A 144,179-nucleotide genomic window follows, 5' to 3' on the forward strand; every position below is an offset into this window, starting at 1 on the left:
AACAGTATGGAGCCATTCCATCAATCATTTTGTTTTTAAAAACGATGAAGTAAAATTTCTTATTCATATGATCAAAAATGGAGAGGCAGCATGCCACAGAGAACCAAGAGTAAGTGGGCTTCAGAGCATGGGAGAAGCAGCCACTGCCTGGCCTCTTGGTCACACTGTGAGTAAGCAACCTGAGCAGAAAAGGGGCTTGTCTGTCCTAGCAGGGAAACTTGCTCTCCACAGAAATAATATCAGTGATTTGTTATGTGGGATAACTCATCTGCAGAAGCAGCTCAAGGTACTTCGGACAGTGCCCTGACAACAGGTGTGGGACATTCTAGGTTCTCCAATGACTGATGCTACCTTAGCCATCACCTCTCCTACCCCTTTTCCCTAAAACACTTATCATTCAAATGGACCCCCATACTGTTCCTACACTGGAATGCCATGGTGGTAGCACTCAGGCAGCATCCAGGAGCTCTGAACTGCTCCCCAGCCCATCCCCAGATCTGAGATGACTCCTACGTCCTATTCCCTTAGAGCTCTTTAACATGTACCTTGAAAAACAGAACTCTCTAAGGTTTCAAAAGTAAGTCTAACATGGGAAATTTTAGGCAGTTGGGAAATCTTTGGGTAGTTTGACTTTCTAATACTTCTCAAAATCTTGCCATATCAGTCACTAGAACTGAACTTGGGGGTCAGGAAGGAGTTTTAGCCTTGAGCACTACCCTTGGAGTTAGGGCAATGCCTGAAGGAAATAGGCCTCAGGGAAGCAGAAAGAAGGAACAGGTAGAAGGAAAATATATTCCTTAGCCATTTCATTTGTACAGGTTTAATAGTTTTCAAAGTAATTTTTCATTGGTGTTTTATTATAATCTAGTGAGAGAGCAGATGCCAATATCCCCATTTTACAAATGAGAAAAAACTAAAGCCTAGAAAGAGGAAATGATTTGCTCAAAGTGACACTTGTTAGTGGTGGAACCTGTACTAAAAACAAGTCTTCTGACTAGTCCTCTGATGACTACTATATTCCTCTTTCCATTATATCAGTTACACTAAGCACAGTAATTTTTCATTTTTCCCCCAAAATTATATTTTTAAACAATGTGTCTGATAAATCAGAAAAAGAATACCTAGTACTATAGAAAATTTCTTCTGAACAGAATTTTAGATATTTCCTTACAGATCTATACAATGGTTAGTATTACAATATGCCTTATCATTTCTATTAGACATTTAGAATGACTTTGAATAGAACAGGGGTTCTATAAATGACACATACTTGTTCCCTCGAAGATATGTCATGTATAAATAGAAAAACAGAAACTGAAAACAAGATATTCAGTTCAGATTCTTAAGATGAATTATAAAACTGGGTAAAAGATCTTCTATTCTAAGGAATCATCATTCCTTAAATGGCCAACAATGATTTCTATGACCTCAAACAGCAATGCTCTGGAAAGTACAGGTATATTTCACTGTATAACTGTTCAAGAAAAGTTACATGAAACCAAATCACACTGAATAGAAACTACAGCGCAGTCTAAAGAACTGGCAGTTAATAAGACTTTGCTTCTAATCATGGTTCTGCTACTGACTGATTCCATGGCTTTGGCCAAGTCATGGCATGTCTCTAAGCCTCAGTATCTGTAGCCACCAAAAACTTCAGCTCTACTAGTCCATGATTCCAAAAATCTTTTGAGGTAAAATGTGTTAAAATATATCTTCTAAAAATTCAAATTTGTATTTATTGAACTATCTTAAATGCACATCTGCATACCATCTCCTTGAATATTTCATATATGTTTGGTTTTCAATTCATATTTATATTCACATAAAAAATCTGAGTTTGATTTTTCAGTGTGAACTGTGTATAACCCGAGATGGTTTAGATTAGATAACTGGAAGTCATTCAAAGGAATTAGGATTATTTGGCCTCCAAAGACAACATTAGCTGATGACAACGTGATACGCTCTTTTCCATCTCTGAGAATTGAGACCAACACAGTGATATGATCTTTTCTTTTGGAGAACTTGACGCAAAGAATAAATACCCATCTGTGGGATGGCTTACGTGCTTTCTACAAAATCTTTTGAAGTTCATTTTAGAATTCTGCAATGCTAGCATATTTTCATATACTCTGTAATGACAGGTAAGATTATCTTTCAAGGTATCCACTTTCCAAAATAATTAAATATGTGTGCGTGCGTGTATGTGTCTGTATGCGTGTGTGTGTATGTGTGTGTAAGGAAAAAAATGGAATAATCCAAATCATGTATTTAAAGAATTTAAAACATTTTCCAAATAATATCAAAATGATTATCTATTTATCAATATCCAAACTTCATGACTGATATGCTACCTAAGGAGAACATTAAAATTGAAAGAATCACCGGGATAAAAGGGACAATGAGATGTGAGTAATCCATGTCTATTCTCAGGCAGAATTTAAACCAAAGCAAACTGTATGAACCAAAGCAAACTCCATCCTCAAAGCTACTTAAAATTATTCATTGACTTTTACCAGGCAGCCATGGGAAAAACCAAACCAAACCCAATTTTCTAGAAAAAAAATTTAGACAAAATATCACTTGTATTAGAATTGAATGTTTCTTGGCTGGTTTAGTTGTATGCCTAGGCATACCTATGATCTACTTACTAACAAATAAATATGATTATTTAAAAAAGAAAATCTATGAGGCAGTTTATGATCATAAATATTTAAGTTACATGGATCTCAATTGATAATTATCCATCAAATAACAGAAAAGCAAATAATTTTTGCTGTACAGAAATACATTACTCCAATAAAGTCCAACTGATGTCTTATCAGTGCAAGTGATCTTGAGTCCTGTAAGGATATTACAGTAAGTTTGGGCAAAGCTTGCTCACAGGGTATACCTGTTCTAACCACCAGACTAACCAAGCTTGCTAATAAGTAAGGCCCATTACTAGATGAAAGCCACCAGAAGACAAAATTACTTTGGCCATGGCAATTAAAAAAATTCCATTTTCTATGGCACAAAGAGGGGTTTAAATGTGAACCAATAGCAAATATATTCATATCAATGATTTCATTAATACTTTAAGCACTGATGTATGTACATGTTATTTTCTTTAACTATATTCCCATATTTACTGAGAAAAACTAATTTTTTAAACACAATAATATACAATTTTTTAAAAGGCTGGAAAAGTAGGGAGAATTGACCTACTAATCTGATGTTTATTTTCCCTAACTGGTAACAGATTGAGCTCGGTCCTTCTGAGCAGTAAGTTACCAAGAGTTTTAATTTTTCAAGGACAAACGCCTAATTACATATATCCCATGTTGCTTTTGGTTTCCCATCTCTTCTTTGCTTCAAACCTAAAACAAAAAGTACAAATCATGTAATCATTATTAAAGCAATTAAATAATTAAAATATTTTTAACAAGTAATGAAATGACATCAGATTTGTTTTAATCTTTCAAATACTTCACCAGTTATAAATAACATCATTCATGATGAGGAAAAGATTCTATATTTACAAAGTGATAAAGATTAGTTAATGATATTTTAAAAATAAGTGAAGATTGTAGAAGTACATTAAAAACACACTGGCAAATGTGTGTGATTTGTATGATTTGTATGGCTGTAATACTAATTTTATAACCTAAATCTTGAAATGACTTACCCCCATGCAAGTTTCTTCTTTTTTCGAGCCTCTTGTGAAGTTTCAGCATCTTTTTTAGCTTTTACAAAGTTACGGCAAGCAACAGCTTTGGCAATTTTTACCCCAAGCTAAAAGAAAGTAAAGAAAAAAAACTCATGTTATAGTTAATACAAGAGCTACTTTGAACCTAACTAGAATTCAATTATACAAAATCTGAGAGCAAAAGAAGAGGTCAATTTCTACATTTTAGAGATGTGTGTGGCTTTGAAAACCTTTACATAGATGTAGTAACATTTAGGTCTTAAATCATTCTTCTTCCCATGATAATCAAACAGAGTATAATGAAAAGACTAAAATATTTACTTTCCAATACAGACCCTTATATCTTGCCTTATATCAGGCTAATCTTTAATACCACATTCTGCATACAACAGTGGTTTTCTCTTCTTTTTTTTTTCCAATCATGTTTTCTGCCTTTTGTCACTAATCTAAGTCCTCTCCATTAAATGTTTTCTCATTGTGGTCTATAAGGAGCCCTCTTCTTCCTCTGAACTAAGTTTATACATACTTCCACCTAATTATATACTATTTTATATTGATTTCTTGTTGTTTCATGCATATGTCTCCCAAATCAAACTATAAGCTTCTCAGGTGCAAGCACTTTGTGTGTTCTACTCTGTATACCTCACAAAGTTTAGCATAATGCTAGCTGTCGAAAATGTGTGTGATAGTATAATATACATGTGCACGTTTGTGCATGTGTGTTAGTATTGTATATGTATCACTTGAGTGATAGTATAGGCCACTCCTGTCAAGAAGAAAAAGATTTTAGCACCCCCTATATATAAATAAATATATATACACATACATACACACAAAGTATAATATCCATTACCATATTAATAATTACATATATATTACAGAAGACATGAGATAAAATGAAATATTTCATACTAGAGCCAAAGGGTAGGAGCCCCTGGATCTTATTGGGGAGGGAGGGAGGAGAGGGAGAGATTACAGAATCACTTACATTTTAGGAAAATCACTTTGACAGCTATAGGGAAGATGAACTAGAATCAGCAGTGACTTAGGATAAACACCAATTAAAGGACTATTTCACAGCCCAAAAAAGAGGTGATAATGGCCTAAGCTAGGGTACTGGCTATCTAAGAGAGAAGGGGACATATAAGAGAGATGTTGGAGATAGAAATGACAACCTCTTACAACAGAATGGAGTAAGAATGAGTAAGGAGTTGAGGCTAAGGCCAAGATTAAGAATCTGGATGAACTAGGAGATGGTGGTAGACTCAACAGAAGGGGGGGGTGAAATGGGGGCAGGAAGGTTAGGGGTGAGGAGAGAGAACATAATATCTTCAGCAACCCATCTTAATTTCTGCTTATCCTATGTGACTCAATTTGTCCTAGCTGAACGAAAAAATGGGGCAGGGTCCCAGAGCATATAGCCCATCCCTTGGGGCTAGCGATCTGGAAGAAAGGGTGTGAGCAAAGTGGGAAGAGACAGCTAGGAAGGTGAGTAGGGTGTGAATTTTACTTGAGCAGCAGCTAATGGAGGTATTTAGGCTGCAGTTAGGCTATAATCAACCTGAGGGACTGCTAAAGAAGGGGAGTGATTGGGAACATGTAGAACTACTCAGGAGTAGAGTAGGAGTGCTGGTCCACAAAGAAGCCCCAGAATTGACTATAGCAGGAAGGGTGCAATGCAATCCACCTTTCTACCCTTTGAATGATTACTCCCCTTTCTTCACTACCCTCCTCCCTGCCCTTCTATACTCCCCACACTTTGGAGACAACTGGTAAAAGGCTACTGGTGTGGTTTTCTTCTTTAGAATACAAGAGACACAAAAGACCAAAATCGTTTCAATGTACTGCTCTTTGGTGTTATCTTTAAACTGACATTCATAAAAGGGAATCAAGAGTTAATGGTAGTCCATACAAAAAGATAGGAATTTTCAGCATAAATTCCAATAATTGCAGATCAATGGAATCAATATTACAACCAACATAAGAACAGCAAAATTTGGTCAACACTAGCTGGCAAGGGCACCGAAGAAAGAAATAATGATTCTGATTTAAGGGATAGCTGAAGAAGCAAGTAAAATTTAGTGTTTATTCAAAATACTAAATCAGTGCCACAGGACATAGATGCTACGTTTCAGCCAAAATAAAGTCAAACTTCACAGCAATGTCCATAAGAAGTCTTGGAGGACTTTCACAAGAAAAATTATTGTGATTATCTCCAGAAACCCTTTTGCTCTATTTTTTCTTTTCCTGTTCTTGGCAGACTGCAACACGTAAGTCAGCAGGAAGATAGTTACAATTTTAAATAACTAAAAGGAATTTGGTACATCAGTTAGCTAACAGAAACAAAACTTCAGAAGAATCTTGTGGTCTAGTTTACAGTTAAGCTAATTTACCACCATTCAAAAGTTATACTCATTCCCTAATGAAAAGCTCTCATAACTATGGACAAAGAAGTCTGAACTCATGCCTACTAAACTAGCTACTGTGTACTTATTGGAGCTTGCCAGCCGAGTTTTCAAGATTCACAATAACCACTTTCATGTATAAGATTCACAAAAAATCATGAAGATTTTTTTTTTTTAAAATTTAGATTTCATTCCACCAAACTCTAATGGAACATCAGTACTATTTTGCCAAGATCCCTGTGGGCACTGAATAATTGATAAGTGAACATGTTGCCCTATGTAAAAGCACTCAGAAAATTACCATCACACAACCAAACTCGGCTTATAATTTGTGTGCTTGGAGAAGTTAAATGACTTGAAACATTAATACCACTTGCCATCAACAGCATAATGAAATTCTTTTCTAAGATTATTGTAAATTAAGATGTAGCTCAATACCAACATTTTAATTGATGGAAATTTCTCAATGTATGTTATCTGGACCATGAATAGACAAACCAGAGAACATATGACTGTGTCAGGACATGCAGCTATTTGATTTAAATGTGACTTGATCTTAACATGGTCTTATACTCTAACAATTTAAAAGCTCTAAGTTTCCCAGCTACATTAAACCCAATCCAGGATGATATTTCACCAAAAGATTTAGAGTATATGCTCTTTAAGACAGCAAAAACTTGCTTAAAATAATATATTATAATGCATTAAACAAGTATTGGCATGAGAGGGCTCCATCATTTTATGAACAAGGTAAATACAAGAAATTGACTGGGTACACAGACAATGCATTCAAACAGTTCTGTTCCTTTATAAGGTTAACTTCTAGCTGCATAAGTCAGTTTAAACACAATGTTCTGTACCTAATAAACACTTTAAAAAAGCATGCTGTCTGTTTTCACAAAATTTAATGATTTGGCAGGTAAAGGTAATGAAAAATCAGGGTATCCTTTGTATACTTAAAACTTACTATTCTTAACTTAGTTCTCTGCACACTGAAAAGAATGTTTTAGAATAAAAAGGTCTAAGATCCTCTATGGAATAGATAGTTTAGGGGAAAAGTATCATATGAAGCAAGATGAATTTTTAGAACATGAGAATAGATGAAATATGACAATATTACAAATAAATACTTTGTGTAGACTCAGAGTTCCTCTATACTTCTGGCTAACATTTGTACCATCATGCCCCAACCTAATAATCACAAAAGCTTGGTCAATTGCTTTTATATTAAAAACTGTTTTGGGTCATTAGACAACTCAATAGCAACGTGAGGTAAAAAAATACATGAGAAAATATGAATAAGAATATACACAAAAATGTTTTGTGTAGCTAAAGTATCAGCATTTTCCATATAGAACATCCAATATTTTGCTGCATTTTAATTAAGGTGTCTAAACATTATCACAAAGAACTGCAAATTGGTCAGAGCACGCAGTAAGGAAAATTAAGCTCTAAAGGCTTTTTATCACCATATTTCAGGAACCAAGGGTGTAAAATGTTCTAATTTGGGATATATTAAAAGCCATAAAAGGTCTTTCAAAAAGATTAATGGTACTTTGCTTGGATTTAAGATAAGGGCTTTAGCTGGTTGGAAAAGCAGGGCCCTGGCTAGACCCTTGAGGCATTCATCTTTACAGCCACTTGGAAGATTTGTAAAAGCGTCTGCATAACCTCAAGCAAACGCACTGCGACATTTTTTTAATTCCTTTCAATTTTACAGGTTTAGAGTGTGTAAATCATATTGGGTAGTAAAACAGATATAATGGCTCATCCTTGTAACATAGTATAGATTTTTAAAAGACAAACTTTAAAATCAAATGAGTTTCTCTGTAGTAAAGTCTTACCATTATAAAGTTTGCTGATAATCACTGGAAGCATCTGACTTGAACAGCTTAATCTAGCATAGCTGTAAACTTCTTATCCATTTCAGAAAATATTTTACTCATCTCAAAATTACTACCTTGTAACTAACAGATTTATGAATCTCCCCACCACCCCCACCTCATAGCTTTTGGACACTTTTGAGGCACTTATTTAAAAATACCAATTATCATACTTTAACTTTTCATGGAATAATAGGTCTCTATGAAAATATTTATGCCATTCTCTTTTGTTCTTTAATTAAATGAAAACAGATGTTTTCTGAAGTAAAGCGGAACCATTACTGGAGCACTTAAAGTGTTAAGGTCTTTAATTTTTATATCAGTTTGGTCTACAATTCCTGATTGTCTTTACTCAAGCTCAACATTAATGTCAAGCAAGTTACCTAGGAGACGAAAGAGATCAAAGAGACAAAAAACCCTCAAATGTCTGATTAATCAAGCCTGCAAACAGCTTATTTCTTTTAGCCTGCATGCAAGTATGAAAATGAGATTCTGGGAGCCGAACATTGTGCAGATTTGTTCATTCTTATCAGAACAAAGCCAGCGGCAGCTTATTTCATGGATCATTGGCACTGTCATCAGTGCTACACAGAACGGGTGACAGCTCCTCATTTTGAGGCTTGAACAAAATTAGCAAAAAGTCGGCACAAATTAGCCTCTCATCTTTTTAGTAATATGACATTATTCATTTACTTTTTATCCAATTTTTAATTTTTTCTTTGTCAGCTATCCCTTTCTAGTGTTTCCTGCACAGCATCATAAAATGCTTTCTAAAAACAGGCAGAAAATAGCTGAAGCTGAAAAATTATAATGTAAAGTTCAAGGCAGCAAAAATGGAAAACATTTTCAGTGGCTTATAAAATTATATTTCTGCAACTTTCAAAACTTTGCACAAATGTTAATATGTTTAATTTGGAATGTCATGTACTTAAGAGCTTTTATACAATTAAGAGGCAGCTTACAATATAGAATAAAATGTAAATAATAAATTCAGAAGATGCTAAATAGAAGATGCATATTCACATTAGTCTTGCCATGTATGGACACCTGAGAGATGTTCCAATTTTTTCTGTTATCAAATAAATATAAAGGAATCCATCCTTTTAAGCACTGGTTTGAATGGAATCATTACCTCCCTTGTTACAGAATTTCATCATGGGAACAAGTATACATGTATAAGTATATGTGCTTTACAGCAACAACTTTGCAATAAACATCACTCAAAATGAACCATTTATATTTCAAAATGCATTCCAATGCTTTGAGTGTTTTTAAAAAAATATATCAGAATATATTATGAATTGCTCGGTTAAATGAGTTATGAAATGCCAACTCTATGTGGTTTTTGAAATGGAAACAGTACACTTTCAATCATGTACTCAACATTGAATTCACTGGGTAATACTTTGTATAGCATCTATATTAATTATGGTTATGAAGACTTCAAATTATATGTATACTACATTATACTACAGCAGAGGGAAAAAAGATGTTTTATTATTTGAGTCACTATTAGATATGGACCTTTATATTCAAGCAACTTCTATTCATAAGGGAGAAAAAAGCATTAAAAAAATTAACCATAAGCTGTTAGATGCTTTACACAGTCCCCTTATAAGAAAGACAGTTTTTTAAAAAAGAACTGTAGTACTGTTTTCAGCAATTTCTTTATCTCTGTTCTTCTAAGTAAGAAAGCTTATTAACAAGCTTTGAACTTAAAATCACATTTACAATAATGTGCCATCAACAGTTTTATAAGCTAATTAGAAAAAGATTAATTAATGACTGGCTGCTAATAAAATGGCAATCATGAAGAAAGAAACCAAGGGTGCTAAGCTTCAACTACCACCAATTAAGAGCTAATTACAAACAAATTATATATGTGTTTTGCTGTGGGCTTTAATTTACTAAAATGGTTTTAATTAAAAGAGAAAACATGCTGATTAATTGAACTGCAGAAAAAATCTACAGTATAAACTGTGCTTTGTCTGTCTCTTTAATTAGACTTGTAACATCTGAAATCTTTTTTTTTTAAGGATTGTTAAAAGCACAAATAAACATAATTAAAAGAGAGCATAAGGAATGCCATTCTAGGTGATCACCCAATCATATACCAAAGGTTAGAAGAAAACATTTTTTGATAAAAGGAGATATTTTCAAGCCTACCCTAAAAGCCTGAGAAAAAGACTCATCCTTAGCTAAAAGTGCAGATTTTTAAAAATATTACAGCTCTAACTTTTATGCTATATAATTAAAGTTCTTAAGTAAGGATTAAAAAAAATCTTTAAGCTAGATGCAAAAGAATGTAACCAAGGACACCCCTTACCTGAATACACTCATATAAGTCTCTATTTGCTGTGCTAAAAGATCATCTTCTAATCAAATAATAGAGGTCTCTGTAAGACATTTCATGGACATTCCATATGTGCCCAAGGACAGAAGAAACCCAAAGGTGAAAAATGTAATAACCTTTTATACGCCTCCTTTCCAATGGCTAGGCTAAAGAATAACTAATAGATGAACTCTTATTTTAGGAAGCAATGACAATGATCAAAGTCAAATAAAAAATGATTCAGTACAAGATACTACACACATACACACACACACACACACACACACACACACACACACACACACACACACACACACAGTTTATAGCTCTATCCTACAAGGATGATAAAGCTCCTAGCCAGTGAAGAGCTTATCCTTAAAGCATCCTCTCCCCGTTCCCCCAATTTACTAGGTTCATCCTTATCCACTGCTCCTCATTAATGCACCTAAAAGTAGCTATTAAATTTTATTCCTTAATAGAAACTATTATAAACATAGAGAAATAGCATCCACAGTTAAGACAAATTAAAACTCATAAAAATGAAAAGTGAAATGTATCTCAACAGAGTGACTAAAGATTATCTGATAACCTTGTATATGTATTGGTCACTTAAAAGTCTTTAAAAAACTTAACCTTTTATTTCAAAGCACATTGTACATAAGATATTCTTTAGCACCATCAGAATCTGCAACATAAGTTTCTTCTCACGCAAAAGTGTAATTAGAGATTTCCTATTTTAAATACTGTTATGTGTACATGCTTAACTCACATTTAATGTATTTTACAGTATTTTTTCCATTTTTAATGGTGAGCAATCACAACTGTTAAGAAATCAGAAAGATATCTGACACCCATTATAATTTTAGAGATCATGAAAATTCGATAATAACTTAACTGAGATGTACTCTTCTGCTTCACGTTTAAACAAAATATTTTACTCTGGAAATATCAGCTATCGCTATATTTTTACGTGTAAGAAATAGGCATTAAAGAAAGATGGAGAAAATAATTTTGCTGCTTTGATTTTTAGGATGAAGGCTTCAAACAAAATAATACACCTGCTTCACTGAAATATCTGACTTTGGTTTCTCTTATTTTCTCAGCTTCTCTTACGTCACAGTGCTAAAAAATTATTGCTTTAGAAATATCACTTACTAAAATGTCAAAAGCAACTTTACAGTTAATCATTTTAACAGCATTATTTCTGTTCAGAAGAATGAATAATACTTTTTAAAAAGTAACTGCATTGGGCAATGCTACTAAAGTACTTTGACAGGTAAGCCTAATGTCAAAATTGTTTTACTGTTTAGGGAGTTTTTTGCCTTCGTGTTTAGACAATGAAATATCAACATAAAACTAAGAAAAGAAAAAAAGATCTGCATTAACAAGAATATTCTCAGGGTCACTTGTGAACAGCAGTCCATCTATATACAGCTAACCTTAACAAAACTAACCTTACTCAGAGGGAAGTACCTTACATGCTAAGATAAAATTCTGTACCTTTACTTTATACCTCAAATCAGACCACTTTCACGGTCAATGTGAAGTTGTTCTAATAATAATATGTGTTCAATAGTCTAGCATGAAAAAAATTTGTCCAAATTTTCTGAGTATTTAATTCACTTGAGCATTAAAAAAATCTAACCTAATCATGCTGAGCTTCAGGCCAAAAACATTTTTATCATACTATTTAAAAAGTCAGTATCAATATCTTTACCATAAAGTTTGCTACTGAAGAAAATATATTCTGGCAAAGTAAAAATTATAGACTCAAACATTTCTATTTCCCTGGATATATTTTTAACATCAATGACAATAACTTGGTTCTTTTAATATCATTTATTCCTGAGATACCCTGGTTATTCCTAAATAAATATTTTGCTCTACAGGACAAAAGTTGCAAATTTTATCATTAAATATACAGGGGAGAAGTCATTGCCTTAGGTACTCATTTATATAAGTTCAAGCAAAAAGAGCTTTAAAATATGAAATACTTTATCATATCTTTTTTCTTAATCGAAGGCTTTCAGCTCTGGCACAGATGGCACTGGATTACAAGAGAAAGTACTTCAAGTATGAATATTAATACTTTGTAAAATGTAAAAGGGACAAGACAGCTACTCTTTTTAGGATGCACAGGAATATTACCTATTTACAGTGCTGTATATAATGCACAAGTTTACATCTTTTTTGAACAGTGAATTAAGTACAGCTAGTGTTCTGATTTAATACTATTCTGTTTCAGTAATCCAGAATGGCATTAAGTAATGTATGGGGTATAATCTAAATAAACTTTAAGGAAGTTCACAGGCAGCAAGCCAGAGATGGGGTGTGTTTATGTGATAAATTATTACATTCTCTCTTTCTTTGGTCATTCTATTTCTAATACCGTATTAGTAAAACTGAAATCAATCTTAGCAGTGAATTAACTTGGTGGAGGTGTGACTCATTTGATGATAGAAACTCACTGTTCTGTTGCCAAATAGAAAGCTGGTTTTGATCTACAACAAGCAGACATGCACAAGCCAAGAGAAAAATTCTGCTTCCAAAACGTACTATTCAACCTAACTGGTTTCTTCTTTTTAATTAAATCTAGACTTTAGCATTTGAAATTTTAGAGTACTGATTTCTCATTGGCTGTTATGAAATTAAAGTAAACAATTTAAAGACAATTTTGTGTCAAAGAAAACATCAAGGGGAAGAATTTCAAAGTCAGGTTTTACTAGAACACTTCTTACTACCCATAACATAATGTGCCACAACATTATGAGACTTCAAGGTAGTAGATTATCAAAACAATTAGGTATGTAACAGTTAAAACAAAAAACTCCTCAGGATCCTTAAAAATTAGAAATGGTTCAATACATATGACACACAAAAGAACATAGCCATACATTTCAGCTGAGTATCTTCTCTATCCACAATTCTCCCTTTTCCAAAACAAAAAAATATTTTGAGTATAAGTGATGGCCCCAAAATATCCTACACTGGGGGGAAAAAAAACTACTTTTTCACAACACAACCATGGCTTCAAGTGTGTTGACTTGAGCCATTTCCCCGAACCTGATGATATACACCCCTAACGTTATTATGAATTTTAAAGGACTCTAATTTGTGGGGAAAAAAATCTCTCTTGTGATGTCACAATAATAGCACACTGATAGCATTATTTTAATAAACCATCTTTTTCAGGATATATTTTCAAGAGTTATTCTTTGCCATGGATTTATTTTTGGCTTCATTTTTTTTCAACACTGATGCGGCCCTATTGCTTTCACAGGCTTATAAATGTTATACATCAAAAATTAGTTTCACTTATTACGACAGGAAAAGGCTTGAAGAAGTCTGGGACCTGTGCCTCACGGCCTAGGCTTTATCAGTAGGCCCCAGTCACTGCTCTTGAAAAAGAAAATGGTACTGATCAAAAACCAATACACCTGATTTCTAAAAGGACACCCACCAAGTGCATATGCAATATCCTTTAAAAGAGTTATGTCCTAAACACACAATTATTAACTTTACAAAATCCCAACCTTAATATTCATTAAGGAAAATAATAGAAATTAAATCTCTAACTATGTATACAAGAATAATTCAACCTTGATTACTTTAGTTATTTCTCATGAGTGCTTAATTAACATGGCATCAGCATCTTTTCCATGGCTGTTTCAGACCAAGAACAAACATTTTCCAGATGTTTTTCCACTTATCCATGGAAAACTTACAGAGGCCAAATTATGTGAACTCAAAAAATGTTTTTTAAAAAATTAGAATTCTTTAATCACAAACCGAATAAATTAAATTTACTTTTGAGAACAAAGTGTTATGTTTGTGTGAAGGGGAAAAATAATTTTGAAAAAAATCTTTACAATCCTTATATATGAAGTTCAGAGGATGAAAAGTATCAAGTGTTGCAAAAGCAATCCTATTTGTCATAAACCATGCCAAGTAAGTAATGTCTTTTAAACTAAACACATTTGTGAAGAGTGAAAATATCTAGTCAACAGCATACAATCCCATTTTAAAAGCAGTATAAGCAAGTACTTTTAACTTCAAGAGAACCAAAAACTTTAAATGCATACAGAAAAATTTTTTGAAAGTTTTTAAATTTGTTAATGGTAGATGCTCAGTTCAATTTGAAAAACATCTACTAAAAGTCTTTTTAAGCTTCCAAGAATTAAAAAAAAAAATTATTAAACACTCCATGCCCTCAATCGGGTTATGTTTTAGGGGGAGGATGTAGGAAGGAAGAGAAAGCACAACATGTACACATAAAAATTAGTAAGAATAAAATAAAATAATTTAAAATAATTGAAGGAGGAGAGAGGATTACCAGAGGATGATGGAAGTTTTCCCATCGGGGGGTTACACATGAGCTAAATCTTAAAGCAAAACAAGTATATTGTGAGAGGCAGGGATGAGATGTAAGTGTACAAATGCCCAGGAGGCAAGAAATGAAAAATCAAGGAGTCTTGTTTTAATGTCCCTTACCATGGACAAAGAGAAATAATGTGAAAAAAGTACAGAAAGGTAGAGGTTACAGCTGAGAAGACTATATTAAATGCCAATCTAGGAATTCACATTCTATTTTATAGGCAATAGGGAACCTTTGAAAGGTTTTGATCAGAGGAGTGACAAGATCAAACTCTGTGCCTTAAGATTACTTTGACATTCACAAGGAGAATCTGACAGACAAGAGTTTATAAATGCAGGAGACCAATTAGAAAGCTATTATAGTAGTCTAATGGTGTCCAACTGAAACAAATATAGGTGTCCAACTGAAACAAATATAGATTCCTGCTGGCAGCATATTGCTGTAGAAAACTACAAATTCCCATTATTTATGTTGCTTTGTATTTTATTTTGTTTAAATTAATCTTTGGGCCTAATTCAAGTTTTGTAGACCATTGAAGGGTTGTCATTAAACAGCAAGCTAAGAGTTTGACACCTCTAGTTTAGATGATGAGGGCATGAACCACATATTCTCCACTCAATGAAAACCATTCTATGCTGTGTATGTTGTGTTATGTGGATCTGGAATCAAAGAAAAGGGTCTGACTCTTACTTTGCTCTTATTACTTGTGTGACCTTTAACCTCTCTGGGCCTCAGTTTCCAATTCTATAAAATGAGAGGATGAGATAAGATGATTTGAGATGACCTCTAAGGTCATTTTCAGCTCTAGATTCCATAATTATATGATTATACTATAATGAATGTGGTTAGGGGTTTGGATGAGGGATGGGTTTATGAGTCAAGATGATAAATCCTGATTTAGACATGCTGAGTTTGAAATGTTGCTGGAACTTCTAGGTAGAAATGTCCAGCAGGGTAAACTGGCAAGGTGGGATTTGGAAATCAAATAAAAGCTGGATATACAGGATTTGGGAATTATTTGTACAGAGATAACAGCTAGCGGAAGCTGAGGGAGAGTACAGACAAGGATTCTTAGGGTCTGTGGAACTTTTTCTTCCAAAAATATTCTGATAACTATTCCAATATAATAGATTTCCTTTGCAATCTTACATATCTTCTTTTATGCACTTAAAAATATTCTGTGAAAGTGTCAATAGGCTTCACCCAGTTGTCAAAGGGGTCCATAACACAAAAAGCTCCTAGTACAGAGAAATAAAAAATGAACTAAAAGCACTCATTGCCTTGAGGGACATCCATGGGTTTTTTTTGGGGGGGGGAGGGGGATAGGGTGATCAGCGAGGGGGAAGAAAGAACAAAGAAGGACTAGAAGAATTAGAAAGAAGACCAAAGAAGAGTTGTCAGTTAAGTAATAGAAAACCAGGACCTGGTCAAGAATGAAGTCTGAGATAAGGCCACTAAGGTTCAACAACTAAGAAATCACTGGTAAATTTGGAGATAGTATGGTAAGCAGACAAATTGTAAGAGGCTGTTGAGTGACTGCATGATGAGGAAGAATATGCATCAAAAGTGACTGGCTCTAGGAGGCTAGGTGCAAAAAGGAGAAGTTGTAAGATGACTGTTTAAAGGAATGAAACAGGAGAGAGCTTAAGGAGGTACAGAGACCTGGGCATGATTGCATCTAGCAGGGAATGAAAAAGGGAAAAGAAAGATGAGAAAAAGAGTGATAATAAGAAGGGTCACATAGCTAGTAAGTGTCCAAGGCTGGATTTGAACTCAGGTCTTCCTGACTCCAGGCTCAGTGTCATCTAACTGCCCTCCCAGAATCTAGGCACAAATATAAAATATAATTTTTATAGGCTGAAAAATAGGTTCAAGGTTCTAAAGAACAATAGAGAAAAAAAGTCAAGAGTGCTGGATTTGAAATCAGATGATGTGGGTTTAAATCCAAATCTTTCTGGACCTTGTTTTTCTCATTTAAAAAAAGAGTGGGTTAGACTAAATACCCTCTAAGGTCCCTTCCACCTATAAATCTATGATGCTACGATCCTAATGGGAAAGGAAATGAAAGAGTAGCAGTCAAAACAAGAGAATCTGGTAAGTGGAGGGTTAGGTGCAAGCTACAGAGAGGCAGATCTTTAGACCAGATGTATAAAAAAATCTCACAAATGATTAAAACCACCCTAAATTGGAGTGGAATGACTTAGGAGCTACTGGGCTATCCTTCATTAATGTTGCAAGAGGAAGCTATGACTAAAATTGGCAAGGATGTGGAAGAGGGAACTCTTGTTCAAATATAGGCTGGGGTAGAATATTTCTCAGTTCTCACAAATCTAAAATTCTGTGATATATACAAAAGTTTTAGTGCAGTTTTAATCTATTAATGCTTAAGCTGCACTAAGACTTTTGGGACACCCTCTCTTAAAATATATAACCAAATTATTCAGGATTTAACACCAAAAATTGTTTCATTCACAATCTTTAAGATATTTTAGCATTACTACCTTTCCATCATATACACTTGCCTAAACTAAAATAAAGAACCTAAGATAAATCTAACCTTGATTTCTGTATTATTGAACTGGGAAGGGAAAGGAAGGAAAAGAGGAAGGGAATAAGTATTTCTTTATCTAGTACCTATTTTGTGCCAGGTACTATGCTAAACATTTTACAAATATTATCTCATTTGATCCTCAGAATAGCTCTTCAGGGTAGTTGCTATTATCTTTATTTTACAGTTAAGGAAACTCAGAAAGAGGTTAAGTGACTTGCCCAGGGCCACACAGCTACTAAGTGTCTGAGGCTATATTTCAACACAAGTATTCCTGCCTCCAACGTCAGTACTCTATTTGCTGTGCCAGCTAGCCACTATTAAAGACAGGAACCATGTATTATTTATACCTGTAGTTCCCTCAAAGCCTAACATATTCTTCCTCCATCCCAATGCTTGTCCTTATACTTGGGGACTTCAATTTACATTTTATGGTCCCTAAAATGCATTTAATCAAACTATTCAACTCCAACAATCTGAACTTTTATTCTACATCATTTGACACACAGGTATGGTCATATACTTTGCTTTTTTAATTGCTTTCATTACCACCCACGAGACAGGTTTCATTTTCTTTTCTAAGTCTTTTATCTACCATAACCACCTGTTTCTTCTTTGACTATCATCCCTTACAAAACCTAAACTCCCATCCTCACTGCAATCTCTCATCATTTCATCCCTTCCTGCTCTGGCTTCTCTCTCTTCAAAATCTCCTTTAGTTAAGTCACTATCCTCTAGCCTTGGATCCCTCAAAGCATTTCATCCACCTTCTCTGTCCTAAGCTGCATAATACCTCTGCAGAAAGTCACACAACTACTAAATGTGCCCTACTATAAATTTATGTTATCTAGTTTCAACTGGACCTTCATTACTCCAATCCTTAGCACTTCTTTGACAGACCTCAACACTCCCCAAAGCAGTTCAAAAAACTTTTCTTAAAAGTCATCTTCCCCATGGACTCCTTCCCTATCTCACCTTTTTTCCCTTCAGCAGAGAACCTTGCTTCAACTTTCACTGAAATATTTAGGCCATCTGTCTCAAGTTCCCTCCCCTACTCAAATCCACACCTCAGCCACAACCTTCATTAAAAAAAAAAATTACCATCTTTTGTTTTTACACAACCTGCATTTCCCAAGGTATCATGCTCCCTCTCCCCGACAATGCCATTCCATATAATAAATAAAAAAGAGGGGGAAAAGTTCAGTAAAACTAAACAACATGTTGAAAAAACCTGGTCTTATCTTTCAATCTTCTCCTGTGCTCTCATCTGAGAGGATGAGGTGGCACTCCTCCTTGTCAATAGCAGCAACTCTACATGTGACCTCCTGTTTCCTCTAGGAGCTCATCTTTTCCACCATTCCTTCTTTCCTCCCCCAATTATCAACCTTTCCTTGTCAAATGGCTTATTCCTTGCCGCTCCTGCAAACATGTTAGCATCTCATATCCTTTAAAAAACTCTTTACTAACCTCACCATCCCCTTGAGGTGTTCATCTGATCCCTTTCACAGCTGAATTCCCACAAAGTGCTGCCCACAGTCAATAACTCCACTTTCTAACCTCCACTCACTTCAGAACCCCATGCCATCTGGCTTCCAACTCCACCACTTAATTGCAAATGATTTCTTCAAGGTCTTAAATAACCTCTTCATGCCAAATTCAATAAACTTTTTTTTTTTTCCAGTCTGCATCCTTCTTGACTTCTCTGCAGCAAATGACACTATTGACCATCATGCTCCTACTGGACACCCTCTCCTTCCTAGCTTTTCATGACTGTTCTGTCCAAGTTCTCATCTTGTCTGACTTATTGTTCTCACAGGATCATTATCTATGTTCCTGTCCTCACATATGAATGTACCCTCAAGGCCTCGTCCTGTACTCTTTCTTTCCCTCTAAGGGATTTCCTCAGGCCCCAAATACCATCTTTATGCAGATTACTCTCAAATTTACATATTCAGTCCTCAAAAGTCTTTTCAAATCTGCATATACAACTGGTTATCTCTAACTGGACATCCCAATGCAACCTCAAACTCAACATTCTGAAAACAGAAATCATTCCCTTTTCCCACAAAACCACCTATCTTCCTAACTTACCTATTTCTGTTGATGATTCCACCCTTCTCTCAACTCCTATGGCCACCAACCTAGTTCTAGTTCTCATAAGCTTTTGCCTTGACTACTGCATTTGCCGAACTGGTTTCTGATTCATCCTTCAGAATGCTACAATTTAACGCTTCTAAAGCAAAAGTTAATCCAAGTCATTCCTTTGCTCCAAAAGCTCCAGTGGTTCTCTACTACCAATGGACAAAAATACAACCTTTTCTGTCTGGCATTTAAAGTCCTTCACAAAGGGACTCCAGTCTACTTTTTCAGATGGATTCCACATCACTCCCTATTCATACACTCTACAAACCAAACTTGCCTTCTTGCTGATCCCTTGCAATCTTGATCCAAATGAGATGTTATTTGAAGTATAAGCAGCCCCCAATCAGTGGGTATTCAGCTTACAAATGATGTAACAAAGGATGCCGAAACTCTCTCCTGCTGCTTAACACTTCCACCCAAGCTCCTCCCTGCTGATATAGAAGCAGAGTCCTTGCAACTGGTTCTAATGCACCAAGCTGCAGAAGCCTCCTTACTTCCCTGTCTTGCAGTGGAGTTCATGAATCATATACAAGCTTCTGAGATTTAGCCAGAATACCTTACCCCCAAGTTTACAGGTTTTTTCTTATTAAAAAACACATTCTTAATTCCTAACAGTTGACGTATAAATTAACTTTTAGAATATAACCAACTCTTAAAATAAGGGTTCCTGGTAGTGTTTCCCAAATTGCTACACAAACTACAAAATCAATAGCTAACTTTTTAAATCTAGACTTAAGGTTTCACTGGCATAAACCTCTCTACTAAGGTAAATAAGTAATGTATACAACTGCCCAGATACTAAGAGGTTAAGTGATTTGTCAACTGTCACATAGCTAAGTATCCATCAGAGCAGAATTTAACCTGGGTCCTCTTGGCTCCATGGATAGCCCTCTATCTACTATGACACTATCTCTCCTTTTAACTAAAATTTACTGAAAACCTAATCAGTAATGTACAAAATGCTACTTTAAATAATTTTCCCAAAGAATAAACCAATGAAAGAAAAAAAGGAAAAAAAAATAAACCAATGAATTATTTTGTTTTTGAAAATAAAAAAAAAATTGTTAAATAATTGCAGCACCCAGTGAAACCAAGATATAGCCACCTCAAAAGATAAAAGATAAAGATAAAACACAGCAACCATCTAGTTACATGTTAGCAGGGAGGAAAATATTTTTTAAAATGTTGTTAATAAATTTGAAGAGATATCAAAAATACTGTCCCTTCCCCCAAAAGAAGAAGTTGCTTAAAATGACTATAATACTCCTTATATGTCTCTGTCCACACCCCTAAATTAACCTTCATAGCTTTCTTTAAAGTACAGTGATTCAATGAAGAACAGAGGAAAAGAGAATTCAATTAAGATTACCTTATTTCTGCTGAGCCCAACACTAATCAGGGCAGTTGCTCCGGAACCAAAAGTAAAATAAGGTTCTAATAGTCAATGCTGGTTTTAAAACATAATATAGTGTAATACTTACTAAATAAAGTTTTGTTCACCGGATTTCCATTTAGAGAATGAACAGTTAGGTAGAATATAATATTTTCCATAAAGTGAACCACTATGCTAGTTTGTAGGAAGCCAAACAATGGCTTGGCTTTATTTTTTTCACTAAATCTACCAATTCACTGGACACCATGTAAACAGTCTAAGATGGTAGCAAATGGGTAAGTTAGTCATTTAGCATATTACAAATAAAACACAAGGATTTAGCTACTCGGCAAGTATATTTTTAAAATGCTAACAAAATGAAAAGGATTTATACAGAAGGCTGCCAGATCACATGTGGTCTTTACTTTTGATAAGTAAGCAACCCCTATTTGTGACCTTGCCTATCATATCTTTAGAAAGAGAGCAAGCTGCTTTTCCCCCTACAATGAAAGTTAAATGGGGTTAAAGAAGCAAATGGGAAAGGAAGGCTAACCTTTCGGTCATGCAGGGAAGAAAGATCTACTTGCTTATGGGATTATGAGGAAAGAATCATTTCTGAAATAAGATTTAGCCCAAATTGATCTAAAAACATAACTATAGCAACATGATTCTACATTTCAAAATAACATAAAAAACTATAAGGATGAATGACAAATGTTAACTATATTTTCTGATAAAATACTTAAACAATGAACAAAAGTTTAAAAAAATGTAATTACCTCTCGAGTAGCTAACCTATTACTGAGTTCTTCTGCCTTTTCAATATCCCCTTCAGCCACAGATTTGTCGATACTCACTTCAAGGCCTGACTAAAAAGAAAACAAATTTTAAATTTAAGGCCATTATTAATGAGTTAAGCTGCCCATGAAAGAGAAAAGCTTCTTCCAAGAAAATGATTTGATCTTCTTAAGAAAAACTACTTGTTTACTGGATGAAGATGCTTGATAAAAGAACTATGCATACAGTTTCATGGGACTGAAACACTAAAATATATCTTGGAATAATCCAAGATCTAAAAAAAGTGCTTGAACACAAACAACCATATTAGCTCCACCTCATCTACAGTTACTACAGTAAGCCCACATATAAACATACATACACGGACTAATTTATACCTGTAAACAATTTTATCCCTACATATGGCTTACCTAATCCATTGTGATCTTTCTTTGACATTTTTAAACTGTTATAAAGGAAAACAATTATTACTTTCTTTAGAGTTCTCAAATGTTTTAAATGAAATGCTGATTTATCAAGCAAGTATGGTTGAAAAAACACTGGATTTACAAGACCTGGAATTTGAATCCTGGCTTTACCACTTCTTAGCTGTGTGATCTTAAGAGAGCCAAAATTTCTCTGAGATTCAGTATCCCCATGTTAAATGAGACTAATGCTTACACTACTTTGTCTCAAAGGATTGCTGTATATACCTATTTTGTGTTCAGGCTGTAGTCACACCCTATTTCACCAAGCAGAATGTAAACTTCATGGCAAGGATGAGGTCATTTCTTATATTTCCAGCACCTAGCAAATTTTGCACATAGTAAACCTTAATAAATGTTTGTTGAGTTTAAATGAAAGAATGGTTATAAATCACCTTATAAACCATAAAGAGCTCCACGGAAGCCACAAAACTATTACTTTTATTATACCCCACAAATGAAGTCCTACATAACACCACTTTTAAGACTATTTACTAAATTACATTAAGCAGTTAGGTAAGAGGAAAAAAATTGGTTTCTGCCCAATTTGTTTAAAGAATATAAAAAATTACTACCAATCCTCTCCTATATAAAAAGGAAATGTCAATTTGGAATGTAAATATGCAAATAAATACCAGTTAAATGATCAATAATACCTCAAATGAATTAAATAAAAAGATTTAAAGACCAACTGTGAACAGAGATCTGTTCTAAGTAGTGAGGAACCTACAAAGTCTGGACAAAAAATAATAGTCCCTAACTTCATGGAGATAATAAAGGAATTCTAATAAAAGAAAAAGATATAACTGATAATTATGACATAAAAACAAGTGAAAATATGGAAACTAAGGCAGAGAAGGTTAAGTGATTTGCCCAAGGTCAAACACAGTAAAAGGGATTCAGAACCAGATGCTCAGAGCCTAAGTCTAGGGTGCTTTCTACTATACCACGTGGCTTCTCTACATAAAGTGAGGGAAGTCACTGTCTTCCAACATCCTGTGTAATAGTCACTGAACGCTTCATTAGGAGATAACCCTTGAATTATGCTTTAAAGGGTTATTAGAAATTTAAGGAAAGAAATGGGATGAAATTTCAGTCATAGGGAACAGGACAAGGAAAGGCAGAGGAGTAGAACATGTTTAGGGGGCCAAAAAGTAAGAACTTACATTTATATAATGTTCTATCTAAGGTTTACAAAGTACTTGACATACACCATCATTTGATCAATCAAAGAGTCAATGAGTATTTATTAAACCACCTACTATGCACAAGTATTTCACTACACGTTGGGGATTTGATCCTCACAATAAACCAGTGACATAAGTAATATGGGTACTATTATCCTCATTTTACAGGTGAGGAACTTGAGGAACATAGAGGTGACTTGGTGCAAATCACATAACTAATAATTGTGATGGGATCTGAAGCCAGGTTTTTCTGAGTACAAATCCAGTGTTCTATCCATACTGTCATTCAGTATGAATGGAAAACAGACTGCATGCAGGGAAGGAAAGAAGATGAAGTAAGCGCAGAAGGTGATATCAGATCTTTAAAGGGCCTTGAACCTAAAACAAAGCAGTTTGAACTTGACTGTAGGGAAGAAGAAGGAACTGAAGAATTCTACGCAGAAAAAGTAAGATCATATGGCATGCACGCTAATTTTTTCCATATTAAAAAAAGGATCACACTAGAACTGAAAAAAAAATTCAAAAATAGGTTAGGTTTTTTCATTGTGTGTCCAGAAGTAACAAGTAACATTATTTCATGGGGTATGTGGTCATCACACATTGAAATATTAATGAAAAGTATCTGCAAAAAGATAACCATTAACATAAATTTCAACTTATACACCAAAATCAATTTCTGAGGATGTGGTGGCAGAGAAATTTTATGAGGAACTTGCTAAGACCCTCCAAATCAAATCAATACATGCTCTAATACTTGGGGACTCAAATGCAAAATTGGGGTGGGGAAAGGTGAGGGTGGGGGAGAAATACATGGCACAGCATGGTTCAGGAAGAAATGCTTATATATTACACAGAAGTCTCACGTAATTATATCATGAATACTCAGGCAATTAATATGGTAAGCAGCAAATAACACCATAAAGAATGAAAAAGATTACATTTTTAACAGATAGGAAAAAGTTTATTATTGATGTGGGAGTAATTCCTGAGTCAACTGAGTACAGTCAGACCATTAACTCATCTGAGTTAACATTGCAATAACAAACAATAAAAAAAGGCGCAAAATCAAAATGACTTGCCCCTCAATTACTTTAAAATAAAAAATGACAAATGGAACACAAAAATAACATTAATATCAACTATACTAATTTTATCCATAAGTTTAGCTGATGTAAACTAAATTGTTCCAAGGAGAACAAAGAAATTACCCTAGTCAGAAAAACATCTGACTTACTTGCCAGATCCAGATAGAATGCTGTCAAACGTAGTAGGTTAAAAATATAAATTCGTTTGTAAAATCTTATTAGGAAGGATGAAGGATGAGTATGATACCCTTATTAAGCAGAGAAAAGCAGCAAAGGGTAAAACCAGTTTAGACAAAGCCTGGCAAGATAACTAACTAAACAAAGTCATCCCAAAGGCATTTAAGGACAGAAATGGAAAGTCTAGAAACTGAAGAAAAATGGAAAAGATTTGCAAAAGCATTTTTAGCAAACTATTTTTTTCTATCATGGAACTAATACACTTGGATGCTAACATCACAGTCTGAGATGAGCAAACAGAGAAGGCAAAAGTAGTACTAAAGACAGCAATGACAAGAGCAGCTGCTCAGCGAGACCAAGTCCATAAAAGGAGATGTGTGCTGAATGCTATCAACTTGGAAAGGCACTGAGGGATATAAGGCATGTAATGGAGGGAAGGAAAGACACTAACGGCCAAATCACCAAAAGTCAAACCTTTAAAGGTGACCAAGGGCAAGCAATAACTACCACTCTAGATACTCATTCTCTCCATTGATCAATAAATCTTTGTAAGAACAATCTGTGCACAAATCTATGTACAAAAGTACCCTTGAAGATGGGATTAGTAGGGAACAAGTAGGCTTTTGCAATTGATATTTAATAAGGGAACATATCTTTACTGTCAACAATTGAAAGATGTTGAAAATATTGGGCCTAGTATGATTACAGATAAAACACTGGATAAGGCAGAAAATAGCTTTACAATGAAGGATCTTCCTGTTCAAACACTAGAATTATTATGTGAATTTTATCAAGTCCTAGAACATTAGAATCTACCGAAGATATCTCTAATCACTAAAAGTGTATAAAAATTCCTACTCCCCTGATTTCAACATGTATTTGGATGAATAATCTATAGCTTGTTCAACAGTATGTTATACTGCATAGACGCTGAAGAAGGTCAATGAATTGGACCCAGATTAAACTAGAAGAAAAGGGTATGTTGCATTGCTTTCAGGAAATTGCAAAACCCTTTTATAGACTCCAAGCTTCCGGTGAAAGCAAAGGCCTCTTTTTAATATTCATATTTTAGCAATGTTACTACTATATGGCAGCAAGATGTGGAACATTAATGTATGCAAAGAATTGAAATTGATATGATGCACAGGGCAATGGAATTGTACATGGAGGGTGTATCACATAACCAACAACCTAATCCAAAGAAGAACAAGAGTAAAGAGTATCTAAAGAATTTTAAGATAGGGAGAGAAGATGGGCTGGTCATGTGGTAAGAGCAAAAAATGAACATGAACAAGTGAAGTGCTCCAGTGGTATCCTTGAGATGTTAGGAGAAAATAAGTAAGGTCTTCAGTCTCCTGGCTGGGCCACTTATGATAAACTTTTGGGAGGCCTTGTGAACAAGAGTCAGACAGGATGGATAAGCATGTGTTGATTACAATCTGCACTTAGTGGAGGGACCTCCTGAAATAATGAGATCACGAGTCTATTTGAGTACTGCTTTGAGATCTGCCCACAACAATTATGTTTTCCAGTCTAAAAACCAGCTAAAGCTTTGTGAATTGACATAATAGTACTTCTGTAATCAAAAAACTGAATCAAACTGCTTCTAAATAGTTTATTACAGTGATTTCAGAAAATAAAGTTACCATTTCAACTGCTGATTGTTTCTTGATTATTTCAATTGTTAATTTTGTAGTGTATCTAGAGTTTTTGTAAAACCTAAATCTCCTGTTAAAAAGAGAGGATTTTAAAATCTAGGAGAAACCCTAGAGATAATCTAATATAGCATCTCCCAAATCAATTTGATCACAGAACACTGGAGCTTTAAGTATCCTGACAGAACACACTGATCTGGATAGGGTGGTCACAGAAATTTTGGTGAAAAATGGAAATCAAACCTATTCTTATTCTGCCTCTCTCTCTCTCTGTCTCTCTCTCTCTCTCTCTCACACACACACACACACACACACACACACACACACACACACACACACACAAACAGACTCAACAAGCATTTATCTTTAATATTTTAGAGGGAAAAATATTAGCATCAATAGTCCCAATTCAGAGTGTACAAGTTCTACATAATACTATTATATTTTAGAATGTGATATTTTAGAAATAAAGATCTTGTCTAAAATACTTATTTTACTGATGAGAAAACTGAGAGGAGTAAAGTGCTTGGTCTGAGTTAGTGACAGAACTCCTGGGACTAGAAATCTGTGCTCTTAGACCTTAAGGGTAGTATATGGCCTATTCAACTCAACCCAAGGTTTCCTTTATTGGAGGGGTCTGCTTTATGCATGCTATTTTTATAGTAATAATAGGGTTAGGGACATCTTTAGCTAGATATTATGGCAAAATATGCTTCATCCATGAAAAAACATCTTTTGGGGGCAGAGCCAAGATGACGGAGTTAACAGCACACACTTTCTAGAGCGCTTCCCCCAAGCAAGGCCAAATACCTGTAAAAAGCAGCCCTAAACAAATTCTGGAGCTGCAGAACTCACGGTATGACGGAGTGAAGCAAAGCCCCAGCCCAAGACAGCCTGAAAGGTCGCCAGGAAGTGTCTATCACGCTACATAGGGGGCAGAGCATAGTTCAGTGTGGACCATGCCAGCAGAGACAGAGACTGAATCTCTCGCCCCTGTAGCAGATTCTAGATTTCAGGATCCCAAAACGCTAAGGACAAATTGGAAGGTCAGTGGAAAAAAGTCTGTGGGACCAGTGTAGAAGAGTGGAGGGGTCCAGCCTGAGCCTCAGGGCAGCAGAGGGAGAAGGGGGCAGAGGAACCCCCAGCAGCCACAGAAGCAGTAGGGCCAGAGACAGCAACTGTTTCTGGAGCTGTAGGTCCACAGATTGTGGGGGAATCAAGTGGCTGATAATGCACCCCCCCCAGCCCCACTGGAAGCAGAGATCTACCTTGACAAAAAGAGCTCAAAAGTCAAGTAAATGGCTGAGGAAAGGAGCAAAAATTGAAAAAAGAATCAGATTATAAAATCTTACTTTGGGGGCAAGGAAGACCAAAACATGCAAACAGAAGACAGCAAAGTCAAAGCTCCTCCATCCAAAGACTCCAAGAAAAATATGAATTGGTCTCAGGCCATGGAAGAGCTCAAAAAGGATTTTGAAAATCAAGTAAGAGAAACACAGCAAAAATTGGGAAGAGAAATGAGGGTGATGCAATAAAATCATGAAAAACACGTCAACTGCTTGGTAATGGGGCTGGTAAAGCAAAACAAAAATGCTGAAGAAAATAACACTTTAAAAAAATAGACTAACCCAAATAACAAAAGAGATCCAAAAACCCAATGAAGAGAAGAATGCCCTACAAAGCAGAATTGGCCAGATGGAAAAGGAGGTCCAAAAGCTCACTGAAGAAAATAATTGCTAAAAGATTAGAATGGAACAGAGGGAAGCTAATGACTTTACGAAAAATGAAGAAATTATAAAACAAAATCAAAGGAATGAAAAAGTAGCAGACAATGTGAAATATCTCACTGGAAAAACAAGTAACCTGGAAAACAGATACAGGAGAGACAATTTAAAAATTATGGGACTACCTGAAAGCCATGATCAAAATAAGAGCCTAGACACCATCTTTCAAGAAATTTTCAAAGAAAACTGCCCTCATATTCTAGAACCAGAGGGGAAAATAAATATTGAAAGAATCCACCAATCACCTCCTGAAAGAGATTCCAAAAGGAAAATTCCTAGGAATATTGTAGCCAAATTCCAGAGCTCCCAGGTCAAGGAGAAAATATTGCAAGCAACCAGAAAGAAACAATTTGAGTATTGTGGAAATACAATCAGGATAACACAAGATCTAGCTGCTACTACATTAAGGGACTGAAGGGCTTGGAATGGGATATTCCAGAAGTCAAAGGAGCTAGGATTAAAACCGAGAATCACCTACCCAGCAAAACTGAGCATAATACTTCAGAGGAAAAAAATGGTCATTCAATAATATAGAGGACTTTCAGGCATTCTTGATGAAAAGACCAGAGCTAAAAAGAAAATCTGACCTTCAAACACAAGAATCAAGAGAAGCATGAAAAGGAAAACAGGAAAGAGAAATCAGAAAAGAAAAGAAAAACTTGCTAAAGCTAACATGTTTACCTTCCTACATGGAAAGATAATATTTATAACTCTTGAGATTCTTCTCAGTACTAGGGTAGTTGAAGGGATTACACACATATAGACAGGGCATAGGGTGAGTTGAATAGGAAAGGATGATATCTAAAAAAATAAAATTAAGGAGTAAGAGAGGAATACATTGGGAGGAGAAAGGGAAAAACAGAATGGGGCAAATTATCTCTCATAAAAGAGGCAAGAAAAAGCTTTTTCAATGGAGGGGAAAAGAGGGTAAATGATCAGGAAAAAGTGAACCTTACTCTCCTCACATCTGGCTTAAGGAGGGAATAACATGCACACTCAATTTGCTATGAAACTGTTTTACACTACAGGAAAGTAGGGGAGAAGGGTGGTGGGAGGATGATAAAAGGGAGGGCAAATAGGAGGAGGGCATAATTTAGAAGTAAACGCTTTTGGGGAAGGACAAGGTCAAAAGAGAGAATAGAATAAATGAGGGGCAGGATAGGATGGAGGGAAATACAGTTAGTCTTCCATAACATGACTTTTATGGAAGTCTTTGCATAACTACACATGTATAACATATATGGAATTGCTTGCCTTCTCACTGGGGATGGGTGGGGAGGGAGGAAGGGAGAGACGTTGGAATTCAAAGTTTTAAAAATGAATATTAAAAATTATTTTTACATGCAATTGGGAAATAAGATATACAGGCAATGGGGTATAGAAATCTATCTTGTCCTCCAAGAAAATAGAGGGGTTGGGGATAAGAGAATGGAGGGGTGTGATAGAAGGGAGGGCAGATTGGGGGAAGGGATAATCAGAATGCACACTGTATTGCTGTGGGTGGAGGGGGGACAGATGGGGAGAAAATTTGGAACTCAAAATCTTGTGGAAATGAATAAACTAAAAATAAAAATAAACTAAAAATAAATAACTAAACTAGAATAAAAAAAGATCTTTGGTCATAACAATACAATGCCCACACTCAGAGAGTATCCTACTTAGATCATTCAATTCTACTAAAATACAATAAAACTATAGATCGAAAACTAGCTTTTCTTTCACTACTAAATGTCTATAGTAGTTTGACATCTCAGCATACCCCTAAATTTTCAGCCTTTCATTTCAGTCACTTGAATTCTAACAGCATCTATTCTCTTGTCTTGTTTACTTCATGTAACAAAAGAATTCTGAAAACTGTTGCTTGTTCCCTTTTAATCCATTCACATCTAGACTCACTAGAAATATAAGTGTATCTGATCTTTTTATATTTCTACAAAATCTGGAGACCTAGGTTCATTCCATCCTGGTTAGCACCAAAAACTTAAGTTATGTATTTTATACTCATACATAATTTTGCCTATAAGTAAGCTGATATTCTACCAAAAATGTCAAGTGCTATACCAAGGGTCAAATATTCCTTTAAGATATGGTGCTTTCTCAGACTATTTTCTCCTGTGTTGTTTTGTTTTGGTTTTTCCTCATGGTTTCTCCCATTCATTTTAATTCTTTTATGCAACATGACTAATGTAAAAATGCATTTAATAAGAATGTATATGTAGAACCCATATAAGATTGAAAGCCATCTCAGGGAGGGAAGGGGTGAAAATTTAAAATTTATGGAAGTGATTGGTGAAAACTGAAAACAAATAAATTAATTAAATTTTTTAAGAAAGATAGGCTGCTTCATTAATGAATACTGACTGACAGTCATTATCTAATAGAGCAGGGGGAAAAAAATCTCCATTTCTCATTTAAACCTAACTGTATGAAATGATATACTTGTAACAGTTCTCATTTTTAAAATCTACATATTGATGTACAAGCACTAATAACATACTTTCCAAAAGTATTTTCACACAAAGTTAAGATGGTAGGTGGCATGATAGAGTGGCATAAACACCGGACTGGGAATCAGGAGACTTTAGCTCTAGCTCTGAGTGTTGCTGAGTCTGACAACTTCTGGACCTCAGTTTCTTCATCTGTAAAATGAAAGGCTTGACTATGTATTTTCCTCTCATACTAAAAGTAAATAACTATGTCAAAGTCCTAATTTGAGGCTATCACAAAGAATAACTCTGTGTGATGAAGCCATAGCTTTTGTTACCTTCTTAAAAAGTTTTGGTTAGTGAAATTTAGCATGTCAGTTTCTACTTTGTTTTATATCAATTCTGGTTTCATTTACCAATCTATTTTCTAATGTTTATATTCCAGGTTTTAAGAATTTCTAATATAATTTAACTGGATCATTTTATAGATGAGAAAATTAAGACATGGAAAGGTTAAAGGCCTTGCTTGGGGTCAGATTTCTGTCTGCTACCTTTTTTTTTTTAGGGGGGGAAGAGGAAAAGGGAAGACAATCAGGATTAGGTGACTTGCCCAGGTCACACAGTTAGTAAGAGTATGGGGTTGAATTTGAACTCAGATCCTCCTGACTCCAGGACCTGGGCTTTACCCACTGCACCACCGAGCTGCACCTTCTGCTGACTTTTAAGAAAACTCAACCTTACAAAGCAGATAAATCAGGAAGAATCCTTTTGGAATCATTCCTTTTACAAAATATTTCACATGATTTGATTAACACGAAACATTTCAGGAATACAATTATTTTGCAAGGTGAAGGATTAAAAACTTGACAGTACTACTAGTAAAGCTGATCACTAACAAGAATATCTCAGAGACAACTTGCATGTCACAAAAAACTTTAGTGTAAACCTCAAATAAAAGCTGCAAGTTTATGGTGCAAGAATATGCAGCCTTCAATGCTTCAGCTATGTACTGTAATTTTTTCAGCACATTCAGTGGTGAAAAAGTTAAAAATAATTCTGACAATTTCAATGATGTAACTGTACTAATCAACTACAACTCAGACATCTAAATTTATGATTTTACCACTAAGTATTCAATAAATGCTTTAAATAATGTTGGATCAAGGATTTTCTCATGGCCCAGGCCCAAGTAAGAAATTTAATTACACAAAACATTTTTTCTTAAAAGGATGAAGATTTTATTATATTCTTAAAAGCAGAATATAGTGCAGAGGTCACAAATTTATAGCATGTGTGCTAAAGATGATGTATAGGTTTTCAGTGTACCACTGGCCAGCTGCTGCTACTATATTCCCTATCTCCATCTGTTTTTGAAATTCAATGAGGCTAACTAATCATCCCTCCCCCACCTCTATGCTAGTCTTCCTAGAACATGAGGAAAATCTGATTTAACAACTAGGTTATTGTATTTTTGAAAGGTTGTCCTACCTCGAGTCTCAGGAATAGAAGAGTGCTAAAAGAAGTGAAGAATCTCAAGGGTCTATTTCACTTCTGCCAGTGATTTTATTTCAAATAATCTGGCTTCTTTGCACCTTCAGGTCATTAGCTATAAAATGTCTTTGTGGCTAAATGATTCTAGATACTATAGCTGGGAGGCAGCAAGGTATAATGCAATGAGTCTAGAATCCAAGAACTTGTGTGCAAATCCTGCCCCTAATGCTCACACCTGTGTGACCTTGAACAAATCCCTGAGGTCCCTTCCAGCTTGAAAGGCAGTGATCTTATGAACTAGTCTTTCTGTTTCCTGCCTCTCTATCCACACAATTACCTCAGTAATCTTCCTAAAGCAGTTCTATTATTATTTCAGTCCTCTACTTAAAAACCTTCAGTAGTTCTTTATCACCTATCAAATAAAATATAAACTCTTGGCCCTAGAAGACCCAGCACACTTGGCCTCTAACCTATCTGTCCAGAGGAATCCTTGTCTACTACTCTCCTTTGCAGTCTATATTCCAGTCAAATTGGACTATTCTACTTCCAGTCACCCTGTCCCCATGCCCTTGTTCACATTATACCCATATACCTGGATTTGGTTCCTTCTTTTCTTTCCATTCAACTATTAACAACTGTTGAAGTATTCTTCTGCCTTCAAGGCTCAATTAAAATGCCAGCTCCTTCATGAAGTCTTCCTGGATTCCTCCAGGAGAATCCGATTTCATTGGCCTCAAATGTTTATGACCTTTCTCCTGTACTTATCCATACTCTTTATTAGCTTTATATCTTTATTATTTATTATTTATATCTTACTTGCCCTTCCCATCATTTGAATGTAATTTTCTTCAAAGGGGGCCCTGTGCTGTATCTTTGGGTCTCCAGCATCTAACATAGTGCCTCTGCACTTAGTATTTACTGAAAATTTGAACTGAGTTCAAAGAAGAAGACAAATATTATCTGTAGCAACCTAACATTAGCAACATTAGCAACCTAAATACTGCAACCTACCACTGTATACAATTATTTGCTAGAAACCACTGGAGGACAAGTTATCTCGACATAAAGAAGAAAAATGAAAATTTTGTCTCACAAAGGAAATGTTATAAAATGATAGGTCTTAACTATGAGAAATACTTAAGCATATGATGTTTGGCTCTCTGAACACAACTCTCAATAATACTCCTAGATTCTACCAGTACTGGCTTGATTTATCTATGCTGAATCTTGGGTTGGGGGATGAAAGACTCTTCACCTAATATGATCGAAATAGACAAAAAATTAAAATAACTTACCTTCAGAAGAGCTCTATTACTTATGAGGGGTTCAAACTTATCATTTATTCCAAAATACTGAGTAAGCTCCTTCCACTGGGCTTCATTTGAAGACTGCTGACTGCATAAAGACAAATCATTGGCTATATTTTATTCAAAATTATTTAATCACCGTTATTTTCACCATGTGTAATTGGAAACCTAAAATAATATACTTCCCTAGTCATATATGGAGGGCTATGTTCAGTTCTAGGCATTGTACAGGACAGAAACTGACAAAGTAGAACAAAACTGAAAGAAAGAGACCAGGATAGTAAGCGAACTTGAAACTATGCCATAAAAGTATCAACTGAAATGTTTAGCTTAGAGAAGAGAAGACTTCAGGCTGAATAATAGCTTTTCTCAAAAGTTGGATGAGTTATCATATGGCAAGATTAAATCTGTTCTACTCGGCCTGAGGCCAGTATTAGAACTAACGAGAGAGGTAGATTCAAGGTTTGATGTAAGGGAAAACTTTCTAACAGAGCTGGCAGAGAAAGGGATGAGCTGTCTGTTAAGATAATCTGTTTTACATACTGGTGGGCTAATCTCTGAAGGGCTTCAAGGACAGACCAAATGACCACCAGGAAGGGATATTGTAGAACAGTTTCTTTGTTAGGTAGGGCTTAGACTACAAGACCTTTAAAGTCCCTTCCAACTCAGATTCTAAGAGCCTAAAAATCAATAGCTTATGTTACATCACAGTTTGTACAGGAATGGCACTAGCCTAGAGATGAACTGTTTGACTGAGAGGAAAAAGGCCTATTTTTCATCATAAGCTACTTGTGCTAGCTTTTACATACCTGTCAGAGTCTTCTTCACTCTTCAATTTACCTGAAAAACAAACAAACCAACCCATTCACAAAATGTTGGTACGTATCTTCAATTACATTCTTGAAAAGGTTTAGTTCTTTAAAATAACTAATTTAAGAAACTACTATTTTGCCATTAGCACTATTAACAGTTAAGATTATTAAATAGAAATTACATAAAATACCTTTTCTGGAACGTTTTCCTTTACTCCTCTTGTTTGTAGAAATAGTTAAGGTTTTCAGTTCAGAACGTTTTTTATGTAACTCTTGAAACTTCTGTGCAGGAATGAAAAACAATTCAAATAAGCAGATACATCAAGACAGAGTTCACAGTCTTCAAATAACTAAGATTGCCATTTAAGAGAGAAACATTATATTATATTTAAAGAAGTGTTTCAATTCAATAAAAAAGTTAATTCTTGCTTTGCATAAAGCAGACATCTAATAAATTGTTGACTTGCTGAGGGAGGTCGCTGAAAGCTTGATCTCCATGGCATATCACAACAGAGAGTAGGTACATGTGAGTTTATGCACACATACATACACAGACACTTGCCTTTTGTAATATGGATAGCCATCAATCTGGTAGGTAGGTTGAATAAATTATTACAAAGGTATCAAAGAGAGAAAATTTCAGTTCACTTGTTAGGAAAGGTAACTTAAGTCTCACTGAGTTTTTAACAAGCATTCTCTATTTGTTTGAGAGGCAGCCACCACGGCATAACAAATAGAGAGCCAGACATCAAATCAGGAAGGCCTAGTCTCAAAATGAGCCTCTGACATTTATTAGGTTATAACCACAAGCAAATGACTTAAATTCTCTGAGACTGAGTTTTGTGATCTGTAAAATGGGGATTAAATACCTGCAATGTCTGCCTCACAGGGTTGTTGCCAAGATTAAATAAATAAATATATCAGTCAATATTACTATTAAGTATCTCTTCAGAAACAAAATATCAAACGAAGATTTTTTACTCCAGGGCAAAGCTAACTTCATAAAGCACCCTTACGGACATAGTGATTTTCTATTCAAATATAAAATGGTTCTAAGAATGGGATGGACACATTTTCCCCCCTAGCACAACAAAAGATCTTCAGAAAAACTTACATTCCACATATTTTGGGGAACTCCAGATGGACATTCCTCATCAGCATTTTTTGCATTTGTCTCTGCCTCATTTTTAGACCCACTAGTATGTAAAACAGAGAACCCGACTTCTTCAGTCACACCATCTCCCTTATCTTCATTTGAACTAAGTTTTAAGATTTTCAATGTAGTCTCATCCTCAGAACTCAACTCATTATCACTTTCATTCATCCCAGGAGGTAACAGTCCACTCCACATCTTCTTTTCTAAATGGGAAGGAGCAAAGATTTTAAGACCAACAGAAAATAAAAGTGTCAAATAAGTTTATTTAGGGTTTCAACAATAACAATGATGATACAGAGGCACATTTCATTTAGTGATTAAAAAGAAATATAAAGTGACAAAAATAAAACCACTCCCAACCCTCGAAATAATTTTGTCTTATTATTTTCCTGTATTACAAATTAGGAAGTGACTATGCTATAAAAGCAAAAAAGCCATATATGAAATTTTTAAAAGAAAAAAGACTTAGATTTTTAAAGGCCTGAATTAAATAGCATTTTGAATCTCAAGAAAACAACTATTAATACTATCTTAAAAGCTATAATTTTAAGCTAAATATTAAGACATTTAATACTGACAATACTGAATCTGAAAAACACTTGGAGTGGAAGGGTCAGGAAGAATGCACAGCAGGAAGAGAAACAAAATGCTAGTTTTAAACTGGCAAAAATACTATAATATAAAAGTCTGTCACTTTCAGAAAAATTTTGTACAATCTCTAATTGTTATATTTTAAAGAAAAAAAAGCATGGTTGGGAAGTAAGAGGGAGGAGGCATGATATATAGAGCACTGGACTAGCAGTAAGGAAAACCTTGATTCAAATTCTACCTTGGACATTTACAAGTTATGTGGCCATGAATTAACATCTCTGAGTTTTAGGTACCTTTCAAGATTTTAAGAAATATATTGGTTATGAAATACATCGTAGAGCTCCCATACCAATGAAATCACAGGCCCTGACTTATTGAGAAGAAAATGGCACAGCTGATCACAACTCACAAAGAAGTTAAGAACCAGGCCCTTAACTAGTTTCCATTTTATTTATATAGCTGATCATGACAGATCATAGACTTTAGAGCTGGAAAGAGCCTTGGAGATCATCTAATTCACCCCTCCTTTTATAGATGAGGAAACTGAGGCCCAGCAAAGTTGAGTAGCTTGCTAAGGTCATACAGGTAGTAATGTAATAAGAGACTGGAATCCAGGTTCACTGACCGCAAATCTATTATCTGTTCCAAGACTGAACTGAAATTTTTAACTTACTTGCTTCATTTATCTACTTTAGAAAAGAAACAAAAATGTGAAACAGAAACTTGTCTTCTGACTTCCATATAAATCATTTTGTTTTTCATTACTTTCAAGACAAACCCACCAAGCGCCCTGAAATTCCACATTTAATCTATTCATTAATTATTTCATTAATACATACTGGAGTTTAATGCAAAATGCATCTTTAATATAATGGTGACTAGTTATAAACAGAGTTGATATTTATTTCCTGTTTTAAGTATCCAGAATATTATATGCTCTGCAATACCAATAATTTGCCATACAGAAAGCAACTAATCAGAGGAAACATGGTATACAAAAAACATTGGACTAAAGAGTAAAGAGATCAATTTTTCCAGTCTGAAATCATGAAACTAACTTGCTGCAAGTTAATCACTGTGCAAGTCAATCTCACTGGGTTATTTTCTCAACTATAAAATGAAGGGTTGACTGGCTATACTCTTAAATTCTCTTCTAGACCTAACATCATTCTGTGACTTTAAATATCACATCATACCTAATGAGCAGATTTTTTTGTTTGCTACTATAACAGTTCTTTAGGACACACAATGTAATGAGTATTCTACTTTGGTGGGCAAGGTTTCTCTCCCAAGCATAAAGTCTACTCCCATGACTGATTTTTTGGGGGGTGGAGGGATTTTAAATCCTGCTCTTCAAGTAAATTATTTCAAAAGTAAACCCCAGGATAGTAATTGAGAAGCATCAAATTCCTAAGTATAACTGTTAGGAGAAAAAGGTAACAATGATTAAAAAAAAAAAAAGAAGTTAACAGCTATTGTCTACTTGCAGTCCTGCATTATTGAATATTATCTTTAAAGCAATCCTTAGAATTTCTGATGCGACTATAGCAATCTATGGCATAGTAACAGTCAACAAGATAAGGTTGCTATCTAAATAATGTTTTACACAGAGAGCAGGCTATTGAAAATCTTGGGAGGGAAACCTATGATTTTTATATTAAGAGAAGTAAGTAAACAAGTAACATGTTCTCTCTAATCTAAATACAGATATGTTTTTCACGAATCCATCCTTTTTGGAGCGATATTCCTAGATACAGAACCCTTTCAAAAAAATCCATGACTTTTAGAAAATATATTTAATGGAATAATTAAGCTAAACTTCAATTCTATTTTTGTAAGCTAAGTGAATTATAAAGGTTGCAAGTTGACAACATGTAGTCATCTTAAATCTGAAACATTACAAACTGCATTTTTCACTGTAAACCATTTGAACATACATCCTACACAAAAACCTAAGAAACTGCTTTAAGCAGTTATTATAAAAAGGCAAGGAATCAGTAAAAAACCTATCATAAGGGTGTAAATCAGCAATCAATTCTGACCTTCATAACTGTTAAAATCTGACTAAATTCTTCATGTTATAAAGATAAAAACAATGATACAAGATATAGTGAGAAAGACGAATCCACAATATTTTGACAGTGGTGCGTTTAGTACAAAGTGGAAGCTGTGTCTTGATACCAACTTCAAAAGAGTTACACAGCCACCCCTTCAAAGGACATATCCCTTACTTTGGATCACAGGATTCTAAGCTGCAAAGGGCCAAAAGTCATCTACCCCAACTCCTTCATTTTATACATAAGGAAACTGAGACCCACAAACACTGAGTGCAGCCTTGACTAAGGCCACCAAGGCATTAAGTGACAAGGTCAGCCTTCAAACCCAGGTCTCTCCACAAATTCAACACTTGATCCACTCCACCATTCCAAACTTCACTATCTCCAAGTATGTGAAATAATCACTTTTCATTACTTGGCAAGTTGTGTTTCATTACCTGTTCTTCTAAATTGAGCTATTAAAATGAAAATCTAAATCATCAGATACTGTTACCAATTCACCTCAACAATAATCACGAGAAACAAATACTGCCACATCCTTCATATTTGAATATCCCAATACAACGCACATGGCGATATGACACTTAGCATTAAGAACGATTTAATTAGAATTAAAGACAAATACACAGAATAATCTAAGTATTAGGGTTTTTTTACGTATGTCAAAATGCATCGAACGTATGTGTCCTTTCCCCTAAAACACAAGGAAATTGCCATATTGAGGCTCTCCTGAAATTAAAACAAATAAGATAAACCCTTTAAAGCACAGGAAGAAGGATCTTCTAACCTGCTTGTTTGGTCTGTTTTTTAATTTGAGAACAGCACACCACTCCTCCACGGCTTCCCCTTGAACAGCCTTGCCAGTATGGAAACACCCGCAGCCAAGACACGCCATCTCGGGCCTTGGGGCCAGGGAGACGGGGCGCAGAGCATACTTACAGGGTTCAAAGCCGTGCACCTCGGAATTCCGGGGGCTCCCCTTAGACTGATTCGGCCCCCGCCTGAGTCCGAGCTCGGAGGGGAAGTGACAGGCACAAGGTCACCCTGTCCGGTCCGTCCCGGCCCGGCCACAACTTGGGGCAGAAGGAAAAACACTCGGGGGGTCGGGGTCGGGGGAGCCCCCAGATTCAGACCCGGGACTTCTAAGATCTCTGCCTCCTGCTGATTTTTTAAAAATCTATCTCTATTTTCTGAAACCCGGTATTTCTAGAAGCATTAACGTCATCACAAGGAGAAGGCCCAGGGCCTTCACCCCTCGCGGGCAGCCTGAAAAGGAAGGAAGCCCCCACCGGCGCAGAACAGACGCGGCGTCCCTTTCCCCTCCGACCGAATCCGGATCCTTCGAGGCCGCAATCGCGGTCGCCGCCGCTGACACCGAGAGACCGGCGCGGCCCGATGGGCACCCCAACCCGGGAAGAAACTGCACCCCGCCGGGAGGCCCAGAGGGCTCCAAGCCTCCCCAGAGAACCACAACACCTCACACGACGGGAAACTACTCACCCGACCGGCTCGCGCGATCCGGCGGCCATTTTGAGACGTCGTCAACATCCCGCCTTCCTATTGGTTCTGGCCTCTTGGCCAATGGGCTGGAGCTAGCCGGAGTCTCCTCCAATAGGAAGCTCAGCTTCGCCAAGGGGGTCACCATAGCAACCAACCTCACTCAAGTTCCGTGCTAGGAGAGGAGGCGTGAGGAGAGGGCGCTTTCCTTTTCCTCCCTGTGTAGACGTGAGTCTGTTGGTCGGACCAGGTCCCTTCCCCGCCCCGTCACATTCCCAGAAAGGTGAGGCTGTTTGGCCTTTGTTGAGACGTTGGGGTTGAGGTCCATCTTTAAGGGGACGCTGAGGCAGGCCCTGCTGTGGCTGACATCCGCGGATGCTCCCCACAGCGGGTAGGGCCCCCTGCTGTGACCGCCTTGTTACAGAGGAGGAGGCTGAAGCCCCGTAAGGCGAACGGATTTGTCCAGAGTCACTAGTCTAAGGTCATGGCAAAGCTAAAGGACCCAGGGGTTCTGACCCCCTCCAAATCCGGCCCTCCCTCCATCTCTGTACCAGGCTAACTGGGGCGAGGTGGGGTTGGGGGGGGGGGAGGGAAGAAAAGAAGCCCCTTCTAAGGTCCTGGAGTTAATTAGAACCCGTTTCTGTGCTAATAGTACAAGATCCATCGGCCTCCTCGGGAAAGAGGAGGCAATAACTCACCAGTCAGTCAACCAGCACCGAGCGCCTACTTCGTGCCAGGCGCTGTGCTAAAAGAAAGGTACCAAATAAAATGCCCCAAGTCTTCTGACGCCCAAGGAGAAGGTGGGTGCGCGCGCATCCCACCCTCTATAAACGACTTTAGTGAGTTTCAGGCGCGGATCACATTGTAGCAATTACCGAGGTGTCAGGTGACCGAAGTAAATATCCCACAGAGTAGTTTTTTATTCTAGAAAATGGTGATGTTGGATTTGATAAATCTCAGGGATCCTTTCTTGCTCCAAATTTTTACAAATGGAGCATCTTCAGGATTTCTCCTGAATATATTCCTAAACAAAGTCAGACGCTGACTGTGTTATTTTAGGTTATTATGGCAACTTAATGATCTGTTAATAAAAATGAATAACTTTGAGAGAAAAACACAAAAGTAATGAAAAGATCTACTGAGACAGCTAAGAGGGAGTAGTCACTTTGGTAAGTACAGGAAGTATCTGGTTCTGACACCAGTATACAAGTACAAGAAGTATCTGGTTTCTTACAGCAAACCAACTATCTCAAAAAATTAAGAATATCAGGGACTATATTAGTTGAATATTTTGGAGAAACTGTTGATGCCATGTTTTCTGTAAAATCTAGCAAATAAGATAAATGTGAAGGACTCTACAGTAAAGCATGATATACTGCTTTAAGGTTTTCAGAGTGCTTTACATTTGTCTCAATTGATCAGTCTCTTAAGAACCAGTGATCCAAAATCTCTATTTTAAAATTAGCATTATCACCCTTTTTAACAACTTGATTCTTTTCCCCCATTTTTGATTGTCTTCACTTCTTATCTTGAACATTCACTGATTCCATAGGTAAAATTTTTAGTTTTTTCCTTTGCTGATAATTGTATTATATCAATTTTCTAGGGAAATACTGAAGTCATTTATTTCCCTTTAATCACTTTCCGCCCTTTGGTAAATTTCTATTCTGGATATCTGCTAAACAACACATTCTGTGAATGCAACAGTTATATCTGTAATAGTTCTGTGAAACATAAAATTACCAAACATTGGTAATTAAGCTATAAATGAGATAAGTAATTATTCTCACTGTTAATGAATAATACCTGAATTTTGTTGCATCAGGCATTCATTTCAGCCAACAAAAGTCTTCGGGTTCGCACAGATCTGGGCCTAATCACCAGGGCCTGCCCTTAGAAATGAGTCTCTGTATTTGGATTCAAAGGATCAGAGTTCAAATTCCACTTGCATCACTATCTGTGTGTATGACCTTGGTCAAGTTACTTAGAGTTCTTGGGCCTCAGTTTCCTCATCTGTAAAATGAGAGGGTTGAACTAGGTGGTCTCTAAGGTGTCTTCCAAATATAAATCTGTGCTCCTTTGATCTCTCTGTTTTATTAATCTCCCTTTTCCCCTCTCCTCTACCCAAGTAGACTCCAGGAAAATCTCCAAAACAATACTTAGGTTTGACTCATAGTTAGTGTTTTCGCGGTATGTGGGTGCAAGGGTTTATTCCCAGAGGATAATCAGTATACAGTATGGGTATCCACTTTTGGGATGACTTTTTATTTTCCCCACCTCAGAAGCTGTGTAAGACAGAAAGGATACACAGATATTCATAAATAAATTCAGGAAGTATTTTGTATTTTGGACAAAACTTGTAAGTTCATTGGTATTAGGAAGTCTTGATGAAGAAATTCCCACCATGAACTTTGGCACCTGCTTTGCATCTTATAGTCTCAGTCAGTTAGTTGTCCAGGGCACTGAAAATTTAAATGACTCACCCAGCATCACAAAAACAGTGTGTCAGAAACAAAATTTAAAACCAGTTTTTCCTGACTCTGACCCAGTTCTGTCAATTATGCCATAATATTTTACAAACCTCAAGTGATACATGCATGTCAGCTATTATTATTAGTACTGGAATCTTCAATAAGCCATCCAGTTACTACTTGGAAACCTCAATTGACAGGGAATCCATGACCTCCTATGGCTGCCTATCCCAATTTAGATAATTCTTATTGCTAGACATTTTTTCTTACATCAATGTAAATCTAGCCCCTGGAACTTCTGCCTTTTGGGACCAAGCATAACAAATCCTTCATATACATGACTTTATTTCATCCTTAGAATTTTTGTGATATAGATAATACAAGTATGGTTTTTCCTCTTTTACATACGAAAAAAACTAAGTATCTGAGAAGTTAAACGTTTTGTTCAAGGTCACACGGCTAATAAATGGCAGAGCTGAGATTTGTGCTCAGGTCTTTTCATTCCAAATCCAGTATTCTTTCTATCCTACTAAATTGCCTTCTCTTAATTTATAAATTTTGTCCAGTGACCTGAGTTTATAAGCCACTCAGCTATATTCATTTTAACATATTTACTATAATGAAATCTAAAAACAGAGAAGTTGTAACTAATTGGAAGAATATCAGATGGGTTTTACTCAGGAAGCAGATTAAAGAAGCAGGTAGATTTGGCTTTATCATAGATCTAAAAACAAGAAGAAATATTATTTTAGGTAACACTTGAAACAGCACTCGAGTTCAAAAAGACCAGATTTAATCCTGAGGATATATTGTACAAATTGCTCTTTGGTTTCCTACTTCCAAGATCCCTCCTATGAGTATCAGGATTTTCTCCATACATACATATGTGTATATGTATATATAGATACATATACATGTGTATACATATGTGTGTATGTATGTGTGTCTGGGAGAAAGTAGAACTTGGAGAGAAGGAGAAGGAAAGTTTATGTTTCCTGTGAGTCCTTTATGTTTGTTCATTTTCTATGAAGTGAAGTAAAGGCTGTCTGGTATCTTTTTGTGTATGTGTACATATGCACAAACATACATACATGTATATGTTTGTATATATGTATGCATGCATATGTATGTGTATATATACACATACAGAGGCCCATACAGCAATGCATATGTCACATATACATATGTATACTATACATGTGTACATGTATATTAATATCCATGCATATGTAAACAATATTAGATACAAACAAGACAGACTTTATTTTACCTCACAGCAAATGCACAAATACAAAGGAGTCATAGGAAGCATAAACTATCTCTTTCCTTAGCATCACAAATCTCACTTTCCCTTAGCACCCTAGTGTCACCCTATACTTGAGCTTTCTCCAGAAAGAAAACACATTTGAGGGCTATAGAGATATTATAGCCCATATAACATTCTGAGGATTCTTACCTCAACTTCCAAGTGATGGGTCTTGGTCTTGGTCCTGAGGGCAAGGCTATATTTCTGACTCAGGGTTCAAAGATTGATCCTTATGAAGTTGGGAATGATTCACTAATTGTTGTTGTTCAGTTGTTTCAGTTGTGTCTGATTCTGTGGTTTTCTTGGCAAAGATATTGGAATGGTTTGCCGTTTCTTCTTCAGATCATTGTACAGATGAGGCAAACAAGGTTAAGTAGTGACCCAAGAGTCAAAAGAGATTGTTAACTCAGAAAATACCGAAGAGCTCACACAGGTTATCACAACCACAGTCAACTCTAAAAACAATATAAAACCAAAACAATAACAATGGTCACAAGCAAAAAGCTTTCTTTGTTCCATTAGAGGAGGGAAACTACACACATGCTGGGGCCCCATTTAGTAGGAAACCCACATTAGTGTGAGCAAATCTCTATACATATACTAATGGCTACATGTAATGTTAATTATGTTTATGAGAGTTAAAGATCTTCCCCACCCATTAATGAGCCCGCCTATTAAGGAAAGCTTGATTAGGGGAGATTTGTTTTATAGGAAGACCCACATCTTTTATTAATTTCTAATGAGGCACTGGTTCTCAAGGATCATGATGCCCTCCAGCTCTGAAAAGTGTATATATACTCTGAGGTGAAGTTTTGCTTTGGGCTTACTCTTTGGAAAAGTGTTTATGTGCCAGATGAGACTCCGGGTAGCCATTAGGAGCCCCCACCACCCAGCTTTGAAAACTCAGATGTTGGTGCTTATCTCTCTGGTAACTCCTATGTGTATATGTAATGGTCAGACACTTAGATCTGTCTGTTGATCTGTGATGTATGTATTGTTTACGGTCAGATAGTTGGAAGCCCTGTCGGTCTTTATTTCTCTGCTTGTATTTTCTCTGTTGGTATATGTGTTTGATTAAAGTAATTGTTGACCCATCAAAAGTTGCCTTTCTTTTAGAAAAGCAGATCTAAGAACCTGTACAGCAGACCCTCCTGTGTATGCCAAGGTCCTTGCTCTTTTACTACACAGTGAACGGTAGCCCTGGCAATGAGGAGTAACAGCGCCAATGAGACAAGTGTGATTCATAGCAGGACTTCATGACCAAAACATGGCTACTGCAGGTGTTTGTCTGAGCACAGGGACCACCTGGTGCTGATGAGAAACAGCTCTTGGAGTTTGCTGTGGCTGAGGTTATCCAGAGAGTGAGTGCAAAGGATTGTTGTTATGCCAAGCTCAGGGCACAGTTTGCTTGCTGGGCCTTAGCTCTGGAAAACGGTGTCTCCTAATAGTAAGATGAGAGGAGTGGTTTTGGCATGGTGATCCTGACAATGACTAGCCCAGAGTCACACAGCTAATAAGTGTCTGAGGTCAGATTTGAACTCAGGAAGATGAGTCTTTCTGACTCCAGGCCAAGCACTCTGTCTACACCTAGCCACCCCAGTTTACTAACATCTCTGTAAACCCTTTGAAAAGTGTGTTTCCCTGTAAGATTAGCAGCTGAGAATCATATTAGTCAGCTACCTGTAGCAGATTTTAGAAAAGGTCATGTCTATCCTCTGTAATTTGCCTAGATTCTTCCTAATATATTTGCCATATTTTCCACAGCTAGCAAGACCCTTCTCCCCCAGCATGTTGGAAAGTCTTAATGGTCCAAGAAAAAGACAGTGAGACCCTTTCAAATATAGATGAAGTATTCTATATCAAAATGTGAGCTCCTGGAGGACAAAGATGATGCATAGGGTTTCTTTTGTTTCAGAGTACTTGGCACTTGGCAAGTGCTTAATAAATACATATTGATGGACCCTGATCCACTAACCCAACTGCATATGAAAAGGTCAGCAGAGACAATGAACTTGTCCTCAGAGCGCAGACTGCTTTAGTAACTTTTTCCTCAGCCACTCATTTGCATAGACTGAGAGGAATTTGGGGAAAGTACTAACTGGCCATATAAATTAGGGTGGAATCTTTCACCTAGGGAACCCAACTATTTCAAAAAGGAATTTTCACATAGGAGAGGCTATATCTCTCACCCACCCAGCCTGGGATGTAACAAAGCTCAGAGTTGAAACCCTGAGATAACAGAACTAGAAAGGATTCTGCCAATTCTGGGCTAAGAGTCTCTCACCCTTCATGGAAAATAGTAATTCCTAGACAAATTTGAGACCCAAAGTGTTGGAATCTTAAGTTGCTCATTGGGTTTTAAAGATCAACAAGTCTAGAAGAGGCACTGTCTATTTTAAGGAGCCATATCAGGAAAAGAACAATTTGTCCAGTGACTGATACCATACCCTATGGTAAACTTCTTGGGTACTCCAGAGAGATAAAAGACACTGAGGACCTGAAGTTCTGGACTCGTGAATTCTCTTTGCAGCACATTTTCCCTGAATATGTCCCTCAGTACCATTGTACTTTAAGTTTCTTTCCACTCTCCCATCTTGGACTTGGTATATTGTTAGGGGAATGTATCTCAGGGTTTTAGGATTAATATTTTGTAATTACTAGTCATATCATACTCTTTAAGTAAATTCCTTTGTGAAAAGATGATGGAGTCTGCTGGCTGTTTGTTAATATGAAACATTCTGATGGGGGCTCATGAACCACAGTTTTAGAGTTAAATGCCTACAGAGTTAGCCTAGAATTCTAAGTAATAGTTACCCCTAAGGACCTAACCTTCCAGTGGGAGTGAAGTGGGGGAATAAACCCAGATTGTGTATTACATTGTGGGTAACTACTTGTAAGTCATTCTCCCAAGTTACACTTGTAAAACGTGTTATTGGTTATGCCCTGGATTACCTGGGCTTGCATTTCATTGGGTTGTTGTAGTATCCAACACATTTAGACTAAAGTTTATCTGGTTACTATTACCACCTTTCAGGAGGAGATGGGATAGGTATACCCTCTCCTAGTAAGTAGATTTATTCTTGGTTCAGAGCTGGGCTCCCTCTGTGAGGAACTTCACCTTAGTTTTGTGATCATCTAGTACCTTTTGCAGATTTCTCTTGGTCTATGAAAATAAGTGGCTGAGGGAAACAGTTCTGAAAGCAGTCTGTGCCCTAAGGATAAATTCATTGTGTCATGTGACTTTTTCTTACGTAATTGTTACTTGTAATTCTTACTCAGGGTCTTAGATCCACTATAAGGTATGGAATGCTTCATTTAAAGTTGAAAGGATCTCACCATCATATTTGGCTAGCTTGGTCTTTTTCCCTTATGAATAGCAAATTTATATTTGGCTGAAAGGACACACCCTTTTATATATACATACACATGTGTATATATGTATATTATATTATTTATACACACGTGAAAATATGCGTGTGTGTAAATATGCACATAAATATCATAGGCATTGATTAAGTACTTACTATGCATTAGGGATTATACTAGGAGCTAGGGATGCAAGTACAAAGAGTGAAACAATCCTTACTTTCAGGTAAATATGCATATGCATTTATGTATATATGTGTGTAGATATATTGGTAATATACGTATGTGTATATCTCAGTACATGTATTTATCTCAAGATATGCATATGTTGGTGTATATGTGTGTTTTATTTGTATATATTTATTTGCATATATTATGTAAATAGATATAAATTTTTATATGTGTGAATGTATGTGAAGTTTTATATATGTATACACACTAGGTAAATAAATATATAGAAAACAAAGATTATAAATGGACAGGTGTTGCAAAAGAGCTGGGTCTATAATACAACAGGAGGAGTGATCTGAGTTACCTTTGGGAAGCCTTTGGGAAGTGCACCATCCTTTTAAAGATGTCAAATTGTTTCCTGAAATAAAATGTCTTCAGTTTTAACATAAGCATTTTTTTGGTGATGAGAGAATATAGAATATAACAGTCTCTAAAATTTAAAGTTTAGGCTTACCCAAAGGAGACTGGAGGGGGTCATGGTGGGCATGAATAGGCATATTACTAAGAGAGAACATATTACTAAAAGAGAATTGCATCAGAGAAACTATATAATGTCATTAGAGAGATATAGGGTTCAAAAAGGAAAACTTCCAAAAATGATAAATGATGGATAGTGTATGGGTTCCACTGGTATACATAGAGTTTAAAGAGATTTAGAAGAAGGCCCTCAGGGTATTATGTGTACCACTTTCTTTCCTTTCCTATTCCACCCTTCCTCCTCCAGTGAGTGCTTCAGAAACAGGGATAAAAGTTGCACAGGATGAGAAAGTATGGATTCTGATGTACATTGTTGAATATAGTAGCCATTGATGAAATTTCAGAAATAGTAGAATGTGGCATAGTATGTAGAGGCTTAGTCTTGGAGTGTGGATAGCCAGTGCCTAGTCCTGTTATTGATGTGACTTTAGACAAGTTGTATCTCTAATTTCTGCCTCATTTTTCTCATCTATAAAATAAAAAGGGTAAATTCCCTCCATTAAAGTCCCACACTGTGGTATGAAAATGATCCTTTTGTTTTTAGTTCATGTCAGTTTTTTTAGGTTCTATCAATATAGAAAGACTTTGGTATATCTTTCATTTTAAGACCAAACTTAGTTGGACCAGATTGGTCTAAAATTGATAAATTTTGCAGTCACATCAATTTGAAAGTTTGCTAAGTCATAGAAGAATGGTGATCTGCATTAGAACAGGGAATGCCAACATTAAAAAAAAAATCACAAATCTTTAAAGAATTGAAGTAAAATGAGAAGTCTAGACTAGTTATCTTCAAAATCCCTTCCAGCTGTAACATTTGATGACCTTATCCTTAAATATAACCAAAAAGTAATTGAAAAGGGATGTTAACATTTTTATATAGCAATAACAAAATCCAGGAGGAAATAATAGAAAGTGAAGTCCCACTAAAATAACTACAAGAAACATAGAATATCTGGGAGGTCAGTCTAACAAGGCACATTTAAGACTTGTATAGATATAATTACAAAACACTCAAAAATATAAAGAATGACAATAATTGGAGGGATATTTAGTACTCTTGGCTGTGCCTATCCAATATGATAAAAATTATGATACTACCTAAGTAAATTTAGGGATTTAATGCTATACCAGACTACCATGAAGATCCATTATCGACTAGACAAAATATTGACAAAATTTATTTGAAGGAACAAAAAAGGTCTAGAATTTCAAATAAATAATGGAAAAAAGGATTAAAGGAAAAGTAGTATTCTAGATCTCATTATATGTTACTATAAAGCTATAATTATCAATACCATTTCACATGAGTTAGAGAATAAAAATTAGATCAATGGAGCAGCCTGGATAAGGAAGAATTAGAAACAACTGAATTCAATAATCCAGTGTTTAATAAACCTAAAAGACAAATTATTTGAGAAAAAAACCCTATATGACAAGAACTTTTGGGAAAACTTGTAAATAGTTTGGCAGAATACAACATCATGAACTTAAAATGGATACAGGACCTGAACAGTAAATGTTATACTATAAAAAAATTTAGAAGAGGAGATCAGGTGTCTTTCCCAACTATGGTAAGAAAGAGAATGCTTAACCAACTGGGCAAGTGATAAAGGTGATCATAAAAAACAAAATGGATAATTTTTTGTCATGCAAATTTAGGGGAGAGTTTGGGTAGATAGCACCCAGCAATACTAGAATAGTATCGTCAGATGAACAGGATTTCAGTCACAGATTGAGTCCTATGCTCCCTTGTTCCCCTTACCATCCTGTAGTAGTATGTAGGATAGTGTCCCAGAGGAATGGTGGGATATATTTAGAGATGTGCTGGTAAATGTTTAACATCAGGCTCCACCCCCAAAGTATGCCAGTATACTTTTCATATCACTTACATCTAGAAATCAACAGAACAGTAAATCAAGTCCTGATTTATAGCATTCGCCAATATTCAAAGTGTGAATGCTCACAGTAGAAATTTAACAATCAACTTTCTAGTTAGAATTGGTTCCCCAAATGGGCAGTACTGCCCCTTGGGGGCACTAGAACGATCCAGGGGTGGTAGCAACCTCAGGTGCAACCAGGGGACATTGAATAAAAATAAGGGGGCAGTGGAAGCATAAGGAAAGAAGAGGAGAAGAGAAGAAAATTTTGAAAAACCGTGCATGCATGTTTCTCTGCTGTGTAACAGAACTGAAGTCATAGTGATTATATCATTTTCCAGATAAGCACATAAAATGCCAATTATAACTGCTCAGTGGTTAAGACCAATAGGTCTTAACATGCAGGCTAGCACGTTGTGTATCATCAGGAAGTCCAGCATTCACTGGCAAGAATATGTGCATGCAGTGACTTATTTACAGTATGATACTATATGGTTGCATTACTCAATATCGCACCATCAAAATTTCAAGGCAGGAAACCCCCCACAAATTTATGATAAATTATTAAATCTGAGATGTCATTTTTTAAATAAATATTTTGTATTTTTTAAATGACACAATTCAAAAAAAAAAGAAAGTAGATTTCCAGGGGGTGCTGAGTGTTTTTTTTTAAAAGGGGACAGTAGGCCAGATAAGTTTGGGAACTTCTGCTCTAGAGCCAGTTTTAGATGACTCCAGAAAGGACTTCATGTGAGCTCTGGTCTAAGGCGCAGAAACTTTGGTGGCCTGGCTTTACATAAGGTTTTCAGACATAGGGCAATTGTCATGTGGGGTGAGAAGGTCAATGAACATGGACCAATAACCAAAGGGTGAGGGTTATCTAAGAATTAACCAGGAAATCCTACTCTGGACGAGGACATTAGCAAGCTTGCAGGAGAGTTTCAGCATTTAGTTCTAGCTAGAATTGTATATGGTTAAACCTTAAATGTAATAGTTTTGTGAAACAGGAACCAGGTCTGGGAGAGTGGGGCCTGTAGAGAACTTTGGCAATTCAATTTTGATTGAATGAAATTGAAAAACTTTTTCATGGATAAAATCAATTCAACTAAACTACGAAGGAAAGTTGTCAATTAGGGGAAAAAACCTCATCAGATATCCAAAATATATAGAGAATTAATACAAATATAACACCAAGAATCATTCCTCAGTGAATATTTGATCATGGGATAAACAGATTTTTCAAAAGAACAATAATTCCAGCCATGAAAGATTTCCCCAAGTTACTAATAATAAGAGTAATTGAATTTTCAACTCATGCCTAGAAAATTGTCAAAGATGACAGAACATGAGACTAGTTAATGTTGAAGGAGCAGGTGGAGCTATGAATGGGTCTGATCTGTCTAGAAATCAGTCGGGAATTATGCTAAGAAAATGTCTTAAGTGTTGATACCCTTTGGTCCACTGCACATATCCAAAGAACTCCATGATATAAAGGATGGTCCCATATACAAAAAAATATTTAAAGAATCACTTAATGTAGCAGCAAAGAGCCAGATACAAAATAGATTGTTGCTGAAACAACAATCTTAAATTTTGGGATACTAGTCTAGCAAGAAGGGCAACTGGTTTGTCTGGGAGAGTGGTCATTTCTAGCCCAAGCAAATCAAAAATTAGCTTGTTTTCAATGACTCTAGCCCATTCTTTCTCCTACTTCCCTCCTGACCAGGGTCTTCTTCCTTTCATCTCAAGTGCCTAGTACATTTATGTTCTTAGGTTGCCTCTTCAGTGCTATCTCCACCTAGCTCTATCACTGCCAACAAATCAAAACTTCTTAAAAATAATCTGCTAAATTAATTTATACTGGAAATATAAATGACTGATAAGTCATAGCCACTTGCAGGGATGTGTTGACATTTTTGGAAGGGGTAAAAACCACTTATGGGAAAGTGGTTTTAATAATAATAATAATAATAATAATAATAAATCTTTAACGATAACATATTAGGTATTCCTTCCCCCAGTAAAAGACACTTTGTGAGCCCACCAAGGAAAAATCTTGGGACTAAGAGGTAAAATATGAAGGAAGGGGCCTTCTTACCTCTAAAATCATCATCAAACAGGGCTGAATTCTAGTTAAACAGAAGTATTACTTCTAGAGTAAACAACATTGTGTTTCAATGCTTCTGAAAATCATCTGTCCCACTAGATAATACGATTCAATTTGGATGACAAGTGTTGTAATGTTTATGATTCATAAAATATCATGGTATTTTACAGGACTAAAATTAAATGATATTACTTAGAAAAAGCATACTGGTGAGATACTAATATACCACTGAGGTACTAATGTGTGTGCTGTTACTTGTATAAAGGATGGTTATGTGGTAAAACAATAATACCATGTTAATAAAGTTTTACAGAATAATGGTGTTTAAAAAATACCACTAAGAGACTAGAAATTGTATTACTAACCAGAACAAAGCAAAAACCAGCAAAGATCTAATAGTTTATTGATTTGAGATGTAATTAATTCCCATTTTCCTTTTTAAATTAACATTTTTTGTCTTGCATCACCCTTGTTTCCAAAAAATATAATTCTTCTTTCACCTTTGTCGAGAGTAATCCACTGTAATAAAGAATAAAAAAGGAAAAAGTAAAAAATAATTCAGGAAAACCAAATAACTCATCAAACAAGTTTGCTGTTATATGCATCATTCCATACTCCAATTCCTTATCCCCTGAACACAAGGCAGGAGGGGCACGCTTTCTCATCGCCTCTTTGGAAATAAGTATGGCCACTATAATTACACTGTACTTTGGTGTTGTTTATTCTTGCACATATTGCTTTGCTCTGCTTACCTAATTTACCTTATCATGCTTCTGTGTTTTTCATATTATTTTCTTATGGCACAGTTTCATTACTTTCATGTATCAAATGTACCATAATTATAAGGCAGCTACGTGGAGCAGTGGATAGAGCACCAGTGCAAGAGTCAGGAGGACCTGAGTTCAAATTTCACCTCAGACACTTCACACTCACTAGCTGTGTGACCTTGGGCAGGTCACTTAACCCCAACTGCCTCATCCTGGGTCATCTCCAGTCATCCTGATGAATTTTTCTCTGATGGTATGGTCTTCTTCAGCAACGAAGAATATTTTCTTCAATTTATTTATTATTTATTATTATAATAATAATATTATACATAATAATATATAATTATATATTATAAATTATATATAATAATATATAATATAATAATATAATATAATAATATAATATAATAATATATTATTATAATAATTTATTATTATTATTATTATTATTATTAAAACCACTTTCCCATAAGTGGTTTTTACCCCTTCCAAAAATGTCAACACATCCCTGCAAGTGGCTATGACTTATCAGTCATTTATATTTCCAGTATAAATTAATTTAGCAGATTATTTTTAAGAAGTTTTGATTTGTTGGCAGTGATAGAGCTAGGTGGAGATAGCACTGAAGAGGCAACCTAAGAACATAAATGTACTAGGCACTTGAGATGAAAGGAAGAAGACCCTGGTCAGGAGGGAAGTAGGAGAAAGAATGGGCTAGAGTCATTGAAAACAAGCTAATTTTTGATTTGCTTGGGCTAGAAATGACCACTCTCCCAGACAAACCAGTTGCCCTTCTTGCTAGACTAGTATCCCAAAATTTAAAAAATGGAAATATGGTAATTTTTAGACATAATTCTAAAAAGTTACTTAACGTGCTATTTGTTTTCAGTCACTAAGAAATGAAGAACATTTAATTTAAAATTATAAACTCTGTTTTCTGGCCCTGCCAAATCCTAAACCAGGTAATATCTGTTTGCCAGCCTTTCTCTGCTGGTCAGTGTCATGAAAAAAATTTCTTACATTATTGGAATATGTTTCTCCCATAATTTAGGTCAGGGTTTCTTAACCTGAGCATCCCCTAAGGGATCCCTGAATATATTTCAGGGGGTCTTTCAACTTGAATGGGAAAAAATAATCTTGAAAAAATCTTAATTTTTGACTAGCATCTAATGAAAATTTAGTGTTTCCTTCTATTATTCATATAGGCAATAAATATCATTCTGAAAGGAGTCCATAGATTTCAGTAGACTGCCTCAGTTACTGTATCTATAAAATGAGGAGTTTGGACTTGATAGCTTGTAAGGTTCTATCTAAATCTATGATCCTATGAATAGCAATTTTTTTAATTCTTTTATTAGTTTATTTATTTTTAGTTTTCAACATTCACTTCCAGAAGTTTTATATTTTCTTCCCTTCCCCAAGATGGCATGCAATCTGATATAGGTTCCACACAAATATTCCTATTAAACACATTTTCACATTAGTCATGTTGCATAGAAGAATATAATGAATGGGAGAAACTACAAGAAAGAAAAAAGAACAAAACAAAAAAGAAAAGAGTCTGCTTCACTCTGCATTGCTTTCTCTGGATGTAGATGGCATTTTCCATGATGAGTCCTTTGGAATTGTTTTAGGTCCTTGCATTGCTGAAAAGGGCTAAGTCTATCAAAATCAGTCATTACACACTGTGGCTGTTCCTGGTTCTGCTCACTTCACTCAACATCAGTTCATGTAAGTCCTTCCAGGCCTCTCTGAAGTCGTTGTGTTCATCATTTCTGATAGCACAATTCCATTACATTCATCGCACAACTTGTTCAGCCATTCCCCAATTGATGGGCATCCCTTCGATTTCCAGTTCTTGGCCACCACAAAAAGAGCTGCTATAAATATTTTTGTACATGTAGGTCCTTTTCCCATTTTTACAATCTCTTTGGGATATAGCCCTAGAAGTGGTATTTCTGGGTCAAAACTTATGCACATTTTTATAGCCTTTTGGACATTGTTCCAAATTGCTGCCCAGATTGGTTGGATCAACTCACAACTCCATCAACACTGAATTAGTGTTCCAACTCTCCCACATCTTCTCCAACCTTTATCATTTTTCTGTTTTGTCATATTTTTGTCACATTAGCCAATCTGATAGGTGTGATGTGGTACCTCAGAGTTGTTTTGATTTGCATTTCTCCAATCATTAGTGATTTAGAGCATGTTTTCATATGGGTATAGATAGCTTTAAATTCTTCCCCTGAAAGCTTCCTGCTCATATCCTTTGACCATTTATCAATTGGGAATGATTTGTATTGTAAATTTGAATAGGAATTATTTTTTACTTAGTATAACCATTTTCTACAATTTTGTTTTTTTGAGTTTGTGGAGAGTGCCCGATATTTTTAATGGATCTAGTGCCCATGTTTTCTGGTTTTGTCAGCTTCTTTCAGCCTCTCACTGAAAAAGTCCTGTAACTCTTGGCACAAATGGAGACTAGAGAGTTTTGCAAAACAACATAGCCATTACTAACCTTATGACAAAAATGTCATTACCATGTAAGCCAGTTGGTGTATGCTACCTTATAAGGCTCCTAGCATCTCTTTTCTCAATGACACTCTCTCCAGTTATACACTAACATAGACATTATAAAGCAATCTACCCAGGTGATTGTTGTTCAGCTGTGTCCAGCCCTTTGTGATCCGTTGGACCATAGCACACCAATGTTGTCCTTGGGGTTTTCTTGGCAATGATACTCCAGTGATTTACTTTTGCCTTCTCCAGAGCATTAAGGCAAACAGAGGTTAAGTGACTTGTCTAGGATAACACAGCTAGTAAGTATCTGAGACTGAATTTGAACACAAGTCTTTCTGACTCCAGACCCAGTGTTCTATGCATTAAGCCACCTAGGTGCCTCACTCAAGTGATTAGATGTCTCTAAATACTACACTGCCATGCCACATAGTTCCATGTGGCTCAGGTCAATTTTTTTTTTAAGTTAGCTGCCTCAGAAAGAAAGAGTTGGTGCCATTGTCTGAGTGACTGGCCATAGTTGGCTTTGTTTCTGCTCAACAGATAATTTACCCAGCTTTCCTAATTTAGACGATAGTTTTACCTCATCAGCCAGTCCTGAGATTGAGGCTAGTCAGGGGAAGTTTGTAGGGCTTTGCACAGCAAACCTTGACTCTTAGAAGCTGTTTATGATTCCAAGTAGAGGACACTATAAAAGGCAGAGAATTACAAACTCTTCAGGAAGCAAAATATTTGCTTTATGTAAAAAGGCTTTCTATCATAATCAATTATTAAGGAGTTCCCAAAGAAAGTAAATGTATGAATCACAAAACACAAGCTCAGAGTTTCTTACTAAAAGGTTTCTAAGGATTTTCCTTTATGTGTACTGCCTTTAGTGAGAACACTGAGAAGACACTGATTTCATTTAACTTCTAAAGTCTTACAGGGAAGCTGGGTGATAAAGTGCTGGACCAGGAGTCAGGATGACTCATCTTTCTGGCTTCAAATCCAGTCTCATACACTTACTACCTGTATGAACCCAGGCAAGTTGCTTAACCCTATTTGCCTCAGTTTTTCCATTTGTGTAATCAACTGGAGAAGGAAATGGCAAATCACTTCAATATCTTTGCCAAGAAAACTCAAATGGGATCACAAAGAGTTGGACACAACTGAAATGACTGAACAGCAACAGCTAAAGTCTTAATTAAAAATTTAGCATAGTATAATGGAAGCAGTGCTGGAGTAGGAATCTAAAGATTTAGTTTTGATTTCTGGCTTTTCTATTACCTAAGGGAATGACCTTCAGAAATCACCACACCTTGTTGGGGCTTAGTTTCCACATCTATGAAATGGGAATGATAAACCTATCCTATCTGCTTCATAGGTTAAGCAGCTAATTATATACTGTATGTGAAAAATGCTTTGTAAATTTCACTATATGTAATATTATTCACTCTAGCATGAGAATCTAGCTTAAGACCTTTCTACTCATATATTTAGTCTATGTTTTATAAAAATATTCCATTCAATTGTTTTTAAAGGTTAATTTATAGAGATTTTATTGAGGCTAGGACTTTCACTTTGATTCATGATGAGCTCTATTAGACAAAGAAAAAGAGGGAAAAGAAAGAATCTAAGACTCAAACTCTGGAATTTACCCATGAAGACAAGAGAAGATTACAGGAAATAGCTAAATTGGGGGCTAAAGGAACAAGCAAGTAAGAAATAAAAAAAAAGAGGTAATTTACATTTTACTTTGCTAAGGAATGGTCTAAGGATAGAAAGGAAATGGAATTTCATAGTCTATGACCAATGATGTTTGCCTTATATTACAAATGAGTGTAGATTTTAGATAATGCTTAGAATTCCATAATCCCGTTTGACCAAACTGCAGTGGAAAAGGTAGTTCTTCATTTGTTAGGTTAATGATTGTATAGATAACTTCCAAGATGTACTTCCTGATCGACAGTGAGGGACTCAAGAGTCTAGGCCTTCAGTCAACTCTCATTAGATGGTCTTCTTTGGCAACAAGGACAAACACATTAGATAGTTGGTTTATACCACTGCTTCACTGAAGGCCTTTAATAAAAGACAGGGAGGGGTGGGGCGTAAATAACCCTTCAGGAATACAGAACACAGAGCTAATGAAGTACCCAGAGGAAAAAAAGTCTTACCTATCAGCCATGAATTCTCTTTCCCCATGCCACACACCCGAGGCCACATGACCTAGGAATGTGCATCCAAAGATAATACTACCTTCAGAGAACTCTACTTATAGGTAAGTAACTCTCCTTTATAGGAGGTATCTTTGTGTGGCAGACTGTTTATGGGAGCAATTTGAATTGAACTTTAAATGAAAAAGGCATATCTCTGTAAGTGGTAATAATTTTAGTCATCTCGCTGTGGCTAGGGGTTGTGGAATTCATTAGCACAGATTAACATATAAAGTGGGTGAGATATCTAATAGCAAACGTAGAGGTTTAGGGACCTTAATTCATCACTGAATGAACAGCGTGTACAGTATTAGGGACTATGAAATTTTTAATTTACACAAAGTGTCCAAGAATATAGGGAATAAATTTAAACCCAAAACAGATAATGGAGCTGTGCCCTGCCTGGCTGGCAAGTTGAATTGTTTTTACACTGAGTGAAGAAAGCTAATTATCCCAAGCACAAGGAGACTGCTAAAAATAATAAGATTATAAGGAATAATTTGCTGATATAATTACAACAAAATTGGGTACACACAATCGTCAGATACATGTATTGCTTGACCTGGGTGAGAAAGTGAAATAAATCCTTCTTCTATAGCCTTCGTAAATTTGTTTTTATCATCTCGAAGTGGTGTTTGCACAGGCAGCACAATTTGCATGTGTAATGTGGCTGTACAAATTGACAACAAGTAAATTATTCAAGGAAATAGGCTGGTCTCGGGTCTGAACTATCTCACAAAGCCTATTCATTTTGAAGAATCACTGAGACGTGAAGCTCATACATCAACCGTTTTCTGACAATCCTCAGACTTATTGTCTCCTAAAATGTCATTATGGCTATTATTTATGAAGCTAATTCATTTATTAATATATATTTAACTCTGACTTGTCATGCACCTTAGCAGCCATTCTGTGCACTGCATATTTTTGAATAGATGAAAGAGTTTTGCATGCTTTAATGATTACTGTAAGCTGCTATAGATTTATAGAATGCAGCTTTATTATCTACTTGCATTAATACCTTTTTATAACTTTTTTTTTGCTTAAGGCCATCAAATATAAATGGCAAATGACATATTCAAAAGATTGTATGGAATAAGATTTTCTGGGAATTTGTTGAATTTTAGAACAAAATGGGTTAGCTGACAGTTAAAAGCCTAATTCACCTAAAAAAAATATGGGTATATGCCAATTATGTTGAATTTTCCTGCAAAATGCAAGCTGCAGTTTTTCAAGAAAAAGGAAAGGGTGTGTGATTTATCAAACTATTTCCTGTGAGCCCATGCCTTTATTATGTTGAGAGAGGGAGAGAAAAATTTCAAAAGGGAGCTGAATTATAAGACTTGGACTATCTTGCATATGCCTTAAGCAACATTAGCAGTTGCTACCCTAGCCATTGCTATTTTTTCCTCTAGAGCTACTTACCTGTTAGTATTCAGTAAATTGCATTATTGCCAATCATAGTAACCTTCTATGACTTCCATTGTGAATCTTTATCATAAAATGTAAAGAGTGCTAGATTTGGAATCAGAGAACCAGGGTTTGACTTGCTGGCTCTACCACTATATTCCTTTGTGATCTGTGGTATGTTGGGCCTTTTCTGGGACTTATTTTTTGCATCTATTGAATGAATCATTTGGACTATATGACTCTATAATCTTTCAGGTCTAAATCTAGGATCTAGGGTCAGAGCCATGCCATATATATGTAATCAAAGAGTCACAAAATCATATAGTTGCAATGAGTCTAATGTAGTCTAGCTTCTACCAATGTATAATTATTTTTATTGTCTTATTAATAAGTGGTCATCTGACCTCTACTTGAATATTTCCAGTGACGTTTTAACTCACTGCTTCATAAAGCAGTCCAGTCTATTTTTATATAGATTTAATTTTAAGAAGTTCTTTATTTGTCCCCAAATTTAACTTCCTGTAACTTTCATCCCTTATTATGAGACTCTTATTCTGCTCTTTGGAGTCACATGGAATAAGTCTAATCTCTTTGCCACAAGAAATCCCTTCAAATATTTGAAGATAGTGATCATATATCCCCTAAATCTTTTTTTCTAGGTTAAATTTCTTCACTTCCTTCTGCCATTGCAGGCATGGCATAGTTTCAAGAGGCTTTGTCATACTATTGTTCCTTTCTGTATATATATTCTAGTTTATCAACATTCTTTTTAAAAGTGATAACCAGAATTAAACACTACAGTCTATATATCAGAAAAGTCAGAATAAAGTATACTTAGGTTGTTTTCAAGAATGTCATAAGAAAAAGATCAAAGAAAAACAAGCTCAGAATAAGCTAAACATAGTGAGGCAAACTAAAGGTGAGAGAGACACAGACAGAGATAGAGACATGGACGCATGAACACAGAGATACAACAAAGACAAATATAGAAATACCAATATACTATTAAGCTATAGTTAGGGGAAAGAGAAGGATCAAAGAAGGGAGAGGAACTGCAGCTCATGGTAGATAAGATGATGAGAGTTGATCACAGAGAAAAGGGAGATATGTTGAATTTTAGTTTTGCTATCATTTTCTCTGTCAAGGAAAATGACTTTTTAGCTGGAAAGAACAAAATAAAAATGCCTAATTATGAATCATCTCCAAGATAGTAGGGAGATTAGTAAGGGGTCACTGGATTGCCTTTGATAAATTCAAGTTACCAGATATAGATGAACATCAAAGAATACTGAAAAAAATGGTGGATATGATTATTCATTCAACTACTATCATTAATCTTTGAGGTACTGTGGAGAATGGAATGGAATTAAGGAGGAATGAAGAAGAGCAAATGCCCCAATTTTCACAAAATAGAAGATTTGATTCTGAAAACTAGAAGCCAGTGAACTTTTCTTGATTTTTGTTTGTTTGATTTGTCCAGGTCTGAAGTGGGGTTCCTTGAAGTCTCTAACTATTACAGTTTTACTGTCTTTTTCTCCCTGGAAAGGAAATTCAGCATTTCCTTTAAGTACTTTAAGTGTATGCTATTTGGTATGTATTTTTCAAGTACTGATATTGTCATTGTCCATGGTACCTTTAAGTATAATATAGTATCTGTTCTTATGCCTTTTAATATTGATTACCCTTGCTGTTGCCTTGTCAGAGATGATTGTTACCCCTACTTTTACTTTGAGATAACCTGAAGCATAATAGGTTTTCCCCTTGCCCCTAAACCTAGCTCTATGTGGATGGTTATGTTTCAAGTGTTTTTCTTTGTAGACAGCATATTGTTGGATTTTTCTTTCTAATCCATTCTTCTTTCATCTTCTGTATTTTTTTGAGTAAGCTTCTGCCATTCATGTTTACAGGTATAATTTTTAATTTTGCATTTTTCTCTATCCTATTTTCTCATTCTTTTCCCTTTCTTTGCTCTCTACGTCTTGATGGTTTGATATCATCCTGAAAGTCCCAGGAATGAGTGGTTGGGCCTTTACCATTTCACATTTTGAACAATGTGTTGGATAATGGAATATTTAATATGTTTATCACATTTGCAGATCTCACAAAGCTAAATGGGACAGTTAATTCACTGAATGAAAGAATCTATACTAATAAAGATCTCCAAAGATTAGAATATTGAGCAAATCTAATAAGATGATGTTTAAAAGGATAAATGTAGTGTCTTACACTTAGGTTCAAAAGATCATCATCATAAATAAGTACCAGGATGAGTAAGGCATGACTTCCTTTTGGTATGACTTTCATTTCATAATATATCTGATCTAAGCATTTTAGTGGACTGCTAACTCAATATGAGTTAGCAATATGACAGGGCAGCCAAGACAGCTAATATGGTATTAGGCTATATTAAGAGATGCATCAAGAACAAAGGAAGTGGTAGTTCTGCAGTACTCTGGTCATACTGAATTTAGAGTTTTGCATTTAATTCTGGGTGCCACAGTTTAGAAACAATATTCATGACCATATGAGGCTGAGTAAAAGGATCTGTGAATGAAAAAAGATATGGAGGACATAAGTGTTGTCCTCAAGTACTATGGAATTTGTGAAAGAAGGACTTAATTGGTTTTGCATGTCCCTAGGACAGAACTGGGAGCAATGAGTGAAAGTTGTATAGAGCCAGATTTAGACTTGATATAGGGAAAAATTCCTAATAGATATATTCCAAAGTATAATGGGCTGTGTTGGGAGGTGTTGAGTTTCCCCTCATTAGAAGTCTTCAGGTGAAGGTTGAATTATTTCTTCTTGGCTATGTTGTAAGTGGAATTCTGGTTTGAGTATGAATTAGACTAGATGGGGACAGCTAGGTGGCACATAGTTCTGCAGTCAGAAAGACCTGAGTTTAAATCAGGCACTTATTACCTGTATGACCCTAGGCAGGTCACCCTGTTTGCCTCAGTTTCTTCATCTGTAAAACAAGCTTGAGAAGGAAATAGCAAACCACTCTAGTATTTTTACCAAGACAACCCAAATAGGGTCACAAAGAGTTGGACGCAACTGAAATGACAGAACAACAAATAGAGGAGATAACTGCTGATGTTTCTTAAAACTCTGAGCTTCTACAATTCTGTCTGAAAATACATGTGTGTGTGTGTGTGTGTGTGTGTGTGTGTGTGTGTGTGTGTGTGTGTGTGTGTGCTGGTGGTGACAGAGGTAAGTAAGGAAGAGGGAGTAGGAAAGAAGCAGAATAACATGCCATGTCAATAGCCTTTTCTGAATGTGTGTGTGTTCTCTTTGTCTAACCATTTAATAGTCTCTCTCTCTCTCTCTCTCTCTCTCTCTCTCTCTCTCTCTCTCTCTCTCTTTCTCTCTCTCTCTTTCTATCTTCCTGTCTCTCTCTATCTCCCTGTCTCTCTCTCTCTCTCTCTCTCTCTCTCTCTCTCTCTCTCTCTCTCTCTCTTCACTTACAGCAACCATCACACTCTTTTTAGTCAGTCTGTGAACAAATACAGAACTTCTGTAAACTAATAAGACTAGACTGTTAAGCAAATTTATGTAGCACATCTGAAGGAAATTTTCTGATTTATCAACTATAGTATAGGAAATATTTAATTATTAATTCCATTACTGGAATGTATTGTGTTTTATTGGTAGTAATAGATCTTAATATTGTGAAAATATTTTTATTCCAATCCATCTTTTTAAATGGCTGAAATGATATAATTGAAACTTAACAGTCTTATAGATATCAAATGAAGATTAATCAATTGTCATATATTAGTAACAAGTATTAATGTAAATTATAACAGAAAGAAAAACATTGCTTTTTAAACTGATGTTTTGCAAAAGAATCTAAATTCAAATATAAAACATTGTAGGATGCAGAGCAGTTAGAAATATTTCAAGTTAACCAGAATCCTGAAACTTTTCCAGCAATTTATTGATCATGAAATAGACTGCCAAATGCTGAGAAATATTATTTTAAGTATTCTTTTGAGGCAGCCAACAACCTAATCTCCTAAATGGTCTTGTGGAATCATGCATAGATACGAGAAGATGCTTCTCTTGGTTTAGTATTTTTATGTTAGACCAATGAGAAACAAAAGTCAGTTGCTTTAATATTAGATTTGTCATGAATCTGATCATCTGCTCCATGATAAACAGTGCCTTAGACTACCCCTTTACCTTCAGATATAGAATGTAAACCACACACACATACAAATTATAATTCCTACTCTATAAGCACAACAAGGGACCTAGCGACATTTTAATTAATGATTTAATTATACGGTTATAGAAAAAATGTTTCATTTATCCAGGAACCACATTATTTATATTTACACCTTTTATAAAGTTCACCAACTCCAGCTTAGAAACCTTAACTCTTATAACCTCCAAAAACTCCCAACAACACTGAAAATGAATAAATGTTCCCCAGTGTGCTATGAACCACTAATTGCACAGACTGAAAAGCTTTCGAGTAATAAAAAACATGACTTCAGTAGGAATGTGAAAGTCGTCTGTGATGCTCAGAGCTTAATGACAAAAAGATGCAGTCAATTTTCAATATAGTTAAGACCTGTAGCTTTGGAATAGTTTAACTCAAATTCTTTGGGTTATCTGAATAACTAAGAAAAGATGCCTGTGGTCTAGTGGAAGTACAACAATTTTCTGAGGATTATTTTATAATACATCTATAAAACGTTCCATACATACTTAAGGATTCCCAGTAAAAAATAGGCTATTAGAGATGAATTTGGCTTAATACCCCAGAAAAGTATTATATGTTTCATTTTAGAGGCCTGGACATATAATAGTAAGACTGAAGTTTGAGTTCCATCTCCTCTAATTTATTAGAATTTTTTGCTTTGGACAAGTCTCTTCATTATTCTTTATCTCAACTTCTTTTAGTATAAAATGAGAATATTAATAAGTACCTATCCATAGGACTGTTGTGAGGAAGGAACATAGTAATTAGAATTATAGAATTTCGGAGTTGGAAGAGACCTCAAAAACCATCTATTCAAACTCAAGCCTAAAAAAGAATTCCCTCTACATATTTGACAAATGGTCATCTAACCTTTTGTTTAAGACCTTAAATTAGAGGGAACCCACCACTTCCCAAGACAGGCCATTCCATTTTAGAACAGCCCTAGTGGTTAGGAAATTATTCTTGATATGAACCTTAAACTTTAATCTTTGTAGCTTCCCCATTACACCTAGTTTCACCCTCTGGGGATCAAGAAGAAAAGTTTAGTACCTCTTCCACATTATAGTTTTTCACATTTTTTAAAATTCATTTTAAGAATGAATTTCCAGAAAAATCTTGAGGGGAGGCATGGAGCCAAAATGGCATAGAATCAGGGACTAGCTGGAGGTCTCCTCCGAAACACCTCAAAAAACCTATAAAACTTACTCTAAACAAATTCTAAAGTAGCAGAAGCCACAAAATAACAGACAAACAAATTGGCAGCCCAAGACAATCTGGAAAGTCGATAGGAAGGGTCTATCACACTGGACTGGTAGTGGAGCACAGTTCAGCATGGGTCATGCCAGTGCAGACAGAGCAGGAGCAGGCCTTAGTGGACTATACCATCATTGCTGGTGGCTGCACTGGATTCCAGACTTCTCAACCCACAAACCTAAAGACAGCTTCAAAGGTCAATGGGAAGGGTCTCTCACATGGCTGAGAGGGGAGTGTGGTCCAGCCCCAGCCCCAGCCTCAGGGCAGCTGCAGCCACTGCTGAAGTGGAGGCTGCTTCTGGAGACCTCCACTTAAATAGCTGAACAAGTCAAGTCAATGCTCAAAAGTCAAGTAATTGGCTAAGAAAATTAGCAGATGGGGAAAAGAAACAGACTATAGATTCTTACTTTCTCTGTGAAGAGGTACTTTCTTATGTTATAGGTGAGAAGGAAGATCAAAACATACATCTAGAAGGAGATAACAAAACCAAAGCTCCTGTATTTAAAGCCTCTAAGAAAAATATGAATTTGTCACATGCCATGGAAGAGCTCAAAAAGGACTTTGAAAACCAGGTAAGAGATGTAGAGGAAAAATTGGGAAAAGAAATGAGAATGATGCAAGAAAATCATGAAAAATGAGTCAATAGTTTGCTAAAGGAAATCCCCCAAAATGCTGAAGAAGATAATACATTTAAAATTACACTAATCAGAATGGCAAAAGAGGTCCAAAAAGCCAATGAAGAGAATAATGCCTTAAAAAGCAGAATGGACCAAATGGAAAAAAAGGTCCAAAAAGTCACTGAAGAAAATAATTCTTTTTTAAAAATTATTTTATTTGTTTTCAGTGTTCTACGATCACTTCCATGTATCTTAGATTTTTAGATTTTTTCCCCCCTCCTTCCCACACCTTCTTCTTTCCCCCCCTGAGATGATGTGCAATCTTATAGGGGTTCTACACACACATTCCTATTAAATACATTTTCACCTTAATCATGTTGAATAGAAGAAACCATAAAACAAAACAAAACATAACACAAAAGAAAATGGTCTGCTTCATTCTGCAGTTCAATTCCATAGTTCTTTCTCTGGATGTGGAAGGCATTTTGCCTCAAAAGTCCATTGGGAATTTTTTAAGTCCTTGCATTGCTATGAAGGACTAAGTCTACCAGAAAAATTCTTTGTACGCTGTAATTGTTGGGGTGTACAAGGTTCTCCTGGTTCTGTTCCTTTCCCTCAGAATCAATTCATATAAGTCTTTCCAGGCTTCTCTGAAGTCTTCCTGTTAATCATTTCTTATGACACAACAGTATTCCATTACATTCATATACTATAATTTATTCAGTCATTCCTCAATTGATGGGCATCCCCTTGATTTCCAGTTTTTGACCACCACAAAGAGAGCTGCTATAAATATTTTTGTACATGTGGGACCCTTTCCCATTTTTATGATCTCTATGGGATACAATCCTAGAAGCGATATTGCTGGGTCAAAGGGTATGAACATTGTTGTAGCACTTTGAGCATAGTTTCAAATTGCTCTCCAGAATGGCTGGATCAGCTCACACTTCCACCAACAATGCATTAGTATTCCAATTCTCCCACATATTCTCCAACATTTATCATCTTCCTGTTTTGTCATGTTAGCCAATCTAATTGATGTGATATGATACCTCTGAGTTGTTTTGATTTGCATCTCTCTAATCAATAGTGATTTAGAGCATATTCTCATATGACTATTATCAATTGGGGAATGACTTGTATTCTTGTATATTTCACTCAGTTCTCTATATATTTTAGAAATGAGGCTTTTATCATAGATACTAGTTGCAAATATTCTTTCCCAGTTTTCTGCTTCCCTCCTAATCTTGGTTGCATTGGGTTTGTTTGTGCAAAAACTTTTCATTTTAATGTAATCAAAATTATCCATTTTGCACTTCATAATGCTCTCTGTCTCTTGTTTGGTCAAAGATTTCTCCATTCTCCATAAATTTGACAAATACAGTATTCCTTACTCCCCTAATTTGTTTATAGTATCAATCTTTGTACTTAGATCATGTATCCATTTGGACTTTATTATTGTGTATGGTATCAGGCATTGGTCTATGCTCAGTTTCTTTTTTTTTTAATTCTCTGTATACTTTTTAAAAATTCAGTTATTTTATTTGTTTTCAGTGTTCTGCAATCACTTCCATATAGCTTAGATTTTTTTCCACTCCCTCCCCCTTATTCCCCCCTCCCTTCCCACTCACTCCCTAAGATAGTGTACAATGTTATATAAGTTCTACATGTACATTCCTATTAAATGCATGTTACATAGAAGAATTAAAATGAATGGAAGAAATAATAAAACAAAACATAATACAAAAGAAAATGGTCTGTTTCTATCTGTTATCCAATTCCATATTTCTTTCTCTAGATGTGGAAGGCATTTTGCCTCAAGAGTCCATTGGAAATTTTTTAAGTCCATGCATTTGAATGAAGTACTAAGTCTACCAGAAAAATTCTTTGTACACTGTGGTTGTTGCTATGTACAAAGTTCTCCTGGGTCTGCTCCTTTCACTCAGCATCAGTTCATATAAGTCTTTCCAGGCTTCTCTGAAGTCTTCCTGTTAATCGTTTCTCATAGCACAATAGTATTCCATTACATTCGTATACCACAACTTGTTCAGCCATTCCCCAATTGATGGGCATCCCCTTGATTTCCAGTTTGGCCACCACAAAGAGAGCTGCTATAAATATTTTTGTTCATGTGGGACCCTTACCTCAGTGTTGTTTTGATTTGCATCTGTCTAACCAATAATGATTAAGAACATTTTTTTTCATATAGTTAAGGACAGCTTTTATTTCTTCCTCTGAAAATTCCCTGTTCATATCCTTTGATCATTTATCAATTGGGGAATTACTTGTATTCTTGTACATTTAACTCAGTTCTCTATATATTTTAGAAATGAGACCTTTATCACAGACACTAGTTGCAAAAATTCATTCCCAGTTTTCTGCTTCCCTCCTAATCTTGGTTGCCAGCTCAGTACCAAGTAAGCTGCAGCATATTAGCTTCTAGCTGAAAGAACCAGAGGCCACAACACACAAGGCCTCAAGTTTTAGGCACAAGAACTGTGGGAGAGAGCCCCCATCTGCTCCAGATGCAGAGATTTACTTTAAATGCCAGGAAAAGGGTGATTATCATGAGTAAGAAGCAAAGCGGAAAAGAAAAGACCATAGAATCTTTCTATAGGGACAAAAACCAAAACACAAATACCGAAGAGGTCAACATAGAGACTGTACTCCCATCTGAAACTTCAGAAGGGAATATGAGCTGGTCTGAAGCACCAAGAGCCTTCTTGGAAGAGCTCAGGAAGGATTTTAAAAGCCAAATTAGAGAAATAGAAGAAAAACTGACCAATGACTTTAAAAATATGAAAAAAGAAATCACAAAAGAATTTAAAAGGATAATTGGATAAATGAAAAAGGAAATATAAAACCTAACTGGAGAAAATAACTCCTTAAAAGGAACAATTAGACAGATTGAAAAGGAGATGCAAAAGTGAACTGAAGAAAAAAATTTGACAAAAACTAGAATCAGGCAAGTAGAAGCTATGAATCTTTGAGACATCAAGAATCAGTCAAACAGAATCTAAAGAATGAAAAGATAGAATAAAATGTAAAATATCTAACTGGAAAAACAACTGACCTGGAAAATAGATCCAGGAGAGAAAATCTAAAGATTATTGGTCTGCCAGAAGCCATGATGAAAAAAAGAGCCTGAGCAATATCGTCCAAGAAATCATCAGGGAAAACTGCCCAGAAATCCTAGATCCAGAGGGCAAAATAGTCATTGAAAGAATCCACCGTAAACCTCCTAAAAGAGACCCCAAACTAAAAACACCAAGGAATATCATTGCCAAATTCCAGAACTATCAAGTAAAGGAGAAGATACTGCAGACAACCAGAAAGAAACAATTCAAATATTGAAGAACTACAGTTGGGATCACACAGGACCTTGCAGCTTCTACATTGAAAGTTCGAAGGAATTGGAATATGATATTCCATAAGGCAAAGGAACTGGGACTACAACCAAGGATTAATTACCCAGCAGAGTTGAGCATAATATTTCAGGCAAGGAGATGGACGTTCAATGAAATAAGGGTGCAGGTCTCAAGAGAAACACAAAAAGGTAAACAGGGGGAAAAAAACTTGTTACTCAATATGGGCAAGCTGTTTACATCCCTATAAGGAAAGATGATACTTGTTAATCTTGAGAACTGTATATTTATTATGAAATATAAAAGGGATATACATAGACAGAAAGAGTGGGTATAAATTAAATGATGTGATGATAAAAAATGTGATTTAAAGGTGTAAAGGGATTGTAATAGGAGATGTGAAAATGAGGAGGCAGAAAAAAATAAATTCCATCACAGGAAGAGGCACAAAAACATATTACAGTAGAGTAAATGGGGAGGGAGATGAGCACTGTTTGAGAGATACTCTCATCTGATTGGATTCAAGGAGGGTACAACAAACTCAGTTAAGTATAGAAATACAACTAGCTCTATAGGCAGTAGGAAGGGAAGGGGGAAAGAAAAGGGAGGGGAGACTAAAAGGGAGGGAAGAAGTCTATGCCCAGTTTCTGCCACACTGTTATCCAGTTTTTCTAGCAATTTTTGTCAGTGAGTTCTTATCCCAGAAGCTGAGGTCCTTGGGTTTATCAAACAGTAGATTGCTGTATTCATTGACTACTATGTCTTGAGTACATAACCTATTCCACTGGTCTACCCTTCTATTTCTTAGCCAGCAACAGGTGGTTTTAATGATTACTACTTTATAATACAATCTGAGATCTGGTAGGGCTAGAACACCTTCCCTAGCATTTCTTTTCATTAGTTCCCTTGATATTCTGTAGCTTTTGTTCTTCCAGATGAATTTTGATATTTTTTTCTAGCTCTAGAAAATAATTATCTAGTAATTTGATTGGTATGGCACTGAATAAGTAAATTAACTTAGGTAGAATTTTCATTTTTATTATATTGACTCAACCTACCCATGAGCAACTGATGTTTTTCCACTTACTTAGATCTGACTGAAGAAAATAATTCTTTAAAAATTAGAATGGAACAAATGGAAAATGATGAATTTGTGAGAAATCAAGAAATTATAAAAACAAAACCCAAATAATGAAAAAATAGAAGAAAATGTAAAGTATCTCATTGGAAAAAACACTGACCTAGAAAATAGATACAGAAGAGATGATTTAAAAATTATTGGACTACCTGAAAGCCATGATCAGAAAAAGAGTCTCGACATCATCTTTCAAGAAATTATCAAGGAAAACTGCCTTGATATTGTAGAACCAGAGGGTAAAATAGAAGTTGAAAGAATCCACCTGTCACCTCCTAAAAGAAATCCTAAAAGGAAAACTCCTGGGAATTTTATAATCAAATTCCAGAATTCTCAGGTCAAGATGAAAATATTGCAAGCAGCCAGAAAGAAACAATACAAGCACTGTGGAAACACAATCAGGATAACACAGGATTTAGTAGCTTTTACACTAAGGGATCAGAGAGCTTGGAATACAATATTTCAGAGGTCAAAGGAGATAGAATTAAAACCAAGAATCGCCTACCCAGAAAAACTGAGTATAATGCTTCAGGGGAAAAGTGGAACTTCAATGAAATAGAGGACTTCCAAGCATTCTTATTAAAAAGATGAGAGCTGAATAGAAAATTTGACTTTCAAATACAAGAATCAAGAGAAGCATGAAAAGGTAAATAAGAAAGAGAAACCATAAGGGACTTATTAAAGTTGTACTTTTTACATTCCTGTTTACATAGGTGATATTTGTAACTCATGCGACCTTTCTCAGTATTAGGATAGTTGGAGGCAATATGTGTGTGTGTGTGTGTGTGTGTGTGTGTGTGTGTATGAGTATATGTATGTGTATGTACATAGATAGAGAAAGAGAGAAGTAAAAAGAAAGAGAGAGAGAGGAAAAGAGAGAACAGGGTGAAGTGAATATGAAGGGATGATATCTAAAAAAGGAATTTAAGGGTTGAGAATAATATATTAGGAGTAAGAGAAAGGTAGAGGTAGAATGTAGTTAATCATCTTACTAAAAGAGGCAAGAAAGAGCTTTTACAATGGAGGGGAAGAAGGGGAAGATTAGAGGGAATAAGTGAGTCTTCCTTCAACTGAATTTAGCTTCAGGAGGGAATAACATACACATTCAATTGGGTATGGAAGTTTATCTTACCCTACAGGAAAGCAGGGAGGAAGGGGATAAGAAATGGGGGATAATAGGACAGATGGCAAACTGGGGGAAAGGGTAATTGGAAGCAAACACTTTGGTAGAGGGACAGGTCAAAGGAGAGAATTGAATAAATGGAGGGCAGGGCAGATAGAGGGAAATATATTTGATCTTTTGCAACATGACTGTTATTGAGGTCTTTTGCATGACCACACATGTATGACTTATATTGAATTGCTTGCTTTCTCAATGAAGGTGCATGAGGATGGGGGACGGGAGTGAATGTGAAACTCAAAGCTTTAAAGATGAATGTTAGGGGTTGTTTTTACATGCAACTAGGGAATAAGATATATAGGCAATTGGGTATGGAAATCTATCTTACCCTATAGGAAAATAGAAGGGAAGGGGATGAGGAGGAGCATGATAGAAGGGAGAGCAGATTGGAGGAAAGGGCAATCAGAATATATGCTGTCCTATAGTGGGGGTAGGGAGGAGATGAGGAGAAAATTTGAAATTCAAAATTTTGTGGGAATGAAAGTTGAAAATTGAAAATAAATTTATTTTTAAAATGGGGAAAAAAATCTTGAGTTCCAAATCTCTTCCTCCCTCTGCCCCTACCCCACCCATTGAGAAGGCAAGTAATATGATATCAATTATATATGTGAAATCATGCAAAACACATTTACATTTTAGTCATGTTACAAAACAAGAACCAAGAAACATAAAGAAAGTGAAAAAACTGCTGCAATCTGCACTGTTTCATCAGTTGTCCCTCTGAAGAAAATAATTTTTCATCATGGATCCTTTGGAATTGTTGTGGATCATTGTTTTTAACTGAATAGCTAAGTCTCTCCAATTTTTCGACCTTAAACTATTGCTATTCCTGTGTACAATGTTCTACTGGTTCACTTCACTTTGCATCTGTTTACATAAGTCTTCCCAGGTTATTTTGAAACCATCTTGCTTGTCATTTTTTATAGCACAATAGTATTTCATCACAATCATATACCCATACTTGCTGATCCTTTCCCCACTTGATGGGCATTGCCTAAATTCCTCATTCTTTGCCACTGAAAAAAGAGCTGCTAGAAATAATTTTGTATACATAGGAATTATCCCCTTTATTTTGATCTCTTTGGGATACTGACCTATTGCTGGGTCAAAGGTTATATACACAATTTGGTAGCTCTTTGGGCATAGCTCCAAATTGTTCTCCAGAGTGGTTAGATCAGTTTGAAACTCCACCAACAGTCTGTTAATGTCCCTATATTTCTACATCCCCTCCAACATTTATCATTTTCCTTTTCTGTCATGTTAGCCATTCTGATAAGGGTGAGGTGGTACCTTGGAGTTGTTTTTAATTTCCATTTCTCTAGTCAATAGTGAATTAGAGTATTTTTTCATGTGACTATTGATAACTTCGATTTCTTCTTCTAAAAATTGCTTGTTCGTATTCTTTGACCATTTATCAATTGAGGAGTTATGCTTATTTTTATAAATTTGGCTAAGTTCCTTATAAAGTTCTTTATATATTTGGGGGGAGGCATCATATCCCCTCTCAGCCTTATCTCCTATTGATTTAATATCTCAAATTTCTTCCATTTGTCTTTGTATGGCTTGGACTTGAGATTCTTCATGATCCTAGAAATCCCCCACTTATCACGGTCTTCCTTAAAATGTACCCAGAACTGAATGCAGTACTGAATGCAGATGTGGTATGACCAGAATAGAGTAAAATAAAACTATCATCTTCTTATCCCTACATAGTGTTATGCTCTAAATGTAGTTTAATGTCATAATAGCTTTCTTCGATGTCGTATCATATTATTGACTCATTGAATTTGGAGTCCACCAAAATGTCTGTCTTTTGAACTCAACTGTCAAACTTTACATTTGTCCCTCTTCAATTTCATCTCACTGTATTAAGCCCAATATTCTAGCTTGTCAGCATCTTTTAGACTCTGACCCCTAGTATGTGAACTATCAATCCCAGCTTTGTTTTTCTTCACAACTCTGACAAGCTTTTTTTTTTCCCCTTAAACAAGCCACTAGAAAAAATAGCAAAAAGCAAGAGGTCAAGCACAGATCCCCGGGAGATACACTGAAGTTTTTTTTTTTCAAAATGTGTCAGATTAATGACTGCTCTTTCAGCTTGCATATTCAACCCATTCTGAAAACACCTAACCGTACTATTGTTAGGCCCACATTCTTCATCTTGTCTTCCTAAGCATAACTTTGTTAAATGCTTTGCTGATATCTGAGTAAACTAGGTCTATGACATTCCCCTAATCCAGGATTGGGGAACCTGCAGCCTCAAAGCCATCTGTACCCCTCTAGGTCCTCAAGAATTGACAGAATTCAAACTTTGTGTCTGCCTTTGAGGATCTGGAGGGCCACACATGGCCTCAAGGTTTCAAGTTCCCTACGTCTGTTCTAATCTATCATTCTAGTAAACTTGTTTTAAAAAAAAAAGGAAATTAGTTTAGGTTGGAGTGACCCATTGCTATAGTGGATAGGGCCCTGGATTTGGAGTCAGGAGGAAAACCTGGGTTCAGATCCTGAGATAGTTGTTTGCTTTGTCTCCTTAGACAAATCTTGTAATTTCTCTTAAAGGAGTTAATGTAAAATGAGGAAGATCATAGAAGGGGGAGGAATAAAGAAGAGTAAATGAGACAGTGATGATGTCAGAGAGATGGCAGAACTGCTCTACCCTTTTCTTCTTTTTTTTCTGCCAGTGAGACTAAACTCTGCAATGGAAAGGACAAAGCAGAAATAACTATTTAGTAGTCTATGCTCAAGATAAGTAAGACAAAGTACTCTATGAAAGCACCTTGCTTGTCCTGGAAAAGTTTTAGTCATCTGGCACAGATTAACCACATCCCAAGATACTGAAAGAACTGGCAGCAATGATTGCTAAACCATTTATCAGTGATTTTTGAAAGACTGTAGAAAACTGGGCAGTTGTTCCAGTTTTCAAAAAAGGGAAGAGAACAGTTACAAAGCATTTTACATATATTATCTCATTTGGGCCTCACACTTCACATTGAGAAATATTCTAAATAAGGAAATATATTTCGATATTCAATATAAAATATATATATGTGTATATACATAGGTATATATATCAGATATGTCAGTGTAATGGAGTAGAAAGAACATTGTGCTAAGAGTCAGGAAACTCATTCTGTTTTTTTAATTTGTTGCTAATTTTGTGTATAATTTTGGGAAGGTCTTCTTTACCTGTAAAAATGACAAAAAGTTGACAAATATAGGACAGCCTTAGGGTTGTCTCCAGATCTAAAATTCTGCAATTCTTTGTGTGAGTATCATTTTTTCATTGGACCTGAAATTGCCTAAGATCTTTCTCAGAAAACTATTTGGCAGCTTAAATTCATTTTCAGATTTAGAAAAAAAGTATTGAGTACCTAAAATCCTTTCCACTATAAATGCTTTTTCCAGAATAATAGCTCCCTACATTCAGAGTTTCTATTAATTATTCTCTTAAAACTCTTCTTGTTCTTCAGAGTCCATGAGGACTCTGTTCTTGATCCCACTTGATTTAATATTCAAGTTTTTCTGGAATTATAATGCTCACTAATGCCACTGTGACTGGCATACATAGCATCTCCATAACTCTTGTACTTTAGTATTTGTAAGTGATGATGAGATATTCAAGTGGAGATATAAAGCATTTGGTAAAAAAAAAAAAATTATCTGGGTCAAAGATACAGATTTGAGAGTTATTAGCATAAAGGTGATAGTGGAAGCTGTGAAACAGTATCAGTTAACCAAGGGAAAGAGTTTTTTTTTCTAAAAGAAACAGGGAGCTGAAGACTAGAATACAATAGATGGACCAAAGCCACCCACAAAACTATCATATAGATAGGTATAAATTTCTTTGTACAATATGTAAACTTCAAAATGTACCCTTTAAAATGGTTTTAGATGTACAGTTATATTCTAACCTGTGATGAGTAGCCAACTTTAGAATTATAGAATTAAGAGCTGGAAGGAACCTTAGAGATATTCTGATCCTATCCCTTCTTTTTACTGATGTGGCCCAAAGAGGTTAAGGAATAAATTGCAAAGCCGTCATTCAAACCCAAGTCCTTCAACTCCAAATTCAGTGGTCTTGTGACTAAACCAGGCATTTCCCAAACCATCATTTTTATGAATTTTAAAATTTCCCTTTCCTACTGCCCAGCTAGAAGTTGTAAAAGAGATAATTGTTGTCAAGAATAAGGTGTGTTCATCCATCGTTGCTGAAGAAGACCATGCCATCAGAGAAATAATGACATGACTTGCACTTGACTTTGTTTTGAGTGAGGGAGGGCTGTGTGGGTCACCAGCCTCACTTCTCCTCCAGAGCCATCTGAATCCAGTGACCAGACATTCATCAGGATGACTGGAGATGACCCAGGTTGAGGCAATTGGGGTTAAGTGAGTTGCCCAAGGTCACACAGCTAGTGAGTGTCAAGTGTCTGAGGTGAGATTTGAACTCAGGTCTTTCTGACTCCTGCACTGGTGCTCTATCCACTACACCACCTAACTGCCCTGTCAAGAATAAGACACAGATATAAGAAAATCAGGTCTAATCACCTGAGAAGTTATTTTTTAAAACAAAAGTGTTTCAAAAACTGAAAGAAGACATTTGTATTGCTTAACATAGTCTTTCTTCCCTCCCCCTTGCCTGCTCCCAAGAATAATCACATACTTGAAGACATATCAAAGATCCATGTGTGTGTGTATATATATATATATAATAAAACCATAGACTGTATCTCATAAATGAAAAGAGTGTAATTGCATGATCTTTGGAAAGTGACTATGAACTTTTGTAGCTATAATTACAGGATTTAAAAAAAAAGAAAATATGTTTTTGATAATGCTATTTCAATGAATTCAAATGTCCTCTTAACTTATTATAGGAAGATTTCTCAGCTAATCACAGCTTGTCCAGGGAGGTTCAAAGCACAGCACCTTGAACTATGATGTGCTGCTACTTCTGGGGAGATGTGTTATCAGCGCTCTTGTTTCATATATCTGACTGCCCAACTTCGAGGAAAATAAAATACATTATTTTCTCTTTCACATTGGCTATCAGTAGTCAAGTATTATTGTTGAAGAACTGGCTCTGGCACATTGTTCTATTTAGGATGACATATGTTTGTGCATCAACTTAATTTATTTTCATCTAGAATTTAGTAAAAACTAATTTATGTGTTATATGCATATGAATATGTGTGTGTGTATGTCTGTGTGTGTATGTGTGTATGGGATGTCCCAAAAGTCTTAGGGCATTTTTGAGCTTTAAAGGGATAGTTTCAAACTTTTGGGATACCTTGTATGTACACCTATATGGATATACATGTACAAAATCTATATCTTTATCTATATCTATCTGTTTGTCTGTCTGTATGTGTGTGTGTGTGTGTAAGTATATATACCTATATTATGTGAGTATGTGTGTGGGTGTATTCACACATATACTTTGGAAGCTATAGTATGGTAGAGAAATGGTGATGGCTGTGCAACCAAGAAGGCCTAGGGTAATCTTGGAGCCAGGAAGGCCTTGGTGCAAACCCTACCTCTGACACTTACTGACTGCATGATTCTGGGCAAGTTACTTAACCTTTTAGTGCTCTTAAAACTATACATTGCAGAAAAACTGCCAACCTGCATTAGTAGAAGGAGTTTCATCATCTGAAAATTCCTTATTACAGTGAAATCCTAGGTCTATCTCTATGTATACATACATACATATGTGAATATACACATGTGTTTTATAATAGTTTGCATTTTTCTTTTAAGAACTTTGTTCATATTCTTTGACAATTTATCTGTTGGGGAATGACATTTGGTCTTGTATATTTTTATTGGTTGTCTGTATATCTTGGGCATCAGAACCTTATCAGAAATACTTGATATGAAGACTCTTCCCCCCAAATGCCCTTTTCAAATTTTACCATGTTGCACTGATTTTTTTATGTAAAAGCTTTTTAGTTTTATGCTATTAAAATGTTTTATTTTATGTTTTGTAATTGTCTTTGTCTCTTGTTTGGTTGAGATCTCACCCTCAACTGAAGATTAATCATGCCATGTACCTCTTGTCAGAGAGTTAGTGATCTTAAAATGTAGAGTGGTGGGTAAGATGGCAGAGTAAAAGCAGGGACTTCCCTGAGCTTTCCCCCAAAGTCTTTCATATACCTGTAAAAAATGACTCTAAACAAATTTTATAGCTACAGAACCTACAAAATGACAAAATGAAACAAATCCCTAACCCAAGACAACCTGGAAAGTTGGCATGAAGCGTCTATCACACTGGGCAAGGAGTGGAGCACAGTTAAGCGTGAGCCAAACTGGTGCAGACTGGTCAGAGCAGCCCTCAGGGGACTGAATCATTGGCAGCTGTGGCAGTTTCCAGACTTCTCAACCCACAAATGCCAAAAAGTTCAGTGGAAAAACTCTGTGGGACCTGGGTGAAAGAGGAGTGTGTGGGTCTGGCCAGATTGACCCAACCCCAGCGTGGTGGTGGTGGTAGTAGTACTGGACAGCTGCTACAGCAGCAACAACAGTAGTAGTGGCACAGGCTGCTTCTGGAGCTCTGCGTCCACAGACAGTGGGGCATCAAGAGGCTGATACAAAATTCCTGAGACCTGGAATAGTATAAGCAGTCCCACCCCTACCTCCATTGGAAGCAGAGTCTTACCTTGACAAAGAGAAAGTCAAGTATTTGGCAGGGAAGATGAGCAAACATTATAAAAAGAACTCTAACTATAGAATCTTACTTTGGTGACGAAGAAAATCAAAACATAAAACCAGAAGAAGACAACAAAGTCAAAATTCCTACATCAATAGCCTCCAAGAAAAATATGAATTGGTCACAGACCATGGAAAAGCTCAAAAAGGATTTTGAAAATCAAGTAAGAGAAATAGAGGAAAACTGGGAAGAGAAATAAGAGTGATGCAAGAAAATCATGAAAATTGAGTCAATAGCTTGCTTGGAGACCCCAAAAAATACTGAAGAAAGTAACACTTTAAAACTAGAGTAACCCAAATGGCAAAAGAAGTCCAAAAAGCCAATGAGGAGATGAATACTTTAAAAAGCAGAATTGGCCAGATGGAAAAGGAGGTCCAAAAGCTCACTGAAGAAAATAATTTCTTCACAATTATAATGGAGCAAATGGAAGGAGTTTATGAAAAATCAAGAAATTATAAAACAAAACCAAAGGAATGAAAAAATAGAAGATAATGTGAAATATCTCATTGGAAAAGCCATGACCTGGAAAATAGATCCAGGAGAGATAATTTAAAAATTATGGGACTACCTGAAAGCCATGATCAAAAAAAGAGCCTAGACATCATTTTTCAAGAAATTATCAAGGAAAACTGCTCTGATATTGTAGAACCAGAGGGTAAAATAGAAATTGAAAGAATCCACCTGTCACCTCCTGAAAGATATCCTAAAAGGAAAGCTAGAAATATTGTAGCCAAATTCCAGAATTCCCAGGTCAAGGAGAAAATATTACAAGCAGCCAGAAAGAAACAATTAGAGTGGAAATACAATCAGAATGACCCAAGATCTAGCAGTTTCTACATTAAGGGATTGAAGAACTTGGGATATGACATTCTGGAGGTCAGAGGAAGTAGGATTAAAACCAAGAATCACCTACCCAGAAAAACGGAGTATAATCCTTCAGGGAAAAAATGGATAGTCAATGAAATAGAGAACTTACAAGCATTCTTGATGAAAAGACCAGAGCTGAATAGAAAATTTAACTTTCAAATACAAGAATCAAGAGAAACATGAAAAGGTATACAGGAAAGAGAATTCATGAGACCAATTAAAGTTGAACTGTTTACATTCCTACATGGAAAAATATTTGTAACTCATGAGAACTTTTCTCAGTATTAGGGTAGTTGGAGGAAATAGCCCTAGCTAGAGGGCACAGGGTAGATTGAATATGAAAGGATGATGTCTAAAACATAAAATTAAGGTTTGAGAGAGGAATATATTGGCAGAGATAGGGACAGATAGAATGGGGTAGATTATTTCACAAAAAAAAAGAGGCCAGAAAAAGGTTTTACAATGGAGGGGGGAAGGGGAAAATGTGAAAAGGAATGGGTGAACCTTACTTTCATCAGATTTGACTTAAGGAGGGAATAACATACACATTCAATTGGGTATATTACCCTACAGAAAAGTAGGAGGGAAAGGGAAAAAGGGGAGGGAGGATGATAGAAGGGAAGGCAGATTAGGGGAGGAAGCAGTTAGAAGTAAACATTTTGAAAAAGGATAGGATCAAAAGAGAAAATAGAATAGTTGAGGGGCAGGTTAGAATGAAGGGAAATATAGTGAGTCTTTCACAATATGACTGTTATGGAAGTGTTTTGCATAACTACACATGCATAAACTATTTGTGTAGCTACAATGTATAACTTATATTGAATTGCTTGCCTTCTAGATGAGAGTGGGTGGGGAGGGAAGAAGGGGGAGAATTTGAAACTCAAAGTTTTAAAAACAAATGTTAAAAAATTGTTTTTACAAGCAATTGGGAAATACGATATACAGGCAATGGGGTGTAGAAATCTATCTTGTCTTTCAAGAAAGTAAAGGGGAAGGGGATAAGAGAGGGGGGGATGATAAAAAGGAAGGCAGACTGGGAGAAGGGGTAATCAGAATGCATACCATCTTGGGGTTGGGGGGAGGGGAAAAATGAGTAGAAAATTTGGAACCCCAAATCTTGTGGAAATGAATGTTGAAAACTAAAAATAAATAAATATTTTTTAAAAAAAGAACACCACCAAAAAATGTAGAATGATATTTTTGGACATGGACATGAACAAGGAACTGGTTTTGCAGGACTATGAATATTTGTTATGAAGGGGTTTTTTTATTTTTAAAAGTTGTTCAATTAGAGCAGGCAGTAGAGGGATAGCTAATAAATGCTCAGAAGAGAAAACAATGAGACTAAAAGAACAACAAAAATTAATTTTTCTTCTACCCATTGCTATGAGAAGAATGTTAGTAGTGGACCTCTTATTTTTAATAGTATAATATTTAATATCCAGACAACATATCCTAGTTCAGAGTGAATATAAATAGTAGCTGTTTCTCTTTTGGCCGGTGACCCTGAGGGTCCTCTCCTCCCAGTTTGATTTGTTTTATTTTGATTGAAGGGGCCATCCCTTCATTCACTTGTTAACAAGGCCTATTCATTGAATGGGTGTTACCTCACTCAAAATGAGAATTTGAAAAGACCTTAGCTTAAAAGGGCCAGGGTCTCGCCTTGCATCCTGGGCCATCTTCAGTGGTCCTGATGAATATCTGGTCACTGGACCTACATGACTCTGGAGGAGAAACTGAGGCTGGTGACCTTGCACAGACCCTCCCTCACTCAAAGTTAACTGCAAGTCATGTCATCATCTCCCTGAGGTCATGGCCCTCTTTAGGACAAAAGACAAACTCAACAACAACGCAAGCATTTTTTAATATATGTGTGCATGTGTGTGTGTGTGTGTTGAGTGAACTTTGATAGATTTGTTCCCAGGTCTTTTATATATTTTGTAGCTACTTTGAATGACATTTCCCTTTCTATTATTTTCAGAATTTACTAATTACTACATTTCAGGTATGCTTAACATTTTTTTGTGTGTCAGAGACCCCTTTAGCATTCTAGTAACATTGATGGACTCCTTTTCAGAGTAATGTTTTTAAATACATAAAATAAAACACATAGTATTCAAAGGAAACCAATTACATGGAAATAAAGATGTACTTTTTCCTATCCAAGTTCATAGATGCCCTAAAATCTATCCACAAAGCTTCTTTGGAGTCCATGGAATACTAATTAAGAATTTTTGTTTTATGGAAATGCTATTGATTTTAGGGGTAAGGGTTATTTTTGTAGCCTATAGCTTTACTGAAGTAATTGTCTCATTTTGTTTCTTTGCTGATTCCCTAGGATTTTCTGTGTAAACCATTCTCATTCGTAAAGGACAGTTTTGTCTGCTCTTTTTCTTTATGCCTTTCATTTCTCCTGTCATTGTTTTTGCTAGCATTTCTAGAACTATGTCAAACAATGAGGCATTCTTGCTTTACTCCTATATTAAAAATTGTGAAAGATTCCTAGTGTTTTTCTATTGTATATAAAGCTAACTTTTGTTTTTAGATAGATACATTTTATGATACTGTAAAAAAAAAAAAGTCCCTCTATGCTTGTGTAGTATGTTGGAATTTTTTAAAAAATTATGTTTTTGTTTTTTTAAATGTGTTGTATTTTTTTTCAAAGGCTTTTTAGGCATCTATTGATATGAAGCATTTGTGGTGTTTCTTATTTTTAATATGATCATTGATTTTCTTCTAATGTTGAACCATCCTTTGCAAAATCCAACTTGGTAAGAGTAAATTATTTTGCAAATTTTATTCAAAATTTTTGAATCAATAATCATTAAAACTATTGATCTGATGCTCTAATTTATTATTCTGTGAGGTAGGTATTGGGAGGTATTTGTTTCATAAAAGGAGTTTGATATAGAGTGTTTTCTTCTTCTGTTTTTTTAGTGTTGAGTAATTCATATATATTCTGTAGTAGTCCCATTTAAAAAAGCACCATAAATCTTTAAACTCTAAATTCCCTAGCAGTTTGTTCAGTTCTGTATTTTCCCTTTTATTTATTTTCTGTTATAGATGTACAACTTTAAAAGAGGAACATCAATGTCTCTTACTCTTAATGTGTTACTATATATATATTTTTTGCAACTTATTCTTTCACTTTATTTGCATGATTCCAAATTGCTTTCCAAACTTGTTGTACTATTGTACAGCACCACTAATAATGTATTAGTGTGTCTAGTCTTCCATAACCCCTCCAACATTAACTGTTGCCATTTTTTTTTATTTTGGCCAATTTGTAGGATGTGAGATGAAACCTCAGAGTTGTTTTGTATTTTTATTATTGTTAGTAATATAGAGTGTTCTTTCATGAGATGGTGAATTCTTTACAATTCTTTTGAGAACTATTTGTTCATATTCTTTGACCATTTATCTATTGGGGAATGGTGGCAATTAGTCGTGTGTGTGTGTGTGTGTGTGTGTGTGTGTGTGTATTAATTGTTTATATATCTTACACACCAAACACTTATTAGAGAAATTTTTTGCAAAGATTTGTTCCCATTAGGTTATTTCCCTTCTTATCCTAGATGAATTAATTTTGTCTTTCAAGAAGTTTTTCAGTTTCAAGTAAGCAAAAACATCTTTTATCTTTTACAGTTGCTTCGATATCTTATTTGGTTAAGAATATATCTCTTACCCATAGGTGTAAGAAGTATGTGATCTGTTTCTTTTCTAATTTTCCAAACAATAATATATAATAATAATTTTAATTAGAATAAGAGCTTTAATATTAATGTCATGTATCATGTAGAACATAGGGAATATGGTGTAAGGTGTGAATCTAAGCCTAATTTCTGCAAGACTGCTTTCCATTTTTCCCAGCAGTTTTTAATTAAATAAGGAGATTTTTTCCTTGATTTATGTTTTTCATTTTATCAAGCACTAAGTTATTGAGTTCTGTTTTTTTCTATATCTCCCTTGTCTAGTCCATTGATCCCTCTTTATTTTTTAACTAATAGCAGATGGTTTTGATGACTGCAGCTTTATAATATACTTCGAGTTTTGGAGGTGCTATTCCCCCTCCATCTTTTCATCATTTCCCTTGATCTTCTAAATATATTTTGCTTTTCCAAAGGAATTTTATTATTATTTTATGAAGTTCTATAAAATATTCCCTTGGTAATTTTATTGATATAGAATTAAAAGTACAAATTAACCTTGGCAGTATTGTCATTTTATCATATTGGCACAGTCTAGCCATGAGTACTGACTATTCCTCCAGCTATTTAAGTTCTGTATTTCTTTAAGGAGTCCTTTGTAATTGAATCTATACAAATCTTTGGTATGCTTTGGAAAATTGATCCCCAGATATTTTGTGCATTTTGTAGTTTTTAGGAGTAGAACTTCACTTTGTATTATTGGTTCTTGTTTTGTTATTACTGTTGATTTGGGGAAATTTATTTTGCAGTCTGCAACTTTGCTAACACTATTAATTATCTCAGTATGTTTAGTGATGTGATAGGATTTTGCGAGCAAACCATATCAGCAGCAAATATAGATAACTGTATGCCCTCTTATTCTCAAACTTTATTTATTTACTGTCTTTCTCATCTTACTGATATTGCTAGCATTTCCAGAACCATATCAAATAATATGGGGAGAGTAGGCAGCCTTGCTTCACTTCTACATTTATCAGAAAATATTCTCATCTATTCTCATTACACATGGTGCTTACTTTTGCTTTTAGATAGATGCTTATAATATTAAAAAAGGTCCTTCAGTGCTTATACTTTGTAGAGTCTTTGGCACATAAATACTGTTCTTAGATAAAAGCCTTTTCTGAATCTATTTTGATGATCATGCCATTGTGGATATTTTGATTTTTAATATTATTAATTATATTGCTTTCCTAATGTTGGACCAGCCTTGAATTCCTGTTATAGATCCTGCTTGGTCACAATGAATTATTTCTAGGATAAATCACTGTAGTCGATAGGATTTTGTTTAAAATTTTTGAGTTTATGTTCTTTAGTCCTATTGGCCTATAGTTGTCCTTCTGTATTTTATCTTTCCCCGGGTTAAGTATTAGCATTATATTTATTTCATAAAAGGATTCTGGTAGGGTCCTTTCTCAGTTTTTGAGAGTAATTTGTGAAGTATGGGTACTAATTATTCTTCAAAATCTCCTGTGAATCCATCAGGACCAGAAATCTTCTTCCCCCCACATTCCCCATACTTTTGGTAGCTTTTAAATATTTTTCCCCAACTAAATCTATTTCCCTTTCTGAGATTGAGTTATTTAAGATTTCTATCTGATCTTCTGATAGTTTGAGTATTTTATATTTTAAATATATTCCTTTATTTCTTTTGTGTTCTCACTTATCTTCACTTTTCTTTTTATTTCTTCTGGTTTTGCTCTGATTTCACCTTGCTCATTAGCTATTTTATAGATTTCATTTGTTGCTCTTTTCTTTTTTATTAGAGTAGCTAAAGATTTTTATTAATTTTGTTAGTCTTTTCAAAGAACTAGCTTTTAGCTTTATTTGTCATTTCTATGGTTTTTTTCCTTGTCAGTTTTATTCCCTTTAAATTTTAATATCTCTCTTTTTGTGCTGATTTTGGAGTTGCTTATCTTTTGGTTTGTGTCTACTATTCTTAAAAGATTGTTTTTGAACCCTCTTACTATTTTAAGTTAATATATTGCCCGTGTGATTATTATTTCCCTGAATTTTTTTGATGCAGCCTTATTCCTACAGATACCAACCTTCCAATGTATCAGTATTTTCACTAGTCTTGGGTTTTTGTTTACATTGTTGATTTCTTTTTTCTTTTATTATCTGTTTCTTCCACTCTTTCTTCTTCTTCAGTTAAATGGTTAATTCAGATCATCTACCTAGCCTCTGCTCAACTTCTTTTGTTAGTATTTATTCTTTTTCTGAGGATATTTTCTTTACTGTTTTCTTTTCATTAAAGCATTAATTCTCTTCCCATTTATTCTGATTTTTATTCTCTTATTCACATGCTACATTCTTATTTGTATCAGAAATAGTCACCAGTTAGAAATTATCATGCATGTTAAATCACGTGGTCCAATTCTCCTCCCTTATTCTCTCCATTCCATTCTCTTTTCTATTGGTCATGCTTTCTCATCTCTAGATACCATGTGCTCCCTCATCCCCCCCTTTCTGGGTACCAGCTGCCCCTAAGAGCTAGCAAATCTCTTCTTAATCGATAAATATTTATTAAGCTCTTACAATATGTCTGATATTTTGTGCAAGGGATACACAAAGAAGCAAAAACAATCCTTGTCCTCAAGGAGCTGATATTCTACTGAAAGAGAAAGCATATAAATAAATAAGTCCATGCAAGATATATGCAGAAGTAGATGATAAAAGTTAACCTAAGGAAGGAGGGCTTTGGAGACTTCAGGCATAGAAAAGGCCTACAGAATATAGCTTGAGCTGAGTCTTGAGGGAAGTGATGGATTTGTAGAGGTGAGAATAAGAAGGAAAATCTATTCTGGTATTGGCCTCAGCTAATACAAAAGCTCAGTGACAGGCAAATGGCTTATTGTGTGTGAAGGAACAGAAGGTAGACCAGTATTACTTGATCAGAGTATGTAGAGAGGAGCCAAGTATAAGACTGTAAAAGAAAGAAAAGGTAGATTGTGAAGAGCTTCTCAGGTCTCCCAATGAGCCGTCCTTATTTCTTCCCCTAGAGCAAACACATTATGAGATCTCATTTCTTATCAGAGGCATATATCCCTTCCTCCATGGAAATGCTCTCAAGTAGCACTCCTCCCTCAATTTGACCCTCTTTTTCAATTACTCCTTCTGCCACCTCTCCCATTCTCCTACAACCCCTCTTTATCCTGAGGATTAGGTCAAAGGTCACCCAAGTCCTTGAAAAGTACATATCATTTCTTGTCCTTTATTTCCTCTCTCTCTGCTTATGCACCCTGTCTGTCTGTAAATATGCCCACAGAATACTTTGATTCACCTGTATAGAGGGTGTGGGATTTAGTTAGTGGTGCTTCTGTTATATTCTTCCACTTTTACCTTCCCTATTTCTTAAAGTTTAACACCTCCTGTGCTTTTTAATCTCTTGATGATCCCTCTCTGTTTTGGTTCAGTCTTTCTCTTTCAAAAAGTTCTTTTATTTTATTACTTACTATTTCCTTTGTAAACTATATTTATGTACATTTCCTGTGATTCTGTTATTTGGGATGTCTGCAAGTCAAATATTCTATTCACACTTGAATTTTTTTTTTTAGGAATGCCTTAAATGTTTCTTTTTGTTAAAAGTCATCTTTTCCCCCCATTAGTGTTTTTTCAATTTAATTTAATTTGCTTATTTTTGTTCCAGTTTACATTATGAACTATTTCTCTTCCTCCATCCCCACCCTGAACTAGTGAAGGGTACCATTTGACACAGATTTATAAATATATGTAAAACCACAGTGTGTGTACTTTTATCAATTCTTTCTTTGAAAGCATATGACATCTCCCTTCACAGCTCTTTTACATTGGATTTGACTTTTTATAATACTCAGAATAACTTGGTTGTTCACAATTATTCTTTGAACAAAATTTCTGTAATTGTATACAACATTCTCTTGGTTCTGATCACTTTGTATCAGTTCATATAAATTTTTCAAGGTTTTTCTAAAATCAATCAGTTCATCATTTCTTACAGTACTGCAGTATTCCATCATAGTCATATACCAGATTTGTTTAGCCATTCGCCAGACACTCTCCTTGGTTTTCCAGTTCTATCCAGTTAGTATTTATCATTTTTATTATTTTGGCTTATCCTACCCATGAGCCACTAATATTTCCTTAGTATTTTGTAGTTATATTCATATAGTTCCTACAGTATTTTGTTAAATAAACTCTCAAGTATTTTATACCTTATTTACTTATTTTGAATGGAATTTCTCTATTTCTTCTTGCTATGTTTTATTGGTAATACAATGCTGATGATTTATGGGGATTTATTTTATACTCTGCAGTTTTACTGAGCTTATTCATGGTTTCAGTTCATTTTTAGTTAACTTTTTATGATTCTTTAGCTACGTAATTATAGCATATGCAAAAAGCAGTACAGTAATTATGTTTCCTCTTTGCCTGTGTTTAATTCCTTCACATCTTTAATTGGCATATTTTTTGCTATAGTTATAATTTCTAACACTATATTGAATATAGTATTACTATGGGCAACCTTGCTTTATCCTTGTTCATATTGAAAAGGCCTCCTACCTTTTCCTATAAAATGTCTATTTTGGATTTTAGATAAATACTACATACCATGCTAATTAAAATTGCATTTGTTCCTATGCTTTCTAGTTGTAGTTGCTTTATCTTAAACATAGATATCTGTTAAATTTTGTCATCTTTAAAAATTTATTCATGTAATAATGTGGTTTTTATTATTTTTGCTCTTTACTATGATATGTTAAGATATAAAGTAATATTTATATTTTGCTTGTTATTTTCCTTTTATTGAACCAACCCTGCATTTCTGATATAAGGTAAACCTGGCCATAATATATTATATTAAATATATTGTTGAAGCCCATTTGCTCATATTTTGTTTAAAATTTTTTTGGGTATAAACTATATTTCTATCATAGAAAAAGTAGATATGAGTTTCCTTTTTCCTGTTTTTGCAAACACTTTCTATTTTGCTAAAATTCATTTTTCTTTGAACAATTAATAGAATTCATTTGTAAATCCATTTTGTCCAGTCGTTTTTTTGCTTGTTTTCGCAAATTCCTTTATGGGCTTGTTCAATTATTCTATTTCTTCTCTTAACCTAGATATTTTATAATTTTGTAGATTTTCATTAAATTTTATCTGAGTTCTCAATTTCACATATAATTGAGCAAAATAAATTCCTGACAATTTCCTTATTTCTTCTTAATTTGTTGTGAATCCTTCTCTTTCATCTGAGTAACTGTTTCCCTCTTCTTTAAAGATCAGACTGGATAATTTTTTATTTATTTTAAGAAATTTCCTCCCCAAACAGTTCTTATAGAATCAATGATTGTTTTGTTTGTTAATCTCTTCTTTGATTTTTGAAATTTTGAATCTTGTATTGTTAGAATGGTTTGATTTGTTGCTTTTATACTTTTTAAATCTCTCTACATGCTCACTTTACTGATTCCATCTTTTTCACTTGTATTGAATCAAAGTGTATAGATATAAGAATATTCTTTTAAGAATTCCTTTATCGGAATCTCTTAAATTTTGTCATATGGTTTCATTACTGTTGTTTTCTTGGATAAAATTTTCTGTTGTTTCTATAATTTATTCTTTGACCCATTAATTCTTTAGTACTGAGTGATTTAGTATCCAATTAATTTTCATTTCTTTCTTCAAAGACCCTTCAATGAATATAATTTTATTCCACAGTGGTCACTAAAGGATGTGTTTATTATTTTTGCCTTTCTGCATTTGTTTGTGAGATTTTTAATGTCCCAATAGAGAGTTAATTTTAGCTGAGAAAGTGTAAAATGTAAAACTACTTTTGCTTCCCATTTGGTAATTATCAGAAAGTTATCACTTCTCATTTTTCTAAAGTTCTTTTTAGGTCTTTAACCTCTTTTTTTTTTGTTAGGTTTGTCTGAATCCAAAAGGGGCTATGTTGAGGTATCCCACTATTAGAATTTCTGTATATTTCTCCCTGTAATTTTCCTTTAAATAGTTAGTTGACATGCTATGGTGGATATATATAAAATTTTTATATTGATATTATCTATAGTGCCTTTAAGCATAGTTTCCATGCTTGTCTTATCATGTCTTTGTCACTGTAGCCTTATTTGAAATCATGATTACTACCCCTGATTTTTTTGAGTCCACCTGAAGTGTAACAATTTTTGCTCCAATTTTTTATTTAAATCAATGTGTAAATCATTACAAGTAAACAGCATATTATTTTATTTTGGTTTTGAATGCATTCTACTATTCTGTTCCATTTTATTGGTAAGTTCATCTCATTCACTTTCAAAGTTATGATTGTTAATTGTGTGTTTCATTCTATCCTGCCCCCTTTTGCAACTCTCTTGCCCTCCTCCTCCTTCTTTACATGAAAATGAAGGTAGTGAGAAAAAAGTTTACCTGACAGTGGTGATCTGTAACTGACACTGTCTTCTCCATTATTCCTCTTCTCTTCCTGTTTCCTCACCTCCATTCACTTTTTTTTAACTTTTAATTCTCCCTTCACATACTCCCCACCCCCACACTGGAATTTATTTTGCTTATCACTACTCCTTCACCTATTGTGCCCTTCCTCTTAACCCATCCCATCTCTTCTCCCTGTCCTCTACTAAATTCTTGTTGATGTTATGCTGTAATATACACTGTGTGTGTGTGTGTCTGTGTGTGTGTGAGTATTTGAGTGTGTTCTACCATCCTTCATCTGGTTCATAGGGAAAGTGAGGATCATGGGATACCAGTTCTCCCATCCCTTCCTGCATGCTTGTATATTCTTCATTTAAAGCATCCTATTATGTGAGAGAGTGAGTTCCCTTTCCTTCTTTCTCCTTTTGTCTTCTGCGTATTGCCTTAACCTCCTTTCTTTCCTCTCTCAAGACCATTAACACAGAACAAAACCACCTACAACCCTCCTTTGCCTGATTTATTTAACTTTTTTCTATGACACTTAAAGACATTAAGGCTCTGAGAATCTACACATGGTCCCTTCCATTTGAAAAAAAAAATGTATATACCTTTCTATGTTTCCCTTGTCTCCTGCTTTTCCATTTCAGAGAAACTACTCAGTTCTGGCCTTTTTATCAAGAATGCCTAGAAATGTTCTATTTCATTAAAGGTCAGTTTTCCTGTGTAGTCCTATACTTAGCTGTAGTGAATAGGTTATTCTTGGCTGCAAGCCTTTATATTTTGCCTTTGGGGAAATCTTATTTCAAAATCTTACTTTTATAATGACAACTGTCAAGTCTTATGTGAATTTTATGTGATCTTGGCTATGACACTTTGGAATTTAAATCCTTTATTTTTAACTGTTTGCAGATTTTCCTTTAAATTTTACCCAAAAGCTCTGAATTTTTGGCTATGACATTCCTGTGAGTATTAATTTGGGGGTTTCTTTCAGGAGTTTAATAGTGGATTCTTATTATTTTCACTTTGCCTTCTACTTCTAAGAGATCTGAGCAGTTTTAATTTGTAATTTCTTAAAATATGTTACCCAAACTCTTGGTTTTGAAGGAAGTACAGTGATTCTTACATTATCTTTCATTGACCTGTCTTCTAACAATTGTTTTTGATATAATACACCTTACATCTTCTTAATGTTTCATTTTATTTAATATTTATTATCTCATGGAGCTATTTTCTCAATGACCCATTCTAATTTTCAGGGAGTTCAGTTCTTGACTAAAGTTTACTACTCTGTGTTTTAATATAGTAATTCACTTTGACATTATTTTTGTCCCTAGCTATTCTATTTTTTATCTCATGTTTCTTTCCTTTCAAGCACTCTTCTAGTCCTTGTGGCCAGGATATTATTTTCTTTGAGACTCAACTTGATTAGTATATTTATTCTCTGCTTCTGAGTTTGTCATTTGCGCTTTTCTTAGTCCAAGGTATCTTCATTGTATCTGGATTTTTGCCCTCCTTGTTTACTTATATTTTCAGCTTCCCTTCCTGGATGAGGGCTTATGCTTGAGTTAAACTTTGTTCTGATGTCCTTGGATGGTGTGAGCATGCCCTGCTTTACTCTGAGTTTAGTGGCTAAAATTATGCCCAACCTTCAGAGGGACAGTTTGGCCTTCTCTACTGTTTTGTTCTAAGCCCAGCCTTCCTGAATGCCGTGCTGGGCAGTGACTAGCTGAATATTGAGCCAGGCATGGTCTTCCTGTTTGTTGGGTCAGTTATTTGGATTCTGGTCTTTTCCTACTTTTTGCCTCAGATGGGGATAAGCTCCCTGGGCTTATACTAGCCAAGCTGGGCACTTGTTTGACCAGGCTTCTATGGTAGATAGTTGTCTCACACTGCTTTAGGGGCCAAGATGGCCCCACTAACTTCTGTAGAACTGCATGGCTTTGTACACTTCACTTTCCACTCATCTAGCTTATCTCAACTGAGTGTTTCTGAAGGCTTCTGAAAGTCTTTTTTTTAATCCTGGAAATAGATGGAGAAATTTATAGCTGATTCTTTTTGGTTTTCTTTATAATTATTCCTCCTGATACATTTCTAGAGCTTTAATAGAATGTTTGTTGAGGAACTGGGATTCTCTGGGTTATAACATGTGACCATCCTTCCACAATCTCACTTACTTTTCTTCCTTATCTCCTAACTATGAGCATAACAGAGTCTTGGGTTCTTTTCTCCCCCTTTTCTTTTTGCTCTCCATAGTAAGATCAACTCTCAGGGGTTTAATTACAGTAACAACAACAACTACTACTACTATTAGTCAAGTAATAATAATAACAATTAATAATGCTAGACTCTTTCCTAATCTGTAGTTCCAAATTAAATTCCCAATAGATATTTTGATATGGCTGTTCTGTAGGCAGCTCAAACTCAACTTGTACAAAATAAAAGTCATTATCTTTCCCCCCAAACCTAGCCCTCTTCCAAACTTCCCTATTCTGTTGAGGATACTCCCATCACTCTAGTCATCCAGATTCATAACCTCAAGGTAGTTTTCAACTCCTACCTCTCCCTTACCTAATATACTATTTACTTCCCAAGTATTGTCAATCCATCCGTGTCTCTCCCATTTGTCTATTCCTCTCTAATCACATGCATACTACCCTTGTTCATTTATGAAGCACCAATAATGTTCAGGGCCTCAAAACCTCCTTCCTGGATTATTGTAACAACCTCCTAATTATTCTCTCTGCTTCCACATGGTCCCCTTTCCAACAAATCCTCCACACTACCAAATTGAAATTCCTAAAGCAAAGATATGATCATATCACTAGTGACATCATGTTGCCTCTAGGATCAAATGCAAACTCCTGTCTTTGCCATTTAAAACCCTTCACAAGCTGGTTCCAACTTCTTTTTCAATGCTTATTATACATTACTCCTTATTCCTTTATTGTTCAGTGAAATTGATCTTTTTTTTTTTTTTACTATTCCTCACACATGATATATTAATCCTCTTTTACTATGTCTATGACACACTCCTTCAAGTACCACTTCTTATATGAGATCTAGCCTTATCCCTTAGCTACTAGTACCTCACCCACCCTCTATCCAATGATACTACCTTATATTTATTTTGAATATCTTTACATGTGTATATGTTGTCTCCCCACTAAATTGTGATTTCTCTGAGGGCAAAAATTGTTTCAGTTTTATTTTTGCATGCTAGCAGTGTGCCTAACACTTACAAATTCCTGTTGATTGATGCTAGTTTCTGTTATTAGTAATAAAAGGACATAAAACTTCTATTACAATAATAATTTATTTTGACATGGCACCTTTTATTGTAGGTCCTTGAAATACTTTAAAACATTAGATTGTTATTTTTCACAGCATTCTAGTAGCTATATTTCTAAACAGTAAAGAATGAGTTAAGTCTTTATTTAAGCCTACATGAAGGCCTTGTCACATGAGAGAGACAAGCCTATAATCAGATTTTGAAGAAATGATCAATTAAAGTTTTCTCCTTCTAGGTTATCAGTACAAACCATTGGTTTAGTATTATCTAGCAAGGGAAGGAAAAATCCCTCTTATGACTACTCTGAAAGAAGTGGGATGTGAAGTCTCTCATCCTGTAAACCTTCAAAGAATTTTTAAAATAGTATTTTATATATAATAGATGTACATATGTGTATATATATATATATATAATTTTCCCCAATTACATATCAAGAAAATTTTTAGAATTCATTTTTACAAGATTCTGATTTCCAAATTTTTCTTCTTTCCTCTCTCCCCTCCCCTGTTCTCAAGATGTCAGACAGTTTGATATAGTTTATACATGTGCTGTCATGTAAAACACATTTACATATTTATCACATTTATGGAAGAAGAAACAGATCAAAAGAAAATAATATGAGAAAGAATAAAGTAAGTGAAAACATACATTTCAGTTTGCATTCAGTGTTCATCAATTCTTTATCTGGACATGGATAGCATTTTCCTTCATGAGTCCTTTGTACTTGTTTTGTGTCGTTGTGTTGCTGAGGAGAGTCAAGTCTTTCATGGAAGATTATCACTCCATGTTGCTGATACTGTGTACAATGTATCCTTGGTTCTGCTCATTTCATTTTTGCATCAGTTTGTATAAGTCTTTCCAGATTTTTCTGAAATCTACCTGTTCATCATGTCTTGTTGCGCAGTAGTCTTCCATTACATTCTATGCCACAGCTGGTTCAGTCATTCTCCGATTGATGGACATCCCTCAACTTCTAATATTTTGCCACCACGAAAGTGGTTGCTATAAATATTTTTGTAAGGTAGGTCATTTTCCCTTTTTTATTATCTGTTTGGGATAGAGAACTAGTAGTAGTATTGCTGGATCAAAGGATATGCACAGTTTGGTGCCCTTTGGGCATAGTTCCAAATTGCTTTCCAGTATAGTTGGATCAGTTCTCAACTCCACACAGTGCATTAGTGTCCTAATTTTCCCACATCCTCTCCAACATTTTTAATTTTCCTTTTTTGTCGTATTAGCCAATCTGATTGGTGTAAGGTGGTACTGCAATTGTTTTGATTTCCATTTCTTTAATCAAAAGTGATTTAGAGTACTCCTTCATATGCCTATAGATGTTTTTGATTTCTTCATGTGAAAACTGCCTGTTGATATCCTTTGACCATTTGTTAATTGGGGAATGGCTTATATGCTCATAAATTTGACTCAGTTCTCTATTTGAGAAATGAGACCTTTATCAGATTTTTTCCCAGTTTTCTGCTTTCCTTCTAACTGTGGTTGTATTGATTTTGTTTATATAAAATCTTTTCAATTTAATATAATCAAAATTATTCTACATTTTATAATTCTTATTATCTCTTGTCTGGTCATGAATTCTTCCCCTTCCCATAGATCTGATGGCTAGACTATTCCTAATCTTCTAATTTGATTGCTTCATTGTCTATGGTACCTTTTAGCAAGATGTAGTTTCCTTCCTTATCTCTTTTAATTAGGTTTGATTTTGCTTTTACTTTGTCTAAGATCAGGATTGCTACCCCTCCTTTTTTTTTTTTTAACTTCAGCTGAAGCGTAATAGATTCTGTTTCAATGTCTTACCTTTACTCTGAGTGTGTGCATCTCTGCGTCAAGTGTGTTTCTTGTAAGCAACATATTGTAGGATCCTGGTTTTTGATATACTCTGCTATCTGCTTCCATTTTACGGGAGAGTTCTTCCCATTCACATTCATAGTTATGATTATTACCTGTGTATTTTCCTCCATCCTGTTCTTCCTCCTGTTTGTCCTTTCTCTGCTTTCACACTCTCCCACCTCACCAATGTTTTGCTTCTGTCTACCATCTGCTTTCTCTTCTGTCAGTCTTCTCTCCCCCCTTTATTTAATCTCTTCCCCTCCTTGTTCCCTGTTGGATAAGATAGAATTCTATATTCAACTGATTGTGTATATTATTCCATCTTCAAACCAATACTGATGAGAGTAAGGTTCAAGGGATGCCCATTGCCCACCGTTCCATCTTCCCCTCCACTGTAATAGGTCTTTCTCACCTCTTCATGTGAGATAATTCATTCTATTCTACATCTCCCTTCCCTTTGCATTCATTGAACTCTTCTTTTTCATCTCTTAATTTTTTTTAATGTCATCCCTTCAAATTCACCATATACCCATACCCTTCTGTCTGTGTATATTCCTTCTAGCTGTACTGTTAGGGATAGAATTTTTAAGAGTTAGAAGTATCATCCTCCTATGTGGAGATGTAAACAGTTTAACCCCATTGAATCTGTTATGTTTTCCTTTTCCCTTTTTACCTGTTTCTGCTTCTCTTGGGTCTTGATATTGTGGGTCAAAGTTTTGGTTTAGGTCTGGTCTCCTTATGGGGGCTTGAAATCCTTCTATTTGAATGAACATTTTTCCCCTTGATGTATTATGCTTAATTTTGCTGTGTAAGTGATTCTTGGTTGTAGTTCTACCTCCTTTGTCTTCCAGAATATCATGTTCCATGACCACTGATCCTTTGATGTTGTAGCTGCCAAGTACTTTGTGATCTGGATTGTGACCCACCAATATCTGGACCCTTGTGGGATTTTTTCCTTGACCTGAGCTCTGAAATTTTGTTATAATGTTCCTTGGGGTTTTTATTTTGGGATCTCTTTCTTAAAGTTATTGGTGGGTTCTTTCAGTGCCTATTCTGCCCTCTGGTTCCAGGACATCAGAGCTATTTTCCTTGATAATTTCTTGAAAGATACTGTCCAGGTCTCCCTTTTAATCTTGACTTTCAGTTAGTCCAGTGATTCTGATATTGTCTCTCCTGGATCTATTTTCTAGGTCAGCCTTTTTTCCTATGAGGTATTTTGCATTTTCAATTTTTTCATTCTTTTGAATTTGTCTGATTGATTCTTGATGTCGTAGAGGATCATTAGCTTCCAGTTGCCCAATTCTAACTTTTAAGGCATTATTTTCCTTAATTAGCTTTTGTGTTTTCTTTTCCATTTGGCCAATTGCATTCTTTAAGATTTGTTTCCTTCAGTGGGTTTTTGTATCTGCTTTTCCATTTTGGCCAATTCTACTCTTTAAGCATTTTTCCAAACTGTTGTTTCTATTTTCATAATTCTCTTACATCACTCTAATTTCTTTTCCCATATTTTCTTCTACCTCTCTTATATGATTTTTAAGCTCCTTTTTGAGCTCTTCCATGAGTTCTTTTTGGGCTTCAGACCACTTCCTGTTTTTCTTTGGGGTTTTGTCCATAGATGTTTTAACACTGTTGTCTTTTTCTGAGTTTGGGTCTTGGTCTTCCCTTTCTATGGTCACATTATTTTTGTTTTTGGCTCATCTTTTTTGGGGGGGCCTTTTTCCTCTCCTATAAATTTGAGCTCTGCACCTAGATTGGAAAATGCCCTGTCTCAGGCTTCTTGTACTAGTAGCTGCAGACCCTGGCTATTTACCCAGTGCTATGGTTATGTTTCCCTGAAGCCTTCAAGGGACTTTCATCTCTGGTGCTGTGCTTAGGGGGAAGGGTACAGGTTGGCTGGCATTTCTTGAAGCCATAAGCATTTGTCACCTCACCTGGTGCTGAGGTAGGGTCCTACTGATGGTGTCTGGCATGTGCTGATGCCTGGCAGGGTGTTTCTGTGTTTTCCCATAGCTACACTGAATGTGCAAGTTTGGCTTCTGGAGGCTTCCTGTTTGTCTAGGGCTACACTGAAGCATAGTAGGGCTGGTGCTGGCAGGAGACTGCTTATTTGCTTAAGCACCTGTAGGGTTGGCATCTACCTGTTCCCCTAGGGTTGTGCTGCAGTACATATGGATCTGGCAACTGGAGGATGCCTGTTTGCTGGGATTACACTGAAGCATGTGATTCTTGGAGCTGGAATCTGCCAGTTCCCCTGGCTGTGCTAAGGCACATAAGGAGTCCTGGTGTCTGCATTTGCCTGTTCCACAACACTGGGTCTCAGGATCTCCCTCTGGTTTGCTGAGAAGGGGCTTGTTGCTGGCTTGCTGAGATGCTTCCCATTTTGGGCTGTGTGTCCCTTTCACCTGATTGAGATGGACCTTTCCTTGCTGATCATCCAAGTTTTGGGGCTAATAGGTTGTTTCATCCTGTGTTTTTACTGGTTCTGCTGTTCCAGGACTTGTTTTAGTGCTCTAATTTATGGTTGTTTGGAGGTGAATATGGGAGAGTTACAGCAATTTACTGCTTACTCTGCCATCTTGACTCCTTCAAAGAACTTTTCTCTGTGGTTTTGGGATAGGCCAACACTGAATAAATAATTTTATGGAGTGAGTCAAATTTTCAAAGTGCCAAACCATCTTTGTTTCCATATAAACCAACTAATAACATAGGATGCGTTAATACTTAGTAGTTACCTCTTAAAACATAGAACAATTATGTGTACAATATAAGGTTTAAACTCCTGCTATCAAATAACAAGAGGAATACCAACCATCCTCAACTCACCAGTAACTTTCTGAAGTTGCTAGTGCTTTTTCTGTATATTTTTTATGCTACCAGTAGAATGTAAGCTCCTTAGAGGGAAATAAGGTCTTTGGCAGGCATTTATTAAGTACTTACTATGGACCAGATACTGCTAAGTCTTGGGAATACAAAGAAAGACAAAAGAGAATACTATTTTTTAAGGCACAGTATCTAATGGTCAAGACAGCATGCAAATAGCTATATACAAAAAATATAGAATATAAATTGGAAACCCTCTCAGAGAGAAAGCACTAGCATTAAGGGAGAACAAAATAAGCTTCATCGGAGGGTGGGATTTTAGCTGCAAGTTTCAGGAAAGAGTTGAGATGAAGGCTTTCTAGGCTGTGTGCTTATTATGTATCAGGCACGTGGGATACAGAGAAGGTCTGAAGAGAGTCTCTGCCCTCCAGGAATTTACAATCTCATGAGGGATACAACACATAAAATTAATCTGAAAGAGGGAAGGGCATCTTGCATCATCTTGCAGAATAATGAGTTGGGTGGGAAATGGTGAAAATTCCCTGGGATCCATGCTTAAATAGTAGAAGATCTGGGAGGAGTTTTCTAGTGTCGATCTTCCAGCTTCTCCAATCAGAGGGAGTAAGGAGTCCCAAGAGCAGGAGTGGAGGAGAAAGTGTGAGTTTCCAAGATGATTTCATCTTGTGAATAATGGAAGCAAGGAGTATGTCTGGATTATGGAGTATGTGGAGAGAAGTAAAGTGTGAGAAGATTGGAAAGACAGAAAATATTTATAAAGGGCTTAAAAATCCAGACAAAGGATATTATATTTGATCCTGGTGGTAATAAGGAGTTATTGGAGTTTATTGAGTAGGATGATATGGTTAAACATATACTTTAGGAAGAACACTTTGATAGTTGAATGAAAGATGGACTGGAGTGGGGAGACCAACACGAAGCCTGCTAAAATAGTGCAGGTATGAGGTGATGAGGTCCTATATCAGGGAGGTGGCCATATCAGAGGAAAAAGAAGATGGATATGAGAGATGTTACAAAGATAGACTCAACAGTACTTGGTAGTGGACTAGATATGAGGGATGAGAGAGAGTGAGAATTTCAGGTTGACACCTAGGTTGTAAGCCTTTGTAACTGAGAGGATGCTGGTGTCCTCAACAGTAATAGGGAAGTTGGGAAGAAGGTAGAGTTTGGAGGAAGAAGGTAGAGAGTTTGGTTTTGGACATGTTGAGTTTTAAGATATCTTTGGGACATCTAGTTCAAGATGTCCAATAGGAAACTAGACTTGAAGTCAGGAAAAAGTTAGGGTTGGATAAATAGAGTTGAAAATTATCTGCATAGAGATGATACTTATATCAATGGAAGCTGATGAGACCATCGAGGGAGATAATATAGAGGGAGAAAAGAATTGGGTCCCAGGACAGAGCCTTAGGTTAACACCCATGGTTAGCAGTGCAATGTGGAGGTTGCAAAGGAATGATCAGAAAGGTAGGGAGAGAATCAGGAGAAAACAGTACCATAAAAATCTAGAGAACAGAAAAAATCAAGTAGAGGTGGCCAAGAGAATCAAGGCTACAAAGAGAGGTAAAAAAAGATTAGCACTAAGAAAAGGCCATTGGATTTGGCAATTAATTACCAGGTCACCAGTAACTTTGAAGAGAGTTTTAAGAAGAGACTTTGGTTTTTGTCTTTGCATCCTTAAAGCCTTTAGAAACATCTTGTATGCAATAGGTTATTGATTAATACTGGTTGAATTGAATTGAATTTCTTGGCCTTGCTACTTGTACTCTTACCAGGTTTCCCTGATGTCCATCCAAACAATAGGAAAACAACAAAAAGGCATGAAACTTTTAAGAAGAGACTTTGGTTTTTGTCTTTGCATCCTTAAAGCCTTTAGAAACATCTTGTATGCAATAGGTTATTGATTAATACTGGTTGAATTGAATTGAATTTCTTGGCCTTGCTACTTGTACTCTTACCAGGTTTCCCTGATGTCCATCCAAACAATAGGAAAACAACAAAAAGGCATGAAACATTTAAACTTATTTATACAGAATGCTATAATATTTGAGTTTCCTGATGAAATAGTTCTTAATTAAGTTGGAGACTAATTATGTTAATTTAACATGAATTACTAATGTCATTACAAAATTGAAGATTAAGCTGGAAGTATGAAAGAACAATTTCTTCTTTGGTATGGCAGGATATACCTGCCACCAACACAAATAATACCAGACATCCTTTTGTTTACATTCAACAAGTAAAACATATTGTTTATATCTCTACTAAATGGCAATTTAAAGGCCTAAAATAGAACACAGAAATGCCAATTTATTTATGCCATTAATTTAGATACTGAGAATGACAGTGCCTGATCAGGACAAATTCTCATTTTTCCTTCTTCAGCTGCAAAGTAGCTTTTCAATGTTGGAAATTGCCCTTGAAGTTTTAAGGAGTGTTGTGGATAAAGGATATATATAGGGATAAAATGAGTGATAAGAATTGTCTTATGCTTTCTTCAAGCCGATTATAAACTTAAGTTTAACTGTTGAAAGACTGAGTGGCACAGCACATAAGCTTTCTAACTAGTCAAGTAAAATCACGGCTTTATTCTTCTCTATACTGTTCATTCTTGTTTGATTACAGAAAAATCATTCTTCCAAATTTCTAGATTAATCTTCAATTTTGTAATGACAGTAATTACTGTTAACATAATTAGTCTAACACATAATTGAGAATTGTTTTAAGAATCTCAAAATATTGAACTGCTCTATATAAATAAGCTGAAAATATTGACCAGACCTAAAGTATCATATATTTTAAAAGTCATGCCACTTGTACATGCTAAAAGAGTCACCTTGTATTAAGTTAGCAAGGTACAAAAAACAAATTTATATGTAAGTTTTTCAGTTCTATGGTAAACCTTTAAAGACGACAGGGCAATCATAAATAAATTGTCATCACTGGTGTCTGTAATTCTAACTCAAAACTTTATTACCTAAAATATAAACACAGACATACAATAACAGATTCAAAGATCCAAAGTAAATGAGATCAAGACTAACTCTGCTCAAAACATTATTTCCTAGGGCATAAAGTTACATAATGGGCTTAGCTTTAGGGGAAAATTGAAGTATATGATACAAATTACTATTAAGAATAATGCATAGTTTTTGCCTAAATTATTCAGTGTCTATGTAATTCCCAGAATTCAATTTTGCTTAGTTCTCTCCTTCACTTTTATTCTGTAGTCATGACCTATTTATCAATTAGTCCAACTATCATTATAAAGTACCTGTTACCTATAAGGCACTGTTAAGCACTGTGGATACACCAAAAGAAAAAAGAACCCACTCTCTACTTTTAAGAAACACACAATCTAATTGGGGAGACAATATACAGACAACTATGTACAAACAAGATATATACAAAATTGACTGGAGATAAGGCATTAGCATAAGTGGGAATTGTTAAAGGCTTCTTGTAGAAGGTGGACTTTAGCTGGGACTTGGTCCACTGCTGATTAGAGTTGGTTAATGCTGTGGAAAACAATGAGTGTACCATACATACAGCTTACAGCTGAAGGAATTTCAGAAGATCCTGGAGGAAGAAACAACTCATTAACACTCAAGTATAAAACCTAATGCTGAAACTAGAGCTTTGGATGCTGTTTCTTGGTAGCTCCCTCTCTGATATTATTGTGATGCTGAGTTTGATCCAGCTTCTACTTCGGACACTGCTTCTAGAGCTTTTTGCTCTACAACCTGTATTTTTGTTTGTTGAACTTAACTTCTTTGTATTGCAGTTCTGCCCTCAAACTTCTTGGCTACAACTAAACTGCCCAGGGGAGGGCAATTCAGTAAGAACATGATTCTAGCCTGAAGGAACAGCTTCAGCTATTCATATAGTCTAAGGAAAAGGTTGGCAGCCAGCATGGTACAGTGGATTGATGATCAGGAGGACCTGGGTATAAATCCTGGCTCTTTGACCAAATCATTTAACTTTTGTAGGCCATGAGTTCCTCCACCATAAAATAGAAGGACTAGTCTAAATGATTCAAAGGCCTTTTCCATATCTAAATCTAGAAAATCCAACCTCTTTTTTTTCTAACTCTCCTGGGGGCATTTGTGAACAAGAGATGTAGAGACAGTTTTTCATAATTAAAATTTTGCTTTTCTCTGGGAAAGTAGAGATTTTGAGGGTATGAATAGAGGAATTTAACCTGTCTTAAGATTCTCTAGTCAGTTTCTTAGAAACCTGACTAATTATTCAGGAGATATATTAAGGGGGAGGATAGAGAATAAAAACCAGAATCCTTGGGTAGATAGTACCTTATTAGTATGTTGGGCAGAGACAGTAAAGTTCTTGACATAGATAGGATTTCTGTACCTAAATCAGGTTAATAAAGCTTCTGGTTCTAATTACCTTTTCAACCAAAAGCTGGTAGGTAGGGAAATTTTTTCTCTTATAAAAAGCTCATTGTATTTTTTTCACTTAATATTTTTCTCCAATTACATGTAAAGATAGTTTTCAACATTCACTTTTATAAGATTTTGATTTCCATTTTCCTCCTCCCTTCCCTCCCCCCTCCTGAAGACAGCATGTAATCTGATATAGATCATACATGTACAATCCTATTAGACATATTTCTGCATTTCATGTTATGAAGGAAGAATCAGAACAAAATGGAAAAGTCACAAGAAAAAAAAAAGAGACAATCGTATGCTTCTATCTGCATTCATACTCCCTAGATCTTTCTCTGGATTTGGATAGCATTTTCCATCATGAATCTTTTGGAATTATCTTAGATCATCATATTGCTGAGAAGAGCTAAATAGTCTATCAAAGTTGGTCATCACGCAATGTTGCTGTTACTGTCTACAGTGTTCTTTTGGTTCTGCTTAGTTCACTCAATATCAGTTCATCTTTCCAGGCTTTTCTGAAAACTGCCTGCTCACTATTTCTTATAGAACAATAGTATTCCATCCCATTCATATACCCCATGGTCAGCCATTTCCCAATTAATGGACATCTCCTCAATTTCCAATTTTTGCCACCACAAAAAGAGTTGCTGTAAATATTTTCTGTACATGCAGGTCCTTTTCCGTTGTTTATGATCTCTTTGAGATATAGACCTAGTAGAGGTATTACTGGATCAAAGGGTATGCACAGTTTTATAGCTCTTTGGGCATAGTTCCAAATTGCTCTTCAGAATGGTTAGATCAGTTCACAACTCCAACAACAATGCATTAGTATTTCAGTTTCAGAGTTTTGAGAAAATCTTAAGGCAGAAATGTTTAAATTTGGCTCCTCAAACTTGTCAAATTCAGAAATTCTGAAAGCATTTTCTCCCCAATTGTCTCCTGACTCTTGCTCTAGAGTTTGATGCTAGATGTTAAAAAGATGCTCCCTCTTTGACCCAGTAATACCACTTGTAGGGCTGTATCCCAAAGAGATCATAAAAATGGGAAAAGGATCACATGTATTAAAGTATTTATAGCAGCTCTTTTTGTGGTGGTAAAGAATTGGAAATTGAGGGGATGCCCACCAATTGGGGAATGGCTGAATAAGTTGTGGTATATGAATAAAATGGAACACTTTTGTGCTATATGAAACAATAAGCAGGCAGACTTCAGAAAAACCTGGAAATATATATATATATGTATATATATATATATATACATATATATATATATATGTGTATATATATATATATATATATATATATATATATATATATATATATATATATATATATATATATATATATATATATATATATATAAACTGATGCTGAATGAGGTGAGCAGAACCAGGAGAATATTGTGTACAGTAACAACCACATTGTGCCGTGACCGACTTTGATAAACTTAGATCTTCTCAGCAATACAAGGTTCTAAGACAACTCCAAAAAACTCATGATGCAAAATACTATCCACATCCAGAGAAAGATTTCAAATGCAGATTGAAGCATATTATTTGCGCTCTCTCTTTTGTTTCTTCTTTCTCATGATACATCCCCTTGGTTCTAATTCTTCTTTACAATATGATTAATGTGAATATATGTTTAATATGAATGTATATGTACAGCCTATATCAGAATGCACACCATCTTGGGAAGTGGGGAGGGGAGGGAGGCAGAGAAAATTTAAAACACAAAAACTTGTGGAACTGAATGTTGAAAACTAAAAATAAATTAATTAATTAAAAAAAAAAACAAAACATGCTTCCTACTTTTAGGGAGCAAAGCAGTTCCTGAATATAGAAAATCTATCTATGTAGTTCTGCAGACAAGAACTGTCATGATCTATTGTCTCTCAAGAATGACCACTGATCCTTGAGAAGTGGGAAGAAGCATAAGCTACCAGTGACTCTCAAGGAAGGTGAGCAGGAAGAGGTTGTTGCAAATTTTGAGAAATATTGTAGTGTGGGTCACTGACCCGTACGCTGTGTGCCATCTTTGACACACATGCCTGAGAGTTACCAAGATCTTGTTGAGTACATAAAATGATGAGCTGGGAATAAGGAGACACAGTTACCAACTCCACCATACACTATTTGCTCATGCAAAACAGACACATAAGAGTGGCCTAAGACCTGTCAAGACTAGAGTTATAGATGATATAAACATGAATGGTGATGAAGACATTCACCAGGGCACCCAAGTAGATCCAAGAAGAGGCAGAAAATAATTTTTTCCTCTCTGAGACCAAGGGATTTCTGTTGTTAGAATCTTCTCAGAAATAAAGGAGAGAATCAATAATTTGGTTCTTATATTTTAGATCTTTTTATTTCACCCATTTTGGTAACACAGTGACTTGAATGACGAGGCTAGATGCTTTCTCTGCCCATCTTCAATGGTAGAAACACTTCATGAAAATATAGTTGTTCATCATTAGTCCTTCATTTTCAAAAAGGATCAATAACATTATGGAGTGATGTCTTGACTCATGTGTGAATTGGATTTAAGTAAGGCAGAGTTGCGCAAAGTTACCATCCTCTTTTTTTCCAGAATCATTGAAGTCCAGTGGCAAGACAAAAGTCTGGTGATTGCCCAGGATGCAGTGGATGACCTTGGTGTCTTCAATGTCTGACCAAACTCTAAGCAGTCCACAGCACCTGCCTCAGCCACCTTTGTGGCCATTAGAATAAATAGTTTTCATCTGCCAGTTCCACTGGGGGAAGTCTTCACAAGTTTGGGTAGACATTCCCCCTAACTTACCAGAAGATTTGAGGCTTATTGGTTACCCTCAACCTGCCCATTTACCAAGATAGTTTTACTGGGGTATGGTTGTTACACATCATATAGCTTCTTGGAGCTACAGGTGAGAGTTTGAAGATAGGCAGACATCAAAGGTGGATGAGCAGACATCTTTGTCTAACCAGAGGTGTTAGTCCTCCCTTGAACACACTGTATACCCCATGAACAACCATACCATCCTGAATGTGCTCTCTTGTCCTCAAAAGCTAAGCAGGGTTGGACCTCAGTAATACTTGTAAGGGAGACCACCTGAGTATGAAAAATAAAGTGTTATATATATTAACTCTATTTTAAACAGATAAGTCTGAAGTCAATTTCACAATATCATATGAAAATAAGATACAGATTTTGTCTTTTGTTCATGACTAGTTGGTTCCAGCATTTGTGTTAGAAAAAATGGTCTCAAAAATAGCCTTTTTTATGACTTTATAGATTTTTTTTTTTAGCAGAATTACTCTGTCTTCCACATTGTCCCATAGGTGAGGTTCTTAATTGATAACAAGGGAAATATTGGAGAAAGGAGTGATATTTTACTTAATAAACTTGAAGAATGATCTGTGAGGATTTCATATAGTCAGCTTCTATTAAATCTAACCATTACAGTGGTGTTAAAATCTCTTTGTGACACTTTGAATTATACCCTGGGAAGTCTGAAGAAGCTGCAGAATGATCATCAAAACACCAGCATCACTTTGATAAACTTGTCACTAGGTAAAACAAGATATGCGTATGTTTGTTCCCCCCTCAAAATATAAAGTAATTATGACTATATAAAAACCTTTTACCATGGCTAATTAACTAGAAGCTCCTCATAAACTATGTGTCGACAGCACCGTATGTCTAATTATCTTCTTCACTTCAGAATGGTGATGATGAATAAATGAAGAAAGCATCACCTGATGAAGTCTTTTACTTTATGATGACATCTCTGGAGACAGAGAAGACACAATGGCTTAAATGACATCTTCAATTACATCTTGGCCTTGGCAAGCTCTCAGCTGTTTTTGATTTGCATGGTAAACACATTTTTAAAAAATGTTTGTATCCAAAAAAAACAGACAAAGAAGAAAAAGGGAGAAAATTAAGGACAGAAGAATTTGAGTATGACTAGAATTTATTCTCCATAATTACTTAGGTATTTCATTAGTGCTAGGTGTGAAACACCTTTTTATATGAACAAATTCAAGAACTTTACTCCTAGTAATTTATTTGTTTGGGGCCCTCTGATTTGCTTATTGCTAATTCTATTAAAATGTCTCTTCTTTCCCAGCCCCATAATGAGCCATTCTAACTAATTCAGACCAGACAAGAATGATCTTACAGGACAAAAGTAAGAGAATTGAGTCTGTTTTTCTGTTTTTTTCTACCTTTTGAAAACAAGGTCATGAATTCTTCAATGCAGGCACTCAAGTTTAGAATCTGACATTATTGGGAATATTTCTTTCTTGGGGAGAATCCTCTTCCTGCCTGGTCTGATATTTGACTAATTAGTTTTGGTGCTTACCTTCAAAATTCTTTTTTATTTGTTTGCTTCAGTCAGAACACAAGAGTACACATCACTGGGGCTGAGATGAGTAAATCTCCTACCATGTGAAGTTGTCCTTTCATATACAACCTTTTTAGGCCTTAGGCACTCACATGCAAATTGTATTAAAATCTAAAGTTGATACCAAAGAAAAGAGATTTGGATAGCAAGCTATTGCAATTGGGACATGAAAGTACATCGAGGCTGGAAGTTCATCTTGTAAGGCTCAAGTATGTCTATTATCTTGATTCTTGTACAGCCTAATTACAGTTATCTATAAGCCAAACATAGGGAAAATGTTAATATTTCCCATTCTTAAAGTTCTAGTTCAAGACTCACCTTCTCCGTGAAATCTCACTCCATTTTCCCCTCTCTAAATTCCCAGGTCAATTTTTATTTCTAACATATACTCTGTTACTTAATAATAACATATAATATTTATAGGGAGTGGAGCCAAGATGGTAGAGAGAAACCTCCCATTTGCCTCTTAGCCACAGATCAGTCCTCACATAACAGACTAGTGGCATAGCAGGCCAGCTGTATGGCTTCCAGTCATACAGATGGCAAACTGCCAGCCCCAGAATCCCCTAGCCATACAACCAGCCTAGGCTACCCTAGCACGGAGGGCAAGCTGCGAGCCTATGAGACCCCAATGCAGAAAGCCAGTGACCAGGTCCCTGGCCCCCAATGCAAAAAGCTTGTGATAGTGCCCCCTGTGCCCCAGGAGCAGAGCTCAACTTTAAAAGTCATAAAATGGACTTTAAAATGAGCAAAAAACAGAAACAAACCCTGACCGTAGAAGGCTACTGTGGAGACAGGTAAGAACAAAGCACAAACTTATAAGAGGACAGCAGTTCAAAATGCCTACATATGAAGCCTTAAAAGGAAATATGAATTGGTCTCAAGCCCAAAAATTCCTCTTAAAAGAGCTTAAAAAAGGACTTTAAAAATAAAATAAGAGAGGTAGAAGAAAACTTGGGAAAAGAAATGAGTTATTGAAGAGAAAATCAGCAGCTCGGAAAAGTAAGGACAAAAATTAACTGAAGAAAACAATTCCTGAGAAAATGCAATTGGCCAAAAGGTGAAAAATCCACTGAAGAGAACAACTCCTTTAAAAGCAGAATTGGCCAAATGAAACAGCAGGTACAAAAGCTAACTGAAGAAAATAATTCCTTAAAAATTAGAATGGGGGCTAATAACTCTATGAGACATAAAAAAATTGTCAAACAAAATCAAAAGAATGAAAAAATAGAAGACGATGTAAAATACCTCATTGGAAAAACTGACCTAGAAAATAGATCTGGGAGAGATAATTTAAGAAATATTGGACTACCTGAAAACCTTGATAAATAAAGAGGCTGGATGGCATCTTTCAAGAAATTATCAAAAAAAACTGCCCTGATATCCTAGAACCAGAGGGTAAAATAGTCATTGAAAGAATCCACCAATTGCCTCCTGAAGGAGATTTCAGAATGAAAACCCTAAGGAATATTGTAGCCAAATTCCAGAACTCTCAGGTCAAGGAAAAATATTGCAAGCAGCCAAAAAGAAACAATTCAAATATCAAGGAGGCACAGTCCAGATTATGCAAGTCTTAACAGTTTCTACACTAAAAGATTGGAGGGCTTGGAATATGATATTCTGAAAGGCAAAGGAGTTTGGATTATGGCCAAGAATCAACTACCTAGCAAAACTGAGCTGAATATGTCAGGGGAAGAGATGGACATTCAATGAGATAGAGGACTTTTAGACTTTCCTGATGATAAGACTGCAGTTGAACAGAAAATTCAATCTCAAATACAAAACGTAAGAGAAGCATAAAAAAGTAAACAGGAAATAAAAACACATTATTCAATAACGTTAAATTGTTTACCTCCCTACATAGGAAAATAATACTTCTGACTCTGGAGAACTATATCTCTATTAGGGCAGTTGGAGTATATATAAATGGAGGGTGTGGGTATGAGTTGACTTTGATGTGATACTTTAAAAAAATTAAGGGGTAATGAAGTATTGTACTGGGAGAAGAGGAAAGGGGGAATCAGAAGAGGGTAAATTCCATCACAAGAAGAGACACAAAAGACCTATTACACAAGAGGGAAGAAAGGAAAGTGATAAGCATTATTTGACACTAACTTTTATTGGATTTGGCTCAAAGAGGGAGTAACATATACACTCAGTTTGGTATAGAAATTTATCTTATCCTATAGAGAAGCAGGAGGGGAAAGATGAAAGAAAGGGAAGTAGGAGCTGATAGAAGGGAGGGAAGATAGGAGTGGAAAGAGGGGAGAAAAGGTAAGGATAATGGTGGAAGGGAGGCCAGACTGAGAGAGGTGGTGGTCAGAAGCAAATCATCGATGAGGAGGGGTACATGAAAGGAGAGAGAAAAGTATGGATGAGGGAGGGGGGAAATGGGGTGGAGGAAAGTACACAGTAATCAAATCATAGCTGTGAAAATGGGATGAACTCTCCCATAAAGCAGAAGTGGTTAGCAGAGTGTATTAAAAACCAGAATTCTACAATATGTCATTTATAAGAAACACATTTGAAGCAGAGAGATACACTCAGAATAAACATAAAAAGCTGGAGCAGAATCTATTATGCTTCAGCTGGAGAAAAAAATCAGGAGTAGCAATCCTGATTTCAGACAAAGCAAACATAAAAGTAGACCTAATTAAAAGACAAGGAAGGAAATTACATCTTACTGAGAGGTACCATAAGACAATGAAATAATATCAGTACTAAACATAAATGCACCAAGTTGTATAGCATCCAAATTTTTAGAGAAGTTAAGTTAGTTACAGGAAGAAATAGACAGCAAAACTACACTAGTGGGGGATCTCAACCTCCCCCTCTCAGAACTAGATAAATCTCACCACAAAATAAACAAGAAAGAAGTTAAGGAGATGAATAGAATTTTAAAAAGTTAGATATGATAGACCTCTGGAGAAAGTTGAATGGAGTTAGGAATATGCCTTTTTTCTCAGCAGTACATGGCACCTACACAAAAATTGACCACGTATTAGGGCATAAAAACCTCATAGTCAAATGCAGAAAGGCAGAAATGTTAAATGCATCCTTTTGAGATCATGATGCAATAAAAATTACATGTAATAATGGCTCATGAAAAGATAGACTAAGAATTAATTGGAAACTAAATAATCTAATCCTGAAGAATAAGTGGGTCAAACAATAAATCATAGAAACAATCATAATTTCATCAAAGAAAATTTATGGAATGCGGCCAAAGCAGTTTTAGGAGATTCTTTGGAGATAAATGATTTTTATAATTATAATTATAATTATTTATCTATAGGCAATATACATTTATGATAATTTAAAACAGTAATACATATTTTCTTTGTTTTCCTTTCTTCTCAATAATATTTTATTCCCCCCAATTACCTGTAAAGATAATTTTCAACATTCATTTTTGTAAGATTTTGAGTTCCAAAATTTTCTCCCTCCCTCTTTCCTCTCCTCCCTCCCCCAAACAACAATCTGATATAGCTTATATGTGTACAATCATATTAAACATATTTCCATATTGATCATGTGAAAGAAGAATCAGAATAGAAGGGAAAAACATGAGAAAGAGAAAAACAAAGAATGATAATAGTATGCTTCATTTTGCATTCAGATTTAATAGTTTGTTCTCTTGATGTAGAGAATAGCATTTTCCATCACAAGTCTTTTGGAATTGTCTTGGATCATTATGTTGGGAGATAAGCTAAGTCTATCATAGTTGATCATCTCATAATGTTGCTGTTACTGTTTATAATGTACTCCTGGTTCTGCTCACTTCACTAAACATGAGTTCATATAAGTCTTTCCAGTTTTTTTTTTTCTGAAATCTTCCTGCTCATAGTTTCTTATAGGACAATAGTATTCCATTACATCCACATACTACAACTTATTCAACTATTCCCCAGTTCATGGGCATCTTAGAGGAAATTTTATATCTCTACATGTTTACATGAATAAAATAGAAAAAGAGATCAATGAACTGGGCATGCAACTAAAAAAGCTAGAAAAACAACAAATTAAAAATTCTCAATTAAATACCAAATTAGAAATTCTGAAAATCAAAGGAGAGATTAATAAAGTTTACAGTAAGAAAATTATTGACCTAATAAATAAAACTAAGAGTGAATTTTATGGGAAAAAAACAATAAAATAGATAAACGTTTGGTTAAACCTTTATCAGAAATGCTGTCTATAAAAACCATTTGCAATTAAGATTAGAAGGAAAGCAAAGAGTTGGGAAACGATTTTTACAGACAATGTTTCTGATAAAGGCTTCATTTCTCAAATATATAGAGAACTGAATCAAATTTGTAAGAATACAAGTCATTCCCCAATTGATAAATGGTCAAAAGATATGAACAGGTAGTTTTCAGATGAAGAAATTTAAGTTATCTATAGTCATTGAAAAATGCTTTAAATAACTGTTGATTAGAGAAATGCAAATGAATACAATCCTGCAGTATCACCTCACACCTGTAAGATTGGCTAATATGACAGAAAAGGAAAGTGATAAATATTGGAGAAGATGTGAGAAAATTGTAACATTAATACATTGTTAATGGAGTTGTGAACTGATCCATGGAGAACAATTTGGAACTATGCTCAAAGGGCATATATACACACAAATATACATATGTGTATACATATATATATGTATGTATATATGTGTGTGTATATCTATATACAGATATGTGTATAAATGTAAATATGTGTATGTGTGTATGTGTATATTCCAGCAGTACCACTACTAGGTCTATATCCCAAAGAGATCATAAAATGGGAAAAGGATCTACATGTACAAAAATATTTATAGTAGCTCTTTTTGTGATGTCAAAGAATTAGAAATTGAGGGGTTATTCATCAAATGGGGAATGGCCAAACAAGTTGTGATATATAAATGTAATGGAATACTATTACTCTATAAGAAAAGAAGAGCAGGAAGATTTCAGAGAAAAGACCATACAGTCTGAATGCATATTGAAACATACTATTTTTATTTTTTCTTTTCTTGTGATTTTCCTCTTTTGTTCTGATTCTTCTTTCACAACATGACTAATGAGGAAATCTGTTTAACATGATTGTACATGTATAACCTATATCAGATTGCTTACTGTGTTGAGGGTAAAGAAAGGAGGGAGAAAAATTTGGAATTCAAAATCTTATAAAAATCAATGTTTATAACTTCACATGTAATTGGAAAAAATAAAATACTAAGCAGGAAAAAATAAAATAAAATTATTTTTAAATTTATATATATATACATACATACATGTCTGTGTGTTTATATAGCACCTTAAGCTTTGTAAAACCCTTACATGTATTATCCTGTTTCAACCTTAAACAACCCTGGGAGGTAGATGCTTTTGTTATCCTCAGTATGGAGATGAGAAAGGGAAAAAGAGTAAATTACAAGGGATCACCCAGAGGTATCTTGGGTAGGATTTTAAGTGTAGTCTTCCTGACTATCCACTGAAAAATTCTATCCACTAAGTCAAGTCAAACAACCAAGCAAGAAATGTACAAGTAATTGCACTAGCAAATGGGGTGATCAGGAAAGGCCTTATGTAAAAAGTGACACTTGAAATAATTTTCGAAGGGCTTTAGGTTCTAAGAGGAGGATATTCTAGGCATATGACATGTAAAAAGGCTTCAAGATGGAAGATGGAATACTGCTGATGACAAACAGCAAAATTAGCAGTTTATTTTAAATATGGAGTAAGTGAAGTGAAATTATAAATAGAAAGCTTAGAAAGAGGTCTTCTCATTATGGAATGACTACAAATGCCAGAATGATGGTCTTGGAGTTTAGAAATCCTGATTTTGAGTCCTGTTGTAGATACTTATAATACTTACTAGCTGTGGGGTTGAGGCAAATCACTCTCTGGATTTCAGTTTTCTCATCTGTAAAATGATGAAGTTGGTTTGACGACCTCTATGTTTCTTCTACCTCTAAACCTGTGATTTTATGAGTTTGTATTTTAACCTAGAGGCAATAGGGTAAACCATTGATTTGGAGTCCAGAGAGTGATATTGTCAGATCTCTGCTTAAGGAGTACCATTTTGGCAGCCAGGTGGAGGACAGATTAATGAGAAGAGAAGAGGATTGAGGCAAGGAGAACAATTAAGAAGATATTGCAGTGGTCTATTTGAAAGGTTTGAGGACTTGAATCAGGAGATGATCATATAAATGGAGAAGAGAGGATCAATGTGAAAGACATTCTATAGGGAAAATTCATAAGGCTTGGCAAGTGATTGAATAGTGGGAGTGAATTGTTGAGGATAATGCTGAGGTGTAAACCTGGGTGACTGGAAAGATATCACTGGGTGATATTCTCAACAAAAATAGAGAAGTTTGAAAAATAGGTAAATTGAGGGGGGGCGGTGATAATGAGTTCTGTATTAGATATGTTGAATTTGAGATGCCCATGGTACATGCAGTGGAAAATGTCTAATTAGTGGTTAGTAATGGTAGTCCTATAATTTTTAAATTGTTTCTCCTGAATCTATTTTTCAGGTCAATTGTTTTTCCAATGAGATGTTTCACATTATCTTCTATTTTTTTCAAACTTTTGGTTTTGTTTTCTAACTTCCTGGTTAATCCCATAGCCGTTAGCTTCCCTGAACTCGATTCTCTCTTTTAAAGAACTATTTTGTTCAGTGAGCTTTTGAACCTTCTTTTCCATTTGGCTAATTCTGCTTTTTAAAGCCTCCTTCTCCTCATTGGCTTTTTGGACCTCTTTTTCAATTGAGTTAGTCTATATTTAAAGGTGTTATTTTCCTCAGCGTTTTTTTGGCTCTCCTTTAGTAGGTAGCTGACACACTTTTCAAGCTCTTCTATGGCCTGAGCCCATTTCATATTCATTTTGGGGGAACTGGAGGCAGAAGCTTTGATTTCCTCTGACAGTATGCCTTGTTCTTCCTCATCTGAAAGGATGGAAGGAGACACCTGTTCAACAAGAAAGTAACCTTCTATGGTCTTATTTTTTTCCTTTTTAGGGGGGCATTTTCCCAGTCAATTACTTGACTTCTGCATCCTTTGTCAAGAGGAGGTTCCTAGTGCTCCTCCTGTCCCCAGTATTGTGCTCTAGGCTGAGGTTCAGATCAGCTGCTCAATTCTGCCAGAGGCTTTAAGCTGAGCTGCCTGGACAATGGACCCCTGCTGCTGCCGCCTGGGGCCAGTGCTGGGGGAACCCCGTTCTCCTCTCTCCCAGCTGGGAAAACCCTCCCGCACTGAACTTTGGAGCTTTCTTTGACACTTGTGGGTTGAGGGGTCTGGGACCCTCCCTGTGGGAATTCTGCCCCAGAGGTCTGTTCAGGTCCTGTTCCAGTGCCCAGCTGGGCTGCGCTCTGCTCGGTGTCCAGTGAGATAGACCTTTCCTGTCAGACTTCCAGGTTCTCTTTGGATGGAAACCTCTTTCATTCTGTTGTTCTGTGGCTTCTGCTGCTCTAGAATTTGTTGAGAGTTATTTTTTACAGGTGTTTTATAGGCTGTGGGGGAAGCACTAGAGTATTTGCATCTTTCTATTCTGCCATCTTGGTTCTGCCCCCTAGTGGTTAGTCATGGAGGACTGACATTCAGATGAAACTAGGACTGGATGTAGATCTGGGGGTCATCTGTATAGAGATGCTAACTTAACCTACAGCATCTGGGGAGTCCATAGGGATAGAGTAGAAAAGGGCCAAACAGAAGTCATTGGCTTTCACCTACAGTTAGATGGAAGATCTGAATGATTATTCTGCAAAGCAGACTGAGAAGGTCCAACATAGCAGGTGGAAAGAGAATCAAGATATTAAAGAGTTATGAAAAACCTGTGAGGAAATAGTGTTTAGGAGGAAGAGATAGTCAATAACATCGAATATTGCAGAGATGTCAAGATAGGTTGTTGATTAAGAAAAGCCAACTGAATTTGGCAATTCAGAGATCATTACTAAGTTTGGGGAGAATAATTTCTGTTTAGTAGTAAGTTTAGAATCCAGAGTTCAAGGAATTAAGAAGAGAATGAGAAGAAATGGGAGCAATTAGTGTCATTACAACTTTTTCTATTAGTTTGGTCATGAAAAGGAGGAGAGGTATAGAATGATAGTTTAAGGGAATGATAAGGTCAAGTGAATATTTTTTTAAAATAATTTATTCATATTGTTATTTAGCTATTTCATGTGTATAAGTCTTATCTCTCCTATTGTAGGCTCCTTGGGGGCAAAATTATTATACTAGCTTAGTCTCTGTGAGTGAGAATAATGTATCCCTTGAAGAGGTCATGTGAATTCAAATTTGCACTATTCGAAGTTATAATTATGTAAAACATTGATTCCAGTGTGAATGTGAATAATGAGACTACTTCGGGAGATTAATTATTTATACCTCTCAAGGCTTCACTGTACTCCTAACCTAACCCCCAGCCCTCACCACCTTTCTCTCACCACTCCCCTTTCCTTACCTCCTCTCCCAACCCCCACAACAGAACATCTAACACAGTACTTACTGGGAAAATAGGGTAATTATAGTTGCTCATGTGAATGGCATTATGATTTACAAAGGACTTTTCTCACAGTAGCTGTGTGAAGTAGGTGATACAAACATTATTATTCCCACTTTGCATACATGGAAACAAAGTTTAAAGAGGTTAAGAAATTTTACCAGTATCACGATGTCATTGTAGTGTAGCTGACTAATTGTAGAGTCAATCAATCAATGAACATTTTTTAGGTGCAATGCACTAGACGTGTATTAGGGGCTAGTGCTACAAAAGCATAAATTAAACAGTTCCTGTCCTCAAGGTATTTGCATTTTATCAGAAAAGACATCCTGCACATAAATACATCTGTACAAATATTACAAAATAAGGACAATATACTGTGGGGGGAAGTATTAGTAGCTGGAATATTTGAGCTGAGATTTCAGTGAAACCATGGATTCTAAGAAGCATAAAGGTACCCAAAGGCCAACATGATCATGTATCCACTGGAATACTAAAGTGAACATTCAGCAGAGAATCCGCTAACCCATAGGTTAAACTTCAGATCTCAGAACTATAGCCAGCAGATCCCTAAATCAGTTATCACTGCCACAACTTTCTCTCTGTAGTTTTTGGTGATTCCCTACCATGAGGTGAAATTAAACCAATAATGTAGCACATTATATATTCCTCACTCTACAAAACTGGATTTCCCCATCAGGACTTCTAAGTCCTCTAAGCCCAAGGTTTCAAGAAAAATTAGAATTCTTGAAAAAAGTTTGAGGACTCCAGAGTTAGAAAAAAATATATAAATAGTAACAAGTACCTAACATAATACCCTTTATATAATCAACTAATGTTTACTCATCCTATATCTATTCATTTTTCCAAAAATTTTTGTCTTGATCAAATAGGTTTTCTCACTAATGCCTAAATATATCTTGGGCTTTCTTCCTTTATCTTTCTGTTTATGCAAATGTATTCCCCCTGCCTGGAAAGTCTTCCTTTGTCTTGTATATTTATAGAAATCCTACTTATCCCTTGACATCCAACTCGAATTCTATCTCCTCCGTAAAGTTTTCCTCATCCCGCCTAAACTGAAAAGATCTCTCCCTCTTCTGAACTCTCATTGATAGCAACTGTACAATTTGTACAATCCACATGTCAATATATCATGTATGGTCTTTTGATATGCCTATGATTCATTCCTGGAATTGTTATTTACATCTTTATTACTATTTAACTTAATTTATATCTTATAGTATAAACTTCTGGAGATCCTGGAATATAAAATTTTTTATCTTCTATAAGTAGTACTTTATACCTAGTAGATACTCAACAAATATTAACTAATTAGCAAAAATAATTCAATGACATTAGTAAGAATAACATATTTAATAGTCTAAGTGTTTACACATATACATATATAATTGTTCTTACAGCAGCCCTGTGAAGTAAAAGGGAATATATTAAAGCATTTAATTAGCATACTCATTTTGACATTGTTTCAATTCAGTTTAGCAGAAAAATAGGATATTAAGTAGAATGATATAAAATTTAACTGTGGCATGTCAAACAATCCCCTCAGAGTACATTCATAAAAATACCACATGAACACAAGAAAAATTATTCAGAAATAAAACAATAATGCATTGGTTTATGGCTTATGTTTCCTAATCAGCAATCTGGAAAAGGTAGCTCTTAAATTTAGAGGGAAAGCCTGACAGAGAGTTAGTCAGCCTGACCTCCATGGTTAATACATTCCACAAGAAGAGAGCAAACGTTAAAAATGCCCCGTGGCTCAATGTCTTCAGCCAAAAAGAACTAATCCAATTGACTGAGACCAAAGAAAACGACTGGGAATGTATGGTTCCAGAATGTCTCTGAGGTATTCAAAACCAAGTCAATTTAAGGACTTGTAAGTTAATAACTAGGACTTTATACATAATCCTGTACTTTACAGGTAGCCAGTGAAGATTTTTTACAACCAGGATAATGTGATTTTCATGCTTGATGTCAGTCAAAATTCCAGTAACTGAGTTCCAGACTAAGTGAAGTACCCTGATCAGTTCATTAAGAAAAGTTCTCAGAACAGAAACATGAAGTTGCAGAGTATGGATTCAGAAATATCAAGAGCACATGAGCATGTATGTATATGACTGTTATAACACTTCACAACCAGCTATGGAAGCTCCTGCTTAATAGGGATTTTTAAAAGTGTATTTAGTAGCTAATTAAATAGGAAGTCTAAAAAAAGCCAGGATCAAAGATTAAGTGCAGGTTTCTAATAGAAATCTCAGGAGCTAACAGCCTTCAAAGCTGCAGTTCTGGGCAATTTATGGATTTGCAGTAATGGTAAGAACCCAGAAGCAATAACTGCTCCATCTTAGCATGATTCACCACTAGTTTTTAATAGTTAGGCAGAGTATATCCGGAGGTTAGGATGGTATAAAGTGAATTTAAACTTTCAAAGTGGTGACCTCATGTAATTTTTTTTTTCATAGTGCATAACGAAAAATTGATGTTTTCCTATATTTATTAGATTTCCACTAAAACAATCTGCTATTCATATTTTTCTGATGACACTACTCTAATGTTAAGTTAAAAGAAAAACTCTTTCCGGATGTTAGCTGTGAATCTAGATATTTTTAGTATGGTGAAACTTTAACTATATTTTGTTCCTCTTTTTATTCCTTATAGAGACATTATGGTGCAGTGAATGGAGTATTGGGTTTGTGGTCAGGTAGAAGTGAATTCAAATTCCACCTCTAATACATAGGCAACTCCCTACAACATATCTATTAAGTCATAGCCAGGTGAATAATTTACCAAGTCATAGACATGTCCTTTGTGTATTCATGTTCCATAGAAGAGCCTTTCTTTCTGTAAGCAAGTGAGTTTGGGAAGTTAAACCCTATTTGTTATAAATTGCCTTGATACAGCTGGGGAGAAAAGACAATAATATTTTTTCAATATTAATTAGCAATAACTAACATGAATAGAAAGCTTTTTGAAAATTTTAAACATTAAAAATCAGCTTTTATGCATTTTGAGAATGACATCCTACATGTTTATGCATTCTCTTCATCCTATCTACCTTTCTAGATATCAAGAAAATGTATTCTTAAATGGTTACATTTGATAGTGATTTCAATTCACATTCACATCTTCAGTATCTTTATACCTCATTTAACACTTTGCTGTTTTTCAGTAACACTTCAAAATCCACTTTAGACATAATTATACTATTTTAAAAATTCTGCTTTTTTACTTATACAGAAATTAGTATCATATGACATTATCATGAAAGTCAACTATTCTTGCCATCCAATAGGATATAAAAATTCACACTATTTGAAGTTATAATTATGGTGTGAAGTATGGTATTTAGTTTCCCCAATATACAATGTGAATTTGAATAATAAAGGGAGCAAGATCCTCTTCCTAGGAACAATACCCTTCAGAATATAAGAAAACATCTCTATAAGAAAACATACTTAGTCCCTAGTAGTGAAAAAACTTGAGAGTCTTAAGGGACAAAAATCAAGCACAGAAATATGTACAATGCTCCTTGAATTAATATACCTACTTTGATTTTTTTTTGCTTGTGAGAATATAGAAATCTAGCAAGTTTTCTAAATCCCCAAAGCTTGGGTCTCTTGGGGAGAAGTGAGAACTAAGAAGTATGACATAAGCATTAGTAGTCTTTGAGCCTCTTGAAAGCTCATCTGTGTCTCCAAGGACTATAAAAGTTGATTTGTCAGCTTCACATTAGCTGCAGCAGCTGTGGAAGAAGTAGAGTGTGGCTTCACCTCCATCTGCAGAGGTAGCAAAAATAATACAAATTGTAGGCAAAGGAATTAGTAAAGCAAATTGTCCGTTTCCATACGATAATAAATGTCTGTTTATCACTACATTAAGACTCATGCAGAAACTGACCAATTAACAAACTGGAAGATATACCTTGGTACTCAAGAAGAAAGGACAATAAAACTAATGTTAGTGTTGATTAGCATTCGATTAATCAGGATCAGAAGATACAAACAAACAAGTAAATAATTTCCCTTTCCTAAAGATAGGTGAAAACTCTCTGCTCCATTTTAGTGTTGATGCCTTAAAGAGGTGAGAAAGTCAAGAACACGAATCTATTACTCATAGATCTTATACTAAACATTAAAAGACCTTTGATTAATTATATTCAGATAAACTGCATATTGTAATCTATAATATATATTAGTATGCATAATATATGTAATAATATATTTGTATATATGTATATAAACTATAGATTATATGGCCATACTGAAGGATTGTCTAGAAAGTATCAAATGCTTTGAAGGGATTGAATCCCAGAAATTGAAATGTATGACTCTCACCATATCCCTGAAGGGGAACTGTCAGGGATGGGGGAAGGAGAGTTCAGACTCTACCAAATCTACTTCCTTACCCATATCCCATCCCACACCTTTAACCAGAAGAGGACCTTGTTAGATTCAAAGCATCTTCTAGAAGATGTTCTAGAGGGTATCTCTTATCTTTTTCCATCAGCATCCTAGCAACATTTCTGTATGAGCCAATGGAAGAGTTTGCATTAGGAGCCAAGAAATAACCGAACCCATGGATCTATGTGGAGTCTAACAAACGAACAATACCACCACTAAGGGGAACTTGCTGAAAACCCTACAAATATGAGAAAAGGATTCCAGGAACTCTGAGTCTTGCCTTTACCTCAAGTATGTTCTAAGATTGTAGCCACTTTCTCTTGAACTCTGTATGTACTTGTGGGAGAGGGTGTCATAGATTTTTGTGAGACTGCTTTGTGCCAACTCTTCTTAATGTACTTCCTTAAGTGCCCTTTTCTAAAAGCTACTTAAGGCTAGCCAACTAAATGATTTTCAAATAATAATCTTGGGGGAAAAGCACAGCAGTGGACAACTTGAGCCAATGGCATTAGAGGATCTTCCCTGACTCCTCAGGGACACCCCTAGAACTCTAAAGGGGGAGGGGAATAGATGTACTCAGTCAGAGTTTCTTGGGATTTGACTCATCAGTGTGAGTAGTATACAGGGTAAGAGTACTCCAGAGCTTACAGGTGGATGATGAGAGATTTAGTTCTCTGTATTAAATAAGAAATTAAAATAATATGATGAGCTGAACCTATGAGATGCCATGATGTAATATACCTTCTGTTATAAATAAGTGACCAGGAGTAAATTCTTTAAACTATTTAATGTTATTAAAGAATAGATGTGCAGAAAAATCAGAGATGTAATAAAAAAAATTCCATTTTGAGCCTCAAAACCTACACACTCAGCCAAATTGCATTTATCTATTTTTTTATAACTTAGGACCTCTTATAAGATGTTGTAAAAATAACATTTGTCCCAGATAAAATTTTTCATCATGACTAATTACATTTCTTAAGATGCATAATAAATGGAAAGGACACTGGACTTAGAGTCAGAAGATCTTGATGCTAATTAGTCATGTGACTGTGGACAATACTCAACCCCTTTGAGACTTATTTTCCTCTTCAGTAAGATGGAGACAATAATACTTACATTTTCTATTTCACAGTGCATTTGTAAGGAAAGTATTACTTTATAGTATACAATACTTCGAGAGCTTTTATTATTTTTCCCTGCACAAGTCCTATCCATTGGTCACTTCTGGCAATAATTACAGATTTGTTGGTCTAGAAGGTACCTAGAGAATTCTATCCTACCTTCATCCAAGTCTACATTAATACATATTCATTTTCTATTTCTCCATTTTTTGTGTAATTACAAGTAACTACAAATACAACAAATGTGCAGTTTGTTCCAAAAAATACTGTGACATGGAATAAAAGTCCTACTTAATGAAAATCTGATATATGAAAAGTCAAACAAATAAGATTTGCAAATTAAGGGACTATTACATTGAATACTGTTTTAGCTTTACCCATTGATTTATGTTAGGATTCTTTTGATTATAAAACTTCTCTGATATCTTGGAAGTGTGACTTTATTTAGAAAAAAATCTACTTAAATGCAACTTTTATAAGAAAACACCTGTCACAAAAAGTAAGATGCACTTGTTTAGGATTACAATAATAATAATAATGTTGATATGACAGTAACTGACATTTTAAACTTTGCAAAGTACATTCAACACATTATCTCCTTCAAGCCTCACAACAATCCTCTGAAGTAGGTACTGGTCATCTTAACACAATGCGAATAATCACTCTCTAATTTAATCTGTAATTTTAAGTAAATTGTGAATTTTGGATTTTCTCAAAGTTAAAAATGCATCTGTAATGAACACAATTTAATTTTATGAGTGCAAATTTTATTTTGATATCGCAGATTCAGAAAGAGTACAGGACTACAATTTTGATAAAGTTTGCCTTTGAGTAATTGAACAAATTGCAATATGTATTTGACTGTCATCAGAGACAAACATGCATGATCTTTACTGTGGAGAAACCCTTTCTCATATCCTTGTCATCAAACTGACATGAACTGTTTTGTGATATTTTAGGTAGACTCTTACTCTTTGTGGTTTCTGAACTTTGAAGAACTAACAGTACTATAAACCTACAAGGGTGGAAAGTGAAAGCAAAAGTTTAATGTCCTGCTACACAGCACAGTGTAGAAGAAGGTGAATTGTAGTCAGAAAAGGTGGGTTTGAATCTTGGTTTGGCTACTTAACTGTCTATGCGATCTTGGAAACACTTTACCGCTGTGGAATTTATTTTCCTTATATATAAAATGAGGGAAATGGACTAAATGATCTCTGAGGTCCATTTCAGCTATCAATTTTAGAATCTTATGATTTCCTATGGAGATGTCACTATAGAGTGAGAAACTTTTTCTCATTGTGATTGGACAAAAGTGATCTAGAAATAGAACCAGCCATAGAATGTAATGGGAAGATGATACATGACTCATTATTTAGACCTAAACAAAGACAGATATTACAACTCATCATAGAATATTTTAATTTCATTACACTTATATGCTGTTGAAAGGCTGAACTCAAAGATAAAGAATAAAAACCTTATGCACGACGTTAGAAGACAAAAGGATATATTTTTCCTGTAGCATCTTACTTTTAGCAGGATTGGTTTGTTATTTCAAGAACATTAATGTACTGCATGAAAACTAAGTCATGCCACATTAGACTCATTTCTGTTTTTGACTGGTAGAACAAGGGAATACAATAAATGTAGTTAGTTTACCTCGATTTTCCCAAAGCATTTGACAAACTATTGTAAGCTATGTTTGTGTACAAGGTAGATGTGAATTACACAATAATATAGTTTGATAAATTCAGAACTGGTTTAATGATTGGACCCTCAACCATCAATGATTTGTTATCATCTTGGAAGGGCATCAGAGATATGTGTCTCTCTCTCTATGTTGTTTCACATTTTCATCAATAACTTGGATAAAGGCATAAATGACATGTTTGCCAAATTTGCAAATAATATAAAACTAGAAGGAATAACTAACATTTTAGATGACAAGAGTCAATATCCCAAAAGCTCTATATGGATTAGTGTATTGGGCCAGTCCTAAAAAGATGAAATTTGATAAGGATAAATGTAAGGCTTATACTTTGACACAAAAGCTAGATGGATGAGGCATTGCTAGACTAGTTCATCCAAAAAAAAAAAAGATTTCTGGGTTTTAATGGAATGCAAGCCAAAAAGAAGTCAACATTATATGACAGTCAAAAAGGTGAATATACTCTTAAGTAAAATTAAGAAAGGTGTAATATATAAGACTAGGAACATGGAAGTCCTGCTCCCACCTCTAGAGGATTGTGTTGATTTGGGGATACCACATTTTATAAAAGATATTCGTAAGTGGGAGAATATTCGGAAGAGGAAAACCAAGGACCATTCAAGTGAGCCTAGCTGAAGTAGTAGTCCTCTTGAGGCCAGGCAATGTCTTTAGCCTCCTTATGTATCCCCAGCACTTAGTACAGTGCCTGGAATATTAGTAGGTGGCTAATAAATGTTTATTGACTGATAGGATGATTAGATTTGTTTTTCTTGCCCCCAGAGGACAGAACTAGGAGAGGTGAATAGGACGTATAGAAAGGCAGATTTAGACTTAATGGAAGAAAACACTTTCTCCCCAATTATAGCTATCCCTAAACATAATGGACTGTCTTGGAAGGTAGTAGGTCCTTCCTTGGTAGAGGTTTTCAAACAAAGGCTCAATGTGCATGTACTGAGTATGTTGTAGAAGGGATTCTTGTTAAGGTACAAGTTAGACAAGATAGCCTCTTGAGGTGACTTCTATCTCTGTGATGCCATGATTTTATTACAATAATGAAGAATGCATAATCCAAACTATCTTACCTGTTTCTATATGGCAGAAAAAAAAATATAACAATCTGGCAATAGTTGGAATCAAAGCTGTTGACTTTGATGGAGATTATTTCACATGCCCTCTGAGAAGTTTATTGGTCCTTGGGTCTGACTTGTTTGCATTTAAATTTTTGAGCAGAAAAGAGGACAATTTAAACACATTAGCCAGGCCTTGGTTTGAGGGTCAGAAATGTGCTGCTATTCCCACATCGTCAAGAAAACATCTGGCTTTGCAGATGGAAGCAATAATAGCTCCCCTTTTATTTTCATAACTGCATTTATTATGGAAGATGTTTGCTGGTTTCCTCTACTGTGTGTTTGATTCACACCAATATTTTAAGGAAGATTAGAAAAAAAAAGAAATGAAAGAAACATTTCTGACAGTAAGTATAGTATGCTTCTACCCTACAAAGATTGGATAATAAGATACCTTTAGGCCTATTCAGTTCATTAAAATAGGTTTTTCATTCTTCTGAGTTAAAATCCAGAAGATATAGTAAGGGAATATATTCCTCTGTAGCTAAAATGTGGATTTCTTTTTCTAAAAATGATACATACTACTAAAATTGTTTTTTCCCCAGAAAATCAGCTAAACCCCAGTAATACAGTATTATTGGTTTTTAAACAATATTTACTATATAAACTCATTTGACATACTGATGCTGGGCTATATTTCAACCCTTCCTTCCTTCATCAGTTTTCAAAAATACAATTCAATAAAATGCAAATGTTTCTCTTTTTTTTATTGATTCTTTAGTAAGCTGGTTTTAGATCCTAGAGATTTCAGTTCCAACCACATCATATTATAAGTGAGGTAACTGAGATCAAGTGAAACAATTTTCCTAAGGTCATAGGGATAATTAATCTATATGCTCTGGCACTAGAAACTTTGTTTTGTTATACTTAATCTATTGTTCATGTACATTATACTTAGTTCTTTATTATTACTATAAATAAGTATATTGATATGGTTTGAGGATTTATTTTGTATCCTATTACTTTAATGAAGCTATTGTCTCAATTTCTTTGTCGATTCTCTGGAGTTTTCTAAGTAAATTATCATGTCATTTGTAAATAAGGACAATTTTGTGTCCTTTCTGTTGATGTTAAACCCTTAATTTCTTCCTCTTATCTTAATGCTATGGTTAGCATTTCTTGAACTATTGAAGTAATACAAGGGAGAGGAGAATCCTTACTTTCCCTTTTTATTTATTGGGAAAGCTATCATTTCTCCATTGTAAGTAATTCTACCTTTGGATTTTAGATATATCCTCTCTATCCTATCAAAATGTCCCTTCTATGTTCTTCCTACATATTCTCTCTTTTAGTTTTCTCTTGTCTAATTATTTTTTCATTTCCTTTACTGGCTTATCATCCATGTTACAGTACCTAATTGTGGGTTTCCCCCCTAAGTCCTGTCCTTGAAACTATTCTCCCTCTACACTCTAGCTTAGCAGCTCATTAGCCTCCATAGATTAAACTGTCATCTCTGTGAATGACATATCTATCTATCTGTTTATTTATCTATCTATCTATCCATCTATCCATCTATCCATCATCTATCTATCTATCTATCTATCTATCTATCTATCTATCTGTCTGTCTGTCTCTCTATCTGCCTATCATTGCCCCAGTCTCTCCCTCAAGCTTCTGTTCTTCAGCACTACTTACCTGTTAGACATATCTAATACATACTCAAGAGACAAATCAAATTCATTACCTTTCTCCTCAGATATTTCCCTTTTTCACACTTACCTATTTCTGTCCAAAGATTGACCATCTTTCAAGTTCCACAAGTTCATAAACTCAACATTACCCTCAACTCTTCAATTTTTCTTGCCCTACACATTCAACCAAGTTGCCAAACCTTGCCAGTAACACCTCCCATATCCAATCCTTCCTCCCTATTAACACAGCTACCACCTTAGTTCTGACCCTCAACATCTCTCACATAATTTATTGCAATAACCCTCCCTCAAGTCTCTCCCTATTTCAGTCTGTCCTATGCATTGCTGTTGAATTTTCTTTAAACATGTCACTCCTTTACCCAGTGAAGACCAGTGACTTTCTTTAGTGTCTAAAATAAAATGTAAACTCTTCTGTTTAGCTTTTAAAACTCTTCACAACATAGTCCTAATATATCTTTCCAATTTCATTAGACATTACTGCCCCAACTACACTCCATGATCCAGTCAAATTGGCCTTCTCTCATACAACACACCATTTCTCATTCCCATGCCTTTGGACAGACCATCCCACATGTTGGGAATTAACATTCTCTTCACCTTCACCACAGAGTCTTTCTTCCTTTAAAAATCAGCTCAAACACCGTCTTATCCAAACCTCCCAACTGTTAGTGTCTTTTTCCCCACACTATCTTGTATTTAAGTATTTTGCAAATATTTTATTTACTTACTTTTGTATTTGTGTTGTGTATTTTTATATATGTACTTATTGTTTCCCTTATTCAAATGTAAACCCCTTGCAAGTAAAGAATGCTTCATCCTTTGGTATCCCCAATATTTAACAGAGTGCTTCACAGCTAGAAGGTGCTTAATGCTTAATTGACTTACTGTATTTTTTCCAAGATTTTTTTTATATTTATTGATATATTTATATGGCTGGATGTTTTGTTTTTTCAAAAATGTTATTTATCAAGGTTGAATAATTTTTGCAATCCTTTTTTAAATTTTACAATCATTTCAACTTAATTATAGTGAATAATTTTTTGGATATGTGGTTCAGAAGATTGTAACTAAAAAACTGGAATATTTTTTTAACTCCAAAACCCCAGAACTTATTCAGTTCAACTCTCCTCATTTTAAAGGTGAAGGAACTAAGGATAAGGAAGATTAAGTGACTGTCTTAGTGTCAGAAAAGTACAAATTATTAAAGATGGGATTTGAACCCCATGTTTTCTGATTCAAGAGTCTGTACCTATTGTCTTTTTGCTAGGATTTTATTTTTAAAATTTGCATCAGTAATCATTAGTGAGACTAGTCTATTCCCCTTCCTCTACTTTACTCTGTTTTAGGTATTAGGATATTTGTCTCATAAAAGGGTACTCAATTATTGAGAATAATTTGTGTTATATGGTTTTTAAAATGTTTGCTAAAATTCATCTGTAAATCAGTCTTCACCAGAGGTTTTCTTTCCCCCATGTTTCTCCCCCTCGTCTTCCTTTAGGAGTTCTTTTATAGCTTATTCAATTTTGCATTCTGAGATTGGGGTATTTAAGATTTCTATATCTTATTCTGTCAATTTGGGAATATATATATTTTTTGTAGATAGCATTGTTTTTGTCTTTATATCTCCAGTACCTAGCACAATGCCTGGCATTGTGGAAGCTTAATAAATGCCTATTGCTTGATTAGATTGTTATGATTTTTGTGTCTAAAGGGCTACTCTCTTTCCTATAAGAAAGCTTGTTAAGGTCCTGATGCACAGCTAGGCAGTGCAGTGGGTAGAGTGCTAGTCCTAGAGTTAGGAATATCTAAGGTTAAATCCAGCCTCAAACATATATTAACTATATGATCTTGGGCAAGTCACCTAACCTCAATTTCCTCAACTGTAAAATGGGGATAATAATAGCACCTACCTTCCAGAGTTTTTGTGAGGATCATATGACATAATAATCGTAAAGTGCCTAGCATAGTGCCTGTCACAAAGTAGGTGCTATATAAATGCTAGCCATGGTGATGGTGACGATTATAATAGAGGAGAAGGAGGAAGAAGAAATGTTATGTTGGCTTCGGTAACAAATAAGGGATTAGGTCTTCAATGAAACTCAGCTTTATCACTATAGAATTACTACAGAAATCTCTGCAGCATCGGTTATAGAACCTCAAAAAGTAAAAAAAAAAAAAAACACCAAGCAATTAAAAGGTAATAATATTACTACATTTTACCACTCTGTAGCATCCACACATAATAGTATAATATTCCTTTCCCTTTGCTGAATGTCTTATTTTAACTTGCAAATGAATGTATTTTTGCTAGCCCATTTTTGTGTTGACATTAGTTTCCTTTCCTCTAAAATGAAGGTGCTGTATTTAATGATCTCTGAAGTTCCTTCCAGTTCCAAATCTATTTTCCTACAAACCTCTGAAAAGGTGGGAACTTTGCATACATGGAAAGACTTTGTAAAGTATTTATATAATGATAATAATAGCTAACATTAAGTGATGTTTTAAGGTTTGCAAAGCAATTTGCATGTATTAACTCATTTGATCCTCACAACAACCCTGTAAGGTGGCTACCATTATTACTACCATTTTACCAATGAGGAAACTAAAGCACAGAAATCTAAGGTACCCTGGCAAGGGTCATATACCTAGTACATGTATTAGGCAGGATTCAAACTTAGCTCTTCCTGACTTTCAGGTTTGGAAGGCACTCTTATTTTTCACCTTGACTCCACTAAAACATCCCTGAAGTCCTGTTGCTGAGGAAGAAACATTGGCTTGAAATCTGGAAGGATAGTATAGATGGTACACCTATTCTAAGCAATGCTGACAGCAAAATATGGAGTACGTTCTGACCTTTGCTGGATTTCATGTAATGACTGGATGGATTTTGCAACACCCAAATAGATCTTAGGCATGAGTCTTACCCCATTTGTTAAGGGGAGTCTGAAACCTAATAACCCGAGTCAGAAAATCTGATCAGCAATTTTGGCTTAAAAGTTTAATATCAAATATTAGCCAAAATATGATGGAAATGATTTTATAGGGAGCAGAGAAGGGAATAAGCATTTGTATAACACCTACTATATATATATATATATCACTATATGCCAGGGACTGTGCTAAATGCTTTTGCAAATATCATCTCATTTGACCCTCACAACAAACTGTTGAGTTAGGTATTATTGTTACCCCCATTTTACAGTTGAGAAAACTGAGGTGAAAAGAGGTTAAGTGATGTGCCCAGGGTCTCACAGCTAATAAATGTCTGAGGCTAGATTTGAACTAAGACCTTCCTGAGTCCTGCCCAGAGTTTTATCCACTGTGCTACCTCTTCACATAACTACCTATTGTATGGAGTCCTTGGGACAGGATGGTCTATAAACAATTAGATAATGTCTGAAACCCTACGAGATCCAGTCCTTCATGTGTAATGAAATTATCTGGGGAACTAATTATGATATTCTATGGTTCTAGAAGCCTCATATAGATGAGGCAAAATCCATTGGAGGTCAATTGAAATTGATCTCATAACTGAAAAGTTAGATTTAATCATTATTAGGATCAGTGGTGGAAATTACCCAGTACTTAATGATTCCAGGACAATAAGAAGCCAATTTTAAAAATATGTGTATTATGTTTTGATATAGATAAATATATAACTATAATGGATATAATAGCTAATAAAAACTAACATTTATATTATGCTTACTATGTGCCAGGCACTATGTTAAGTGTTTTACAATTGTTATCTCATCTGATCCTCACAACAACCCTGAGAGGCTGGTGCTAATTTTATCCCCCCTTTTAGAGAAGAAGAACATGTATATACGTACCTATACGTTTATAAATACATATACACTAATAAGTTAATGGTAAGTCTATCTTGGTAGTATGCTTGCAGAATAATAGGTGTCCATTTATATTCTTGGATTTATTTTGTTTGATTTTTATTTACTTTTTGGACTGGATCTATAATTTCATTGGTATAAGGAACTTTTAAGTGCAGATTAGCACTCACTCTGCAACTCAAAGTCTTGGAGAGTTGCCTGATGGCTAAGAGAGGTACTCTGACTTGTCCAGGGTTGCATAGCTAATGTGTGTTAGAGGCAAGATTTGAAGCTGGCACTCCTGATTTCAAGGACAGAGTTCTATCCAGTATGACACACCATGTTATCTTTTACTACAAATATTATTTTTATGTGTCAACACCCACTTAAGACAGTTGGACAAAATCAGTTCAGCCTATATACATACATACATATATATATCTGTGTGTGTACCCACAGATATATACAGATATTTATGTACATAGAGACAGACTCTGGTTGTCCTTATCTCAACTTCCATTCAAACGTGAGCCAGGTCCTTAGAAAGTGAGGCCATCTACATCTCCCCTCATGGCTCTGAAGGGGATCAGAGTATCTGTATCATCAGCTTGAACCTTCATTCCAGTCTGTTTTCACCAACGTCAATCAGTAGCAACAGTATCTCCTCTATAACATTAACTGAAACAGTATTTAGTGCTCCAATATCATTTAACCAACTGACATCAAATAGCTTTTAAAAGAAATCAATATGAAGCTATATTATGCTTTCTGAACTTGGGTCATTCTCTTCCCCACACCACTTTAGTCTCTGGGGAGAGTGGACTTAAACTTAAAGCAGTTATTAGAACGCATTTGTTTGAGAAAGTTCACTTCCAATGTGGCATATCCAGTGGACCAAGTTGTTCCCTTCTAGAAACTATTCTTCTAGTTTTAGAAGTCTAGAACTTTAGCACTCTAGAAAATTCTAGTCTTGACTGCCTGGTCAATTCATTGCTGCAGTGGGTTAGGTAGGTTGCTCCCGGTGTCTGTGCTGCTCACTAGGCTCAGCTGCCTGTATATAGGTTCAGACTCCAGTTCCTGGACTTCTTGAGATCTCATAGTGTTATTTCCAAGTCCATTCTATCACCAATAATATTCATTCACCTATGAGCAAGAAAGGACAAATGCAAAGAAGTAAAGAAACAGGATGCCCTGTTGGTGATTATTTGTCACTCTTGTTGGGAAGCTGCTGCCTTCGCTGCTACTACCTATTTCCCCAACCAGAGGTTTATAGAAGTCCTCACTTCCCTCCAGTGCAGACAAGAGACAGAAAAAACTATGATGAAAATGTGATATTTGTTTATTCCTACTTCAAATACCGTGCCCTAAATACAGAAGAAATAAAAATATGACAAAAATAATAGCTGCCATTTGTATTGCGATTCAAAAACACATAAAACACTTTACATACATGAGCATATTTGAATGTCATAACCCTATGAGGTAGCTACTATGGCTATTACTACCCTCATTTTACAGATGAGACAACTGAGTTTAGAGAGACTAAGTGATTTCCTGCTTGATAATTTGGATTTACTTATTATGATTCTGATACCCAGTGTCTTTATGTTATCGCACTTTTAAAGACAGATACATGGTTCTGGGAAAATTGTCAAGGTGCTGACAACAAAGCTCAACAACTTAAAAATGAAATTCTTGAATATTAAAATGGAAAATGTCATTAATTGAAGCAATCTGACTTAGATCAATAAAGGGGAAAAGGATCATGCTGTGAAGCATCTTATGCGACTTTAGCATGTTGGATTGTTAGGAGGAAAGTGATTTGCAAACCTTAAAGTGCTATAGAAATATAAACTATTATTATTGAAAAATGAGTTATCATATCTAATCTGGTTCTCACTTAAAAATGCTTATTGATAACAAAGAATTACATCTTACTGACTTAAAGTTCCTTTAATGTTTTTAGGTTAAAAGTAAATTGTTTAAAATGGGAGATTTAAAAAAATAAGCCTTTTGTCATTCAATTGCAAATAGTAGGCATTTAAAAAATCACTAAAAAGTATGTTCCTGCAAGGGTTTGATGAAGTTTCATCTCAAGTGAATTACTCTGCCACTGGGGAGGAGGAGGGACATGAGGGGGGGGGGGGGAGGGAGAGGGAGGCAGAGAAAGAGAGAGAGGGAGGGGGGAAAGGGGGCACAGAGAAAGGAAGGAGAGAAAGAAACAGAGAGAGAGAGACAGAGAGACAGAGAGGGAGAGAGAGAACCCATAGCTCTAAGCAATGGGGAGCCATTGAAGGTTTCAGAACAGGGAGAAATGACATGACAAAAGCAATATTTTAGAAATATTAATCTTGTGTCAGTGAACAAGACGGATTTAAATAGTAAGAGACTGAAATATGAATGCTAATTTTGAGTATACTGCAATATTCTAGTTATGAAATGTGAATCTGACCCTGGGTGGTAGCTGTGGTAATAGAGAGAATAATGAACAAATCTGGGGCATTTTGAAAGAAGAAATGATAGGATTTGGTTTTAAAATGGAAATGGGACTTAGAGGAGAAGGAAAAATCAAAGCTAACTGCATGGTTTCCAACCTAGGATATTTAAAGATCAGTCCACCATTGGGTTACCTTTTGTACTGTACCCACAAATAGGATTCTCCACATGTTACCGTCGCTTCCTACATTCAGATTTACCGTTGAAATTACCTGCCTTCTCTTCATGAAGTTATTGGTTAGGTAGTCTTTTATTGATATTATGTGATCAGAGGAAATCTCATGTGAAAAACAATCCTTTTTAAATTCATTTTCTTTGAACTGCCCCTTATTTCTTGAAATCTGGAATATTTTCTATAGTCCTGTGACCTGGAGGGACATTATTTCCCCACACCTTTTTTAAAAATCATTAGGCTCCCTAAAAACTGCTTGGGTGCATTTACTTTATAAAATCTACCTGCTGTAAAAATACTTATTTTTTCTCTTCTCCCATCTTTTAGCTTTCTTTTGAAGTTACGTTATTATACCTCCTTAAAAATATTTATGTGTATTTAGTTAACAAAAGCTCCTGTAAGTTGAATCCATGCTGGGAAAGGTTCAGGTAAGCTCTCTCTCTATAAGCTTACAGACAATTGTGTAAATCTTCAGCCATTAAAGAGAAAGGAGAAAAAAGCCATCCTCATTACACTGCTGTCATTTGCTCTTCATCTCCTGTCCTCTTTAGCAGCATTAAGATGGGATGTAAATTTGCCAGTTAATGCTGTTAGAAAATGGATGGTTCAAGAAGGGCAGGAATTAGAGATCAGTATTAGGTGCAGATAAGCTCCTTCCCCTCCGCAGTGGCGGCTGTTTAACATTCATGGGAAAATCATCATCAAACAGCGTTATCACAGCTCTGTTGATGGCTGAGGAACTTCATCACTATGATAATTTTTTTTTTATAGCTGTGAGCCAAAAAGCTCCCTTTTATTTCTGCTGTCTATAACTGTGATAGAAGCTTGTTTGTGTGGGTAGGATATTGCAAACCCAGGGCTCTTCAGCCAGGTTGGATTTCTTCCCCATGCTTCCCCCCTCCCTTCTCCTCTTGTGTGTGTTGCACTAAACAGGCATGCTGATAAAAAAAAGTGCTCTAACAATCGTTCAAAGCATAACAGATATTTTTATGATCAGTAATTCAAAGTTTGACAAGTGATGCCATTCTGTAATGAAACTGTCATCCATTTTGTTGTGAGCCAAATGCTTAGATTAGAAATGGAATGTGTTGTTGAGGGCTGGTGTGGAGGGCAAGGCAAGGCCCATAGATACAAATGTCTAACTTTGAATACCTGGTTACAAATAGTTGAAGACTGTTAGAAAATCTCTCATATTCATTTCTGTTGGTAGGCTGAGAAGGAGGAACCGGTCTATATTTAGGTAGTTATTTCTTTTATACCCAAATAGAGTAAAACTGAAGACCTACTTGCAACCCACTCCTTACTGTACCCTAAGTTTACTTTTAAAAAGATTTGGTGGCAAAATGGTTAAATTTGATTATGAACAGCATCTTACAAAGAGCATAGAACATAGTAGGCATTCAATAAATATTTGTTGAATGAATGAATATAGGATATTTCTCTGACATGTTTTGACATCTTCAAATATATCTGAGTTAAAATTCATGGTCATTGCTAGTAGCATATTAGAGGGGAGAGAAGTGCAGTCTGAAACTGTATGTATTCTTCCGAGGTAGATAAGGAGACTATTCAAGGATATTTCTAATTTATTAAGGTTCTCAAGCTTATGCTCCTTTGCAGATTTGACCTCATTTCTGGTAGTGTATCTGCTCTAAATGGCATTTTCTCCCTATGGAATGTAACTAGAAAACATGGTGCTAAACAGCATTTTTGGAGCTTGTACAGAAATGTCCTATAATTTTGATAGTTGGAATTTGAATTCTGTATTGATTTGATTACTTCAGTAATTTACTTTTAACTCCAGCTCATTCCTTTTCTTGTCCTGCGTACAGACTTCCAATCAAGCCTTGTTGTGCTGAATTATGCTTGGAGTTTGGAGATAAGGACTTTTGTCTACTAGGCCTGACTTAGACTACCAAACTCATTTCCCAGAAGACTAGGGTTTGAATCCAATTGGCAACCTAGAGGTGAAAGGCTATTACTTTATCATTTATATATAGCTATTTAAACATAAGTTTAAAAGAGATACTGCATGGTTGAGGGATTGTGTTGTTCCTGTGAGGATAATCTTGGTAAAAGCTTCAGGACTGTTCTCTAAAGATCAAATGGTTCCCCCCACCAGTCCCAAATAGCTTTGGACACCTCTAACCCCCAAAGGTCAAAATTCAGAAATGTCCTTTCACATTTCAAAATTCTGTCTCCCAACTCTCCCATCCATCCTTCCCACAACTTCCAAAATAATCTCACAAATACATGGCTTTGACTATGCCATTCCCTATTCAAAAATTTTCAGTGGTTCCTTATTGCCCATGCCAATATTCCAATGGGTCTGGGCTCCTGTTGCTGGGGATACTACTTAAAATAATGCAGATCACAATGCATCTATGCCTGAGCATTGTGATGGATAATTAAAAATAACCAAGGAAACAATCTGAGCTATATGATTTATTAGCAAAACAGGGTCAATGCTCTCCCCAGAGAGTCCGTCCAAAGATGTCTAAGAGGCAGCTCTTGTTCATGTCCTTATGTAAGTTCATAATATTGTCCGGCACATAGCAAGCATTTAATAAATGTTTATTTATTGATGATTATTTGTAATAATTTGCAAAATATTTCATTCTCTATATAAAAATATTCATCTGGTGATTAATACCTAAGTTATCAAACTAATTAGTTTGCACTGTATATAACATTAATTATACCATCCAGACTTTGTGCCCAGTAAACATTTGTTAATCTCTCCAAATCTTGTCTCCAAATCTTCTAGCTCTTTTATACTTTTCCTTAGTTTCTAGCACCATATCTCACTGATATATAACATATATCGTTATTACATGTTATCAGTGGGACAAATTAACAATAGCGAAAGTAAAATAAATAATAGCATTGCAAGATGCATCAAAATGAAATAGAGCCAATTTCAAGCAAATAAAAATCTGTAAATTAACAAATAATGTCATCCAACTGTTCACTTCCATGAGTGTGTGCTATAAAAGATGAAAAAGTATCCAAGTATTGTCCAATCTGGATTCACTTGTCCAGGAAACATATCACAAAGTTTATCATAGTTTATCTTTTAGTACATGTTGCAGATATGTCCTTATGTATAATAATGTTATAAAGGAAGATAATCAGTTACTACAGTTCAATATAGTTGGTGCCAACAGTTTCTTTCAAATATTGTATAACCATTCCAATTATACATTTTTATTACCTTCTAAAAGTTCCCAGTTTTAAAAAAAAATCTACATGATTTCCAATTTCCTTTGTGGTCTGTGCTTTTGTCTTGATGTCCTCAGAGGTAGCACTGCACACTCATTCTTTCGAACAAGTTATTAGGTGATCTGAATGAATTTAGGATAAAATCAACTCAATATTAAAACTGCTCCAAAATTACTGTCCTCTAATCAGAGAGAGAGGCTTACATATATATCCCTCAGTCTTCTGCATAGGAGAAAAATATTCAGATAGAAACGATCATATATTGATGTATAAATTTACAAAATCCATGTAACTTTTCATCGTAATTAATCTTTAATCCAAAAATTTTCTAATACTCATGTTTGGAGAAACACCGGATTTCTAATCAAGTAGGTAGTCTTTTTCTATCTGCCCACTTTTTTTTCTCAAACATTGAAATTTCATAAAAATTTTTTTTAAAACTACTGAATCAGAATCCTGACATGAAAATATCTATGAAATTCAGTAGGCTTGAAAAATCTAGAAAAAGAAGAGCTGAAAAACATGGAATAGCCCAGTTTCTGAAGAAATGAGTTGTAGGACATCCAATGAAGTCATGTAGGGCAGAAATCAGCTGCAAAGCCTTAGCAATGTTCTACATTGGAAAAGCAGTGTAAGAAATCAAAAACATTTTGATTTGAAGTTTTAGTACAGGATTAAGTTATTAAAGATTTTAAAACTGTTGGAACACACTATACATTACCAGAAAAGAAGGTGGGCTAGCCATTTATAGAGAACACTAGAAAACAAGCAATAGACACAGCTGTATACTACACAGGTATTCACATGATGTCAAGAGATTTAGAGGAAAGCTTCGCCAGCACATTGGATGGACCACTTGTGGAGGATTTATTGAGGCAACACAAAGGATGATGATAGGTGTTGTGAATAGGTTGCAATTTGCATTTTTGGAGAGAGGACCTATATATCAATAAGATACAAACTCATTGGGTGAGGGAGAATTCAAAAATTGTTCATCCTTCTTTCTTGAAGAGGACCAGTAACATCCCAAGGGTGATGTCTTCACTTGCAGGTAGATTGGATTTCAGCGAGGTGGAGCTGCACAGTCATCAGCCTCGCTTTTTCCTCCAGAAGCATCAGAGTCCAGTGGCAAGACGGAAGTCAAGATGACTGGCAATGGCCCTAGAAAAATACTACAAGACCAAATAAGATAAGGTTATAATTTTTAAGGTTGACTATTGTTGCAGCATATTTTATTGAGGTGATTCACAATAACATCTGAAAGCAGAATACAGGACACAATGAGAGTGGTCTGTATACATTTAGTAACAATTGAAATCTCACATCTTCTTTCATAGCCTATTTTATACTAACCCACTAAAAAAATGTTTTGAGTCATAAAGAACAAAAGACAAGGTTATAATTTTCCTTGACTTTTTTGGAAAGCAATCAGTAATTTATATCCATCTATCTGTCTATCTCTTTATTTTGAATTGCCATTACTTTTTCTTCAAAACATAAAAATTTTGTTAACCTTTTACTAACTTGCATCCATTATAATATCTTTTTATTATTCACAACATGAAATGGTTTAGATATTAATTAATATTTTCACTTAATTTTGACTTTAGAATTAAAGATGTCTATTTCATAAGGACCTTTTAAAAATTACTCAATATAGTTATCATATATTTTATATATGTATGTCATTGTCAAAATGGAGACCTATTTTGATGCAAACATATGTTTATTGAAATAAATGCATATAATGTCTCTATATTTTATATATATGACAGGATTTCATTTAAAAGATTATTAAAAAGATGATTAATACTTCAATGGAGTATTTGTTAACTGAGGGAATAAAAAAATTTAAGGGAAAATCAGAGTTTAGCTATTGGTATTCTTTCTATGTGCCCATCAACCTTATTCCAAGCATATTAAGTTAAAGATATACAATGGAAAATTGTCTTGGGTGCACTCCTGAGCCTAGAAGCATAACTTCACCAGGACACAGTGAGAACAGAGGTATCTTTATTGGCAGTAGTGTTCATGTTGCAGCATATTTTTTTTTTGAGAGGCAAGGCAATTGGGATTAAAATTTACCCAAGGTCACATGGCTACTAAGTGTCAAGTGTCTGGGACCAAATTTGAACCCAGGTCCTCCTGACACCTGACCAGTGTTCTATTCACTGTGCCACCCAGCTGCCCCACATTGTATTGTTTTTATCAGAGATTCTTCCATGGCATGAAAGGTTCAACCACATATTGGGTGATTTCTCACTTTTCTATGTCATTGCCCTCCCTTGTAACTAGGAATATGATACAACCCTTTGAGTTGTCCCTACTTTCTGTTGGAAGCATACAGTCCATAAAGCTCAGAAAAAGAAATGCATTTATTCATTCTTTCATTTCTTTCATGGAAAGAAAATAAACAATACTCTTAGCAGAGCTAATAGAAAATATAACATTTCACCACTGAGCAATGCTTCCTCCCAGATGTTGCATGGACTCATGCATGGTATATAGTGAAAATCTCCATAGCTCCTTCTTGCTCGTGCACTTTCTTCTTCCTGAAGCTCTCTGCAGCTCCTAGCAGATTGTACCTGGCTTTCTTCTTATAACTCTCAGCTGGTAGAATTAGCAATCATTCTTCTGTTGTCCTTTGCCTGTAGTTCTCCTACATCCACAAGAGGGGAAGGCTAATCCTTGCAACAGAGGAAAAGCCTGTCTCTGCTCTAGCTCATCTCCAGAATGCACAAGGGAGATTTCAGAGTTCCTGGAGGGAAATATTGATTCACCTTGCATATAGGTCAAATGCAGGGGCAGACCAGAGGACCTCAGTTTTATAGTTTTCTCTTTGCTTTACAAGTCAACCACTGTGTTGTCACACAAAACTTTCCCCAAGTCTGGAGAATCAGTCTTCACCTTTGAACCACTATGCATCATTAGTTGAGCGAAGATCTGATGAATCCAAGGTCTGATGGATTCACTCAGTAGAATAATTTCACTTTTTCCTTTGTTTCCTCATTACCTTGCTCATAGTAGGTGATTAATAAATGTTTGTTTACTTGAATTTCATAGATGTTTCTTTTTTTTCCTGTGCTCCTCTGGATACATCAGCACTTTCCACAAGTGTAAATGCTTGACAGATGGTGCAGTGGCCAGAGCACTAGGCTTGGAAGCAAGATCTCAGTTCAATCCCTCCTCAGACCTTCTAGCTGTGTGATCCTGGGCAAGTCACTTGTCTTCTGTCTCAGTTTCTTCAACAGTAAAATGGGGATAAGAACAGCACTTACTTCTCAGGGTTATTGTAATAATTGAACAGGATAGTCTTTGTAAAGCACTTAACACCGTGATTGGCCCATGGTAGGAGCTTAATAAATGTTTATTCTGATTCCTTTCTGTCTCCTTGACAAAGAATTTTATGCTATTTGCATTTCCCGCCTCATATCCTGCAAACCTTCTGGGCACAATAGAGTGGAGGGGATTATTCAAATTACACAGTGCTGATTTGTTTGTTTTAAATTGAAGAGTAGTGTGGTGGGTAGAAAGAGTGATGGATATGGCATCAAAGAATCTAGATTAAAATTCCATGTTTACCACTGACTACTTGAATGACCTTGGCCAAAAGATTTAATATTTCTCACCTGTTTCTTTTCATTTATAAAATGAGAGGGTTATATTAGATAACCTCTGAAGTCCCTTAAAACTCTAAACCTATATTATGACCTTTCCAGGGCAGTATATGTGTGTGTTGTGTTGTGTGTTGTGCTGTGTGTGTGTGTGAGTGGGGGGAAAGGAGGGAAGTAGGGAGTGAGGGAGAGAGAGAGACAGAGAAAGAGAAAGAGAGAGCATGTTGATGTCTGTGGTGCCAGGAACTGGGAAAAACTTGTTCCCCAAACTTTACTTCCAGAAAGCACACTTCTCCCTGAGCTAAATGTAACACTACACAGCATACTATTTATTTTTTATTTCTCATAATTTGTTCTTTAGTAGAGAGACATTGGAATGAAGTTTTTCAGGAACCGCTATGTTGTCTTCATAGGATGCCTAAAGGTGAGTATGACTCAAAAGTCTATTTCAGGATGGTCATCTTGCCACTTGTGCCTTTGATATAATTTCTGACATCCAGTATGACCTTGTCTCTCTCATGCATCTTTGATTTCTTCCTTTTTTCTGCCTACAAAAGTATTTGGGTCCCTCCATCCTTAAAAAAACAGACAAATGAACTAACAAACAAAATACCCCTTCCATTAACTATTCCACCTCCTCAAGATATTGACCCTATTTCCTTCTCTGTCACCAAATTTGTAGAAAGAATAGCCCATACTCCCTTACTACCCACTCTCTCCCCAATCACCCATAATCTGATTTCTATTGAAACTACTTTTTCTAAGGCCCACAGTAGTTTATTTAATGCCAAATCCAATGGCCTTTTTCAGTCTTCATTCTGCTTGACATCTGTGCAACATTTGATTCTGTTAACCACAGACATTCTTGATAATCTCCTTCAGATTTTTGATATGTATTCTCATATGTTTCCTTCATGGTGTCCTCTCATTTTCTTCTCACACTTTAAATCTTGGGTTGGTTTCCCCAAGGTCCTATCTTTATCCTCTTCTCTTTTCTCTCTACATTCTCTCCCTTGAATAGCTCATCTATCTTCATGGCCTCATTTAATTATTACTCCCATGTGGGTAATTTGTGAAGCTGTGCCTCCCATATGAACTCTCTGTAGGCCCCCAACTAACTGATGGACATCTTCAGTTCAATATTCCACTGACACTTCAAAGTCAACATGTCTAGAATTAAACTATTAGTATTTAGAGACCTTAGGAATCATCTATTCTAATGCCAGCATTTTATAGACAGATATGAGATTCAAACCCAGTTCCTAGGACTTTAAATCAGTGATTTTTCTAGCATCCACATTGCTTCTCTTGAATTTTCCCTTTCTACTGACTCCCTTATTTCTGTTAATGGCACAACCATCCAGTATACCAGGTTTGAAATCTCAGAACCATGCTTGGCTATTTCGTATCCCTTATCACCTGCCCCCATCAATTCCCAGGCCCTCTTGATTCTACCTTCACAATATATCTCACATTTATTCCCTCCTTTTGATACCACTACAATCATCCTAGTTTTGGCCTATAGCATCTCTCTCTTGGATTATTATATTAGCCCCTACCTGGTCTTCCTGCTTCCACTCTCTCATTTCTCCAATCCTTCCTTCCTACTGTTGCTAGCTAAGCTACTCTGATTATATTACTTTTCAACTTGAAAACTTCCAAAGGATCTCCATTACTTACTGAATGAAGTATAAATTCTTCATGTTAAATTCAAGGTCTACATAACCTTAGTTCAATCTACTCTCCTTCAAGTATTCTACTCAACCTATTCCTAGCTTCTCTCCCCCACTCCCATCCCTATTCACAGTTATAAGTGTTAAAATCCCTTCTTTCCATCAAGTCTCAGCTCAGGTGCCAGGTCTTCTATGAAATCTTCCTTCCTAACTGAAGATAATCTCTGTCTCCTTAAATTTCTCATGACAATTTGTCTTGTGTTCTCCTTTGGGGTAGCTAGGTGGTGCAGTGGATAGAGCACCAGTGTAGGAGTTAGGAGGACCTGAGTTCGAATCTCACCTCAGATACTTTGACACTCCCTAGCTGTGTGACCTTGGGCAAATCCCTTAACCCCAATTGCCTCATCCTGAGTCATCTCCAGTCATCCTGATGAATATCTGGTCACTGGATTCAGATGGCTCTGGAGGAGAAGTGAGGTTGGTGACCTTGCATAGCCCTCCCTCACTCAAAAAAAAAAACAAACTCAAGTGCAAGTCATGTCATCATTTCTCTGATGGCATGGTCTTCTTCAGCAATGAAGGATAAACAGCCTTCTCCTTTATACTTACGTTGTACTCTAGGACAGCACCAGGGCAGCCAGCTGGCTCAGTGGATAGAGGACTGAGCCTGAAGTAAGGAAAGCCTGACTTCAAATTTGACCTCAGGCATTTACTAGCTGTGTAACCCTGTGTAAGTCACTTAGCCCAGTTTGCCTCAGTTTCCTCATCTGTAAAATGAGCTGGAGAAGGCAATGGCAAACAACTACAGTATCTTTGCCAAGAAAACCCCAAATGGAGTCATGAATAGTCAGACACAAGTGAAAAATGACCAAACAATAATGAAAGAAGCCAGGAAGTCAGTAGGCAAAAATGAGAAGGGAGAGCATTCTAGGAGCAGGGGACAGCAAGAAAGTGACCAGACTTGATAGAGGGAGAGCCTTGTTTGTGGATCAGTCAGAAGGCCAGTGTCACTGCATTGAAGGGTGTGTGGACAGTGAGGAGTAAGACTGGAATGGTAAGTTATGAAGGGCTTTCAGTGCCAAACAGAGAATTCTGTATTTGGTCCTGGAGGCTATAGGGAGCTACTGGAGTTTATTGAGTAGGAGGTGACTGCATTTTAAGATAGTTTCTTTGGTGGCTGAATGGAGGATGGATTGGAGTGGGGAGAGACTTGAAGCAGACAGGCACCATCCTCCCCCAGCCTCACAAGCAAGCTCTTCCAGTCACCCAGATGTGAGGTGATGAGGGCCTGTACTACAGGGGTGACAATGTCAGAAGGGAGAAGAGAGAGATATTCAAGAGATGTTGAAAAGGTGAAATTTACAGGTTTTGGCAACAACTTGGATATGGGGGGGCAGGGTTAAAGTTAGTGAGGATGGGTATCTGAGGGACTAGGAGGATTGCCTTCTGTAGTAATAGGGAAAGTGGGTATATGGGCAGGTTTAAGGAGAAAGATAATGAGTTTTTTTTTTTTTTATTAATTTTTTTATTTTTTTTAATGTTTAACAATCACTGCCATACAATTGCGATTTTATCCCTCCCCACCCACCCCCCACTACCTCCCTCCCTCCCCACGACTGCATACAATTCTGTATAGATTCTACATAAACTTTCCTATTGAGTATATTTTCACTATCGTCATGCTGTGTAGTCAGACTAAGATAAATGAAAGAATCCGTATAACAAATCAGAACATGATACACAAACAGATACACATACACAAACATGATCTGCTACATTATGTGAGTGACTTCCATATTTCTCTCTCTGAGTGTGGAAGGCTTTTTGCCTTGAGGTCCACCATTGGGATTTTTTTTTTTTTCAGAAGTTCTTGTGTTATTACAAAAATCTAAGTCTACCAGAAAAAACTCTCACACACTGTGGTTGTTGCTGTGCATAAAGTTCTCCTGGTTCTGCTCCTTTCACTCAGCATCAGGTCATATAAGTCCTTCCAGGCCTCTCTGAAGTCTTCTTGTTCATCATTTCTTATGGCACAATAGTACTCCATTACATTCATATACCATAATTTATTCAGCCATTCCCCAATTGATGGACATCCCCTTGACTTCCAGTTTTTGGCAACTACATAGAGTGCTGCTATAAATATTTTTGTACATGTGGGACCCTTTCCCATTTTTATGATCTCTTGGGGATATAGTCCTAGTAGCGATATTGCTGGGTCAAAGGGTATGCACATTTTTGTAGCCCTTTGGGCATAGTTCCAAATTGCTCTCCAGAATGGTTGGATGCGCTCACAGCTCCACCAACAATGAATTAGTGTTCCAACTCTCCCACATCCTCTCCAGCATTTATCATTTTCTTGTTCTGTCATGTTTGCCAATCTTATAGGTGTGATGTGGTACCTCAGAGTTGTTTTGATTTGCATCTCTCTAACCAATAGTGATTTAGAGCATTTTTTCATATGATTATAGATAGCTTTAATTTCTTCCTCTGAAAATTGCCTGTTCATATCCTTTGACCATTTATCAATTGGGGAATGACTTGTATGATTATACATTTGTGTCAGTTCTCTATATATTCTAGAAATGAGGCCTTTATCCCCGAGCTTAGCTGTAAAAATTTTTTCCCAATTTACTACATCCCTCCGGATTTTGGTTGCATTGGGTTTGGTTGTGCAAAAACTTCTCAGTTTAATGTACTCAAAGTTATCCATTTTGCATTTCATAATGCATTCTATCTCTTCTTTAGTAAAGAATTCTTCCCTTCTCCATAGATCTGATAAATACACTATTCCTTGCTTCTCCAGTTTATTCATGGTATCAATCTTTATACCTAAATCATGTACCCATTTGGACTTTATTCTTGTGTACGGTGTCAGGTATGGGTCTATGCCTAATTTCCGCCACACTGTTATCCAGTTTTCCCAGCAATTTTTGTCAAACAATGAGTTCTTATCCCAGAAGCTGGGGTCCTTGGGTTTATCAAACAGAAGGTTGCTATATTCCTTGCCTACTGCATCTTGAGTGCCAAGTCTATTCCACTTGTCTACCTCTCTGTTTCTTAGCCAATACCAAGTGGTTTTGATAATTGCTGCTTTATAGTACAGTTTAAGGTCTGGTAGCGCTAGGCCACCTTCCCAAGCATTTCTTTTCATTAGTCCCTTTGATATTCTGGACCTTTTGTTTTTCCAAATGAATTTTGATATTATTTTATCCAGCTCTAGAAAGTAATTGTCTGATAGTTTAATTGGTATGGCACTAAATAAGTATATTAATTTGGGTAGAATTGTCATTTTTATTATATTAGCACGGCCTACCCATGAGCAACTAATGTTTTTCCACTTACTTAAATCTGACTTTATTTGTGCAAAAAGTGTCTTGTAATTGTGTTCATATAGTCCCTGGGTTTGTTTTGGCAGGTAGACTCCTAAGTATTTTATACTGTCTACCCTAACTTTAAATGGGATTTCTCTTTCTATCTCTTGCTGTTTAACTTTGTTGCTAATATATAGGAATGCAGAGGATTTGTGTGGGTTTATTTTGTACCCTGCAACTTTGCCAAAGTTGTTTATTAATTCAAGTAATTTTTTACTTGAATCTCTGGGATTCTCTAGGTAAATCATCATATCATCTGCAAAGAGTGATAACTTAGTTTCTTCTTTGGCTATTCTAATTCCTTGAATATCTTTATCTTGTCTAATTGCTACAGCTAACATTTCTAGTACCATATTGAATAATAGTGGTGATAATGGACAACCTTGTTTCACCCCTGATCTTATTGGGAATGCATCTAGCTTATCCCCATTGCATATAATGCTTGCTGAAGGTTTTAGATAGATACTGCTTATTATTTTATGGAAAGTTCCCTTTATTCCTACGTTCTCCAATGTTTTTAGTAGGAATGGATGTTGTATTTTGTCAAAAGCTTTTTCTGCATCTATTGAGATAATCATGTGGTTTTTGTTAGCTTTGTTGTTGATGTGGTCGATAATGCTAATAGTTTTCCTAATATTGAACCAGCCCTGTAGTCCTGGTATGAATCCTACCTGATCATAATGTATTAATCTCGTGATTAGATGCTGTATTCGTTTTGCTAAAATCTTATTTAAAATTTTTGCATCTATATTCATTAGGGAAATTGGTCTATAATTTTCCTTCTCTGTTTTGTCTCTTCCTGGTTTGGGTATCAAAACCATATTTGTATCATAGAAAGAATTTGGGAGGACTCCTTCTTCCCCAATTTTCAAGAATAGTGTATGTAGTATTGGAATTAACTGTTCTTTAAATGTTTGATAGAATTCACTTGTGAATCCATCTGGCCCTGGAGATTTTTTCCTAGGGAGTTCATTGATGGCTTGTTCAATTTCTTTTTCTGAGATGGGGTTGTTTAAGTATTCAACTTCCTCTTCTGTTAATCTGGGCAATTTGTATTTTTTAAAATATTCATCCATCTCGTTTAGATTATCGAATTTGTGGGCATAAAGTTGGGCAAAGTAGTTTCTAATTATTGTTTTAATTTCCTCCTCATTGGAGGTGAGTTCACCCCTTTCATTTTTAATGTTAGTAATTTGGTTTTCTTCTTTCTTTTTTTTGATCAGATTAACCAAAGGTTTATCAATTTTATTAGTTTTTTCATAAAACCAACTATTGGTTTTATTTATTAATTCAATAGTTTTCTTTATTTCAATTTTATTAATCTCTCCTTTGGTTTTCAGTATTTCTAATTTGGTATTTACTTGGGGATTTTCAATTTGTTCTTTTTCTAGCTTTTTCAACTGCAAGCCTAAGTCATTGATCTCCTCTTTCTCTATTTTATTTATGTAAGCATTCAGAGATATAAAACTTCCCCTAATAACTGCTTTTGCAGTGTCCCATAAGTTTTGGTACGTTGTCTCACTATTGTCATTCTCTTGAATGAAGTTGTTGATTGTTTCTATGATTTCTTCTTTAACCCAATCCTTCTTTAGAATTAGATTATTTAGTTTCCAATTGATTTTTGGTTTCTCTTTCCATGGCCTTTTATTACATGTAATTTTTAATGCATTATGATCTGAAAAGGATGCATTGATTATCTCTACCTTTCTGCACTGGATTGTGAGATTTTTATGTCCTAGTACATGGTCAATTTTTGTAAATGTTCCATGTACCGCTGAGAAAAAGGTATATTCCTTTCTATTCCCATTTAATTTTCTCCAAAGATCTATCATATCTACCTTATCCAGAGTTTTATTTACCTCCTTAACCTCTTTCTTGTTTATTTTAAGGTTGGATTTATCTAGTTCAGAGAGGGGGAGGTTGAGGTCCCCCACTAGTATAGTTTTGCTATCAATTTCTTCCTTCAACTCCCCCAACCTCTCCTCTAAGAATCTGGATGCTATACCACTTGGAGCATACATGTTTAGTAATGATATTGCTTCATTGTCTATGGTGCCTTTTAGTAGGATATAGTTTCCATCCTTATCCCTTTTGATTAGATCTATTTCTGCTTTTGCTTTGTCTGAGATTAGGATTGCTACTCCTGTCTTTCTTACATGAGCTGAAGCACAATATATTCTGCTCCATCCTTTGACCTTTATCCTATGTGTATCCCCCCGTTTCAAATGTGTTTCTTGTAAGCAGCATATTGTTGGATTATGGCTTTTAATCCATTCTGCTATCCATCTCCGTTTTATGGGAGAGTTCATCCCATTCACATTCACAGTTATGATTACAATCTGTGTATTTCCCTCCACCCTCTTTCCCACCATTTGTGCTTTTAACTCTCCCGTCTCCCTTCCCCTCCTCAATAGTATTCACTTTTCTCCCCCTCCTCCTGCAGCCTTCCCCTCCTTCTTTTAGCCCCCCTCCCTTTTAGTCCCCTTTACTCTTATTGCTTCTTTCCTCCCTTTTAGCCACCCTCCCCTTTCCCCTCCTACTACCTATAGAGCTAGTTAGGATTATCTGCTTAAGGTTATTGTTCCCTCCTTTGAACAAATCAGATGAGAGTACCTCTCAAACAATGCTCATCTCCCTCCCCTCCTTCCCTCTACTATGGTTTTGTACTTCTTCCTGTGATATAATTTGCCATTTTCTGCTTCCCCCTTTCCACACCTCCTATTACATTCCCTTCTCATACTTAAATCATATTTTTGCCATGACATCATTTACTTTATGCCCATTCCCTCTACATATATCCCTTTTATCATAATAGCTGCACAGTTCTCAAGATTAACAGGTAGCATCTTCCCTTACAGGGAGGTAAACAGATTGCCCTAATTGAGTTGCAAGTTTTTGTTTTTGTTTTTTCCCCTCTGTTTACCTTTTTATGATTCTCTGGAGACCTGCATTTGAAGATCAAATTGTCTATTGAGTTCTGGTGTTTTGGTCAGGAAGCTCTGGAAATCCCTTATTTCGTTGAATGACTTTCTCCTTGCCTGAAATGTTATGCTGAACTTTGCTGGGTAGTTGATCCTCGGTTGGAGTCCCAACTCCTTTGCCTTATGGAATATTGGGTTCCAATTCTTTCGATCTTTTAAT

General features: G+C 35.6%; 1 protein-coding gene and 1 long non-coding RNA gene across 2 annotated transcripts; one reads left to right on the forward strand and one right to left on the reverse strand.

The window, feature by feature from the left end:
* Positions 1 to 2,693: 2,693 nt before the first annotated feature.
* Positions 2,694 to 39,572, reverse strand: FAM204A (family with sequence similarity 204 member A). Its single transcript, XM_072623864.1, is given in 10 exon segments — positions 2,694 to 3,356; positions 3,665 to 3,771; positions 21,522 to 21,611; positions 33,105 to 33,204; positions 33,926 to 33,956; positions 34,120 to 34,210; positions 35,043 to 35,287; positions 39,233 to 39,368; positions 39,370 to 39,489; positions 39,492 to 39,572. Coding segments are annotated over 10 exon segments (1,038 nt in total). The 5' UTR covers positions 39,558 to 39,572; the 3' UTR covers positions 2,694 to 3,304.
* Positions 39,373 to 102,941, forward strand: LOC140513884 (uncharacterized). The gene is made up of 3 exons (XR_011970411.1): positions 39,373 to 39,512; positions 63,853 to 63,983; positions 102,351 to 102,941. It is a non-coding gene; the product is annotated as an uncharacterized lncRNA (long non-coding RNA).
* Positions 102,942 to 144,179: the final 41,238 nt, after the last annotated feature.

The sequence above is a fragment of the Notamacropus eugenii genome, chromosome 1, assembly GCF_028372415.1.
Source record: "Notamacropus eugenii isolate mMacEug1 chromosome 1, mMacEug1.pri_v2, whole genome shotgun sequence".
Lineage (NCBI taxonomy): Eukaryota > Metazoa > Chordata > Mammalia > Diprotodontia > Macropodidae > Notamacropus > Notamacropus eugenii.